A 144,179-nucleotide genomic window follows, 5' to 3' on the forward strand; every position below is an offset into this window, starting at 1 on the left:
TTGCATTTTTTTTTTTCCTTTTTGTCTGGTTAACTAGGACGTGGCACTAATGTATCATATTTGGGAGTGACCCGACACCTGAGTACACTCCAATCTCCCCCCTAAGTAATATAGGGTGGTATCACCCAGCCATTTAATCTACCATTTCAGGTGTATTTACATGTCATCAAAGATTATCATTCGTTTAATTTTTTGTGGAAATAGACTTTATAGGCACAGCATGGTCTGGGTTTATGAATGTGATACATACAGCATGTAATGGTACTAGCAGGGATGAGGACAGTTTGAATAGATACTTTATCAAACTTAAACGATTATTGAAGAATTCTAATTTACATTGGCATATTGAATTTTTCAATTTGTATATTAGTGAAAATATTAATCCTGTGGGTCATAGGGTGCATCTGTATCCAACGGTTAAGAATGTGTCCCAGGGATTCAAGTTCTCACTAAATGTAGCATTGAATTTATTACTTTACTGGTTTCATACTACAAAACTGAAATGACCACCGTAGATCAGGAACTTATGTCACTTCATTCACATGAAGCAATTAAAAATAATTCTCTCTATGATTCCAAATGGCAGGAACTTAAGGAGTACCTAGCTAAAATTAATAAGGATATCATTACCAAAAAAGACAATCTATAAAGACCAAGCAGCTTTTGGGGAGGGCTTTGCCTATAGAGGTACCCCTAGGAATAAGACTGACTGGGTGATCCTCAGAATGATGAGACGGAATCAGACTCTTTCATTTCAGTTACAATCACTTAGATCATCTGCTTCGGTACTATTATCTAACCCTTATAGCGGACCGCGTAAATGTCACCATATGGGGGGAAATCTCACTCACCAATCTAATTCTATTAAATGCCCCAACCTATTCCCAAACTGTCTGAGATGGGCACTTTCCCTTCCTATGCACTCACTGGAATCTGGGACCACGCTTTCCAATGTATCAACTTATATACTTGTATGGGCCACACAGGCCCTCAACATTATGACGGCACCCACTTCTGTTTCACAAGCTACATCAGCTTTATCCAACAAAAACACTAACACTAAACAATCTATTCATAGAATACACTAGGGCATGGCGCTAATGATTTTTATTACCAAATCCACACAATCAAGGGGACAAGCAAAGTACTCTCGATACTTGCATGATACGTATGACCCCCCCCCTGGAAGATCAATCATAGTTTTGCACCAATGACAACAAACTGAATGTAATTAACTTTACCACGGAATATCTTTCTAAACACTAATTAGCTGTCCTAAGTATGGGGTTAAGTTTTTGTCCCACTGCTAGATTTGATAAGTATGAAACTATAACGGATTTATGTCTGCTTGCGAGGAAGCTCACTTAACAGATTTCTTTGATATGGCTCGTATTAGGAATAAACAGGAAAAGGATCTTGTGGTACGTATAAAAAATTTCACGCAGGATTTTAGAATCCTTCAAGGCTTTATGTTGTTGCTAGATGAAAGTGAACCAGATAATCCAACGATTAGTACTACCTGTCCTGATTATGTCCCCCCTTCTAAACAATTTAAACTGAAGCCTACTAAGTTCCATGAACTTACAACTAATCCACGTATTTGGACATTTTTGATGGCTACTATTAATGATGTTAAACGTTTAATCTCTACAACTTTAGATACCAATATTACTCCTACGCAGAGGAAAGCTTTGAATCATCTTAAAAATTGAACCAGTCTGGTCATTAAACCATCTGACAAAGGAGGGAATATTGTTATGTCTACAGATCAATATGAGCATATGTTCCTTGCCATCTTAAATAATTCTCAATGGTATAAACTTATCCCAGCGTGGATGATACAACAGTTGTCTGTTGAATTTAAGGATCTTATCAATGGGGTCTTCCTTGAGGGCATCATTGATAAGGATATCTACAATTTTTTTTTTTTTTAATATCTCACACCCCAGAGAAGCTATTTTCTACTCTTTACCAAAAATCCATAAAAATTTGTCTGCTCCACCAGGGAGACCCATTGGGGTTTACTAAAGCTGGAGAGTCCAAAATCAGACTCCCTTCTGCATAGAAACCAATCAGCTTCCAGGTTTCATTGCCAAAGCTTCATTGAACAAGCTGAGGTTAGAAGCTGATTGGTTTCTATGCAGAAGGAAGTCTGATTTTGGACTCTCCAGCTTTAGTAAATAAACCCCATTGTCTCTGGAATAGGTTCCCTAGCTGAGAATGCTAGCAAGTTTGTGGACTTTTTTTTCTTGATACTCCATTTTAGAAGTCTTCCTTCCTATGTTAAGGATACTCTTGACTGACTTAAACTTGTGGATGGTCTTTCTATTCCTTCGGATGCCATATTGGTTACCATAGATGTTGAAGCTTTGTAATCAAGCAACAACTTGATCTCTAAGAAAGGAGATGTGAAATGTGGATGTAAGCCAGGATGATATAAATGCTGTAAGACCCCTTTCACACAGGTGGTCCAATCACTGTCTGTCCAGCAGATCTGAACGGAAGCTCCATGCTACTCTATGGGCAAGCAGATGTAAAGGAATGTGCATCTATTTACATCCAATTACCTCCAAGTCTGTCTAGAGCCCACAAGTTTTTTTTTTTTTATTCCAACATTAACATGATGGATCTGAGGTAGTAGGATGTAAATGGACATATGTTTGTTTATATTCTCCTACCCACAAACCTAATGTGGATTGTTAAATTGACACTAAACTGTCTTAAAAAAAAAATTCAAGTATGTATTTAAGTGCTTGTAAACCCTTACATATACCCAGTGAAGTGACTGGTTTTAGGTGATTCAGAGAGATGAAACGAATCCTTCTACAGAGGTTGTGACTGTTTATCTGTAGTTTTCTCTTCATCCAAAGTGCTGAATTTATACAACTTGTCTGAGCTCTCAGAAAGCAGGGGGTGGAGAGCTGAAATTACACTCTGCAGAGGTCAGTAAGGAGAGCTGATTGGAGGGAAGAGACACCCCCTTCACACAGCTCACGGAAACAGAGCCGAGGCTGTCAATCTGCTGGAGGTCCCTCCCATCACCATTTTTCCCTTGGTGTCAGGAAAACTTGTCAGACTCATGCATATAGCAGAGGAATGAAGGATCAGACCAATGACACAGTGCTCTTTACTGAGACAAGTACACTATAGGGGGATATGCTTTTTTTCATGTTTGAGGTTTACAACCATGCATGTAGTTGTTCTATAGCAGGGGTCTCACAACTTTTCAAATGTCCTGGTCCCAGCATTGGTGACAAACATCGCCTCAGGGTTAGTGGTCAGTAGGAAAAGGAGTAGTGCCCCATAGTTGGTATTAGTGGGAGTAATAGTGCATCATTGTTGGTGTCAGTGGGAGAAATAGTTCCCCTATAGTTGGTTTTAGTGCGTGGTTTAGCACCCCACCATTAGCGTCAGCGGGAGGAATAGTACCTCGTCATTGGTGTCAGCGGGAGGAATAGTTCCCCATCATTGGTGACAGTCAAAGAAATAGTGCCCCATTGTGTTTTTTTTTTTAATAATCACATATTTACTGAAGTATTACAGTAAATAAATACTATATAGAATCAAATATATCACAAAAAGAAATATTGAAAACGCAATCAAGTTCTGACACACAGGTCATAAGTATGTCGTCCCATATGATGTAGCGTACAGTATCTTATACAGCTCAGAATACAAAAAGTGAATAGAAAAAGAAACAATACTCTCATTAACCTGAGAAACATTCCCTGGGAAATATGTCCACAGCAAATATAGGGGGTCGCATCTAGGTGTGTGGGATGAATTGGGCTGCATGATAGGGAACCCTCTAGCTCTATATGGGACAAAACAAAGAGAGAACCACATAGTGCTCCATTGTGTCAGTGGGAGGAATACTGCCCCAAGGGCTGGATAAAGGCTAGCAAAAGAGCCGCATCTGTCCCTTGGGCCCCAGTTTGGGGAGAGACCCCTGTTCTATAGTGAGTAATGTAACTAGTACACAGAGTACATATTGCCAAATGTATTGGGACATCCCTCCAAAATCATTGGATTTAGGTGTTCCAATCAGCTCCATGGCCACATGTGTATAAAAATCAAGCACCTAGGCATGCAGAATGCTTCTACAAACATTTGTGAAAGAATGGGTCGCTCTCAGGAGCTCAGTGAATTCAAGCGTGGTACTGTGATAGGTTGCTACCTGTGCAATAAGTCCATCTGTGAAATTTCCTTGCTACTAAATATTCCACGGTCAACTGTTAGTGGCATTAAAACAAAGTAGAAGCAACTGGGATCAACAGCAACGTAAAATGACAGAACGGGGTGAAGCGCAGAGCACAGAAGTCACCAACTGTCTGCAGAGTCAATAGCTAAAGACCTCCAAACCTTGTGTGGCCTTCAGATTAGCACAACAGTGCATAGAGAGCTTCATAGAATGGGTTTCCATGACTCAGCAGCTGCATCCAAGCCTTACATCACCAAGTGCAATGCAAAGCATTGGATTCAGTAGTGTAAAGCACGCTGCCACTGGACGCTAGAGCAGTGGAGATGTGTTCTCTGGAGTGACCAATCACGCTTCTCTGTATAGCAATCCAATCGATGTGTCTGGGTTTGGAGGTTGCCAGGAGAATGGTACTTGCCTGACTGCACTGTGCCAAGTGTAAAGTTTGGTGGAGGAGAGGTTATGGTGTGGGGTTGGCCCCTTAGTTCCAGTGAAGGGAACTCTTAAGGCATCAGCATACCAAGACTTTTTGGACAATTTCATGCTCCCAACTTTGTGGGAACAGTTTGGGGATGGCCCCTTCCTGTTCCAACATGACTGGGCACCAGTGCACAAAGCAAGGTCCGTAAAGACATGGATGAGCGAGTTTGGGGTGGAGGAACTTGACTGGCCTACACAGAGTCCTGACCTCAACCTGATAGAACACCTTTGGGATGAATTAGAGCAGAGACTGTGAGCCAGGCCTTCTCGTCTGACATCAGTGCCTGACATCACAAATGCACTTCTGGAAGAATGGTCAAACATTCCCATAGACACTCCTAAACCTTGTGGACGGCCTTCCCAGAAGAGTTGAAGCTGTTATAGCTGCAAAGGGTGGGGCAACTCAATATTGAACCCTACGGACTAAGACTGGGATGCCATTAAAGTTCCTGTGTGTGTAAAGGCAGGCGTCCCAATACTTTTGGCTGTATGGTGTATAAGACACAGGACACCTCAATGTAAACAAGGAGCAGGTATGTATAACTTAAGCACTGTCCCTAACGCAGAAATGCTGAAACGGTATCAATCACGTTGTCTGCACTTGTTTTATCTCTCCCAGCCATAACCACAATCACTCCAGAGCTCCATTGTGGATAGACTACAAAACAAAGACCGCACACTTCCGCCATCACATTACAGCGCAGCTCCCTGGCATCATCAGAGTGCGCATGCCTCTTGGCGCGCTGCCGTTACGGCACTTCCGGTGCGCGGTTCCCGCACAGGGGATAACCATGGCTACGACCGGGTTCTCGTTCGGGGGCTCTTCTACCACCACCCTCAACCCGGCCACTGGGACAGCCACACCATTTTCCTTTGGAACAAATCCTGCTGCGAGGTGAGGAGGGGAGGTTGTGAAGAGAACCTGTCACCGGAGAAGTCAGCTGACAGGAGGACAGTGAATGACCGTTGTGCCCATGGTGCTGTGTGTGGAGTTGTGTCCCTGCCTCCTCCTATTGGGTGCAGTGTGTCTCCCATGGGGTCACGTGCTCACCTGTCATCCTCTGCTCCCTGTGGCGGTGATGCTGCAGAGGGGACAGCATGGCTCACCATGAGGCGCAGGCAGTGTTTATGTGGTCCATCTGCCCCTCTATTCTACAATGTATGTGAGGGTAGAGCCGTGTCTCTCAGGAATGGCTGAAGCCCAACTCCAGGATAGTCTTCTGTCTTGCAGGTTGAAGTGTATCTAAAGCAGTATCAAAGGCAAAGTCACAAATGTCATATATTGCAGCTTTCCAATCATTAGATGTGGCTGCATTAGTTTTCTGATTCACACATGTGCGGTGCAGATTGAAGTTCAGGTTTCCCAGCTAATTGATACAGTTGATCGGTTTAGGTCAGCATTTTATCCTGTTCTGATGATGTGCCGTTTAGAAACGTTTCCCATAAAAGTCAGTAGCTCGTAATCCCCACCTGAACCGGACCACACTGCTCAGAAATCAGACCGGACTCTTTTTCAGTCTGCACTGCCAGTGCACTGGACGCATGTGACCTGGTACCATAGGAAGCAGTGTTATTTCACATGTCATGCAGATTGGATGCGGTTCAAACCACATCCAAATCGCATATATGTGAACTGGCGCTTAGGCTTTTTCCCCTCTGTTTTCACCTGGTGATCTGGCCAATAACACGCTTATTCTGTCCTGTAGACCTGAAGAGGAACTTTAGCTCCTAATTCATGCCACCATCTTTGGATATCCCCTCTGTGTGCAGATGTCTTCAAGAAGAGCTATAAGCAAAACCTTTTCCTCCCTTTTTTTTTTTTTTTTAATTTGGGATAGAGTAAGGGAGGGTATAACCCCTGTCAGATTTATTTTCACCATCTCTGTCCCATTCTGGAGATTTCCCTTAATTTTCTGTCCCATAGCCAATCAAGAAGTGAGAGGACATCCCTGCAAATTAGGGGCGTCCCTAGGGGACCTGCAGGTCACCAGAAATACTGTCCCCAGTGGATTTACTTTTTTGGGGACAACCCAAAATGTGGGATTTGCTTTTACTTTCAATAATAATGGTAAACAGGACAAATAGAGAATCTCCTTAACGGGGGCACACACAGTAGTAAAAACCGACGGGTTGTAATCCATCTCCACTCTATCCAAAACTGTCTTTAGTTGTATTTTCTGGTGCAGCGCAAAAATGGTAATGAACATTTCTAATAATGAGAGGAAGATTTCCTATTTGTGTAAAAGGAGGAGGTAGAAACGAGGAAAGGAAAAATATGTTTGTGTGTGTGAGCCAGTGGACTCCTGTTGCTGTCTCAGCCAACGAGGAGGAAGAATCCCCAGTCAGCAGAGGCCGTTGACAACATTGCTGGATTGGAGGGGCCTCTGCACACAGGTTTTTTTTTTACCTTCAAGCATAGAATGCATGAAGCTAAAAAAGCTTGAGCCTTTAGAACCACTAACAATCGGGACCCAGAACTCCCTATTCCGTGTCACCTGATCGCTGTAATAGCCTATGATTGGTTACCACAGTGATCAGTCACTGTGAAGCCCTCCCCTGTGTTTTCTTTCCCTCTGAATAGAGGAGAGAGATATAAAATAAATACCTAGATTAAGGTTTGATCTAGGTCAGGGCTAAAGGTCAGGATTTTTTTTTTTTACATTTTTTAAAATTAGTATCTGTGTCAGACAGTGTTTTAGGTAGGAAAGAAAAGAAAAGCTATATGTGCACTATTGTTTCTGGGCTGTACTATGGGTACAAATAACATACACATATGTGGTATCGCTGCGATCATCAGGAGATGGAGAATTATTTTGGGTTGTTCTTTGGTGGTAGGTTATGGTAGTAACAAGAAACACACAACTAAATAAAAAAAATATATTTTTTTTGTTTTACTATTTTAGGTCAGTTTTCCTTTGAAAAGCCGAAAAAAAAATAAATCAGGAGCTATCCTTTACAATTTACCACCGAATGGAAGCCCAGTTGGTCCTGAAAAAAAAAAAGAACGTATAATCCACCTGGATACGCAAAGTAGTTGTGATGATATGTACAGTTTTACTAACACATCAAACGTGCAAAATTTTACTTTGGCGTTAAGATTTGGTTTACCCTTAGGTGTAAAGGAGCTAAAAAAAAGTGGAGCATGCTGTATTCTGCAGAATGGTGCAATGGTCACCATGCTGCAGCCAATAGAACTTCATAAAATGTTACTTAGTGATATTTTAACCACTTGGCCTCTGGAAGGTTTTACCCCCTTCATGATCAGGGCATTTTTTTTTCGCTATTTAGCACTGCGTTATTTTACTGAGCAATTGCTTGGTCAGGCAACACTGTACACAAATGAAATCTATATCATTTGTTTCACACAAATAGAGCTTTCCTATGGTGGTATTTATTCACCACTGGGTTTTTTGTTTATTATAAAAATGAAAAGTTTAAAATATATATTTTCTACTGTTTGTTATAAAACATTAAAATCAAATTTCTACATACATTTAGGCCAAAATGTATTCTGCTACACATTATTGGTAAGAAAAATTCCAATAAGTATATATTGAAGTGGTAGTAAACCGCAGGTAATAAAAATAAAAAAAATCCCTGCAAGGTAATGTCATATTGTTCTAGTATGCATTGATTACTATTACACATTATGAAGGACTTACCTTAAAACGAAGCCCTCCAGTAGCACGCTTTCACCATTGCAGAGGCTTCCATCTTCACCTGGTCTTCCTTCCGGGTTTGTGAACCCCGGCTATCTGACTGGCCGAGCCCGATGACGTGGCGTGGGAGTCCCGGGCCACAGCACAGTACTCCGAAGGAGCAGCACGAGTATGCCGTTCCTTCAGAGCACATGCGCCGGCTTTAAAAAAGAGCAAATATCTCCTAAATGGTGCAGGTTTAGGAGATATTCATTTTATCTACAGGTAAGCGTATAACAAAGTAAAAGTTGAAAATAAAAAGTTTACTACCACTTTGATTGTGTGTGAAAGTTACAGCATCTACAAACTATGGTATACAGTGCTCAGCATAAATGGGTACACCCCTTTTGAAAAATAAGATCGTAATCAATATCTCAATGAACACAAGAACAATGTCCAAAATATTGACAAAACTGAGTTTTACAGAACATTTGTTTAGCTCATTACATGAAAGTAAGGTTAATAATATAAATTGGATTACAAAATCTTCAGTTTTACTCAAAGTAGTTGATGCAAAAATGAATACACCCCACAACAAAAACTACTAAATCCTAGTATTTTGTATGACCTCCATGATTTGTAAGGACAGCACCAAGTCTTCAAGGCATGGAATGAACAAGTTGGCGACATATTACAACAGCTATAATTTTTTCATTCTTTAACAACGACCTCTTCTAGAGCCTGGATGCTGGATGGAGAGTGATGCTCAACTTGTATCTTCAGAATTCCCCATAGGTGTTCGATTGGGTTCAGATCAGGAGACATACTTGGCCACTGAATCACTTTCACCCTGTTCTTCTTCAGAAATGCAACAGTGGCCTTAGATGTGTGTTTTGGATCATTGTCATGTTGGAAAAGTGCAAGACGACCAAGGGCACAGAGTGATGGTAGCGTCTTCTCTTTCAATATAGAGCAGTACATCTGTGAATTCATGATACCAACAATGAAATGCAGCTCCCTGACACCAGCAGCACTCATGCAACCCCTCGGAAGGACACTGCCACCACCATGTTTAACTGTAGGCACCATGCATTTTTCTTTACTCCTCACCTTTGCAACGCCATACAGATTGGAAGCTATCAATTCTAAAAATATTTATCTTGGTCTTACCACTCCAGAGTACAGAATCCCAGTAGTCTTCTTTTTCAGCATGGACCCTGGCAAATTCTAGCTGGGCTTTTTTGTGCATGGGCTTTAGGAGAGGCTTCTTTGGTGGATGACACCCATGCATGCCATTCCTCTACAGTGTACTCCGTATTGTGTCACGGGAAACAATCACCCCAGTTTGGCTTTCTACTTCTTTAGCTAACTGCAGTGAACTTGCATGGTGATTTTCTTCAACCCTTCTCATCAGAAGACGCTCCTGTTGAGGTGTTGACTTCCGTGGATGGACTGGACGTCTCTGTGAGATGGTTGCTATTCCATCTTTTGTTAAATTTTAGTATCACTTTTGCTACAGTATTATGACTGACAAGTAAAGCTTTGCTGATCTTCTTGTAGTCTTCACCTTTCTTGTAAAAATAAATTATTTTCTTTCTCAGGCCTTGTGGCATTTCTCTTCCATGTGGTGCCATTGCTGACAGCATGAAATGTGAAGGGGTTTTCTTTAAGTAACGCCCTTTTATAATTGACTGTCTGCTGGACACCTGTGTAATGAATAATTAGACTCCCCTGTAGTTGAATTCTTGTTAATTAGACTTTTGTTGTCATAAATTTAGCTTTGTTCCTAAGACTTTCAATGGGGTGTATTCATTTTTGCAACATAGTCATGAATGAATTTGTTAGGAAAAATACTTTTTTGTTGGTGCAAATTAACAAATCTTGTTTGCAATCAATGGCCCGCATTTGTGGGAGTATTTGGTAGTATAGTGCCCCATAGAAAATGTTGATTCTGAAAGGAAAGGTTTTCTGATAAATCTGTAGGGATGTACTCATCTATGGTAATATCCATAGATGAAATGTGGTAGCCAAAAGACAGTAGGCCAGTGTCCCAACAACTAATCAAACTACTAGAAGCAGTGAGTAAACAAATGTATCAAAATAAGGCAGAACGCTATTGGCAAATGGCTACAAGATGGTGCTAGACCAAAGTCCCATAATGAACTTTGACAAAGCACTATATGTGCGAAACACATCATCATGACAACCAGTACTTGCCCTGGATGTGTCTGAACCAAACCTTGCTCCCTGGTCTGGCTGTGGCTCCTGTTCTGTTTCTCTTGCGGTCCCTCTGAGGTTACTTCTGGTGCGCATGGGCGTCACTTGTGGTACAAACCGCTGGCAGTTCTCACACTGGAGGACACTGCAGTCTTTTCTAGGTGTCTCCCCAGCATCACCACTTCTGGATAATTCTTTTTGCCTTTCCAGTGAATACATCCATACTGATGGATGCCAGTATGCAACACCTTTCTTATCCTTGCCATTAGCGAAGTTGAGGATATATTTGGCAATATCCTTTTGTCTCACTTATGCAGGCCATAGAAGGGTCAAAAACGGTCCATTTTTTAAAAAACAAAAAGAAAAATCGGTCGTTCAATAGGCTGAAATTACCACCAATGGTAAAAAAAATTGGCCGATTTTTGTCTCGTCTATGGCTGGCATTTAATTACTTCTGTCCCTGCAGAGAGCTCCGCTATTATATTTGACATGAAAAAGTATTGCGGTTGCAACAATCTATCTATTTGTATCCATTTCAGATACAGATGTTTTTATTCGGATACAAATAGATACATTGTTGCAACTGCAATACTTTTTCATGTCAAATATAATAGCGGACTGGAATTCTTCTTTTTCTTCTTGTTTTTTCTTCTTCTTGTTTTTCCTCTTCTTGTTTTTTCTTCTTTTCCTCTTGCAGGTCACAGCTCATGCGCAGATTTTTTATCGGTAAAAAGATCGGCTGATTTGCCCATCATTGCTGACAAAGCGTGTTTTGACTTCTCAGAGCATTGAGAGTCACATACATCTTGGTAAGCACATATATGTGCTTTGGTGGAAGGAGCACTGGGTGTTTCACATGTTAGATTTGAAGAGCACTATCCTTTAAAGAGGACCACACACTGGTGGATATGGATCTTTTATATGGACATTTGTTTAATGTTGGAATGTATATAGCACTTTCTGATTATCTTGCACTTGTTTATATTATGTTTTTTAGTTATATGGTATGCCCTGTACCTCTTTATGTACTACTGCTTTTCTTTTCACACTATTTTGTTTGTACCTTTTTTGTGCTATAATTCTTATTTGTATTTTAATTTGATATATCAGTTTTTCCTTTTTGCAAACATTTCTAAAATTCTGTTTTCACTTTTTCATTATGGGGTACTAAGTATAGATTAATGAGAAAAAAAGAAAAATAAGCAACTATAGTATCAGGCTGCAAGATAACAACATTGAAAAAGGTGAAAGGGGGTTTGGAAACATTACAAATGCACTGTATTACAGCAGCAAATAATGATTATATTTAGTGGGGCACCAAAATGAAAATTCAGAATATACTTGGCCAAAAACCGAAATATATTTACAGTGGGGAAAATAATTATTTGATCCCCTGCAGATTTTATAGGTTTGCCCACTTACAAAGAAATGAAGGGTGTATAATGTTTATCATAGGTGTATATTCAATGATAGAGACAGAATATAAATCAAAAATCCAGAAAAAAACCCATACAAATGTTTTCCATTGTAGTCCAATAAGGGGCAGTTTTTTTCCATTGGAATCTGTTGGGGGGCTTCTTTTCTTTGGAGTCGGTGGGATGTGATTTTTGCATTGAAGCCAATGACTTGTCGGCACCCCTTTTTTTTTTTTTTTTTTTCTTTCTATCGACAAAACGCAGATAACCCTATTTTTGGCCGATTTATATCAGTACTTTTCATAAGTTTGTTGCCCAATTGTTGTTTGGATTAGTCAATTTAATCAGAAACGTCAAAAAAAGTTTGGTGCATAATTTAGTTAATATGCCAAGTTTAACTGCAGTATATGCAGTGGTGAATATAAATAACCAGCTATATGGTTAGGGAACAAAATAATCCATTCTCAGAATAACCTAGAGATACAATATATATACTATTAGAGGGTGAATCTGGTACATATCATCAGACTCAGAGATCAAAATTTTATTTAACCACTTGCCTTCCTGATGATTTACCCCCCTTCCTGACCAGGTCATTTTTTTTGCATTATTTTAGCTGACAATTGTGCGGTCATGCAATGCTGCACCCAAATTAAATTTACATCCTTTTTTCCCCCATGAATTGAGCTTTCTTTTCATGGTATTTGATCGCCTGTGTGTTTTTATTTATAAAAAAAAATCAACAATTTTGAGAAATTTACTTTTTGCTATAAAACATTTAAACGTCCAGTAAAAATATAAAAAAAATCAAATTTTGTCAAATTTACACCAAAATGTATTCTGCTACATGTCTTTGCTATAAAAAAAAAATCCCAATACATGTAAATTAATTGGTTTACGTGAAAGTTATAGCGTTTACTAGTAATGTCGGCGATCAGAGACTTATAGTGGGACTGCAGCGGGCATTCTGACACTGGGGGGAACTGACTTGGTGTCACTGACATCCCCAGTGACACCAATACAGTGATTAGTGCTGGAAAAAAAACACTGACACTGTACTAATGACACTGGGCAGGAAGGGGTTAACATGAGGAGTGATCAAAAGGTTAACTGTGCTGGGAGTGTTTTACTGAGGGGCGGTGTATTGGTGCTTCAGCCATGCAGAGCAGTGTGCCCGAGCCAACAAGGAGGGGGACTGTTAGTAAACAAAGCAGCCCTCCTCCCCGTCCAAGATCCTCGGTAATCACAGGGCACCGGCGGGTAATCACTGGCCAGGACCCAGTGATTGACAGCCACGGCCGCGGGTAGGGCTTGCATGTGCCCCCTACCCGGAAATACAAAATCACGTATATGTATGTATGTGTGTGTGTGTGTGTATATGCCCTGTAGCAGTATTTTTGCTATAGGGTGGCGGGGATGTGGTTAAAGAAAATTTAAAAAGACCTAAACGCTTTTTTTTCTTCAGATTTTCATATGTATGACAGTCTCCCTTGTCATAGGAAGGCAGCTTGATGCCTGCTCTGACTTATGCTGGCCATACACAAACAAATATTCCTTCAAAAATTTTCATTTTAAGAAGGTTTGATTTTCAAATTGTTAGTGGGGTCAAATTGTCATTCGTTTTTGACCAGTGATGGCAAAATTCAAAGGTGTAGAATCGAAAACGTTCTTGATCAAACACATTTTTGTTTTTTGTTTTTGTTTAGAAATTACATGCGTTTTAAAATTGAATGTTAAAAGCAAGTGCAATTTTTGAACTTCATCGAAAGTACAAAGACTTTTTGTACAAATATTATCTGAAAATCAATACGTGTATGGCCAGCATAAGACAGTCAGCAGCAGCAGCATGCTTTTTAAATCGCCTGTCAAAACAATTAGCCCTTTATATTACAAAAACAGCAGATAATCACTCCTCTAAGGGGTTAATTTATACTGTGAAACAATGAAAGTAATAAAATACATCTCTTAATAAATATACCCTCGGGTAGGATGTACAGGGTATTTTTAAGTGGGAGTCGGACATGAAGCTACAGTGGATATAAAAAGTTTACACACCCATGTTAAAATGTCAGGTTTCTGTGATGTAAAAAAATGATGCAAAGATAAATAATTTCAGAACTTTCTACACCTTTGTAATGTGACCTACAAACTGTACAACTCATTTGAAAAACAAACTGAAATCTTTTAGTGGGGGAAGTAAACCTAAAAACTAAAATGTGGTTGCAGAAGTGTGCACACCCTCTTATACCTGGGGATGTAGCTGTGTTCAGAATTAAGCAATCACATTCACAATCATGTTAAATAGGAGTCAGTACACACCTGCCATCATTTAAAGTGCCTCTGCTTAACCCCAAATAAAGTTCAGTGTTCTAGTAAGCCTTTACTGACATTTTCTTAGTCACAACCTACAGCAAAACCCATGGTCCGCAGAGAGCTTCCAAAGCATCAGAGGGATCTCATTGTTAATAGGTATCTGTCAGGAGAAGGGTACAAAAGAATTTCTAAGGCATTAGATATACCATGGAACACAGTGAAGACAGTCATCATCAAGTGGAGAAAATATGGCGCAACAGTGACATTACCAAGAACTAGACGTCCCTCCAAAATTGATGAAAAGACGAGAAGAAAACTGGTCTGGGAGGCTGCCAAGAGGCCTACAGGAACATTTAAAGGAGCTGCAGGAATATCTGGCAAGTACTGGCTGTGTGGTACATGTGACAACAATCTCCCATATTCTTCATATATCTGGGCTATGGGGTAGAGTGGTAAGATGGAAGCCTTTTCTTACGAAGAAAAACATCCAAGCCTGGCTAAATTTTGCATAAACTCATCTGAAGTCTCCCAAAAGCATGTGAGAAAATGTGTTATGGTCTGATGAAACCAAGGTTGTACTTTTTGACCATAATTCCAAAAGATATGTTTGGCACAAAAACAACACTGCACATCACCAAAAGAACACCAAACCCACAGTGAAGCATGGTGGAGACAGCATCATGCTTTGGGGCTGTTTTTCCTCAGCTGGAACTTGGGCCTTAGTCAAGGTAGAGGGAATTATGAACAGTTCCAAATACCAGTCAATATTGGCACAAAATCTTCAGGCTTCTGCTAGAAAGCTGAACATGAAGAGGAACTTCATCTTTCAGCATGACAACGACCCAAAGCATACATCCAAATCAACAAAGGAATGGCTTCACCAGAAGAAGATGAAAGTTTTGGAATGGCCCAGCCAGAGCCCAGACCTGAATCCAATCAAAAATCTGTGGGGTGATCTGAAGAGGGCTGTGCACAGGAGATGCCCTCACAATCTGAAAGATTTGGAATGTTTTTGCAAGGAAGAGTGGCCAAATATTGCCAAGTCAAGTTGTGCCATGCTGATAGACTCATACCAAAAAAGACTGAGTGCTGGAATCAAATCAAAAGGTGCTTCAACAAAGTATTAGTTTAAGGGTGTGAACACTTATGCTACCATATTATTCTTGTTTTATTTTTCTTCCCTCCACCTAAAAGATTTCAGTTTGTTGTTCAACTCAGTTGTACAGTTTTATAGGTCACATTAAAGGTGGAAAAAGTTCTGAAATTATTTATCTTTGTCTAATTTTTTACGTCACAGAAACTGACTGGTTTAACAGGGGTGTGTAGACTTTTTATATCCACTGTATATGAAGGGTGGAGGGGGGATATAAATCTTTTGTATTCAAGTAGTAGTAAAGGTGGATGGATGCATGGATATAATAATTTTAAAAATAATGCACAATACTGGTAAATGTTTACTTTATATGTAATTGTAATGCCTTATATTACCGCCAGTCTATGAGCCGCCAGCCACTGAGTTTACTTGCTGATCTTCCCTGCACAGAGCCCTTAAAGCACTTGTAAACCTTGGTTTTCTTTTTTTAGCTAAAAATATATAATAATTTCCTCCGTGCAATGGTTTTGCACAGAGCAGCCCCGATTCTCATTTTCTGGGGTCCCCCACTGGTTTCTGGCTCCTCCTGCTTTCAGATTGCCCCTATAGCAAGATAAAAAAAACTTCTGCTTTTAGAATCACTTCCTTCTCCTGCCCAGAACTATATGCTCCTCACACATTCCAAGTTCTCAGGCATTTATTAATATGTATGGACAGTGTACTGAGCTGTATGTGTGCTGCACTGTGTATACTGACATGTATGATTGGTGTACTGAGCTGTTTATGTGCTGCACTGTATTTTTGACATGTAAATAAATCATGCATTCTGTATGCAGGCCAACTAAATCAGCTGACCACCTAATTTAATATGACAATAGATAACTATTTGCATAATCGATAAGTTGTTTCAGCCCTACACTGTATATACTTTATATGTAGTTGCAGTAACTTTCCCACAAACCAATTAATGTACAATTATTGGGATTTTTTTTTTACCAAAGACCTGTAGCTGAATACATTTTGGCCTACATTTATGAAGACATTTGATTTTATTGAATATGTTTTATAACAGTAGAAATATTGTTTTCTCTTGCATTCATTGACGGACACAGCTCTTCTCAACCATAGGGTTATAGCGCCACCTACAGGAGTAGGACACTAGGCTGAAAAAGAACTCCGCACCGCCTCTGCTATAGGCAATCCAGTATTTTCTGCCTAGTGTTTTCAGGAGTAAGGAACTGGCTCCCTGCTGGGACCTGTGGTTCCATAGTTTTTTTTTTCTCTTTTTCCTTGGGAATCTTTTTTTTTTGCCCTGCGGATGTCTTTCAATCAACAGCCAGGCTGGGGAATGGCTGGGTAATCTAGATCCAGTGGTCACCTCAGTCTGCCCATTGAGTGCACACAGACCTTTAGCTCAGCGATGGGTCAGCCACGATTAAGTCCCATCCTGGACCGGGGCAGCCAGCGAGTTAAACGTCTTGCGGGGACACATATGACAGGGTGCCTACGTCCGTGTTACGCTACCCTGGCCGACAGCCTCCCACTGCGGTGGAGAGGAGGCTCTGTGTGGGAGCGACACCCACAAGCTACTTTTGGTTGGCAAGTAGCTACCCCCTTCCTTCCCTCTCTGGACATACTGGGGCGCAGGTGCTCCCTGGGGTGGTCAGCCATACAGGGTTCCCCTTCTTCCCTACAAGCCTGGGCTCCTATTCCTGAACCCCCCCCCCCCCCCCCACCACCACCACCTTCCCCTTCACTATTTCTGGGGGCACTGGGCGTCGGATGCACTTAATGGGGCGCTTCTCTGGGGCAGGAAGCTGTCGGGTTTGGTGTTCCACACAAGTTTGTAGGCTAGCACGTTTGCCCCTTGGAGGATATATTTTGCAACTGGTAAGCTTATGTTGTGTGGTGCATGGTTTTGGGTTTCCCTCTGAACCCCCTCTCGGTGAATTTAGTGTTGGCCTGTGTTTTATGAGGCGTTGCACAACGTTTTGCCTTGAGTGCCCTTACGGGTCCAGTTTCTGCCTCGCTGTGTTTTTTTTCGTTTTTTTGTTTTTTTTTTTAACGTTACTTGGCCACGCACATCCTGCTTGCACCTTTTTGGTTGAGGGTTTTGTCTTCTGGTGCCTCACGAGCACTCCCTGTTAATGCAATGGGACTTGCATTGGTTCTTTTGGTTCTCTAGAAGCCTGTCTTTGGAGAGTATTCGGGACATTCCCCTGCTTACTCTTTTTCATTGTATTTTCTTCTTGGTCACCGTAGCTTCTGAGCAGCTGCCTGAGCTGGCAGCCATATTTTTAAGGGTTTTTTTTAATTTTTTTTATTGGTTCTAGACATGACTTAGGTGATTCTTTGTCTGTGCTCCTCATTTCTACCAGTGGTGTCGGATTTTCACCTAATTGTGGCCATTATCCTGCACTTCTTGTTTCAACGGCCACCTCATTTTAGGAGGTTGCGTTACACTTCTTGGTTTTGGACTAGGTGGTTCGTGGTGCCTGTTCACTGCAGCTTTCTGCCGATGTTGCCTTCTATACTACAATTTCCTGCTGGCTCCGGCTGATGCTTGTCAGGTGTACACTGTATGGGGCGGGCTCCTTCCTTCTTCATTACGGCACGTTCCACTGGGGTGTTTAGTGTCTTCTGTGCCTTCTGGCATCTGCTATTTGTGTTTTTGGTTGCGAAGCAGCTGTCTGGTTGTCTGTGCACACTCACATAATTTTCCAAGTTAATTTGTGTGCATCTTCAATGCTTGTTGGCCAGAAGGTTGCAGGCTGCTGTTTTTCCTTGTTTACCCCTTTAAGTGGTTGTTTGGGTATTTGGCTTGCTGCCTGGTTTCTCCAGTTTATTTCTGGTTTGCCCACCCCACATTTAGGCACTGCTTTGGGACTTCCCTATGGTCAAGAATAGGAAGAGCTGTGTCTGTCAGTGAACATAAGAGAAAACAGGATTTTTTGGTTACTCACTGTAAAATCCCTTTCTCTGAGTTCATTGATGGACACAGAACCCACTTCTCTATTGGAGATTTGCTTCTATCTCTAACTAGATTGCCTTTAGCAGAGAGGGACCTTATACCAGCTAGGACTACCCATAGGCAGTGCGGAGTTCTTTTTCTGCCTAGTGTTCTACTCCTGCAGGTGGCACTTTATCCCTTTGGTCATGATTAAGAGGAGCTGTGTCCATCAATGAACTTTGAAGAAAGGGATTTTATGGTAACAAAAAATTTTTTTTTATATAAACAAAATTATATTGTTTATATAATTTTACAAAAACCCAGTGATGATCAAATACTACCAAAAGAAAGCTCTTTGTGTGAAAAAATTATATAAATTTCATTTGGGTTCCGTGTTGCATGATCGAGCAGTTGCCAGTTAATTGCACAGTGCCGAATAGCCAAAAATGTCTCGGTCCTGAAGGGTGTAAAACCTTCCAGAGGTCAAATGGTTAAGGGATAGTTCACACCACATACGTTCTGGTGCTTTTTTTTTTTTTTTTTTTTTCTGCATCCAAAACACATAGAAAGTAGCTTACATGGTTTTCAATGGCATAGTTTACACCAGTGCTTACAGCTCCAGTGCGTTCCAATTCTAGGAAAAGAGTAGAACATGCTGTATCTTTCCTGCACACAACTGTACTGGAACGTGGTAAGATGCACCAAAAATTACAGAAAGCTGGAGTTTGGCTTTAGAGGTTAACTCCACCTTTTGGGCCATGTTATATATTACACCCATCTTTAGTGCAAATGGGAATGACATGGAACTAGGGGGGAGTCTGTAAGAGTCAGACATTACACCTGTTATCCGATGATTGCGTTTGCAATACTTTTCAGGCTTCTTTTCAGAAGGTTAGGAATGACAGTCTAAATTATTTCATGACAGGTTTGTTGTAATTTTGACTTTGTAGAAGGCCAGGACTTTGGCTGAAATTGGGTCTTTGCAGCTTTAACAGTCTGCTAGAGGTCAAACCCTTCCCGTGTGCATCCAAATGGAGTAATCTGATGTGTGCTGTGCCTTTTGACCCCTATTGGTTGCATATTTTATTGCTGAATTTTTATTTTTATTTTTTTTAAATATAATTTTGTTTTCTTCAGTAATACTGGTACAACACCTTTTGGAGGTTTTGGGACCCCTGCAACAACGACATCTACATCAGGAACCGGAGTCATGTTTGGAGCCAAACCAACCACAGGATTCACTTTAGGATTACAGAACCAGAACCCAGGTTTGATGTCCTGTCTGCTTTTTGAACTTTCATTTAAAATATAACTAAAGGCAAAACATTTTGTTTCTTGTTTTGTTTTTGTTTTGTTTTTTTGGAGTGTAGTTGGATTAGAACACTTTTCAGTTTTTATTGCTGTCTGTGTCCCCATTAAGATTCAATTTCTCACCCTCCCTATTTGTCCTGTTTAGCAATATTATTGAAAGTAAAAGAAAATCCCAAATGTTGGTTGTCCCCAGAAATGTAATAGAGAGGAAATCTTCCAGTGGGGACACTAGTTCTGCTGATCTTGGGGTCCCCAAGGAATTCCCTGAATTTGAAGGTATTTCTTCTCACTTCCTGTTTGACTATGAGACAGGAAGTAAAGGGAAATGTCCTCAATGGGACAGGGATGGCGGAACAAAATCTGATAACCCTCCCTTGCACTATCCAGAATGGGGAAAAATAAAGTTTTGTCTGTAGTTCTACTTTAATTTACATGAGAATTTAACCAAAAGAACAAATGTAAGCGATATGTTGCAAAAGGAAATAGTGTGTGGAAGCTGCATTGGGTAGGTCCAGGATCATCAAATTCATTACAACAAAGAGCCCATTTTACAGGAAAAGTCCATTGTATTAAACATTTGTCATATACCAAGTCACAATTAGAGAAATGCAATAATGCAATTGGCCATTAACCACTTCACATCCAGACACTTTTACCCCCTTTGACAATTGCGCGGTCATGCAATACTGTACCCATATGAATTTTTTAGCATTTCTTTGAAACAGATAAAACTTTATTTTGGTGGTATTTATTCACCACTGGGATTTTTTTTTTTTTTTTTGCTATATAAATGAAGTTAAAAAATTTTGAAAAAAGTGTTTTTCTAATAAAATTTTGAAAATAAATAATCTTTCTTCACAAATCTTGGCCAAAATTTATTCAGTTATCTTTTAGTAAAAAAAAAACCCAAATTAGTTTAACCAAAAATTATAATTTTTCTAAATTTTGTTTTACATTTTTATTTTATTTTTTTTATATTATTTGTGGGTTTTTTGGGGTTGTTTTTTTTTTTTTTTTTTTACATACTGTCACCCTAGCAGTACAGTGTCACCATAGTGACACTGTACTACCTGTGGGGGGTGATGAAGAGTTTTTTTTTTTTTTTTTTACACTGACTGCTTTTACACCCATAAAGGCTGTAAAAGCAATAATTTTCTTCTTCTCTCTGGCTGCATTTTTGTAGCCATTGAGAAATACTGTGTGAGCTGTGATTGGTCACAGCTTGTCACATGGTACCAGGCTGTTGTGAATAGCCTTGTACCATGTGAACATTCACAGATTTCACACGTAGTAGGCAATGATGTCAGAAGTGACATCTTGCTTACCACTCTTCATGTGATCACTGATTGGCCAGTCAGTGATCACATGATTGGGGTCCTCACACAGATGTCCCACACAACAATCCGGAGGACACAGCGCGCACCAGATTGCGGTGCTGCGCACTCCCAGGGATTGCGCAGGGAACGGGGAGGCAGTTTATAAACGGCCACCCGCCCCTGCACTGCTCCCGTCTGGCCGTTTATATACATGGGCCGGACGGAAAATGGTTAATATTATAAATGCTCAGGCTTGCACATGCAAGATTTAGGTTTGCCCAATAGCTAATTGCATAATATACAGTGCCTTGAAAAATTATTCATACCATTTGAAATTTTGCACATTTTGTCATGTTACAACCAAAAACGTAAATGTATTTTATTGGGATTTTATGTGATAGACCAACACAAAGTGGCACATAATTGGGAAGTGGAAGGAGAATGATAAATGGTTTTCAAATCTGAAAAGTGTGATGTGCATTTGTATTCAGCCCCCCCTGAGTCAATACTTTGTAGAACCACCTTTCGCTGCAATTACAGCTGCAAATCCCATTTGGGGATGTCTCTACCAGCTTTGCCCATCTAGAGAGTTACATTTTTGCCCATTCTTCTTTGTAAAATAGCTCAAGCTCTGTAAGATTGGATAGAGAGCGTCTGTGAAAAGCAGTTTTAAAGTCTTCCCACAGATTCTCAATTGGATTTAGGTCTGGCCTTTGACTGGGCCATTCTAACACATGAATATGCTTTGATCTAAACCATTTAATTGCAGATCTGGCTGTATGCTTAGGTTCGTTGTCCTGCTGGAAGGTGAACTTCCAGCCCCAGTCTCAAGTCTTTTGCAGATTCTAACAGGTTTTCTTCTAAGATTGCCCTGTATTTGGATCCATCCATCTTCCCAATAACTGTGATCAGTTTCCCTGTCCCTGCTGAAGAATAGCATCCCCACAACATGATGCTCCCACCACCATGTTTCCCTGTGGGGATGGTGTGTTCAGGGTGATGTGCAGTGTTAGTTTTCCACCACACATAGCGTTTTCCATTTAGGCTAAACAGTTCAAATTTGGTCCCACCTGACCAGAGCACCTTCTTCCGCATGTTTGTGTCCTCCACATGGATTCTCGCAAACTGCAAATGGTACTTCTTATGGCTTTCTTTCAACAATGGCTTTCTTCTTGCCACTCTTCCATAAAGGTCAGATTTGTGGAGTGCACGACTAATAGTTGTACTGTGAACAGATTCTCCTACCTGAGCTGTGGATCTCTGCAGCTCCTCCAGAGTTACCATGAGCCTCTTGGCTGCTTCTCTGATTTAATGCTGTCCTTGGCCGGCCTGTCAGTTTAGTTGGACGGCTATGTCTTGGTAGGTTTGCAGTTGTGCCATACTCTTTTTCTATTTTCAGATGATGGATTGAACAGTGCTCCATGAGATGTTCAAAGCTTGGGATATTTTTTTATATCCTAACCCTACTTTAAACTTCTCCACATCGTTATCCCTGACCAGTCTTGTATGTTCCTTGACCTTCATGATGCTGTTTGTTCACTAATGTTCTCTAACCAACCTCTGAGGGCTTCACAGAACAGATGGATTTATACTGAGATTAAATTACACACAGGTGGACTTTATTTACTAATTAGGTGACTTCTGAAGACAATTGGTTCCAGTAGATTTTAGTTAGGGGTATCAGAGCAAAGGGGGCTGCATACAAATGCACACCACACTTTTCAGATATTTATTTGTAAACCATTTTGAAAACCATTTTATCATTTTCCTTCTACTTCACAATTATGTGCAACTTAGTTTTGGTCTATCACATAAATTCCCAATAAAATACATTTGTTTTTCATTGTAACATAAAATGGATATGAATACTTTTTCAAGGCACTGTAATTCTAATTACTAAAATGTTATATAAATGTTAACATGTTAATGTAATTTCAAAAGTCATATTCAGTATTAAATCTGCAGCTTTTATTAAAATACTTGATCTTGCCATGAACGTCTTTGTTCAGGCATTTCCTGTTATAGGGTGACAGCGCTCTTATTTTTTGTCTCACAGTTGTTCTCGTACTTTGTCTTCCTGTCACACACACTTCCAATGGAGATTACAAGTAGCTGTTTCAGCACACGTTACACAGACATGAGCCACTGTCGTCAACTTCAGAAAACCCACCCTGAGACTTCCATGCAGCCATTTCTGAAGTGCATGTAGATGGCAAGTAGCTCCAAAGAGGTTGCAGGAGACCAGCAGTAGGGCGTACATCTATTCCTGTCACTATACAGGGCAGAGGAATACTTACTGGTGTTCTTTGCTGGCAAAGGAGAGGCACAATGAACCATATGGTCTTTTTTTTTTGATGTCAGTCCTAGCCTGTTTATATGCCTGCAGCTAGAGAGCCTTGATATAAGACTGGTCAGTAGAAAAAACTGAGTGGGAAGAGGACTTCACAAGCCCTGGTATTACTTTCTAAGATCACAGTAGGCCATTCAGCTAGATGACTGAAGGAGGTGGCTTTTTAATCTGACCCAAATATCCGAGTACTATAGACAACAGAGCAGTTTTGACCCATTTTGTAAAGCTATTTATTTTTGTGCTAATAGAAATTTTTTTTTCTTTCTAATAAGAATAATATATGTATACCACTTTTTGGAATGTAAAATGTAAAAATTGTCAAATTTTTGTTTTATATTTGAAGAAAAGGGAAGAATTAAAGGGTTCTCAGCTGAAGAAGTCAGAGCTGGTAGGGGCAAAGCAAATGCGAATTGCCTGGTAACGCTGAGCCCTCTGGCTTTAACCACTTGCCCTCCAGAGGATTTAACCCCCTTCCTGACCAGACCATTTTTTGCAATGCGGCACTGCGTTACTGTAACTGACAATTGCGCGGTCATGCAACGCTGTACATAAATAAAATGTTATGTCCTTTTTCCCCTCAAATAGAGCTTTTTTTTCTGTGGTATTTGATTACTGGTGTGTTTTTTTTTTATTTTTTGCGCTATAAACAAAAAAAAAAAAGACTGACAATTTTGAAGAAAAAAAAATACAATATTTTTGACTTTGATATAAACCATATCGGGTAAAAAAATTAAAAACAATCTAATTTCATCTTAAATTTCAGCCAAAATGTATTCTGCTACATCTTTGCTAAAAAAAAAAAAAAAAATCCCAATACGTGTAAATTAATTGGTTTACGTGAAAGTTATACCGTCTACAAATGGCGGTATATATACTGGATTTTTTTTTGTTTTATTTATACTAGTGGCCGAGATCAGCGACTTATATGGGACTGCTGAACTGTGGCGGGCATTCTGACACACGGGGGGAACTGACTAACTGGCACTGACATCCCAATGACACTAATTCAGTGCTAATAAAAAGCATTGACACTGTACGAATGACACTGGGCAGGAAAGAATTGACATCTGGGGCGATGAAAGGGTTAACTGTGTGCTTGTGTACTGTGTGCTCTGTGTGTTTTACTAGGGAAGCATACTGCTGTGCATTTCTCTGCTGTGCAGAGAAATACACAGCAGCATGTTTCTGCTGGCAGGAGAGAGACCTTTATTATTTTACACACAGGTCTCTCCCCTGTTAGTGATACTCGGCAGGGTGCCAGTGGGGAATCTCCGGCCGGGACCCAGTGATCGACATCTGTAGCCACCAGTGGCGGTGCGTGTAGCCCCCTACCCGGAAATGAAAAATCACGTAAACGTGATATTGCGCAGCCCTGCTGCCCTGTAGCAGTAGTTCTGCTATAGAGCGAGAGGAAAGCTGTTAATGCTTTCGGTGTCATTGATGCAGAACAAGTATGCAGGTGAGGAATTTGGATGCTTATTACATTTTTGCTTTCTACCAAAATGCTTTTCTTTTGTGGTCGATGCTAAATCGATTTTTTGTTTTTATATTCCAGCTCCTACAACATCATCTGGCTTCACTTTAAATTTTGGTAAGCCTGCTGGATCTGCTACACCTTTTTCTCTGACTACGACTACTACCTCATCCACAGGCCTTTCTTTGCCCTCTTCTTTGACATCTACCCCAGCAACAGGTAAGTAACATTTTTATTTCATTTTATAGCTTCATGGCAATCTAACAGCTTCATACTTTTGAATGTCCTTTTGGTACATCTGATACTGCCTGATCAGCACTAATCAGCACACTGGGAAGAATTTACAAAGCTACCTGCACTTTTTAATGACACAGTAAACTGGGGCAACTGGCATGCACCACTTTAACAAAGCAGCTAGACCTGTTTCATTCAATGACAAGTCGCAGACACATTCAGCTGTCACAGGTTTAGTGGAATGTAGTGCAACTCATAGTAGGTGTACTTCATGTTGTATTGAAATCTAGTGGAGAGACACAAACAGCCGTCACTCCTCTTGAGAAAATTTTCCACAGGATTGTAGAGTGTGTCTGTGGGAACTTTTTTTTCTTTCCATTCAGCCAAAAGGGCATTTGTGAGATCAAGTACTGATGTTGGACAAAAAGACCTGGCCCACAATCAACATTTCAGTCTATTCAAATGTTTTTCAGGAAGGTTGAGGTCAGGGCACAAGTGTCTCCTATACCTACAAGTGTCTCCTGTACCTATTATTGCATAGTGTGTAACTGCTATATATTGTCATCCTTTTCTCCACCATCATTGTTCCTTATAGAGGAGCGAGAGGCACGTGATTGTGTTGTATTTTCTTTTATATGTTGTCACCTTTTATAACAGCTGAAAACCTTTCAATAAAAATATCTTTAAAAAAAGGTTGATGTCAGGGCTCTATGCTAGTTAAGATCCTCTAAACTCTAAGGCCTCCGTTTTTGCAGCCACTTTTAGGAGCGTCGGGTGCTTTTTTTTTTTTTTTTCCCTTTTTCACTGCTTCCAAACGGCCCTGCATACTATCCTATGCATCCATGCACACACAGACTTTTAGAAGCTTTTAGTAGCAGTAGAGTTTACCAGCAGGAAAAAAAAAACGCCAGGGCCAGTGCGTCCAGGAGCAGCAGCGTTTATGCAGAAAACCCGCCTGACATGCATAAACATGTCTAAACGCACCAAAAAAAGTGTGCTTAATACTAGATGTGTTTAGCTCTTAAGTGGTAATTAATTTCAATGGCCCAAATAAGGGAATTCACGCCCAAGTGCTTGATGCTTGTATACACTCCTAAAAGCTCAAGACGTTTTTTTTTCCTGCCAAAACGCTGCTGCCAAGAGGAGCGTTTTTTTTTTTTTTTTAATGTCCTGTGTGCATGAGGCCTCAACTTCTCAAACCTTGTCTCTCTGAAGCTGGCTATGTGCACATGTCACAGTCATGCTGGAAGAGTAAAGAGATTCCCCAAACAGTTGCCACAAGGTTGTGCACAATTGTCAAAACTCCATATAGAGTTTGACATTTTACTTTATACATCAAAATGCGACAGCGACAAATGAAAGATATTGCAGATCATTGTTAAATAATGATCTCGACAGTGTGTGCGTATATTATTGGACATATGTGAATACACAATACTGACAGTTATTTGTAGCCAGGAAACTTAGAGATTTTTTTTTTTTTTTTTGCATATAGTTCCATCATTCTGTCACTGTTATATATGTATTATTAGTGAAAGGTGTTTGCTTTCCGTAAAATTTGGGCTTTTAAAGCCTAGACTAGATACATTATTATGTGTAGCAAGTTACAGTCTTGTGAGATTTTTGTAATAATGGTGATCTTTTTTCCTAGGCACTGGGTTTTCATTGAATTTGAACAGTGGTACAGCAGCTACAACTACAGCATCCACTGGCTTGACACTCGGTCTTACTGGGTCACTTTTTCAAAACACCAATCCAGCCACATCAGGTAGTTGATACACTTCACTTTTTACCTGTCATTCTGTTAGTGATTTCTATACACCAGTTGTTAATTGAATCTGTCAGGTAACGGCTTACTATGACACGCTAATGTGCATTACTTTTGTAGTTATCAAGGTAGTCTAGGATTGGAGGAATTCTAGTCAACTCTCTGAAGTTAAGTCTGTGTTAATATAGAACGCAGATTGTGTCCTGCAAATTTGTGGCTGGGTCCTCTAAGGCCTGGTTCACACTGATGCAATTTCAGATGTGGCTTGGGTTATTATTATTATACAGGATTTATATAGCGCCAACAGTTTGAGCAGCACTTTACAATATAAGGGAGACAGTACAATTACAATACATTTCAGTACAAGGAATAGGAGGGCCCTGGTCGTGGAGCTTACAATCTAAAGGAAGGGGGAGGTGATATCTGCGGGGGATGATCTGGCGGAGGTGATTCATGCACAGTTCTTAGGTAGAGGTGGGGTAGGCTTCCTTGAAGTGAGTTTTCAAAGATTGCCTAAAGGCAGACAGGGTGGGGGCTGACCGAACATGCTGTGGTAGGGAGTTCCAGAGAATGGGAGAGGCTCTGGAGAAGTCCTGGAGGCGAGCGTGGGAGGAGATGATGAGGGAGCTAGAGAGGAGAGGATATCATGGGAGGAGCGGAGTGGGCGATTTGGGCGGTATCTGTGGATGAGGTTGGTGATGTAGCTAGGGGCAGTGTTGTGGATGGCTTTGTAAGCTGTGGTTAGTATTTTGAATTTTATACATTGGGTTAGTGGAAGCCAGTGGAGGATTGGCAGAGAGGGGCAGCAGTCGTTGATCGGTTGGTAAGGTGTATGAGTCTAGCAGCAGCATTCATAATAGACTGAAGGGGGGATAGTCTGTGTAACGGTAGACCAGTGAGGAGGGAGTTGCAGTAATCCAGGCGGGATATAGCCAAGGCGTGGATAAGTTGTTTTGTGGTGTCATTGGTCAGGAAGGGGCGGATTTTGGAAATGTTCCGGAGGTTGAGGTGGCAGCGGGGCCCAAAGGAGAGGTCAGAGTCTAGGATTACGCCTAGCACCCTGGCATGAGGGGAAGGACCAATGGTTGTGATGTTGATCTTAATGGTAAAGTCGTGAGTGAGGGATCAGGGAGGAGGAAATATTACAAGCTCAGTTTTTGAAAGATTGAGTTTAAGGTAGTGATGTGACATCCATGCTGATATGTCGCTTAGTAGATTTGTGATACGTGAGGAGATTGAGAGGGTGAGCTGAGGAGTGGAGAGATAGATCTGGGTGTCATCAGCATAGAGGTGGTATTGGAAGCCATGAGAGGTTATCAGTTGGCCCACGGAGGAGGTATACAGAGAGAAAAGGAGGGCCCCAAGAACAGAACCTTGGGGTACCCCAACAGAAAGAGGAAGCGGAGGAGGAGGAGTTATGTGACACTGAAAGTGCACTGAGAAAGGTAAGAGGAGAACCAGGAAAGAGCAGAGTCACGGGGTCAATGGAGTGGAGTTTACTGAGGAGGAGCGGGTGGTCGACTGTGTCAAAGGCAGCGGAAAGGTCAAGGAGTACGAGTATGGAGTAATGGCCATTGGTTTTAGCCGTTAGTAGGTCATTAGTGAGTTTTAGTAGGGCAGTTTCTGTGGAATGTTGTGGGCGGAAGCCAGACTGTTGGGGATCAAGAAGGTTGTCGGTGAGGTAGCAGTTCATACGGTTGTGAACAAGGAGCTCGAGAAGCTTGGAGGCAAACGGGAGCAGGGAGATGGGTCTTAAGTTATTCAAACAGGTGGGGTCCAGCAAGGGTTTTTTGAGGATGGGGGTAACCAGTGCATGTTTGAGTGGGGAGGGAAAGGTGCCCATGGAGAGTGAGAGGTTGAAGATGTGGGTTAGAGAGTTTAGGATAGAGCAGGAAGGAGACTGCACTGAATTGCATGACAATGGAAATCACATTGCTTCCAGTGGTACCCGTGTACATGGAGGCATCTACATCTATACTGCTGTGATGCAACTTTAGGAAAAGGTCATTTACTACTTTGTTGTGATTTACAGTGTGGTTTGGCCTCATAGAATATACAAACCACATCCAAAACATAACCACATTTGCATTAAGTCGTACGAGCTGTGTGTTTTGTTTAGAAAAAGACATGCTGCTACCGGATGTATAATCTGCAATATGTACAAAAATAGGAAATGGTAATTTAGTACTGAAGGTCTCCTCTTAACTGACACTGCAATAGATGGCTAAACTTACCTGAAAGTTCATAGCATCAGCATTGGTTGCATACATATTTCATATCATAGAAGGTATTGTACAGACTGTAGGTGGCAAAAATCTGGATTTACAGTATCTCACAGTAGTGAGTACACCCCTCACATTTTTTAAAATATTTTATTATATCTTTTCATGTGACAACACCGAAGAAATGACACTTTGCTACAATGTGACTTAGTGAGTGTACAGCTTGTATAACTCAACATTCAGCCATTAATGTCTAAACTGCTGGCAACAAAAGTGAGTACACCCTTAAGTGAAAATGTCCAAATTGGGCCCAATTAGCCATTTTCCCTCCCCGCTGTCATGTGACTAGTTAGTTTTACAAGGTCTCAGGTGTGAATGGGAAGCAGGTGTGTTAAATTTGGTGTTACCACTCTCAAAAAGAATTGTTCCTCTACATAAAGCTGACCTAGGCTATAAGAAGATTGCCAAGACCCTGAAACTGAGCTGCAGCACGGTGAAGAAGACCATACAGCGGTTTAACAGGACAGGTTCCACTCAGAACAGGCCTCACCATGGTCGACCAAAGAAGTTGAGTTCACATGCTCAGCATCATATCCAGAGGTTGTCTTTGGCAAATAGACATATGAGTGCTGGCAGCATTGCTGCAGCGGTTGAAGGAGAGGGGGTCAGCCTGTCAGTGCTCGGACCATACGCCGCACAGTGCATCAAATTGGTCTGCATGGCTGTCGTCCCAGAAGGAAGCCTCTTCTAAAGATGATGCACAAGAATGTTCACAAACAGTTTGCTGAAGACAATCAGACTAAGGACATGGATTACTGGAACCATGTCCTGTGGTCTGATGAGACCAAGATAAACTGATTTGGTTCAGATGGTGTCAAGCGTGTGTGGTGGCAACCAGGTGAGGCGTACAAAGACAAGTGTGTCTTGCCTACAGTCAAGCATGGTGGTGCTGCCAGCACTGGGGAGCTACAGTTCATTGAGGAAACCATGAATGCCAACATGTACTGTGACATACTGAAGCAGAGCATGATCCCCTCCCTTCGGAGACTGGGCCGCAGGGCAGTATTCCAACATAACGACCCCAAACACACCTCCAAGATGACCACTGTATTGCTAAAGAAGCTGAGGGTAAAGGTGATGGACTGGCCAATCATGTCTCCAGACCTAAACCCTATTGAGCATCTGTGGGGCATCCTCAAATGGAAGGTGGAGGAGCGCAAGGTCTCTAACATCCACCAGCTACGTGATGTCGTCATGGAGGAATGGAAGAGGACTCCAGTGGCAACCTGTGAAGCTCTGGTGAACTCCATGCCCAAGAGGGTTAAGGCAGTGCTGCAAAATAATGGTGGCCACACAAAATATTGACACTTTGGGCCCAATTTGGACATTTTCACTTAGGGGTGTACTCACTTTTGTTGCCAGTGGTTTAGACATTAATGGCTGTGTGTTGAGTTATTTTGAGGGGACAGCAAATTTACACTGTTATACAAGCTGTACACTCACTACTTTACATTATCGCAAAGTGTAATTTCTTCAGTTTTGTCACATGAAAAGATATAAAATATTTAAAAAAATGTGAGGGGTGTACTCACTTCTGTGAGGTCTGTAAGTAGCTCTCCCATGGAGCCATGTTAACTGTTTGTTAATATGGAGGGCATCACTTCAGCTATATTCAGAGTTCATTATCAACTTCACAGCTATTTTTACGTTCAGCAGTCCAAAGTTCTCTAGTTCATTTTAGGTCTGCAAGTCATCTCACGCTTGTAACCTCTTTTATCTCAGGTCTTGGACAGAACCCATTGGGTCTAACAGCACCAGCAACACAGACTACTTCAAATGATGGTCTTGGTGGCATAGATTTCAGCAGTTCGTCAGACAAAAAAAGTATGTGTTCTTTTTACCTTTTAACTAGAGTCCTTTTTTTAATTCCAGAAGGTAATCTTATTTTCACCAAATATGCAACTGTTGGGTTTTATTGTAAGCATGCTAAAAGTTTAAACTGGTTCTAAAGTCAAAAGGTTTTTTACCCCAATGCTCTCTGCATTAATGTAAAAACCCTTTCAATAGCAGCTCCCCTCCTCCTCCTTAAACACTTTCCTAAATCCATTCTCAATCCAGCGATGTGGCCATCTGCTGCAGCTCCTTTCTCCTCTTGTATTCACTAAACGCTCTGACGGCATTGGAAGCCATTGGCTCCTGCTGCTGTTAGTCAATATTGTATTCAATATGTGCAAAGAGAGATAACAGAAATATCATATAACATATATTACTAGTCATGACAGATAAAGAAAATATAACAGTAATACTTAACTAAAGATGCTGTTTTACCACAAGGTCCCCCCCCCATGATGGTGTGGCATAGGTGACCACATACGCATGCATGTTTGCAAGCTCTGAAGACGAGACTGAATGTTTCAAGTGACAACCATAGTATATAGGCAACCTGCAGGCCTCTAAAGAAAATGGCACATTCCTGAAAGGCGTTTAGTGAGCTGGCTTGGCTATATAGTTAGTTTTACAATCTCATTCCTTTGGTATAAGATCATGTAAAGTAACTAGACTGTCCTGTATGGACCCTTAGTCAAGGCTTGGAGGCATTCCTAAATATTGTGGGACAATTAGACAACTTTAAATTGGGAAATATGTAATCTGCAATCCCCATCACAGCACCGCTTGGGAGCATTCATGCACGTGTTCCCCCATAGAACACAGCTTGCTATGGGGGTACACAAAGAAAAGAATTGGAGAGCACAGGCAGGGGACCCCAGAAGAAGAGGCAAGTGGCCACTTTGTGCAGTATCCTTGCACAGAAAAGGTAATTATAACATCTTATTTTATGACAAAAAAACAGCTTTTAGTATCACTTTAAAGTAAAGTGAGTATATCTTACCCATGGACATCAAACTGCCCTAATGCACATACAGCCCAGATCCCCATAAAGGGTCTACACAGCTGCTGAAAGTTAGTATTGTCCTATAGGTGTCTGCTGCCTCTCATTTGTTAGTGCTTGTTCCAGAAGGTGTTGAGCCTAATATATAAGCAACTGAAGTTTTTGGAATAGGTGAAAAATTCCTTATGGCAGGAATATGCGGTAAAAAAATCGACCGATTGGGCATCCGACGACTGATTGGCGTTCATTCATTGGTCGAAATTGTGGCCCACATTAACCAATCAAAAAAAAAATAGTTGAGCAATACGTAGTGTTGACGTCTTCCATACAAGTGAAAGTGATGCAGTGTGCTTGTGACCTTGTAGCCACGCCTTTCTGGCCAGAACAAGCGATTGGACATAAATCCATGGAGTTAATTGGATTAAATTGGATTTATGGATCCTTGGACATTTGGACATAATTGGAATTAATTGGATTTATGGATCCTTGGACATAAACATCCGGGTCATCTTCTGTTTCCACTCATGTGTGATAGCGTTTGATAGATTTTTTTGCGGATGACCGGCATACCACCGCATAGAAAATTGGTAGTTCGCATGTGAAACGACAACATTTTTCGCTGCTCAACCAGATTTTTTTCGTTCACAATACCATTATCGTTTATTACATCCTGCTCATCAACAAAGAGAAAATCTGTCGATCATTTGATCAACAAAATTTTTCGTATGATTTTCTTACCATGTATTCCTAGCTTAAGTCACAAGCCCTAGTACTGTAATTTAGGCTGGCCACACACTGGAATATTTTCGAACAAACTTTCTACAAACATTTTGTATGAAAATTCTCAGAACATTCGATAATTGGTGAATGTTTGAAAATACTTCAAAATATTGTTTACTTTTTACATTCGATATTGGAATGAAGGTACTTTACTGAACACTATTAGAATTTCATCTGAGTGAAAATATGCTTCCTGCTCCTTTGAATTTTTTCATTGATTGAAGTTAAAATCAAATGTTGATTCAACATCACAAATGATCAGAAAATCAATTGAGCAAACATTTTTAAACTTTTAAAGTAAATGCTAATGTATAGCCAGCTTTAACATGTGGGTAGCACAAGCTGTGATCTAGACTTGGGTAGACATCAAAGCCTCATGTGCAGGCTCAGTCTAGGATCCCTGGGGCTTCTCAAGGATAGAGGGAACAGTGCAGTACTAGACATAAATATCTTGCACTATAATGTATTTATCTTTCTTTTAGTATAGGTAGAGGTATACAGTTAATTTCAGATATAGACTTCAACAGTTTATGCAGTGCTTTACATACTCTATATTTACATCAGTACCTGCCCTCAAGGAGTTTACAATCTAAGGTCCCTCACACGCATAGAGCTAATTTAGTCAGCAGCCAATTAACCTTCCAACATGTCTTTTTGTTTGAGAGAAGAAAACTGAATACCCAGAGGAAACCCACACAAGCACAGGGAGAACATGCAAACTCCATGCTGGTAGTTTCCTGGTTAGGATCAGAACCAAGGACCCTAGAGCCATTGATCAAACTTGATAATAAAGTTTATGCTAGAGGCAGCCAATAGCAATGTACACTTTTTGAAATAACATATCAAGATTAGATCAGCAAATCATATCTTCAGGGTGATAAAACAAAAAAATACAGCTTCTGTTTCAGTCACACGGTCACATAGACCCATACATCCAGGCGGAGAGTTGTTTTTATGTGCCCAGGAAATGACTGGTGTTCCTTGCAGCCAGTGTGGTAATTTCAATGAAAGGCTGAGAGGTTTTACAGATTTCTCACACATGCCGATGTCAACATCCGTACAGGGGTGGATTCACAGCACTGGATGCAGATAATCTACTGTAACCACTGATATATGCAGGAAGACTACAGACGCTCCAACTCTGACTGACAGGTAGCTGCATGAAACACCTGTTATTTTCCGGGCATGCAAATATATGAGTTCAAGATATGGCATATGTTACATTCCAGCTTGGACCAATGTAACTATACACATACCATACCCTTTGAATGCCTCAAGAAGCTCGAAATCACTGTAGTAGGCACTGCTACTCCAGTGATCTCCACCAGTTTCCAGGTCGCATGCCAAGTTGCTCCTCTGTTGCTTAGTGAATACAGGAGATCAGTTGCTCAGTATGAGCACCATTCAGAGAATGGTTTGTATTTTAATGAATGCAAAACATACTGTGATTGGATGAGGCAGAGAGCGTGATCTGAATCTCTCCACCTAGTCCAATCTTCATTTGAGTGCATTGTGCTGTAATCTACATCTGTGCACTGTATAGTAATACTACTTTATCTATGTTCTGTGCTATCATACATCTCTGTGCACCGTCCAGTAATATAGGGATATGCATTGTTTGCTGCACCTGTAATCACTCCTTGGTGTGCTGCTCTGAAATTGCCAAAGGTTTAAAGGGTGCACTTAGTACCCATATGCATGAAAGCTTAGAATATTATCCATGATAGTTTTCTTTGTAATCATAAAGCAAACCTTTCTTGAGGGACACATGATGGCTGTCACTGCCATTTCTCTTCTGAAGATGCTAGTTGCCTAGCTATTGGGTTCAGTAAGGTTTGAGCTAGGGGCCTGGAACAAGCATACTTATCTGAAAAGTAGGAGTAGAGTCAAACATCTTCTTTTGGTTGCATGCTCCTGGTAAGGGACATAAAGTACTGAAGTAAGAGGGTAAATTTCAAGGGACAGAAACTGGCATTTGCACAACAAAAAGTAACAATGATGACCCCATGCCTCTCTCGGGAAAGACATTTTTGTTTTTTTCAGCTCGTTTTAAATATTCAAAAATGAATGTCGTGAAGGGAAACTAGTAATAATAAACAGTTATAGGTAGAAATAATGTATTTTTTATGGGTACAGATTTTGAATTATTTTTGCATTGTATACTTTAGAATTTGGCGTATTAGCTTAAAGGGTAACTCCACTTTCATGGAAATAAATTAAAGCAAATAAAAAAATGTATATAACGTATACAATAGCTACACAAGCCCTACTGTAATTCAATTTTCTTAAACATTACCTCTCCATTTCAATCTGCATCATTGTAATTTTTCTGTAAAATTCAATGCAACGTGGCAACCTGGAGGCGGTAAGCCTCCAAAAATGTAATTCCCAATTGGTGTGATTGGCTCACTGATTTTCTCAGAAGTCTAAACAAAGTTAAAAGGTTTTTAGACCTCATCTGCAACAAAAAAAATCATTTTTGGTGAGATGCTCCCCAAGGGTTAATTGCTTTTAAAGGGATGCAGACCTTGAAACTTTTCTCATCAGAACACTGAAATTTCATCAGCGGATTATAATGAACACTGACTCTCCCATTTAGAATCTGTATGCAAAACACATGGCCAAACAAACCGCTATTCCTTCAGAGTAGAAATGGGTGAGAATCTGCAACAAAGTTTGCTAAAATCCTTGTACCTGCAACCTCACGCACAATGCAGAATGCGCTCTAAAAGCTGCCATGCTGACCTTGTTTTAATTATTTAATTCATAAATTTGCCATTTGTGTTTTCCATTCAGGTGATAAAACTGGAACCCGACCTGAGTAAGTGGGTTTTTTTTTTTTGTTTGTTTTTTTTAGGTTTCCTTGTATAGCTCATGTTTGTTCCTGACAGTGAATCTGCCCCTAATGTTCTTTTAAATGCATATGCTATTTTATCTTGTGTATAGTTCTTGGGTGAAATGTCACATTGAAAGCCTCTCCCAAACAGTATTTTATCACCATTGCAAACCACTCCTTTCCCTGCTTTCCTCAGTAGGCATCTCTTTGAGAATCACAATGATAACCAGGCATGCTAGCCATATTAACCACTTCCCGACCGGCCGTTGTATATAAACGGCCGGACGGTGGCACTGCAGGGTCGGGTGGCCGTTTTCTAAACTGCCTCCCCGCACCCTGCTTGTGCGCGCTCCCCGGGTGCGTGCAGCACCGCGATCCGGTGCCCGCTGTGTCCTCCGAAACACAGTGAAACACCGATCGTCGGACGGGACCTCTGTACGAGGTCACGATCATGTGATCACTGATTGGCCAATCAGTGATCACATGCAAAGTAGTAAGCAAGATGTCACTTCTGACATTGCTTACTACGTGTGAAATCTATGAGAGATCACAGAGGTCACATGGTACAAGGCTATTCACAACAGCCTTGTACCATGTGACAAGCTGTGACCAATCACAGCTCACTCAGTAGTTCTCAGGAATGCAGACAGAGAGAAAGAGAAATGATTGCTTTTACATCCTATATGGGTGTAAAAGCAATCAGTGTAAAAAAAAAAAAAAAAAAAATCTTTATCACCCACCAAAAGTAGTACAGTGTCACCACGTACTGCTAGGGTGACAGCATGTAAAAAAAAAAAAAAAAAAAATGTTTAAAAATTATAATTTTTGGTTATATACTAATTTGGCTTATTTTTTTTTTTTTTACTAAAAAGATAATGGAATACGTTTTGGCCAAGAGTTATGATGAAATATTATTTATTTGCAAAATTTTATAGGAAAAACACTTTTTTTCAAAATTTTTGGACATTTTCATTTACATAGCAAAAAAAATAAAAAAATCCCAGCGGTGAATAAATACCACCAAAATAAAGTTTTATCTGTCTCAAAAAAATGGTAAAAAATTCATATGGGTACAGTGTTGCATGACCGTGCAATTGTCAGTCAAAGTGTGATAGCGCTGAAAGCTGAAAATTGCCCTGGAGAGGAAGGGGGTAAAAGTGTCCGGACTGGAAGTGGTTAAGAGAAAACATTTGTAACGAATGCTCTATAATCTTTACAGGCATTTTTTCAGTCATTGCAACAATCCGATAAATACATTTAACTAATAGAAAAAATATTGTCAATTGAAAGAGCAACATGAGTTATTTTACACACCCCTTTTTATTGAGAGTAAGTATGTTACCTTTGAATGTGTAGAATACATTTCACCTGCCTCCTTTAAAGACTGACTGTGGGTTATTCACTTCAAACGGGGTTTGCATTCTCTCAAGGCTATGGAAATGCAAAACCAACTTGAGGCAGGTGTACCTGTAAATTAAAGTGGAACTACACTGCATCTGAGCACCACAAACCAAAAATGCTATTTACTTTTTCCTTCATTTTTTTCTTTTTTTTTTTAACAACTTCAAGTCTGGACACTTTTACCTCCTTCCAGTCTAGGCCAATTTTCAGCTTTCAGCGCTATCACACTGTAAGTGACAATTACTCAGTCGTACAACACTGTACCCATATAAAATTATCCTTTTTTTTTTTTTTTTTTTAAGACAGACCTTTCTTTTGTTGGTATTTGAGCACCACTGGGTTTTCTGTTTTTTGCTATATACATGAAAAACCAAAAATAAAAAAAGTCATTTTTTGCTTAGTTTTTGCAAATTAATGTTTCTTCATAAATTTAGGCCATAATGTATTCTACATTTTTGGGGTAAAAATAACCCAAAACAGTGTATATTATGTAGTCTGTATGAAAACTACAGTTTACAAACTACGGTATGTGTCTGCAGTGTACTTCAGCGCAATTAATCACAACCTTTTATCTCACACCATATGTTATATTGCTGTTGACACCATATGTGTTCCCACATATACTGCAGTTGAATCAAAATAAAGTGCTACACAATGTGATGCTCCTGCAATGCAAATAAAAGTAGTACCATAAACCATATATATTACATAACATTATATAGCCAATATGTGAAGTCCCAACACCAAAACAAAAAAATTGCCCTTGGAAATAATATATAAAAATCCTTCTCATTATATGTGGTGATCCTCCACTCCACTACTGTGTGCTCAAGCACATCCTCATTTGTGCGTTCCTTCACCAACATACATATATACTCTCATGTCCTGTATATGACCTCTTACTTCAGGTCAAATAGCGCTTTTTCCCTTTAACCTGGGTAAGTATAGCCTCCCGCACTCTCCAGTGTCCAGATCCATCCTCTTGAATCACATATGATGTATCCATTAAGAAGAACTTTAAAAAATTAAAAACCACTTCGCAACTAGCACTTCCTGGCTTATTTTGAGGACCCAGAAATCTTGGGCATCAACATCCATTCAGAAGAGAAACTTCCTGTTTTGAAAATCTGCACATGCATCTCAGTCATCTCAACTTGTTGACATTGGAACAGGCCCTTAGAGTGACTTAAAACAACAGAGCAGTCTTGTTGCATTGGCCAAATTCGAGGTGAGGGGTAGCCCTGCAAGCACCACCCAGCTTGACAAAGTGGATTTAAAATTCATCTGAGCCAAGTGAAAAATTATCAACCAAACATTGACTGCATCCTATCAGATGTATTCCATTTTTTGGCAGTGCCACTGTATATAGACTGCCTTGTGTGCCATGGCTGTTGTATTCAACAGCCAGCAGGTAAGATTCCTCTATCCGTGCTATTTAGCATGGATGAGAGTTGTTTAATTTCTCTAGCCGTGTATATCCGTGTACACTTGGTTCTCTATGACAAACCTATCATACCAGTAGTGCACCGTATCTCAGACAGAAAATACCTTTTGAGCAATGTATGGTTGCTTGTCTGCTGGTTTACACCCCTTGCATCCAGTCATGTCAGTGAGTTGAAACTGAGAAGCACAAAATCAAATTCAAGATTGTCAGTTTGAATTTTTAGTGCTGGAAAGAGCAGACATAGCAGGAGTAGCATGTTTATAACAATCCCTGTTCATACACTTTTTTTTTTTTTTTTTTTTTTTTTTAATTTGGCTTTTGTTTTCTGCAGAGACAGCAAAGCACTTAAGGATGAAAATCTACCTCAAGTAATCTGCCAAGATGTAGAAAATTTTCAGTAAGTATAACTAAACTTTGTGTGTTTATAGTAAGTTTCACTCCTTTTTTTTAATGTGCTTTCTTTTAATGCCACATTTTTGTGCTTGCGTAGATGAAAAGTTTATTTTTCTTATGTCATTGACAAGTATTGATTATGTTTATTGTATGTATGTTACAAAAAAAAGAAAAAACTTGAACCTGAGTTATCCTGCAGAATATCAAGGTGCTAAAGAGGAGCCATATTGTGGTTCCTGCAAGGTATTTGCCTTTTAAAGAAAATCTTCAGCAAGTTTTGAAAAAAATGAAGTGGGCAGCTACAAATACTGTAGCTACTGACTTTTAAAAATGTAAGTGCTTACCATTGGGGTCCTGCACTGTCTTGCTGCAGCTATTTATTCTCGTTACTATGGGTCCCCAGTGATTTTGGGAGCCATCTGTGGCTTTCTGATTAATCACAGCTGTCTCCTCACTGGCATGCGCAAGAACACGTGGCACTGGGACATCCTGTGTGATGTGTCCCAGGTACCTGCGGCCAGATAGAGAAGGAGGGATGAGTAACATCATCTTCCTAGGTGAGGATCGAGACGTAGGAGCATGGTACTTGCCCCCAGCCCCCCCCCCCCCCCCGCCCCCCAAAAACAAAAACTCTGTTACAGGCTGGGGTTAGGAAGAAAATGAGTGTCCTTCCGCTTCAAATTGATTCCTTAAGCTTCCTGAAGCTTTATACAGGGCTTCAACTTGAACAAAACTCCACACTTTTGGCTCTAAGACCTGCCTCTTTCTGACAAGAGGTTGGTGCCAAGTGGAGAGACTTAATCTAGATTTAGAAAGCAGTTGACAGGGATCAGGTTAAATCCTAACACAGGTACCTACACTGCTGTACTGTTCTCATTATGCACTTGTTAGGCCAGGTCAGGTTCATCTAAAGAGTGAGCATTTGCTTTAACAGGTTTTTAACATTTACAAATGTAGCTATTAAACCTGTATCCACAATAACTGGTATTTACCACAATTAATAAGATTAACATTGAAGAAGTATGGTCAAAGCTTTTTTGGCTGTACTTCTCTTGTGGATCACAGGAGTGTCACACTAACTGCACTCCTGTTTTCAGCCGACAGCGGGCTTTAGCGTGACTCGGCCAGTCCAAGATTCTGACATTACAGTCGGCATCCACTCAGATGCCTGGCTCAGCAGCTGGCCCAACCTCTCAGCGAGCCACTCTCACCCCCATCCCAGCGAGAGCTGGAGGGACATTATACTGACAGTCACTGGCTCTCTGCTCACCAAAGACTGAGAACTGAGCAGTCATCAGTCTTTGATCATACAGTTCTCAGGCTTAGAAGCAGCAGGGCACAGATACAGCTGGGATCGATGCTGCATCCACCTAGGTGAATATAATTTTTTTTTTTTTCGTTCATCCCAAAGCGCTCTTCAAATGCTACGATTCTCTGTCTTCCTTGGATTATTGCTAAATATAACTTCTTGAAGAGTTTTTGCTGGTCTGATCCAGCGCATCCTTTCTTTCCATCTGTCTCTACCTGAAATTGGTGGGTTACATTACCGCATAATTCACCTCTTTTGCAGAAGTTTACAGTTCCATACAAAGAAAATGACACATTTGATTCTTTTTCCTTGATCATCATACATTGATATTTTCTCTTTCCAGTTCTGTGTGAGTAATGGGGTGTTGCTATTGTAATGAGCACTTTGTTAAGTTTACGATTTGTCTTCCTATGCAGAAAGTTTGTGAAGGAACAGAAACAGGTGCAAGAAGAGATCAGCAGAATGTCTTCTAAAGCTATGATGAAAGTTGAGGAAGATATCAAAGCCTTGAAGCAACTTTTATCAGTTGCCTCCAGTGGCCTTCAGAGAAACACTCTGGCTATTGACAAACTGAAAATTGAAACTGCTCAGGTATGTTGTACTATATCATTGCAGGGTGTTTCCCAAGAGTTTAGCCAGTTTCAAGCTCTTCTTCTAACTACCTGCCGACCGCAGATAGCCGAATGACGGCTTCACTGCGGCCGGCCAGTTCTGAGTGGACGTCATATGACGTCCTCCCAGAACGCGCTCTCCTGCGCGCCCCAGGGGGCGCGCACCGGGCGATCTCTGTGATCGATGTGTCCTACGGACACAGCTGATCACGTGATGTGGTAAAAGGCCAATCACAGCGGCCTTTTACCACGTGATCAGCGGTGTCCAATGACACGCTGATCAGAGGGAAATGCAAGTGCCGGTTCTCGGCTGCACTTTCCTCACGCTGTCAGATCGTGTGGGGATCGGCACCGATCATCAGGGCACTGATGATCAGTGCCCTGATGATCGGTGCCCAGCAGTGCGCCCACTAGCTCCGCCCACCTGTGCCAGCAGATCACCCACCTGTGCCCAGAAGTGCCGCCCACCTGTGCCCACCCACCAGTGCCACCCACCAGTGCCACCCACCAGTGCAGCCCAGCAGTGCTGCCAGTCAGTGCCACCAGTCAGTGCCCAGGGGTTGTGCCAGTCAGTGCCGCCAGTCAGTGCCCAGCAGTGATGCCAGTCAGTGCCGTCTATCAGTACCCATCATCAGTGTCACCTATCAGTGCCGCCTATCAGTGCTGCATATTAGTGCCGCCTATCCGTGCCACCTCATTAGTACTGCCTATCAGTGCCCTTTAGTGCTGCCTATCAGTGCCGCCTATCAGTGCTGCCTCATCAACGCACATCAGTGAAGGAGAAAAAATACCTGTTTGAAAAATTTTATAATAGAAACAAAGAAACTTTTTTTTTTTTTTCAAATTTTTTGGACTTTTTTTTATTTATAGCGCAAAAAGTAAAGCGCCCAGTGGCGATTAAATACCACCAAAAAAAAGCTCTATTTGTGAGAAAAAAAATGATCAAAATTTCATATGGGTACAATGTTGCATGACTGCGCAATTGTCAATCAAAGTGCGGCAGCGCTGAAAGCTGAAAATTGGCCTGGTAAATAAGGGGGTATAAGTGCCTGGTAGGCAAGTGGTTAAGCTACAGTCTGGGAGTTTTAGCAATGGTCTTACAATGAACTGTACTGAATTATATATCTAGATTTTTGCTGCTGACCACTCCCGCCTTATGTTGATTCAGAGGCTTCAGTACTTTTTTTATACGCTGACATTGAACAAATATTATTAAAACAAATTTCTTATCCTATAACATATAAATATCTTATCTTTTCATCTCTTGTGTTTCCAGGTTCTTCATACCCTGTCTTACTATCCTTTCACACATGCATACTGATTTCACATGAGGTCTTGTACACTATCATTATAATGACAGGTTAGACTGCATACACACAGTTGACTTCTTGATTGATTTTCTAAACTGGAAACCGTATAAGTTAATTCCCTCTTCCTCGAATGGTAATGTGAATCAAGATGCCGTTCCTCAGAAAGAGGAAATTCCTTGGGTGCAGACTTAGAAAATTATCTACAGTTATGCAGCTTGCTTCTGCTTGGTATACTGTGTGTGTGTGTGTGTGTGTGTGTGTGTGTGTGTATATGTACAGTATGTGTGTTTTTTGTTTTATTTTTTATTTTATATTCTGGACGAGTACCTACCGGTATGTTCCTTCCTTAGCTGATCCACCAAGGTAGTCTTACTTGTATGGTAGTATGAAATGTTCTGAAGCTATAAATATTTCTGCAATTAATTGAATGCTAGATTGAGAAATCTCAGACAAGTTAGAGTGTCTGCACTCCACCAGTAAAAAAAAAAAAAAAAGCACTAGTAAAAGTTTGGGGCTTAGAATGAATTGCACCTTGGAAACCTGAATGTGATAGAAAGTGTGATGTTTACTTTATCTATTTGAATAGATAAAGCCAAATGTACTTTTGTAAGAAAAATATTTTGTCTAATCTTGTTATGCATTAAATTCTTGCGCTCTGTTAATCTTTCAGGAACTTAAAAATGCTGAAATAGCTTTAAGAACACAGAAGACACCGCCAGGTCTGCAGCATGAAAATACAGCACCATTAGAGTAAGTTTTAGTAAGCAGAAGAAAATCAGAAATTTCTGAGCCCCTGTCCCTTTCCAACCTCTGCTGGACTTTCTGGCTATTTAGCTGTCATGTGGGGAGGAATCATTCTGTTCTAGTGGACTACTGCTGGTTGTGCCAGGTGGTGTTATCTAATGAAACAAGTCAGTAAAAGGAAGAATTTGTTGGCTGTTAGGGCAACCCTAAAGATCCATACAGAAAGGTGGGAGACACAGGACACCTCACCACAGGGCAGAATTAAAAAAAATATTAGGATCAGAAGATAGAGACATTAAATAGTTATATCTGCTTCATGGAGAAATTAAGATTACTGCTGGATTTTGCTGAAGAGTATTTCTAAGCATGAGTTGCCTATAAATTGACATCATAAATTAATTATAAAATATGTGTGACTAAATACACATTTTATGCTGACCTCTTTACTCTAAAGTCAGGCATATGTAGGCAGATTAGGGCTGGTGTGTAGCCATTTCTCATCCTGCGATGTCTATACTAACCTTTGGTGCTCTTTAAGCAACCCTGTAATATTTGGAGTCTGAAAAAGTAAAAGGTTAACTTGAACCATAAAAATTCAATTCTTTACTTTCTCTTTGCTCCCCAAAACAAAAATTGAAAATGCGGGGTAAGGGTAAATGCATGATGCATGTCGCTCTGAACAAGGGTTAACTTTGGGATAAACCAAGATTTTCACAGGAATTTTTGTTGCAATATTAGTGGTTTGGGGAAAGTGAAAAAGGCAAGAATAAAATACTAGTGGGGCCTGCTATCAGGTGAATCTGTTGCTCATCCCTCTTTCTACCACTGATGTATGTCATATGTCGGGAGCCTCAGGGGGTTAATTTTCAGATGCAAGTGATCTCAAGGCTGTATAGGTAAAGGTGCATCCAAGTTCTCACAAACACACACACCTCTGCCCCATCAGGAACACTGACATACAAAGATGTCACGCGTGCTACACTTTTTACATTTTGCTGCGCATGCTGGCAGGAGACCGTTGTTCATGGTTAACAATAAACTGATGACCTGTGAAAGCTTATAACGTCTTGCCTAAAGAAAAGTTTAGGTACTAAAGTTTATCATCTCACTGGCGCATGCTATTTTAAGGATGAATAAAGAAAATTCCTGTGCAGTGAATGGTGTATGTGGATATATAGGCTGCTGCTATCACCTAACACAAATTAGTGTGATATAGGAAAATAGTACAATGTTGCGCTGCCAATCCTGCTCTTATTTGTGATGTGGAAACCAGCTGAGCTTTCTGTGGTGGTGTGCCACAATACGCCTCCCACCTACTCAATGTGATACAAGAAAAGTGCTGCATGGACAATCCTGCCTCCAACTGAGATCAACTGAAGTAAGCAATACTGTGCATCAGTGATTGATGTGCTATGGTGCATTCCCCCCACTTCAAAATTTAAATACTCTATATAACCAACTTGAAAAATTAAAACAACACATCAAAGTAAAAATAAAATCAAAAGTAGAGAAAAATTATTAAAATGTGTAATTGATTGATGTGCTACAATACACTTCCCCCTAACATGAGCCCATCAGCGGGGCCTGATCACGTCACTTCCGGTTTGTCTCAGTTAAGCTGTGGAGCGCAGTGGCTTTCTGGAACACATTGTTTTTAAAGCGCCTACGCATGTTTTATCCTAAGTGCAACTAAATGGCTTGATAAACCATTGCGCTCATAATTGTGTGATATAAAATATGGAACTACCAGTATTTTGTTCTCCAGGGTCTGCTTTCAGAAAATATATACGGTTTGGTGGTTTTAACTAATCTACAAGCCTAAAATTATTAAATGTGTGCACAAAACACATAGACGGCAGGGAAAGGGTTTTAGCAGAATATTTAGAGATAAATTATGCTAACATACCAGCACATTTCAGCAGCCCTTCCTTTATCCGAAACTTGGACAAAATTAATAGCTTATTTTTAAGAAAATAATTAGGTCTACTGTAAAAACATGTAATGTGTTTTTGAATGGAGATTTTCTTCTGGAATATGACAGATTATTTTTAAAGGCGTGTTAATCCCAAAAACACCATTTTATTATACTGCAGTTTACCAATTCTTAGATATGGCGGCAGCATTAGTTGTTTTTTTTTTTCCCTTTGTTTGCACCTGATGATCCAACTAAGTAAGTCTGTTATTTTTCAATTTTTAACCGGTCAAGCAAGTGTTGATCAAAAGGATATTTCACATCAAGAACACACATAAGAAGCTGATTTAGATCACCTTCTCGTGAACAGGAATGGCCGTAGATGGGTCACAATCTAAGGCTTTTGTTCTCATGGACCACTTTACTATCCTACTTCAATCGCTGCTGAATTTGTAGACCGTAGACTGTACACAGTTTGCAGTTTTTTGTTACCATTTCTTGAGCCTGTTGGCCTTTATTACTATGTTGCTCACTCCTCAGTGTGCTTTTGGACATCCCTACAGTCTTAAGAATTCTCGTGTCCCTCAATGGACGTGAAAGAAAATAGGATTTTTTACTTGCTTTAGAATTCTTTCTTGGAGTTTGAGGGACACAAACTTTTTTTTTTTTTTTTTTCATGCTCTTCGTACTACTTTGCTTCAAAACTGAGGTGTATGGTTGTGGGTGGGGCTATCCTGTGCTGGCCAATGACTTTATTGGTGTCAGTGTAAATTTCCTATGTAGGTGGCAGTATAACCCAAGTCTAAGATTTCCTGTGTCTCTCACTAGACTCCCAGAAAAGATGTTTACAATGAATTTTACTGTGAGAATTTTCACAAAAGCACAAAACTGAATAGTGTTTTTGTGTGTCTGTGGAATTGCAAACTCCTTCTCCTCTTCCTCTTCTTCCTCTTCCTCCTCTTCTTCCTCCTCCTCCTTTTCTCTTTCATTGTGTCAGGGATTTGTTTAGCACACACCTTTACCTTGTAATATAATGTGTGTTTTTTTTTTGTTTTTTTTGTTTTTTTTTTTTAAAGCTACTTCCGGGTTTTAGTGGAGCAGTTTGAAGTCCAGTTACAGCAATACAGGCAGCAGATTGAGGAGCTGGAAAACCACCTGGCAACACAAGCAAACAGCTCACACTTAACGCCACAAGGTATGAGGTGGGAAGCTGGAGGGGTCTTTCTTACTGGTTGTAACTTGTGCTTATTTGACACAAGTCATGGCTTTTCTATTTTCAATGTGGCATGACATATCTCCTGTCTCTTTGCCTCTATACCTCTATACTTTCTTATGCATGACTGTAAGATAAAAAGTAGTGCAACAGCTTGTCTAAATGTTTTGCAGCAAACTTTGAACAAGCTTCAACATGCTTTTTCTTCAGTAATGGAGTCTTGTGTGGTGCACGTGCATACTTGCCACGGCGGTTTAGTGCATTACTTATTGTTTTCTTAGAAACAATTGTACTTGCTAATTTCTTAATGCTTTCTGAAGCTCTCCACAAGTGGTCATTGGTTTTTGGACTACTCTTCTTCTGATAATTCTTTTCACTCTGTCAGAAATCTTGCGAGGAGCACCTGGTCGTGGCTTGTTTATGGTGAAATTATGTTCTTTCCACTTTTGGTCCCAACAGTTCTCATTGGAAAATTCAGAAGTTTAGAAATCATTCTGTAACAAATGCCATCAGTTTGTTTTGCAACAATAAGGTTTTTGCTTTTACCCATCATGAGATGTTTCTTGTGTGATACCTTGCTATTGAGACTCCTTTTTTATAGGCCATCAGTTGAGACTGAAACAGCTGCTAATAATTTGCACTGACAAGGGGCAGAATTGATTTCTAATTACTGATAATTTCAGCTAGTATCCTGGCTTTCCATGCCTTTTTGCTCCTCCCTTTCTTTGTGTTCGATACTTTTTCCCTGTGTCATTCCATTTTATTACACATAACTTAAAGCGGAGTTCCAGTTGCACTGTGAAAAAATAAGTCAGCAGCTACAAAACTGTAGCTGCTGACTTTTAAAAAAACTGCTATTTAATTGTCCCACTATCCGCGGTGTCCTCCCCGCAGCCTGTTTCACCAGCCGTCTGGTGTTCCAGGCACTGGCATATTCAGTGTGGGCACCCGGCTGTGACAGCCTGCAGCTTCACAGCCGGGTGCCCACTTCGCATGCACGAATAGCGATGCACTTTCTGAATGGTCCTGTAGTCTTGTGGGACTTTACACGTGTCCTAGAAGACTACGGGGAGGGAGGATAGGAGGACAGCTTCCGCTCCGAGTGCCTAAGCAATTGCAGCGTAAGTGGGAGTGGATACCTGTCAATTTTGGGTACCCACTCCCCAAAGGTGTCAATCCTTAATGGGTCTTTAAAGCAAAACTTCCCCTTTTGGGTGGAGCTCCGCTTTATTTTTTGAACTTATTTGTTTTGCTTTCTTTGTATGGATTGCATGGGTTGTTACCGACATGTGGTGAAAACATCATGTCAATAGCACCTTTAGAAAAATATTTACTGAGAAATGGTGACGTGTTCAATACTTATTTTACCAACTGGTTACCCTTAGACAAGATAACCGTTTTCATTTTGTGTTCTTTAATGGCTTCGTTCTCCTTTACAAAAAAAAAAAGAAAAAAAACACTATGCTGACCCATATGGGTATAGCAGCATAGTGTGCTAAACGTAACTCTCAGCAATGGCTCCTTTTTCTTTTAAGTTCAAAGAATGGATGCCAAAACCATATTAGAAGTGTTCTTAAAATCTATACTCTGTGATTACTCGGTGTTTATTCTTTCCTGTCACATATGATGAGCTCAGCATCTGCAACAGCAGAAAGTACACAATGCGCATGTGCGGCTTGAAAGAACAGGACTGTGTTCACTCCTGTGGCACTAGGGGATGCTGGTCCCAATGGTTGCGTCATCCTTACAATAAGGCTAGGTTCACACTTGAGCAGGTTTGCATGGTCATAGCAGCCCATTCATGTCAATGGGCTGCTGTGCCTGTGTTTCCTGCAAAAAAAAAAGATGCCCGCACCATTTTCAAACAGCAGCTGCAGGGAAATCACATTATGTTTTTGTACCATACGTGCACCCGCAAATGCACTATAAGTTGAGATGCGTGGGGGTGCCATTAAGAATTAATGGCACCCCCACGTGTTTGTATAGAGCTGTGCATTTTTGTTGTGGATACAGGAACAGATGCGATTCCCACTACCAACCGCTACAGTGTGAACTTACGCTAACTCAGGATGGAGCCATCACGGGCTGTAGAAGACCTTTTAAGAAGTTTTAAAATATGGTTTTGGCTTATATACTTTGGAAGGTAGGTTTAACATACTATGCTGCTGTACCCATATGGGACAGCAATAGTGTGCCTTAGGGTAAAGGCGATATAGTCGTTTATGTGCATTGGGTTAGTTCTTTTTTTCAGCCTGTTTTTGCTTGTGTAGGTTATTTTAAACAACTTTTTTTTATTATTATATTACACAAAAAAAAATAAAGGAACACTTTGAAAATACATCAGATCTCAATGGGCAAAAATATCATGCTGGATATCTATACTGATATGGACTGGGTAATGTATTAGGAATGTAAGGATGCCCCATTGTTTGATATAAATAAAAATGATCAACCTACAGAGGACTGAATTCAAAGACATCCTGAAAATCAAAGTGAAAAAATGATGCAGCAGGCTAGCCCATGTTGCTGAAATTTCATTGCAGCAACTCACAATGGTACTCAGTAGTTTGTATGGCCCCCACATGCTTGTATACATGCCTGACAACTAGTGGTGCACCGAAATGAAAATTCTGGTGCCAAAACCGAAAATTCAAGTTGCACTTGGTCGAAAACCAAAATGGACAGTTTTTAAATATTAATATAATTTTCAAACACAATTTTTTTGGAAACAAATACACTTGATTAAAAAAAAAACAATATATACCCCAATTTTTTAGTAAAATATGAAAGTTGATGTTACACTGAGTAAATGGATACCCAACATGTCATGCTTTTAAATTGTGCATGCTCGTAGAATGGCATCAAACTACAGTGCTTAAAAAAAAATCTCCAAGGGTGACACTTTTTAACTACACTGGGTAACCTGTAGAAATTTTTAGAGGTCTAGTGCTGGAATTATTGCTCTTGCTCTGACATTCATGGCAATACCTCACATGTGTCCTTTGAACACAGTTTACATATGCGAGAGCGTATGTGTTCACCACTACACTGAGCTCGGGGGGACGGGGGAACTTTAAAGTTTTTTTTTTTAATTTATTTTTTTTACACTGTCCCTTTAATTTTTTTTCTTTTTTTTTTTTAAATCACTTTTATTCCTATCACAAGGAATGCATGCATCCCTTTTGATAGAAGTAAGTAGTGACAGGTCCTCTTTATGGAGAGATATGGGGTCAATAAGACCCCACATCTCTCCTTTACAATGCAAAGCATTAGATGAAAAAAAGCATTGATCTAGTGCTTTAAAAAAAAAAATAAATTTTTTTTTAAATGGCCTTGTTTACAGGGTGCTGGAACTGGAATTGATGTTGTTCCGGTCCTCCCAGGGCATACAGATAAGTGGAGGCCATCTTTCCTTCACTTATCTCTATGCCTGAGAACCACCGAGCGGCGTAGGGTCTGACAATGGGTCTCAGGATTTCATCCCGATACCTAATGGCAGTCAGGGTGCGATTGTCTAGCCTGTAGAGGTCTGTGCGTCCCTCCCAGACCATCACTGACCCACCACCAAACCGGTCATGCTGAATGATGTTATAGGCAGCATAACGTTCTTCACGGCTTCTCCAGACCTATGCACGTCTGTCACGTGGTCAGGGTGAACCTGTAAAGCACAGGGTGTCAGTTGAGCTCTATGCTGCCGGGCTCTGAGCACAGAGCCCACTAGAGGACGTTGGGCCCTCAGGCCACCCTCACAAAATCTTTCTGATTGTTTGGTACGAGACATTCACACCAGTGGCCTGGTAGAAGTCATTTTGTAGGGCTCTGACCGTGCTCATCCTGTTCCTCCTTGCACAAAGGAGCAGGTACCGGTCCTGCTGATGGGTTAAGGACCTTCTATGGCCCTGTCCAGCTCTCCTAGAGTGACTGCCTGTCTCCTGGAATCTCCTCCATGCTCTTGATACTGTGCTGGGAGACATGGCAAACCTTCTGGCAATGGCATGTATTGCTGTGCCATCCTAGAGCAGTTGGACTGCCTGTGCAACATCTGTAGGGTCCAGGTATCGCCTCATGCTACCAGTCGTGACAATGATTTTAGCCAAATGCAAAACTAGTAAAAAACAGCCAGAAAAGATGAGTAGGGAAAAAATGTCAATGGTCTCCACCTGTAAAACCATTCCTGTTTCGTTTCATTGTTGCCCATTTAGTGCACCTGAAAAACACTCAGAAAAGATGAGTAGGAAAACAAAAATGTCAGTGGCCTCCACCTGTAAAACCGTTCCTGTTTTGGGGGTCGCCTCATTGTTGCCCATCTAGTGCACCTGTTGTTAATTTCATTAACACCAAAGCAGCTGAAACTGATTAACAACTCCCTCTGCTACTTAACTGACCAGATCAATATCCCAGGAGTTTAATTGACTTGATGCTAAACTCTGATTAAAAAGTGTTCCTTTAATTTTTTTGAGCCGTGTATATCACATAGAAGTTGAAATACAGTGATAGATTCCCAGGCCAACCCTGTGGGGAAAAACTATTTTATTAATATTTTCTTCAATTCTTAATTCCATTACAACCAGAATTGGCTATTGTTTTGGGGTCGTGTGGCCAATATGCCTTAAAATAATTCTAAACTAATTTTAAAAAATAATTCAATTTGACCCAAAGCCATTGCTTGCCTTGTAAGTCAACTACAACATATTTGTAAGCTTTTTCACGCTGTTGCAGATGGGTAGCTACTAGACTGAGCTGACTGCTGCAGAATTTTACTTGCTTTGTTTACTTCTTTCCTACCAAATATATATGTTTTTTTCTACTTCTGGTGATACCAAATATACTGTGTTTTGCAGACCTATCCATGGCAATGCAGAAGCTCTACCAGACATTTGTGGCCTTAGCAGCCCAGCTGCAGTCCATACATGAAAGTGTTAAGGTAAGTTGTTTGGAATCGGCTATTTTTTTTCAAATCTTTTTTGTTGAAATTAACAAAGTATATAACAATAGAAAAAAGGTACAGAATCAAAACCAAGTGTAACAATGATAGTACGCTCGTAACACTGATAGAACACGCGCATATTTGTCCTAATCCGCCAACTTTGATGAGCCATAACATATCAAACCATGTAACAAGTCTGAAAATGCATATATATCATCAAACAGTAAGAATAATGCTTTGATCATATAGTACCAACATAGTATACACAGTGCCATCACAGATGTCCTGTAAGCATAGACCCAAAATATAGTATCGCTCACAGGTAATACAGAAAAAGGAACAATAGAAAAAGAATAAAGTTAAGAGTTCAAATTCCAAAATATATTCGTTCTAATCAATGCACCATCACTCGTGATTATGTGCATATTGTACTCCAATCCTATAGATTCACATTATGTAACATAAACATATCTTTCCAACAAGACCACCTAGAATCAAATAGCCCAGTGTCCTGGGAAGAAACGGCAACAGCCCGCTCATAAATATAGTGGTAGTGTACTCTATGAATAACGTCCAATATAGTGAAGGTTTTGGATGATTTCCAAGCATTAGCAATTATAAGTCTGGCTGCAATTAGAATGTGGCCAATTATCGTTCTGTATTGCACAGGGAAAAGGTTTAAAGAGAGATTTAATAGTGCTAAATGAGGGGCTGGACTTGTAGTCATTCCAGACACTCGAGAAATTAGTGCGACAACATTTTGCAAAAATTTTTGTAGATGGGTACACTCCCACATAATTTGTATTTGCCCACACTGCCACAATTCCTCCAACATGAGGGTGATGCGTCAGAGTGCATCTTAGATAATTTATATGGGATAATGTAGCTACGGTACAAGGTTTTTAAAGAACTGTCCCAATGATTAGTACATTTGGTGATACCCAAATGCAGGATACCATTCATCTCGGGTAAACGATCTTTGCAGATCCCTTTCCCACCTACCTATACAGGTCAGGGTAGAATGATCATTTTCGTATTGTAGATACTTATAGAACCATGATATACTTTTAATCTAATGGGATTAGATAAAGTATGCCAAATTTTCGAATCCACTTCTACCCACTTCCTCGGGTTCGATATATGATAGTCGCTAATTTGTTTAAAGGGGTACATACAACTTCCCAACTTTGTACAGCTGATCTCAGTGAATGTACGATATCTCAGTTCTCTCAGAGGTCTTGTATTAAGAGTGTGGATAAAGTGTTCATGCGCTATTAAAGATATATCCATTCTAAGCTTCAGAGAGGAGTGGCATGTTTTTTTTTTAGGCCTACTGTCCATGCTTCAAGCGTTTATTAAGAGTATTTAAGAGTTTAGGTGTAATGGTTCTAGCCGTCAATAAAGCTTGAAGTTTTTTATTGGGGACTACATTCTGTTCTATTTGTACCCATAATTTATCTGAAGGGGTTAACCACGCTTGAAGTTGATCTAAAAGTGCCGCATAGTAATAAGTGGAAATAACTGGTAGCCCCAGACCTCCCTTAGATTTATGCTTAGTGAGAGACAGGAATGGGATCCGCAATTTTTTTCCCTCTCCATATATATCTTTTCAATGGCGCTTCCATCTTCCGGAAGTAGGTATGGGGTATAACAAGCGGAATCATTCTAAAATAATATAGTATGTTGGGAAATATCAACATTTTAAAAGCCGCTATTCTACCTCTCCAGCAAAGTTCAAACTTTTCAAGTCGTGTCAATTCCACTAGATTTGACTGGTATAATTTTTCATAGTTCTCTTTAAATGTATTAGAGGAAGGGGCAGATATACATATACCCAAGTAATCTAATTTCTTATGAGTCCAGCTATAATGGAATGTGTCTTTGAGACATTTCAATGGGCCCTTCGCCAAAGCCACTGGTAGGGCGCAGGAGTTTGTTGAGTTTATAATAGGAAACTGCACTAATCACCTGCAATTTCCATTAATGAATTAAGGGGATCTATTACAGTGAGTATGACGTCATCTGCAAATAACCCTATTTTATGAGATTTATGGGCCATTTGGATTCCGGAGATTAGTGGGTTAATTCTAATTACAGTCACCAAAGGTTCCATCACCAACGAAAAAATAATAGGAGACAAGGGGCAACCCTGTCTTGTTCCATTGGTGATATTAAAAGAGACCGATAAAGCGTTAGATGTAAACACTTGTGCAGTGGGAACTGTATATAAGGCCGTAATAGCAACTTACAGTAATATACCCACAGATACCAAAATTATTTAGAGTAGCATCTAGATAATTCCAGTGGACTCTATCGAAAGCTTATTCAGTGTCTAATGCTACGAAAACAGCCCGCGACCTACGAATTTCAGTAAGCCTCATCAAATTGAGCTCTCTATGAATGCCATCTGCTGCTTGTCTACCCTTTAACAAAGCCTACTTGGTCAGCTTGAATGAGGAAAGGGGTTATTTTTAATAAGAGAAATGTAATGATTTTAGCGTATATTTTAAGGTCCCTGTTTAATAGAGATATTGGCCTGAAGTTTTGAGGGCGGTCCGGATTCTTACTGGGCTTAGGTAAAGTGACGATGATTGCCTTCAACATCTCAGAAGGAAATGATGCTGTGGTCACAGCTTCATCATATGTCCTTTTAAGATGAGGCAGTAACGTATCTTGAAATTCCTTATAATAATCTGTGGAGAAACCGTCCACACCCGGCGATTTTCCCTTTCAGTAACGCTTTGACAGGTGCTATTATCTCACTCTCCGAGATATGTTGATTTAGCTCCTCCAACTTTTGGTGGTCGAGTTCAGGCAATTGAAAATTATCAAAAAGGCTTTTAATCAGGTCAGGGGTAGGCTGGGGGGTATTTGGGTCATCTTTAAGATTTGTATAGTTGGGAATAGTAGGAGCGAAAAGCTTCCGCTATTTTATTAGGGTGAAAACTTACTTTATTTGATATAGGATCCAGCATGGAAGATAATTTAGATTGTCTAGCATTAAGGTAATTCGCAAGCAATTTACCTGCCTTGTTTCCTTGAGTATAATAGGTAGCTTTAGCCCGTTTAAGATTTTTCCCATGTTGTAGTCTATTAGTTTGTTATTCTTGTAAGGTACTAGGTGATAGGGATTGTTTGTGCTGAGATTCCAACCTAGCAATTTTATCTACAATTTCAGAAAAAACCCAGTTCCTGTGCCTTTTTTCCTGTGAGGCCAATTTTTAGCAGTAGTCCCCTGCAATAGGCTTTATGAGCACACCAAATGCTAAATACATTGGTATCGGGAGAGGCATTAATGTCAAAGAATTCCTGTAAGGATTTAGAAAGGGTAGAGTGAAAGGCAGGATTAAAAAACATAGAGGTATCATTGCGCCATAAAAACACCAGAGAAAATTTTAAAGTCTCTTCTATAGTTAAGGATATAGGCGCGTGGTTTGACCATGTGATTGGGTGTATTTCTCCTTTAGAGACATTCTGTAATAATTGAATATCCATTAAAAAAAAGTCAACCCTTGAATAGGACTTGAGGAGCTGAGTAATATGTAAAGTCTTTTTCAGGCGCGTGGAGACATCTCTAAGGACCGTATAAATTGGCTTCTTTTAAGACATGAGCTAAAGAATGTCTCAGGCTTCAGGAAGAATTGGAGTTATCCAAAGATTTGTTAATAATGGCATTAAAGTCACCACACAATTGCAAAAAACCCCTCTGGACCTTTGCAAATTTTTTCCTTAGCGAGTTCAAAAAAGGAGATTTGGTTGATATTAGGAGCATATAAGTTCACAGTGGTATAGGGAATATTGTTTAGTTCACAAACCATAATTAGGAATCTGCCCTTACAATCCACCACCTGTGAATGCAATGAAAATGCAACGGAATGTCTGATTGCAATAAGAACTCCGCATTTCTTTTCAGGGCCATTAGCTGTAAAAATATGCGGAAACAATCTATGCGAGCAACATGGTGCTTTGAGATTGGAAAAATGTACACAAATCACATCCCCATGAAGCCGTTGTGCTTCTTTCCACAACCTCTAGTGTTTAAAAGGGCTATGGAGACCATGGGCATTCATAAACAATCTTCAAGACCATATTGGAGTTAACAACATATATGATGGTTTGTCGCCCTCAATTGACTTAACAGGAATTGCTTATTAGTGTTCACAAACAATATAGATTCATTACAGCATCCAGATATACCTGTTGGAAATAGATGAGCCTCCATTAACCTGAAAGAACGGGAAACATCGTAACAAGTTCCGGAGATGAGGCAAGTATTGATGCTCTGTTAAAAAAAAAAAAAAAACTAGAAAAAAAAAACTATAGAAAGAATAGAACTGGGAAAAAAACAAATTGAACAGTTAACAAACAAGCTTATGTGAACCAAATCACTTCAACTGGTTGGGGGGTATATACCGAGAGTCACTGATAATAGAATGTACAATCCAATTGGATTGCAAGATACTACAGTGAAGGAAATAAGTATTTGATCCCCTGCTGATTTTGAATGTTTGCCCACTCACAAAGAAATGATCAGTCCAAAAATCAAATGGTAGGTGTATTGTAACACTGAGAGACAGAATAGCAACAAAAAATTCAAAAGAAAATGCATGTCTAGCAAATTATGCACTGATTTGCATGTTCATGAGGGAAATAAGTATTTGATCCCCTATCATTCAGCAGGATTTCTGGCTACCAGGTGTCTTTCATACAGGTAACAAGCTGACAAGCAGTCTCTTAAAGGGAGTGCTGCTAATCTAATTTTGTTACCTTTATAAAAGACACCCGTCCATAGGAGCAATCAAACAATCAGATTCCAAACTCTCCACCATGGCAAAGACCAAAGAGCAGTCCAAGGATGTCAGGGACAAGATTGTAGACCTACACAAGGGTGGACTGGGCTACCAAACTACTGCCAAGCAGTTTGGTGAGAAGGTGACAACAGTTGGTGCAATCATTCGCAAATGGAAGAAACCCAAAACAACTGTCAAGTCTCCCTAGGTCTGGTGCACCATGCAAGATCTCACCTCGTGGAGCGTCAATGATCATGAGAACAGTGAGGAATCATCCCAGAACTACACATGAGGATCTTGTCAATGATGTCCATACAGCTGGGACCACAGTCACCAAGAAAACAATTGGTAACACACTACGCCGACAAGGATTGAAATCCTGCAGTGCCCTCAAGGTCTCTCTGCTCTAGAAAACACATGTCTAGGCCCGTCTGAAGTTTGTCGCTGAATATCTGAATGATGCAAAGGAGGACTGCTGACCAAAATCGAGCTCTTTGGCATCAACTCAACTCGCCGTGTTTGGAGGAGGAGGAATGCTGCCTATGACCCCAAGAACACCATCCCAACTGTCAAACATGGTGGTAGAAACATGCTGCTTTGGGGGTGTTTTTCTGCTAAGGGGACGGGACAACTGCACCGCATCAAAGGGATGATGGACAGGGCAATGTTCCGTCAAATCTTGGGTGAGAACCTTCTTCCCTCAGCCAGGGCATTGAAAATGGGTCATGGATGGGTGTACCAGCATGACAATGACCCAAAACACACGGCTAAGGCAACAAAGGAGCACATTAAGGTCCCGGAGTGGCCTAGCCAGTCTCCAGACCTTAATCCGATTTGAAAATCTGTGGAGGGAGCTGAAAGTTCGAGGTGCCAAATGTCAGCCTCCAAACCTTGACTTGGAGAGGATCTGCCAAGAGGAGTGGGCCAAAATCCCTCCTGAGATGTGTGAAAACCTGGTGGCCAACTACAGGAAACGTCTGACTTCTGTGATTGCCAAGGGATTTGCCACCAAGTACTAAGTCATGTTTTGTGAAGGGGATCAAATACTTATTTCCCTCATAAACATGCAAATCAATGCATAACTTGTTAGACATGCATTTCTTTTTAATTGTTTTTTGCTATTCTGTCTCTCAGTGTTACAATACACCTACCATTCGATTTTTAGACTGATCATTTCTTTGTGAGTGGGCAAACATTCAAAATCAGCAGGGGATCAAATACTTATGTACTTCACTTTAAGTAAACCAAAATAATGTGTAAACACAGAATTATGTCACATCATCCTGCTACTTGCTCCCATTCAGATGTAACTTTCCTACGGGAAGCCTTATTAGATGAAAGCTCCTCCTCCGCAGGTAGAATTCTCCATTTCTTGGCTAATTGGAAACCCCCCTCTTCAGAGCTAAGTTATTACACGATTATCTTTCATAATCAGCAATTTAGTGGGAAATCCCCATTGATATTTCACGTTGTTATTCCGCAGTAATTGCGTAAATGAGATAAATTTTTTTGTGAGCACGAATGGTGTATTGGGAAAGATCAGTGAAGAGGGAGATTCTGTTGTAAGGAGCTGGGAGAGGGTTATTCTTCCGTGCAAAGATCATTAATTCTTCCATTACATGGTAGAAATGGATTTTTGCAATTATATCCCGAGGGACATGACCATGAAGGAAGGTTTCGGCAGTCTATGTGTGTGCGGTTGCAGAGTGGAGATAATTTGTTGTACGTATCTTCTGTTGTCTGCGACCGGGACAGTTTCGCTCACCCCCCCCTAAACTTGATATTGTTTCTACGTGAACGGTCCTCCAAATCCACCAGTTTCAATTTTAAAGCTTTTAACTCTTCTTCTGTGTCATTATAGGCATCAACTAATTTGTTATGAGCTGTAGCGAATTCACCCATTTTAGATTCCACATGGGTCGCCCACTCCCTCAAATTTTCTACCTCTGTATTCATTTGCATCACAAAACTCATATATTTATGCAGCGAGCCTTTAAGAGTAACTAACCTTTCATTAAGGATGTAGTAAGTGGTAAAGACTCAGCAGGATAGTCCTCTAGATGTTCTATGAATTCTCTAGTGGTGTTAGTTGATGAATAGTTGTGAATATTACAACGAACAACAGTGTTGTGTGAAAATAAATTGTTAGAATGCTCACCCATATTCTGTATATCTGGAGAGCAGCGTTGTTTTGTCTTCTGAGGACTGCTGGTAGGAGTAGCGGTAAGGGGATCTGCAGGGCTGGATGTTTGCAGAGGAGAGCTTTGTCTGTCCCCAGCCACATGTTGCTGCAGGTCTGAAGAGGAGCAGGGACTGGCGCCATTTTGAGAGGAGGGGATACCCTCCAGAGTGAAGAACTCTGTTTGTGGGGTCCCTCCTTGATCTGTTTCCCCATACCTCCGGTGATGTGCCCCACACTATCAGGGTGCAGGCTGCTAATAGGGCCATTAACCCCCCCCCCCATCACTATGATCCGCTGTAGAAGTTGGCGGCTCCTGGAGCTCCTCCTCTAAGTGGCCATCATGGTCCACGGCCGGCCACGCCGGAATTGGTTATTTCAAGTCTTCAAGTTGTAATGTCTAATATGTAGCCTGTTCCAAGAAAAAGTTAGAGATCTAGCAGATTCTCCTGATTTAGGTGACATTTCATTTTGCTTTCATATAAAATAAAATTTGCTTCAGTTGAGCTTTCAAAAAGAAGCAGCAATAATATGTGGCTGAAATGTAGAATACAATTCTGAGTGTTTTTGGGATGGGGAAAGTGATGCTTTTGTAAGCAGGGTCAGAGCAGCCTCCCATTGTTCTTCATCTAATTTATCTATATCCCTTTCCCATCCAGTTATACATAGTTGGGTAAATGATACAATTTGCCTAGACATTATGGAGGTGTGTGTGTATATATATGGGATTTTAAGCCTCTCTTCTATTTGACTTGAACTACCTTGTTTATAAGAGCAGAAGAGCCCAGAGTGCGTTTGGAGAGCTGGACCAGCACCTCCAACATGTCTTGGTTTTAAATATTGTGGTAGGTATATTTGAAGCTAAGAAGGCTAATAAGCTGTGGATAGGGTCAGTGGTGCTCTCATTCCCCCACTGACAGATGCTGAAGCTGGACTCCCAGAAAATAAAGTATCTTAATCGTACAGTACAGGACATTAGCAAAATATTCAAACACCATGGGTTACAAATATGTACCTTCAGGTGATTATACACTGGCAATTCTTAGAGAACATGCCCCCTGGATGCTATCCTATAACCATACTCCACTCCATGAATCCTCAGTTTTGTGGTAGTGTCAGAATATAATAAGCTTTTTCTCCTTCATGTAGAAAATCACACCTGGCTTAATTAGTTTATTATATTTTTTTATTTTATCTTCTGATTTAACCAAACACTCATTGTTATTTAATGGCTGCATTGAAGTAGTGTATTTGGATCAGCGCAACCCCTGTAAAACCTTGGGAGCTGTACCTGAACCCCACGCTGTTTGGACGGCCTGTAATGCTGCTTCAGGCACTTTATCCTTCGTGGGCACTCGCCTTGGTGCTTAGTGCAACACGTTGAGATAGCCACAGGGTGCTGTACAGGTCCAAAACAGTGTTCCATTGCTATGAACCCTAATCCCTTAAGACTCCTTTGTGGGCTATGCTCACCGTGACAGGTGAAGTCTGGACTTTATATACAGTCCAGTCTTGTGTGCAATTAGGATAGGGTCACCCTGTATCTCTGACCATTACTGTAAAAATGGGGCTATGCTTGGAATGTATTCACTTCACAATGCAGACTGGGTGGTAAAATTCAACCACTCAGAACTCGGTCTCGGGTGGATGACCAGATGTTACAGCACAACACTGGTCACACACTTCCAACATCCCTTCTGTATAGAACACTGGCTAAAGCAAGATTCTCTGCATCTTTGTCACAAATTCCTTGGACAGATTATGGCCCTTATACAGCAAGCTTCATCCAGGCCCCAAACATGCCACACTTCTTATCCTACTCCTTTTTCTCTGGAACTGGAGTTGGATCCTGGTATACCAGTCTTTTGAGGTTGCAGACACAGAAGGAAATGAGAATACTGAGGCAGTATTGGAGGAATCACTATATTGAAGAGGGAGCTTCATGCATACAAAACCCTGAAAAGCATTCCCTGTTCACAAATAGAATGTGAAGTCTGTGACGCCTGGACTCTCTCAAAATGTTTACTAAAGTCTATCAAGTGGGAAAAAAAGATTTCACAAAGTAGTGGCTATTTCTGTACTTGAAACTGCCATCTTTGTCGTAAAAAAAAAAAACAAAAAAAAACAATTTCACTGTTCCTACTGAAGATGTGCCTTCCGTCAGATTTTGTAGATCGAAAATGTGAGATGCTACTAAAAGCTCTCTTTAAAGCACCACAAACCAAAAACTCTATTAAATTCATTGAATACAAATGCATGCCACGCTTTTCAGATATTTGTCAAAAATGTTAAACTATCATTTTCCTTCTACTTTACAATTATGTGCCACTTTGTGTTGGTCTATCACATAAAATCCCAATGAAACACATTTACGTTTTTGGTTAAAACATGACAAAATGTGGAAAATTTCAAGGTGTGTGAATACTTTTTCAAGGCACTGTAAGATCAGCCTTTTCTTTACACACAAGGCTTGGTTCATGAAGTCCTTCAAGCTATTCCCAAATTCCTCTTTCCAATGATGCCCTCGCTCTTAAGTGTGTGTGGGGGGGGGGGGGGGGGGAGGGGTGCTGTCTGTTACAGCTTGCCTTTTTCTGGGTCACAGACATCCCAGACTTGTGGGTCCAGTCAGTGGTTTCAAAACCCTACCACCTCACAGCTTTCTTCTTTCAAGTTAACCAAAAACCGTCCAAGGACAGTTAGGTTGAACTACCATTTGTCCCTGGGAGTCATTGTGCCAGTACCACCACAAGACAGGTTCAAAAGATTTTACTCAAACTGGTTCACGGTACCAAAGCCCAAAGGGGGTATTCGTTCTGTTCTGGATCTAAAATCAAAATTTCTTCAAAATCCAAAATTTTGCATGGAATCTGCAGTATCAGTGATTACTTCTCTGAGACAAAGGGAATACATGGCATCTGCAGATTTCAAAGATGCCTATACACATGTTCCCATTTACCCATCTCATCAGCACTCTCTGCACCACTTCCAGTTTGTTGCACTGCCCTATGGCCTAGCCTCTGCTCCCTGAGTGATCACAAAGGCCTTAGCCCCTCTGCTTGCCATGCTCCGAACTAAGCCTCCAAGTCACAAGCTGTTTAGAAGACCTTCTTTCGGAGGACACATCCTACTTACAGAAAATATCCACAAGATAATTTAGATGCTCTAGGCCTTTGGTTGTGTGATCAATTTGAACAAATCTGTTCTCCAGCTTTCTCATTGCTTGGATTACTGGGTCTGTCAGTCAGCGGTTCTCTGATTTGCCCCTTCAGTACTTACTGGAGTGCCAGGCTGTGGAGGGGGCAGGAGCGGCTGTTTCAGGATCACAGCGGCAAACTGAGATGCTCAGCCAGCTGCCAGTTAGCTACCTGGATGGATTCCAACATTATTATCCTTGCAGAGCCTGCTTCAGCTCTGTGAAATCAGCCGGCAGCAGGGTTTAGCCTGCTGTTGGCTGAATCTGGGTCACAGGTGTGCATAAATAAGTGCACTCCTGTGATCCACATGAGAAGTATGGCCAAAAAAGCTTTGACCATGCTTCCCATTTAGGCGATTCCTGTGGTTACATTCTAGGAATGGTCAACTGGAAAGTGTATTATCTCAGCCACCATTGCCTGGATCATGGGGAATGGGCCCATAATTCCAGATATTTTCAACCTGATATGCCAAAAATGGGATAGTCCGGATGTAAAAATTCTGGCCTCCCAGATTCAACAACAAATTACCTCTGTCTGTTGCTAGAAGCAGGGATCCTCTAGCCTCCGATGTCTTGATAATCCCCTGCTCTCAGTTCAGGCTAATTTACTCCTTTCCTCCAGTGCTAATCCTACCTCGCCTGCTCAATAAAGTAGAGCAAGAAAGGAAAACTGTAATTGATTGCATCAGACTGGCCCAGAAGAAGCTGGTACACAGATATACTCGGGCTTCTAGCAGATGACCACTTCCCAACTGACAAAAACTGCTTCCTACCTTGCTAAAACCAGGAAAAGATTCTCTCAGAAAGATATATTATCACATCTGTAAATCTTTTTTTTGCCTGGTGTGAACACATGCACTTCAATCCTAGAGATTACTCTGTAACTCTCATTCTGGCCTTCCTACAATTAAGTATTCACCAGAAACTGGCTTTAACCACTTCCTGTCCGGACACTTTTACCCCCTTCCTGTCCAGGGCAATTTTCAGCTTTCAGCGCTATCACACTTTGAATGACAATTGCGCGGTCATGCAATACTGTACCCATATGAATTTTTTACCATTTTTTTGAGACAGATAAAGCTTTATTTTGGTGGTATTTATTCACCGCTGGGATTTTTATTTTTTTTACTATGTAAATGAAAAAGTCCAAAAATTTTGAAAAAAAGTTTTTTTAAATAAAATTTTGCAAATAAATAATATTTCATCCTAAATCTTGGCCAAAATTTATTCCGTTATTTTTTTAGTAAAAAAAAAAAATCCAAATTAGTTTATAACCAAACATTATAATTTTTAAACATTTTTTTTTACATTTTTATTTTATTTTTTTATATTATTTTTTATTTTTATTTTTTATTTTTACATACTGTCACCCTAGCAGTACAGTGTCACCATGGTGACACTGTACTGCTTGTGGGGGGTGATGAAGATTTTTTTTTTTTTTTTTACACTGATTGCTTTTACACCCATATAGGATGTAAAAGCAATCATTTCTCTTTCTCTCTGTCTGCATTCTTGCAGTCATTGAGAAATACTGAGTGAGCTGTGATTGGTCACAGCTTGTCACATGGTACAAGGCTGTTGTGAATAGCCTTGTACCATGTGACCTCTGTGATCATTCACAGATTTCACACGTAGTAAGCAATGATGTCACAAGTGACATCTTGCTTACTACTTTGCATGTGATCATTGATTCGCCAATCAGTGATCACATGACCGGGACCTCGTACAGAGGTCCCGTCCGACGATCTGTGTTTCACTGTGTCCGGAGGACACAGCGGACACCGGATCGCAGTGGTGCGCGCTCCTAGGGAGCGCGCACAGCTAGAAAAGGCGGGTGCCGTTTAGGAACGGCAACCTGACCTTGGACTGCCACCGCCCTGCCGTTTATAAACAGCAGGCGGACGGCAAGAGGTTAAGTACTCTTAAAGGCCAAGCCTCTGCCTTATCAATTCTTTTTCAAAGACTTTTGACATCATTCTCCCTTGTAAAAAAAACCTTTCTTCAAGCTATATCTTGTATTATGCCCCCCTTGCAGCACCATGTTCTTCCTTGGGATCTCCAATTATCTCTGCCCTGCAGAAACCACACTTTGAAACCTATCAATCGTATCCGCATAGAGGATCTGTCATGCAAAACAGCCTTTTTGGTCACTATAATGTCTTCCAAAAATATTTCTGAACTTGTGGCAGTTTTCTTATACTTGACAATTACAAGGTTGTTTTGTGCCTAAGGCCATCCTTTCTACCGAAGCTGGTATCAAGATTGCACTTTAGTGATGACATAGCCCTCCTATCCTTATGCCGTACTTTTAAACATCCAGAGGACATGTCTGTACATTGCCTAGATGTGGGCAGAACTATCAGAGTATACCTCAAGACTACTGCTCCAATCAAATGAGCAGATTCCCTCTTTGTCCCATCTCTGGACCTCGCAAGGGCCACCCTGCTTTAAATCTACCATTGCACGATGGACACAAACTCTGAATGCAATAGCTTACATTCTCAAAAAGACATCTCTTTTGCTTTCATGTGCTTATTCTACCAAATCGGTGGGGGTTTCCTGAGTATTTCAGCACAAAGCCTCTGTACCCCAGTTGTGTAAGGGCTCTACCTGATCTTCCATTCGTACTTTTTTAAATTGTAATTAGTTGCAAGTACAATCTTCTGCTGATGCAGCTTTTGGCCACAAGGTTTTTGCAGAGAGTCTCTGAGTTTGGGTCTTCTGACTCGTTGTTGGACCCCTTGGCATAGTTCTGTTTTCCTCATTGTTACTTACCCTTCCTATTCATTGCTTGGGGATGTCTCAAAGTGTATGAGTAATCTGCCTGTGTCCTGTATTGTACGATTAAGATGAGAGGAATTTTGACTTGCCTATTTCCATATCTTTTGTTCAGGATACAGGCTATTCTCCCTTGCATTCCTTGGTTTACTCTCCATTGCTTGTTAAAATCAGATGACTTGCAAAGTGGGGTTGGGTAGGGTTATAGGGGAGATGCCCAAGGGGACATGTCCTCTAAAGCTTTGTAAGTGTCCAGTCACCTCAGTCCGGATTCACACCAATGCAGTGCAGGTAATGCTGCTAATCATGTGCTTTTCTCACTCCGCATCACATTAATGCAATCTGGTACGGGTGTTGATGTTAAATTAATGACACCCAAATACAATGTATCCATGCAATGCGATTCAAGTGTGGATTTAAAAAGGGTCCTGCACTTTTTTGGTGTGGATGTGATGCAATTTGAGCCATACAAAATGTATGACTCAAATCGCACTGCACAGACATTTGCATGTAATTCACACACAAATGCGGTGTGATTCCTGTGCGAATTACATGCGGTGTCCCGCACTACATAGTGTGAACCCGGGCTAAAGGTGCACGTCTATAACCTGTGGTGTGTGAATATTTTACCTGTGTCCTGTACTATATTCCAAGACATGGAATTTAAAGGTCTACCACCAGGTCCCCTGCATCCTTCAGTAAATGAAGCATAAATAATTTAATCCTGGTCTGCTTTTCGCATATTAAATCCCTAAACTGGGGCTTAATAGGTTTGTTCCATTTCTGCAGAAGCCATACTTAGGAATGGTGTAGGATATACAACAGTTGAGGGTCTCAAACCGTTATGGGTTTTACCTTATCAATTACTGTTAAGTGTAGTCACTTTAAGTATGTATTTGCCACAAACCTGGGCTTCAAGCTGATCGTATAAAAAAAAAAAAAAAAAGAAATGTTAATACAGAGAGGGCTCCCTTAATGGAAACATCATAGCAAACTATTCATTGTGTGCTCAGTCTGAAAGGTTTGGGTTATAACTGTTTTGGTCTGTAAGTTGGATTGGTAGTCACCTTGTACACCTGGCTGCCAAGCCAATTAAATACCTCACAACTGCATGCACCGGAATCCAAACACAGAATGAGGTGTTCCATGGTCCAAGAAACTAACCTGTCTGAGTCAATGTGAAAAGGATGTTGCAGAACTGGAATTCTGTATTAAGAAACTGCAGTTCTGCTTGAAAGCATTGTGAAAAACCTACTGAATCTCACTGTTAAGATTATATTCAACTGGAGTGGATATACTGATTCAAATGCAGATCCATTGTTTCCTGAATTTGCATTAGCAGTTCTTTGACTTTGTGTTTTTCCGAAGTTTTTTAACAAGCATATATTGTTTGCTTACAGATGCTCAAAGAAAAGTACCTTAGCTACCGGAAGACATTCTTGGGTGATTCCACTGATGTATTTGAGGCACGGAGAGCTGAAGCCAAGAAGTGGCAAAGTGCCCCTCGCATAACCACCGGGCCCACACCCTTTGGCAGTGTACCAAACGCAGCAGCTGTGGCGATGGCTGCAACCCTGACCCAGCAGCAGCAGCCTGCTACAGGTCTGAATGCATTCAAGTTCTAGATAACTTAAACCAATTCTATGATCCTTAAATTTATTTCAGCTCTCAAACTGGGTCTTCCTAATTTGTACTAAATACAGCTTTTAGAACAGACAGGGTTTAGTCTTTGCAATAATTATACCTTTTAAAGGAAATATTTTGCTGTCATTGGAACCTTATTTTAAAGTGGCACTATACTCAAATGTTACCTAAAAGTAGAGTAGCACCCAGTACACAACCCTGGTCTGTTTTCATCTCTCTCTTATCTCTAAATTAAAATGCCTAAATCAGTTCAGTAATACGTACTGGTCAGCATATCTGGACATGTTCTATCCTGATATTCTTTCATTCACTGCAAAACAGGTCAGGGTCTGTGTCAAGGCAATGCTACCGATTGGCTGCAATGGCTTTCCTGGAGAAATGCTGCTTTAGAACTACTTCTATAACCAAAATGCTTTTTTTGTGATAGTGTGATCTCTGCTAGAGCGGAGAATCATTCAATCTGAGTTCTGATCTTTCTGTTCAATACTGATCACATAACCATTGTGTATGTGATTTCTATTTGAGTGAGCCTGCAGCAGACTTTTCTCCAGAAAAGTACGGTTTTAGCTCTTGTGTATTTTCTTTATGTATACATCCTAACAGAAACACTGAAATAGCATTATGTTTACATTTGAGTATAAGTCCATATGAAAACAGATTTCCAGAAAACCTGAAAATCTCAGTCTTGTGAGATATAATGGACATTGGTCCCCTGCTGCTCTTGAGCTTTCCTGTGCTACAATTAACATCTTTCATTATCTGCCTGATGGTGACATTCAGAATTCCACTGCAATCATAAGCTATAATCGTGTCAGTGGGAACCACTGTTTTACCTGGTTTGATTCCTGTATGATACATGATGTAATTTAATTTTTCACAATAGAGTTGTGTGAAATGGGGACTGTTCAATTATATTATATGGAGCGGCCAAGAGAATTTTCTGGAAATTCCTATACTTTGTAATAATGCCTGTTTTCTAATGTCTTTAGTTTCTTTGCTGGAGCTACTAAAACGTGGATGGTACACTGACATGAAACTAACATCCTCCATCCTTTAGATTTTCTTCGATCACAAACTCTTTTCCAGCTCCAGATGCTTGTCACCGTGACTTATTTAAAGGGCTAAAATCCCAAATGATAAGCCATAAATTAGTTTGTCAGATCCGGTCTTTCATTTTCCTATACTACAAAGAAAGGACTTTGTTGCTGTGCAGAATGTTGGAGACAAATCTTCATTCACGTAAATGAGGCTTATTGTGCCAATTTTTGACTGTTACTCTGTCTCTTGTGAGGATGATACATTGCTGTAACCTGTCTCTCAAGAGAGATAAGGTACTTTAGAATATGAGCGACCTTGTGGTGTCATCTAACTGCATGCACAAAGGGCAATTTTTTCCTTTTATTTTATTGGAGGATCTCTCAGGAAACTAGACTGTGTCTTGAAAATCTGGAAATGACGGCTTCATTCAGAGATCTCCGAGACTGTATTTAATCCCCTCTGAATGCAGAGAAATGTTTAAAGGAAACCTGTACTCTAGGAAATATGTACCCTGCCATTGCTGTACTTTTCTTCTGAAAATGCTAGCTTGCCCAGCTGTGACACTAATTTGGTGGCTTTTTGCTTTGAATCGTGGACCTGGAACAGTGTGCTAACTTTTACTTGCTGCATTCTTGTCTGTGTTGAAGGCAGAAATTAAAGGAAAACCACCGATGATTAAACCCAGTGACATGTTTCATGTTTTAATGAGACATGATGAATGCTGGGGTTGATTTACAAACAACTGAATAGTGCAAAATTTGGGGCAGCTCTGCACAGAAACCGACCGGCTTTCATTTATGTTTTGTTTTTTTCTTTTCTTTTTCAAAGCTTAATTGAACAAGCTGAAGTTAGAAGCTGATTGGCTACCATGCACAGCTGCACCAGATTTTGCTCTCTTAAGCTTTAGTAAATCGGCCCCAATGTGTTGAAGACAGACTGAGAGACAACTAGCATTTTCATTACATCATCTGCAGTGGCAGTCTTTATATTTCTCCAACACGTTGTCTTTACCAGACCAGAAACAAGTTAGCCTTCCTGAATGGCCCTTAAAGACTTTATCCACCCAAAAGTGAGATTTATATATTCGTAGAGAGATTAGTGGGCTAAGTCAACCCGTAATTTCTTATGGCTTGGCCTCTGCAATAGTGGGATCTCTCCTATTGTGGCGTTTTTCTGTTGTATAATATTAATGTTGTATAATATTAATGTAAAAATCTTAACGGAGAGTATGGCTATTGTTGCTGTGACAGCAGTTCAGACCCAGGAAGTCAAGCGCAAGAATTTCACCAAGAGATTCCTTTGAGAGATTTTATGAACTGTCAGGGATTTTACTCTCAAACATATGCTACAAAATGGAAATATCAATTTTGGGTGGGCTAACATTATAAGTCATTCATTGAAATGTCTGTGGCCTTCCTATGCCTTAATAGGAGCTGTGAGGACAGATGTTACCAGTCACAGCCAAGGCTCCAGTTGGGGCTGAGGGCTTCTACAGCTTCACTCCTGAAAGTGACACTGGTTCCAAACTGCTTAACTCTGCAATGTAACACAATGCCAGTATGATCACTGCCTTGGTTGTGCTAGGTAAAAGCTGTCCTGAAAGGTTCTGTATAATGCCTTTTTGAGTAAATGACCATAGATTATCTTTTCTCTAGCACAGTTTTTTGCAAATAAACTGAAGTAAAGCAGAAGGTTAAGATGCTTCAGCTTCTAAGACTACAGATATCTGTTTGCTGTGTTTGCTGTTCATGGACCTGCTGTTTGCACAGTAATAAAAAAAAGTAATAAAATAATGACACTAATCAGGCAGGATTGTTATGTTAAAATGTGATCCATTTTGATGGCAGCCAATTTTGAAATGTAGCAGAAGAGTGTGCCTTGTGTCTCTAGCCAACAAAATGGTTGCTTTCATTTGTGGACAAATTAATATAGAACTGAGAAGCAAACTGTTTTTAGGAACCTATAGACAAGAATATAGAAAACATAGCTACACTGTTTTCTTGGTGGCTCTGCTATCTTATATCTTTTACAAACAGGTACACTTTATACTAGGGTGCAATAGCATCTAGGTTGTTAATGCACTGATAACATTAGAAATGGTGCCTTATTTGGGGTATTTGGAAGCTATCTTATACAAATACATGGAGGACATGCAAACTCCATGCAGATACAGTCATTTGAAAAAGAAAGTACATCCCATGGAAATTGTTGACTTTTTCAACATGTTTGACAGGCAGACATTAATTAGATCTCGATTTGAAAAGGTGTCTACAGATAAGTGGTCTACTTGAATAAATGACACATAACAATAACATGCTGTATTAATTATCATTGTCTAAATGAATAAAAACACAGATTTGTCATATGAAAAAGTAAGTTCAGCCCTACATTTACCACCATTTCAAATGAAAGCAAAACTTTACCCATAACAAGTGTTGTTTAGCAAGGAACATACATTCCACATGAATAATTATGTTACCAAAATTAGTTTGTGCTGTAAACTGCCTCCAGCATTGTTCCTGTGTCTGCTTGCAGGAGGCTGCCATTTTGCTGACACCCAGAGCCCTTGAGCAGCAGTAAATAGGCTGTCAATAGATTGGCCTCTGTTGGCTTTGTTTTCAGTACAGTGCCAAAAAAATAGAGCGAAACTGAGCATGTGCAGAGCAGGGTTAGACAGTGCATTAATGGATTTTAAACAGTATAGGCACTTATTTTTAATGTTTTACATAGCTATACCTGCAAAAGGGGTGTAATGCAAACAAGTCACACACAATACACAGGTACATTTAGCCAGCACTTGCACCATAAATTATTCTAAGCATGTGAGAGACTCACTGCCAAATGAACACCTGCCCTGGCATGTAATAGCATTCACTTCACACCCCAATAAATAACAGAATCCAACTGCAGTACTCTTGCACTGTCAAATCTCTACTTTTATTATCGCACAACACACAGGAGGATATATCTTATAGTCCTCACAATCTGCATAAAAAACACACACCAATAATAATGTGAGCATTACAGCATGAAATAGACACATCTTTTGACAGTGTCACAGCATAGAATTAATACATTGCCAAAGCTATGGGAAGGAACAGACCCCATCGGAACCATAATGCACAGGGGGTCACGGAGAAGCCTTAAACACGACCAGTTCGATGAGCCCATATAGCCCTGGCAAAAATCCCAGCGTCAAAGTGTGCCTTTTCGTAAAGGAAGGCCCCCAATTTGACCGCGTTCAGGCCCCTCATTATTTACCATGTTTCTGGCAACTTTTCCGAAATGGGTGGGCGCCACGCTCACTCCAGGAGGAGTTAGCAGAAAGGTTCCGTTAGTCACACCCAGCCACTTTACTGGCAAACAATGTCTTATCTCGTAATATCACACTTTTGCCACAAATCAGCTTCTTATCTACCCTTAACTTAAAGATTTCTAACTTCTTAAACAAGTAAACATTTTTAAATTCACAAACAAGTTCTTATCTAATTTAAGCAGTCTAATGTAACATTTTTAGATGTCACAAACACGTTCAATCTCACAAACACTTCTTATCTGCTTTAAGTAGTCTAATGTCTTGTGACTCTGTTCCTTTAGCCTAGAGAAATGACATTGATGTCCTTTTCTCGTGCTTCTGGCATATGGGCAAGGATATTTTATTGTAAAAATTCCCCAAGAAACAAAGGGCCCAAGGCCAAAACATTTCATGGGCATTACAAGGGGGCAGCCTGAAGTGATCTACAGGATCACTAAAGGCTGAAGGTTTTTTTTTTTTTTTGCCTTTTATGCATGAAGGTAAAAAACCCTTCAGTGTGAAACTCCCCCCACAGCCCCCCTAATACTTACACCCGATTGCAATCCAGTGCTGTTCATGAGAGCAGCTGCTGTCCAAGGTCTCTCCCTCCTCATTGGCTCAGACACAGCAGTGGGAGACATTGGCTTCCACTTCTGTCAGTCTTAGCCAGTTAGTGGGGGTGGGGTTGAGCCCTGCTGTGTGTGTCTTATGGACACACAGAGCTTGGCAAAGAGGTGAGAACACATTAGTGCCCCCAGAGCAAGTGGCTTAGCATTAGGGAGGAGCCAGGAGTGCCAGCGAGGGACCTAAGAAGAGGAGCAACGGGGCTGCTCTGTGCAAAACCATTGCACAGAGCAGGTAAGTATGACATGTATGTTTTTTGTTTTTTTTGTTTTTTTTTTTTGTTTTTTTAATCAATTTAATTGTCTGACTTCAGTTCCATTTTAAATTAGAATGCAGTGTTCCAGATTAGGTGCCACTGATTAAAGGGGAGTATGCAGATGACACCGGTTTTATTTAAACCTCAGACATCTAGGGTATGGTGATTCCTTTGCTGTTGATGTGTAGCGTCGTCATGTCAAGGTCAGTAGAGCTCTATTTAAGGTCCTCAGAAAAAAGGTTGTGTATGCCTTAGAGTCTGGCAGGGGATTTAAAAATATTCATGAATGATTTGAAATCAATCATTTGACAATTTCAAACAACTGCTAATTTGGCCAAGACTGGCCGGTCCAGCACATTCAACTCGAGCTGTTCACTGATGCTAAAGGAAGTCTCCAAGGGCTATTGTGGGTTGTTGACACAACTCTTGCAACAGTCAAAGTGCATCCATGTACAGTTAGAGATTGCTTCAATCCAGCCTGTATGAGAAGTGTAATGGAAGAAAACCTTTGCTGTCCAAAAAGAGCAAGATTACAGGTTGCCTTTAAACACATAGGCAAAGACCAGGTCTTCTGGAAGAATGTGCTGAAGGCTGATCGAAGATTGAGTTGTTTGGATACAGTAATAATATATGTTTGCTACAAACCTAAGACAGCATTTCAGGGCAAATAAATACCAACTATGAAGTGTGGTGGTGGAAATGTTATGGTTTGAGGTTGCTGTGCAGACTCGGTAGCTAGCTCGCAGTCATCGAGTCAACTATACATTCTGCATCATATGCTTGATGACCATGTGATGCCATCTATCCAAAAGCTGAAGCTGAACCTCAAAAGTGATCCTTAGCACACTAGCAAACCCACAAGGAAGTGGCTCATGAAAAAGAAATAGAATTTCATGCACTACTCTAGTCAAAACCCTCATTTGATTCCCATAAAAATGTTTGTAGGGGAAATTTCAAACTGGCAGTTTGTGCAGGGAAACACATGAATATCTTGCAACTGAAAGAATTTTGCATGGAGAAGTGGTCAAAAATTTCACTCTATGTCAGACTGGTGGGCAACTATACCATATGCCTTTTCTTCCACAGGGGCCATTAGATTTTGTTTGTTTTTCTATTCACATTAATTACCTTTTATCTATCGGCACTGTTTAAATAAAGATCTAATGTTTGCATATTCAAATACAGTATGTTCAAAACGTCAACAATTTCAATGGGGTCATACTTAATTTTTCACATAACTGTAATGCTACTTGAACCCAGGTCCTTGGTACGAGTCTGACATGCTAAGCATTGCTGCCAACTTCAAGGTACCTATTGGCTACTAGAATAGAAATAGGGGCTTCAGATTTCTACATTGATTTGTCCATGCCAGTTATAAACTAAGCCAATCTGTTTAAATTGCATGCAGTGGCTCTAATTTGCATAATTTTAGTGAATGTGAATTTTTTTTATTGATGCTGCATACCTATTTACGTACTGCCAATGAATGTGTGTTTCCAAATGTTTACATATTTTTAATTTTTATTGCTGACAGACCAGTATTTAATTTTTTTTTTTTTTTTTTTAAATTATGGCTGCTTCTTGTTAATTGCTTTGCTGACCGGCAGCAATGTTCATGTTTAATGACAACATTTTAAGCTGTACTTGTACTTGAGACACTACAAAAAAAAAAAAAAAAAGCTAAAGCTCCTCATTTTACATAAGGTTTTTAATTTATTTTTTTTGTTAACCCATGTTAATATCTGGAGTTTTTATATTTTTTGACACTTACTAAAGTTGTGCCGTGTAAAAGCAATAAATCGTTTTTAAGTGCACTGAGAATGCAAATAACTTCTTGTACCGTGTGATGTTAAGGTGCTCCTGAACCGAACTGGTGTAGGCATGGATTTACCTTACTAGTAAATCAGAAGCTGCTATTTTGACTGTTTGTTTTCCAGTGTTGTGTGAGTGACACTGTATAGAAAGTGTGTGGTGGTTTAATTTAGTCTACCTTTAAGGGAATGTCTACCCAAAACTGTTATTCAGTGATGGGTTGAATAACCCAGTAGAATATTTCCCATTGACTTTGGAAGTCCTAAAAGTAGTGGATTGGTCCACTTTCCCTTCTACTAGGCCTGCCTTCCTCAACCAGGGTTCACCCAGAGGTTGTTAGGTGTTCCTTGGGCAATGAGCAATTTCTGCTTATCAGACAAGTAGCCACAGAAACCACTAATCTTTTTAGTTGTCTGTGGGTGGGTGAGTTCTTCTCACTGACCGTCATACTAATGTACCTTGAACTATGGATATAGTAAATATGATTGGGGGTTCCCGGAAAACAGAAACCTGTTTCAAGGTTTTCTCTGTGTTAAAAAGATTAAAGTTGTAACAAGATTGCTGCCACTAAGATCCCCAATTTATTTTGAAGCAGCAATGTTTCTTGACAGTTCTCCAGCCTATAGAACTAAAGCGGCTAGAGCTAAAGCTCCCCATGCACTTGTACTGCACTAAACTAAAATGTACGAATATGAATTCTAAAGCCGGCAGAAATAGAATTTAATATTATTGCCTGTATTGGCTGCATTTTTGGCTTACCTTTTAAAGTATGTCTTAAGGCAAACCCTTTTTTCCCTGTTTTGGATAGAATTCTAAATAATCCCTTGCAGCGACACTTTCCACTCCTCTGAAAAATGATTTGAAGAGTTTTTCAGAGGGTGGCTGACAGAGGGGTAGGAGGTAGTAGGTTACCTCACCATTGCATGTTTTAACACGAAAATACTTTGCCGCAAAAGCATGCGTTTTACTGGGCAGTTGCGAGAGTGAAAGCATGTCACTAGCACACCACAGATCTCCAGAACAGGTCCAAAGATTTGGTGATCACATCATTTCTGATCCACGCATCACATGCCTGATGAGGGAGTCCTGTATGGCTCTAAAACATTGCTTCTCTTATGATGTTTTTGCTGAATAAAGCTGCGGACTCTTTCTGGATTTTCTGTGGTGTGCTGGTGACATTCTTTTGCTCTGATTACCTTCAGTTCCAGCCAGCAGTTGCTGCAGTACCCATCTACACTCACAACCACTTTTCAGGAACATGTGCATTGGGAATAGAATGTTGGACTTTCACTGGGCAGCCCCATTCACACAAAATGATAACCAGCTGACATGTTTGGCGGACAGTACCAGTGCAAAAATGATTGATGCTGTGAGCACACAGAGGTGCCGGATATTGCAATTCAATTGGGGATTAACACAAAGACCACTTTAGATTTAGTTTAAAGTGGTAGCCTAGTCACATGCAAAATCTCTTCCTGGCAGCTGTGTAGCTGTTCACATTCTGTAGCCAATATGAAGACAGACAGGAGAATGCACTACACAGCAACCAGAAGAGAGCTTGTGGTTTATTCCTATAAACCAGTAGGACAGGTGATGTGAACTAGAAGTACACTATATTGCCAGAAGTATTGGGACACCCCTCCAAATCATTGGATTTCGGTGTTCCAATCACCTCCATGGCCACAGGTGTATAAAATCAAGCACCTAGGCACGCTGATTGCTTCTACAAACATTTGTGAAAGAATGGGTCACTCTCAGAAGCTCAGTGAATTCAAGCGTGGTACCATGATAGGTTGCCACCTGTGCAAGTCCATCCGTGAAATTTCCTTGATACTAAATATTCCACAGTCAGCTGCTAGTGGTATTATAGCAAAGTGGAAGCAACTGGCAACAACAGCGACTCAGCCACGAAGTCGTAGACCACGTAAAATGACAGCGGAGCCAGTGCATGTTGAAGCACACAGTGCGCAGAAGTCTCCAACTGTCTGCAGAGTCAATAGCTAAAGATCTATTGTGTGGCCTTCAAATTGGCACAAGAACAGTGCGTAGAGAGCGTTATGAAATGGGTTTCTATAGCCAAGCAGGTACATCCAAGCCTTATATCACCAAGTGCAATGCAAAGCATCGGATGCATGGATGTAAAGCACACCATCACTGGTCTCAAGAGCCTTGGAGATGTGTTCTCTGGAGTGATGAATCATACTTCTCTGTCTGGCAAATCCAATAGACTTGTGTTGGTTTGGTGGTTGTCAGGAGAACGGTACGTGCCTGATTGCCTTGTGCCAAGTGTAAAGTTTGGTGGAGGGTTTTTTTTTTAGGGGTTGGGCTTGGCCCCTTAGTTCCAGTGAAGGGAACTCTTAAGGCGTCCGCATACCAAGACATTTTTGGACAATTTCATGCTCCCAACTTTGTGGGAACAGTTTGAGGATGTCCCCTTCCTGTTCCCACATGACTGAGCACCAGTGAACAAAGCAAGGTCCATAAAGACATGGATGAGTGAGTTTGGGGTGGAGGAACGTGACTGGCCTGCACAGAGTCCTGACCTCAACCCAATAGAACAACTTTGGGATGAATTCGAGCGGAGACTGCAAGCTGAGCCTTCTCGTCTGACATCAATGCCTGACCTCACAAATGCGCCTCTGGAAGAATGTTGAAACCTTCCCATAGACACACTCCTAAACCTTGTGGACAGCCTTCCCAGAAGAGTGGAAGCTGTTATAGTTGCAAAGGGTGGGCCAACTCAATATTGAACCCTACGGACTTTCATGGGATGCCATGAAAGTTCATGTGCATGTAAGGGCAGGCATCCCAATACTTTTGGCAATATAGTGTATCTATGCGTGGGCACTGGGAGGTGTTTGCACTCTGGACAGCTACAGGTGCAATTTAGGTTACCTAATATAACATTTGCCAATTTGGTATACCTTGGCAGCTGTGAGAAGAATATCTTACCCCACATTTTCCACTCTCTCTAAATTGCACAATAGTGCAGAAAAAAAATCTTTAGTGCATCACAACACACAATTGTGAATGTTCTGTGCATTGCATTGCCAAAAGTATTGGAAGAGAAATTCTCAGGGCTCATTAACTTAACACACTATGTGTATGTGTTCAAGTGAACTGGAGGTGTGAAATTCAGTGCATGGCTACCTGTGGTGAGTGCAGCATTATAGCACACTGTTTCATAACTTGTCCCAAAATCAGCACCAGTGTATCACTTTTTTACTTTTTTTTCTGGCCTGCATATGTTCAAATTTTTTTGGCATGCAGGTTCCACTGTGGTAACATATGGTTTTTATATATCTTTTTTGTAATGAAAAAAAAATATGAACAATTTATGGCCAGCTTAGGTTCCTAGTAATCAGACTATGCAGTATTATCAAGGTTATTCTATTCTCATGCATTTAGTTTAGATAATGAAGTTGGTATTACAGGAATTAGGACAGTGTTATACTTTACTGCTGTTAACAAACACTGATGTTTCTTTGTAATAAAAGCAATAGTAGATCTTGTGGGGTTGATTTGCTAAAACTGCTTCACTCAGAATCTGGGGCACTTGTGCATGGTAGCCATCAGCATCTAGCCTCAGCTTGTTCAACTAAGCTTTGGCAACAAAATCTGGAAGCCAATTGGTTTCTATGCAGAACTGCACCTGATTTTGCACACTCCAGCTTTAGTAAATAAACGTGTGTGTGTGTGTGTGTGTGTGTGTGTGTTTGTGTGTGTTGCTCTGGAGGAAATATGTTTGTTTTGGGTTTTTTTTAGAAATCTGTAACAAAAGTGGCAGTTTGAATCAGGTTATTCTGTGAGCGAGGTTTCCTTTCTTATACAGTTAGGTCCATATATATTTGGACACAGGCACAATGTTAATTTTTTCAGATATTTACCAAAAACATATTCCAGCTATAGTTATATAATGGACATGGGCTGAAAGTGCGCACACTCAGTTTTAGTTTGAGGGTATGTATATCCAAATTGGACAAAGGGTTTAGGAATTACAGCTCTTAAGAGTAGCCCCCCCTTTTTGTTTTTAAATGGACAAAAAGTAATTGGATAAATTAACATAATCAAATAAAATGTTCATTTTTAATATTTTGTTGAGAATCCTTTACTGGCAATGACTGCCTGAAGTCTGGAACACATGGACATTACCAAAGACTGGGTTTCTTCCTTTCTGATGCTTTGCCAGGCTCTAACTGCAGCTGTCTTCAGTTGTTCTTTGTTTGTGGGTCTTTCTGCCTTTAGTTTTGCTTTCAGCAAGTGAAATGCATGCCCAATTGGGTTGAGATCAGGTGATTGAATATTCCACTTATTTTCCTTCAAAGCTTCTGGGTTGCTTTTGCATTGTGTTTTGGATCATTGTCCATCTGTACTGTGAAGAACCATCCAATCAACTTTGCTGCATTTGGCTGAATCTGGGCTGACCGTATATCTCTCTGAACACTGCAGAATTCATCCGGCTGCTTCTGTCTCCTGTCACATCATCAATAAACACCAATGACCCAGTGCCACTGGAAGTCATGCATGCCTATGCCATCACAGTGCCTCCACCATGTTTTACAAATGACGTTGTGTGCTTTGCATCATGAACTGTTCCAAACCTTCTCCACGCTTCTGTCTTCCCATCATTCTGGTACAGATTAATCTTCGTTTCATCTGTTCAAAGAATGCTTTTCCAGAACTGGTCTGGCTTTTTTAGATATTTCTTTTGGCAAAATCTAATCTGGCTTATCTATTCTTCAGGCTTATAAATGGTTTGCACCTTGTGGTGAACCCTCTGTATTTGCTCTTGTGAAGTCTTCTCTTGATTGTAGACTTTGACAATGATATTCCCACCTGGAGAGTGTCCTTCACTTGTTTGGATGTTGTTAATCAGTTTTTCTTTACCATAGAGAGGATCCTGCGATCAGCCACCACTATTGTTTTCCGTGGACAACCATGCTTCTGTTATGTTACTCACCAGTGCGTTCTTCTTTCCTCAAAATGTACCAAACTGTTGATTTGGCCACTCCTAATGTTGCTGCTATCTTTTACCTGCTTCATTGATGAAGAAATAACGAAGGAGTAGCCCACACCTGGCCATGAAACAGCTTTTGATTCAATTGTCCATTTACTTTTGGACCTTTCCTCCAATTTGGATGTACATACCCTCAAATTAAACCAGAGAGTGTGCACTTTCAGCCCATATCCATTATATAACTATAGCTTGAATATTGATACATACCTGAAAAAACTAACATTGTGCCTGTGTCCAAATATATATGGACCTGACTGTAGATGTTATAGATGAGGTTCAGTGGGCTTTATTGAAACTTTTTTTTTTAAACAACCCCAATGTTATATTTACAAAATAAACAGAAAGCTCTTCTGTATTGAGAGCTTTAAGTTTTCAGCCTTTAAAAAAATATGGAAGACGTCTTGGCGGAGCAGATTGCATCCAAAATAAAAAGGTATGCTTAAAAAAAAAAATAGGAGCCTATCTTCCTATCCATCATGGTAATGATGATGCAGTGCTGGGGATGATAAAAGTAGGATGAGCACCAATAGCAAACTGCCCCAGATATCTACATAAAAGCAGCCCTCTCACTTCAAAAAACTGAAAATGATTAATTTAGAAAAAGGCTTTGCCATTTTTAACATTAAAACATCTGTTTGGTACAAAAATTTTGTAGGAAACGCAAAGCTGGGGTTGGTGCTTTTTAGCTGATGTGTGCTTAAGGAAATATAAATGTGCAGTGACACCAGAGACCCAAACCTGCCCAGGGAATCTTAAGGCCTTTCTTGTTTACCTTACCATAAACAATAGTTAATCAGATGAGAGAGAACCCAGTCTGTAACCCTGTCTTCCTAGTGAGTGGTCTGTGGTAGCCCATGGACAATGTGTTCATCACCCAGGTCTCCTAAATTCAGCAGGTTCAGAAGATCATTATATAATGACAATTTAATATTTGACAATGGTGGACAAATTCATATTGAATTCAATTTGGTCTATCTGTAATTCTAATGTTTAGTAGATATATTACTCAAAATAGTTTTTTGTTTTTTTTTTTTAATGAATGTGCTGGATATCCAAAACGTTTCAGGTAGTAAGTTTGCCTATTTTTTGAATCTTGTTGTGACACTTGGTGTTTCCAGCTTTTAACATACAAGAAACATCTGCATTGTCTTGTTAATCAATCGATGACTTGCTACAACTGACCAATAAATTGAATAAACACTTTTTTTGTTTTGTCGTGTTCTTTCTGCAAGTGTAACATTTAGTTAGGATCAATCATTTGTATATTAGAATTCGCTTCGCTGTTACATGGTGGAAATAGTGCAGGAATTTGATCTGTGAAGGTCCACATTTATCCAGGTCATGCTACAGCTAGCTAGTTGTAGATAATCACATTCAGCTGGACTTGTTTTGTAATATTGAAGATGTTTCACCACTCGTCCAAGCGGCTTCCCTAGTTAAAATAAACTGAGCTGAAGAAGCCATTGGTCAAACATCTTCAACATTACACACCAAGACCTGCGGAATTTAACTACCACTGGCAAATGCAGGAACTAGGTGTGTAACGTTTTCCTAGTGGTATCACATCTCTGCTTAAGTTTTCTTTACTTTTGCAAATAAGAAAAGCTTTTTTCCGTTGCCTTTTTTGTTTTGTTTTATTTCTACTCTTCACATTAGGGCCTCGGCCTTCACTAGGAGTTGGGTTTGGAGCACCATTCGGCTCAGCTATGAGTTCTGGTCTACAACCAGCTGGCTTGGGCTCTTCAAGTATTGGAGGTACCTTTTTCCATTCTCTTAATTCAACATCTTACTAGCAGATGCTTGTGTGAAAAACGTTACTTGCAAATCAGAATTTCACCTACTGGTTTTAGTTGAAAAGGTAAAGCTGAGTCAGGTGTTGAACTTTTATATTTGAAATACAGTTTGCTAATCAGCAGGCCCAAACGTAATGCAGTCGGGCTGCACTCTTGTGTTGGCCTGTCATAGATATTTCCTTTAGGTTTCTGTGGTTCTGATGCTTCTGAGGAAGTTGTGAACCACACCATTAAGCAACAACACTAAGTGGTTGTTCAAAAAAAAAAAAAAAAATGCCAGTTTTGTTGCCGTTTTGAATGTTGCAGTCAATTCAAACCACCTTTAGCTTATATCTATGCAGGTCCTCGTTTATCCAGGCCATAGTATATCTAATAGTCATTAGTTACATTTGACTGGATTTCTTCTGTAATGTTGAAGACATTTTGCAACTTATCCAAGTCACATCTTCAGTTTGAATTGAAGAATTGGGTTCTATAAGTTACAAAATGTCTCTATTTTTCACATAAGTTAAAAACTACTAATAGACATACCGGTAGCTTACCTGCCACATACCTATGTTCAGTTCAAACCTCAAAGAAGTATTACCAGAAGTTGAAAATCACTGAATCCCCCAGAGAACCCAGTGCACAAAGCATTTGGTCCTTCTTTTGATCCATACAGTGGTTTTGAAACAAAACTAAATTTCTGTCTGTTTTGGCTGTAGGTCCACCCCAGACTGAAGTTTAATCTCTAGCCAGTACTGACACTACCAATTTATCTTCATTCTGCTGTCCTCCATCTAATCTGGCAGTCAAGTGCCTCCTCTCCCACCTCCTTTGTGCTTAAAATATTGAATTGTACTAAAAGGAAAGACAGGCCAGCCATTCAAGTGAGAGTAGTAGCTGGAATATGTGGTGAGTTTATGGTTTTATAAATGAAGGCTGTCCTCTCCAGCTCGCTGTCATTCATAACTACACAAGCTGAAAGCTACTACTGAGGTCTCTCTACTGAATAGCTGATGGCTGTGATTGCAGTAAAACACAGATAATCTGGTGGCCATGGTAAACATTGTTAAAGCAATACCCAGAATATAGAAGAACAGAATGCACTTTCTAAAAGTACCATCCTTTCCCTTAACACAGTAGTAAACACTAAAAAAAAAAAAACACAGCTACATCCCCAGTTATAGTAGGGGTGTGTAGACTTTTTTTTTTTATATCCACTATACGCACAGGAGTCTTGGCTGTGGCACACAGCTGCTGCTTGCGAGAATATCTCCTTTAAACTGTGCACATTTACGAGATATTCATTTTACCTACCGGTAAGGTTACCTGTAAGTAAATATAAAATGAGAGTTTACTACCATTATAAAAGCCCAAGTCTACTAGTCCTGCCTGTAACATCTGTAGTGTATCCTTCATTTTTCTCAGTTGTGTTTTTTCTTTTTCTGCTTTCATGGTTCTTCGCTCTTCTGTGTCTTACTATCCTTGTCCACTCTTTGAAATTTGCTTGCATTAATTGACCTGCTAGAAATATTGGCTGCTGTAATTGCCCTTACCTGATTTTATCTACTCATCATGATTTTTAGTTAATATAAGGCCCCATCCCCAAACCTAAAAATTGGCAAAAGGTATTTTTTCATCAGCAGAGTATGTCCACCCTCTATTAGACTCCCTAGATACTTATCAAAGTAAGCACCTTAGAACAGCTTTGTATTTCAGCACCTCACAGTGGTTAACAACACTTTGGTGCTCCGTACTCATAGCTTTTTACTTTCCAGATGGTGGATCAGCTAAGAAGCTCTGTGACTGGTTGGAATACAAGCTATTGTAAGCTAAGTACATGAATAAGTATCCATATAATACCTGTGGTACTTTATTCATATAAACTATTCCTAAGCTCTGAACTGTGATTTTCTGAAACACAAAGCTGTGCTGAGATAAATACCTTACAGAATTACTAGAGACGATCCAATGGAGGATGGACATTTTACACTTCATTGCAAATTTGTTTTGAAAGTGTTGCCCTTCCCTTACTTTAAATGTTTTATACAAGCATTTTTGTAAATTTAATTCTGTAAAACTTTGCAGTTTTAGGATTTATTGTGCATCCCACCCCATATATAAATGTGCTTTGAAGTTAGGGTCTCTCCTAAGGCTATATAATAAATAAAAAAGCAAAAAGAAAATATATATATAAGATTTTTGGAGACGTTTTATGTAAATTATTAGTGTTAGTGTCTGTTAATAATTTATCAGTTATTAAACTAAGTCAGGTTTGCATAAGCATGAATTTAGCACTGTATTTTGCAGGTTTACATTTGCATGCTGAATGGTACTGTTCATGAGGACTCCCCCCCCCCCCCCCCCCCCCGTTCTCCTTACACTTACCTGTGTCAGATCTCGATCCAAGGATGTGCACAAGAACTCTTTCCCTCCTCACAGGGCAGATTGATAGCAGCAGAAGCCATTGGCTTCCTCTGCTGTCAATCAAATGCTGTGATTGGAGCGGGGCAAAGCTCTGCTGTCTGCATCAATGGCTGTATGGGGCAGGGCTCGGGAGGGAGCCTGTGCAAGTACCGACCTAAGCAAGTGGCATGCTGGGGGATGTTCATCTAAAGGGGAGAGGAGCCAGGAGTACCGGTGGTGGACACCAGAAGACGAGGATCAGGGCTGCTCTGTACAAAACCATTGCACCGAGCAGGTAAGTATAACGTATTTGTTATTTAAAAAAAAAAAAGAAATCAAGGTTTAATATAACTTTAAGGTCTCCAAATCCTGATGATTTCATAGATTGTATCCTGGGACAACCTGTGGAAACTCTTGATGTAGGATATTCAAATTGCCATCGTGCATCTCATCTCCCTGCAAATTTTTGATAATTGTTATGATATTGAACAGGCCTGAAACTGCCGCTGGGCACCACTGTCTTTGAAGGGACATTCAGCCCCAGGCAGAATCAGAACTGTCACTCAAATGATGCTCTGTAGTATTCCAATACTGTCATTTTATTTACATTTTGAGGCTCTCGTTTATCTGAGGTCAGGGCCAAGAGGCTGATAGTTGGAGCTCTCTCACAGCAGATTACTAAATAATTTTACATCTGGCTTCTACTTCTCCACATTTTTTGTGCACTAACAACTCTGCTGCAACTGGCACTTAAATTACCCTGTGGGTGCACAGACAATTAATTGCTGATCTTGCCTGAAATTATAATTTTTACTCCTGCTGTCTATTGTAGCAGCAGTACCAAAAAAAAAAAACTGGTAGGAGTTCAGGCATTGTCATAATCTGCAGATCTAATGCCTCTGAAGGGCTTTTTCACACTCCATATGCTATGTAATCTGATAGTATAGAATGGGAATGTGGATTACAAATACACTTTCAATAGATATTCTATGTTTTAGCTGTTTGAAGTTTTTTTTTGTTTTTTTTTTTGATGCTCAATATTGTAAGTCACTTTACTGATAAAGGCATTGGGCTACAACATTTTTCCATGTGAACTGTAGCCAATGCTAGAAAGCAGTTACCCAAACTTAAAATCGATAAGGACTGACACATTTTCATGTATTCCATTTGTTTATTTTTTCTTAACCATGTAAAAATTGCTATTTACAGATGGCTTGCTAGTCTTACTCTTTCTGAAGCCTTACTCGTTGCTGTTTGCATGCTGTATTTATCTTCAACTAAGTGAGCTCCTTTGCATTAAACTAATATATCTGTCCAGCTAATTCAAGTCCTTCACAATGCTGACTTTATCTAGCTACGAATTTCAAAGATCTATTTAATGGTGTTTTTTTTTTTTCTTCCTCTTATATGTTGATTATTTTCTTTGTCACTATTAGAGAAGGAAAGTTACTTGAGCAGGCAAAAATTTCTATCTTTCATCAAAATAGATCTTTTCAACCATGTCTAGCTAACTTGGATAAACACATATGGTGACATTTATGCACAGTGTTTAGGTGGCATTCACCTTCTTACGCCATTTTGGAAGTGTCTCTTTAAGCCTTAAAGTGTAATAAACCCAGGACCCTGGATTCACTATATCTGGTCTGCCACAGTATACAGAACATGGAAGTGCAATTATTTTAGTAACTATAAACTGCTAAATACCTTTTCTCATCCGCATTATATAGCAGTCTTGTGACTTCTATCAGTGTCCAGCTGAGAACTGGTTAAAGTTTGTAGGAGGAATTTTCATTCTGCTTTTGACTGTCCCATGAGGCTGCATGACTCCTGACACTTCTGTCTGGATAGTGCTGATTGGCCCTGTGTTGATCACATTAAAAAAAAAAAAGCTCTAGGAGATATGCATCAAACTGAGCATGTGCAGAGTGCCTCCTACAGTTCTGTACTCTCAGCAGATGGATTGGGGACAGTGAAAGAAGGGGAGGATCAGAGAAGACAGGATCAAACAGCCTTTTTACACATTCGATTGGGTTAACCCCTTAGGTTCCACAGTGAGAATAAAAAGCATGCTTTACTGCCTATACAGACTGATTTTACTGTTGTGGGTTAAGTAACCCCTTAAGGATTATTCTGTACATTGTAGCAAGCAGATTTTGCTTAGGTGCTCCTAAGAGAGGCCAGATTTCCTTTAGGCATACTTGTATTTAGATGTTGTAAAGGTGAGGCATTTTATATTTTTAAGGACGAGTTCACCTTTTACACGTCACTCTGCACTCACCAACTGAGTGCAGGGTGTTGTGTAAAATTCTTTCCTTCCTTCCTACCTAACAAAAAGTTCCCACCAGCTCCTGTTAGTTTGCATCACTACAGCCCCACTCCTTCCTGTGGGTGGAACATTCCTTATTGTAGCCATCCTATGAAATGAGGCTCATCAATAAGGATGAATAGGGCTGAGGCATGAGTGAGCATTAAGAGGAGGACCTGTCAGTGATGTTTTCAGGAGAAAGACTGTGTGATGCCAGACAATGCCATACAGTGAACATCCCTGAACGTTTACTAAACGTTTTCTCTACGGTTGCCTTTAGGTATGTACCACGCTGTTTTGTACATCAGAACCTGTCCTGGGGAAAATGTATAGTATACAGTTCATTCGTAATGTTTCATTTTGGCATTTGTATATTTCGCATGTAGTTTGATATTTAGCATATAGTATCATCTAATTAGTATATACTGCTGCGTACAAGATATCTATTTTTTAACATCAGCGAAAGTATTTTGTCCTCTCCTACAGCCTTGCTACAGCATGGCATCTAACCAACTTGACTGCTAATCTGCTCAACATTAAAAACACGGTTTCCTACTAGGAGGGCATATTCCCCAAATTGGGGCTTACCTCTAAGTGACCTTTGACTGTATGACTGTTTTCTTAAAGTTGATGTTTAACTTGCTTACCTTTTAGCTTCCCTGGTCTACTCTCTTCGTGCTAATGATTTTTTAAATCTAACCTTTTACGTTTTCATTACATACCCTATTTTACACCCAGTGACGTCACCACTGGGTCTCTGTGCTTCTCTATGCAATGCAGGCAGATTAGGTGGAATGGACCATAATGGTGCTGTACATAGCTTCCTTAAAACATCACAGCATTCAACTTAAGTACTCCTCTCAAGAAACCTCAGAGCTGGCTCTTGTAATGAGTTATGCAAATATCAAAATGTCTTGATAGGTGGATGTGATTCTGGAGCATTGGACATAATTAGGCAGGGTGTATTTGTATGCATGCTGCTGTAGGTAATGCTCACATGTGATGATGGCAGGATGCTGAGACTCCATGGCTGAAGTAATTAAATTACAGTGAATGAAAAAGGTATGCCAGGGAAAGTAAGAATGGAGAAGTCTAGATCAGTGTTTCTCAACCTTTTTTCAGTCAAGGCACCCTTTAAAATTATGCACAGTTTTGAAGCACCCCATTCTAAAATGTAAAAACCGAATAGTTTTATATAATGCAGCAACATCCACACATGTAGGACACCCAACATAAGAGGTGATTAATTCTTCCAGATCAAATACACGTTTGCACACTGGATCTGACTAGTATTTCAATGTTTCTCTCAGAGGGGCAAGGAAGAGACAAACTAGGATGCTGTGCAGGCACCTGACATCCTCATCAACTGATGAAATTATTGGTTGTCAGGACACCTGTGGCTAGAAGGTCGTGATGGTGCACAATGAAAACCTTTGGCTTCGTGTAACTAAAATGCAGGCTTTTTCCACCTGCTGGCTTGCATACAAGTTTTAGGCAACTTTTAGACATTTTGGAAAGGCACCCCTAAAGAAACATCAAGGCACCCCAGGGTGCCTGGACACCCTGGTTGAGAGAGGCTGGTCTAGATAATACTAAACATCCTCCACTCAGGTAATGAGGTGGGCTCTAGCTGACTTGCTGCAGTGTCTAATGCACACTGTGAGAAGCTCACAGTGTGCAGTGGAAGAATTTTTAGTGCAGGATAACAGCCCTTGTATAACTGTCCAAGACTGAAGGTCAGCTTTAATTGTGCTCAACATTTTCCCTACTGTGGCCCAAATGCTGTGATAGGTTATTGAGAAAGTGGTGCAGCTTCTAAAAGATCTTCCACAGTCTACTAAATTGTCATATTGACTATCTCATGTATCAGATCTAGACATGTTAATTGAGACCTTTTTAAAACCGGTTTCTAAATGAAAAGTAAAATGCTGGCACGTTATGAATCTTAAATTTGCCTTTAGACATTTTCATAAGCACATTGGGACAATGGAAGCAGAAGGCACTCTGTTCTGCAAATTTCCTCTATTGTAGAGCTGGTCTGCCCTCTCCCACCCCTTGCACCATCTGGTTGACCAGTCAGGGTGGGCATCACAGTGATGGTCCAGCTTAGGTGGGGCAGGATAGCTGAGCAGCACAACTTCATCTGGAAGCACAGGGATTTGCATTAGGATGCCACAGGTGAACCTAAGATTCTCATGTTTGAAGGTAAGCCCGGGCACTTCCAGGTACCAAATTATAATTATTGACCGCTAGCCAAACATTGGCAGGCACACTTTTGTGTGCTTATATGTACATAAAGATATTGTTAATTTCCATAATCATCACTTTAAAACTAGGCCTAGAACTAGATTACCAGTATAGACAAGTTGCGCTCTGTTCCATTTCACATTATCATGTTCATCATATAAACATGATTCAGGCCTTGGAGGGGAGTTGTTTTCACAGCTCTCAGGAGGAACAAGCACTGTGGTAACCTTGCCAGGGTGATGATACTTATTCAGAGTTTCTGAACAGAGTACGATCTAGGATACACAGGCCATTTTTATTTTTTGCTGTTGAGTGATTTTACCATTTCATTGACTATTTCACTCCCCAGATTGCTGACATATTCTGCAACGTGTAGCAAGAGAGTAAGACAGTCAGCTTTATAATCGTATTTAACGTATGCCTGTACAACCTAATGAGATATAATTGGTCCATCAGCAAATGTTCTCATTTATGTTTTGAGCTTTTTGTACTTTAAAGGGGTTTAAAGAAAAACCCAAATCTTAGAAGGCTTACCCCTCCCATGGCTGACAAATTTTTTTGGATGACAGTTACAACTACAGGGTTCACTTTCAATGCCATTGTTGATGAAATCTAGTCAGTTAAAGCAATATTAAGTCAATCAAAGGTAAGTCAATATTCTGCAATTCCAATCTGTCAAGTCATGTCAGTAACCATGGGATTTGGGTAACTGCTGTTAGATAGAATTCTCCCATATTATTCCAAGATATTCAAGTATCATAAATGATTTCTGCTTTGCTTTGAAATCTAATTTAAGGTAGCATTAGACATAGTGGGCTTTCAGGCAGTGAGAGTAAAGCTTATTGTTGTGGAATATTTTGCTTTTATTAGTTTCTGTAAACTGCTCATATGTATTCTGAGTTTTTTTGTTTTTTTTTTTCCTTTTTGCTATAAGCGTTGTTACATGTGTTCAATCTAATGTTGTCCCACTAGGATTTGGAAGTAGCTCGGCTTTCGGAAGCAGCTCATCTGGTACCAACTCTTTTGGCTTTGGAACTGCAAATAAACCATCAGGAAGCCTCAGTGCAGGTTTGTATTTCCTTTAAAACAGCTTGTATGTGTAAAAATAAGCATGATGGACCTTCTTTCTCCATCGTCCACAGGAATTCTGGAACTTTTGGGTAAACTGAACCTATCGTACAGTTTTTAAGTGAAAGAAGGTTATACTGACAGGAGGCTAGGACACAGCACATTAAAAAATTGGAAGCCAGCCTCTGTATAACCCCTTCTAACCCTTCTCTACCCAGCATGCCTCATGGTTTTTTGTACTGTCTTTGGAGGTTGTTTTTTTTTTTTTTTTTGTTCTTATAACACTGCTGGTAGTTTTTTCCTTGATGACTTCCATCAAGAAATCTACTTGAGCTGGTCATTACGTAACAGTTATTTGGATTAGCAGCCTCCTCAGCAATAGATTTAGAGGCTGCTTTCAGTTGCCTATTCCACCTCTTTTGGTGGTGTTTTAGTTCACAGCACGTTGCTGGTGCATGTTATTTTTTTTTGGGTTGAGTCTTTCCTCTTGGTGGTGATCTCTTCTGCCCTGGTCTGAGGATCAGGTTAATCCCCCAGTGATCTCCCATAGTTGTTGGCAGATTCCCTTGTCTTTAAGGGGATTTCACCTCATCTGGTTCCTTCCTGGGTGTGTCAGCCCGCCCCCCCTTCCTTCCCCAGTTGAACTGCTTTGGGACATTCTGAATTCTTGTATCCTTCAATGGCTGGTGGCAAAATAAGAATTTTGTACTTGCCATAAAATCTTTCTCTTTTTTTCTTTGAAGGACACCGTCTGTTTTCTTTTTGCTGGCCCTGTGTATGCTTTTTCACAGCATTGAGATATGCTAGATAAGAGGGGGTTTTCAGGGGCTGGCTTATGGTTTTCCTATATGCCAGTGTTTCAAACTCCTATAGGCATCAATATTATTCTACTGCTTCTGAATTCCTATTTCCCTGGACTCAAAGAAAAAATTTTTATGGTAAATACAAGAAAGAATACTGGTGGCTCTGGATTAACTTAAAGAGAAACTAGTTAATCAATTTTCTTGTGTAATATTGTAAATCTCCACTTTAAAATTGTTGTAGTAGAGCAGTCTTAACGTTCACTTTCAAGGACTTCTTTATATTTTTTTCATTATTATTGTATTCTCTCCCAGTCAGTGCAGAAGTGCCAGGCTATAAAATCAACCATTTTTTCAGCTTGAGCTCAGTTGTTGAGCACTAAGAAAAGAACATTAAACATTGAAGGTAAAGCGAAAAGGTGCAAGAGAACGTAAGAAAAGCTTTCACAATTTTCTCACCTCCCACAGCATGGACATTATGTCAGTTGTCAGCCCTGAGTTCAAGCACAAGGCAGGCCATCTTTTACATTCTGACATTACACTGACAACTTTGCTCTGAAAGGACGAGATTATAAGCACAAAACACACACAAACACACCCCTGATAGGCAATACTATTATAATTAAGAGTGTATATTCAGTTTTTTAAAAATGGCCAGTCTAGTGAAAAAACACAAATGAGCCCTTTATGCCAACAGTTGACTTTTCACATTGCCATAGTGCAAAGCAGTTTGAAACATGTAAAGATTGTTAAAAAAAGACTCCCTTCCAAAAATATGTATATTCCAATATACAGAGCATCCCTAGAAAGTATATACAAATGTCTGTATAAAATACAACCAATCATAACATGAAGTCAAATCTGTAAGTAGCAAAATGAGGAAAAAAATTAATTACAAAAAAAGACCATCAGAACTGGTTCATGTGGCTGGAGAAAAAAAACCCTAATGTCTTTTTTTGTTCTTTTTTTGTTTTTTTGAGACAGAGAAAGGGACTGAAGACAGTCCCTTTTTCTGTAACCTGGGCTGCACTGTAATGAATGGGATAGGAATCTGTGAATGAATAGGATGGAGGCTCTATACAAGCTACTGATCACTTTGTTCATTCAGAAAAGAAAAGGGGCCGCTAAACACATGTTTACCGCCCCCCTCCTCCCTTGCTCTCCATCCTGATCAGGATCTGTCACTGACAGATCTCCAGTGTCCTGGGCAGCTGCAGCTGGTGAGAGAGGAGGAGGGAAAGCCAGCTAGAAGAGCTGCCTAGGGGGGGATGGGCACCAGAGATCGATGAGTTAGGGGGGTGCTGAATGGGGGGTCCCAGCGGGGGAGACACATACACACAAAAAAAATGTATGTGCCGGCGAGAGTGGCAGTGGAGGGATGCTTGTAATCGCGTCGGATCCACAGAGATCCATGCTGGCGGGGTGTTGCTGATGCTGGGAGTAAGAATCTGTGCTGGGGGGCAGCTGTGAGGGCAGGAGACTGGTGGTGGTGGGGGGAAGTGTGCATTTCAGGGGCTGCAGGAGGGGAGGAAGCAGCAGTGAAGGTGGGGGGAGGAGGGGGTTTGGAGGACATTTTTATATAGTTAGTCTGGCTGAAAAAAGACAAAAGTCCTACCAGTTCAACCATTAAAAAAAAAAAAAAAAAGTTATCCTACACCTACAGTTGATCCAGAGGAAGACAAAAAAACCCAAAACATGATCCAAATTGCTCCAGCAGGGGAAAAAATTCCTTCCTGATCCCCCGAGAGGCAATCGGATATTCCCTGGTTCAACCTTACCTATAAATGTTAGTATCCAGTTATATTCTGTGTATCTAAGAAAGAATCCAGGCCTTTTTTTAAAGCATTTCAAGGAGCTGGCCAGAACCGACTCTTGAGGGAGTCTATTCCACATTTCACAGCTCTCACTGTGAAGAAACCTTTCCATGTTTGAAAATTAAATTTCCTTTCCTCTAGACGTAAAGCGTGCCCCCTTGTCCTCTGTGATGACCTCAGGGGGAATAACTCTACACTGAGTTCACTGATGTATTTATACATGTAGATCATATTCCCCCTTAATCTCCTCTTCTCCAGAGAATAAATTCAGTTCCTCTAATCTTTCCTCATAGCTGATCTCCTCCATGCCTCTTATCAGTTTGGTTGCCCTTCTGCCCAAAACTGAACTGCAGATGAGGTCTTACTAATGATTTGTACAGGGGTAAAATTATATCTCTCTGGAGTCTTTACCTCTTTTAATACAAGAGGGGATTTTGCTCTCTTTAGAAACCGCAGAACCCCCAGATCCTTCTCCACCATTGATTCCCCCAGTTGTACCCCCCTAGTATGTATGATACATGCATATTCTTAGTCCCCAAGTGCATAACCTTACATTTATCAACATTAAACCTCATTTGTCACATAGTTGCCCAATTAAACAGTGCATTGAGGTCGGCTTGTAAATTGTAGACATCCTGTAAGGACGTTATTCCACTGCACAGCTTGGTGTCATCTGCACAGACTGAAATGGGATTTTTAATCCCAGACCCTATATAGTTTATAAATATATTAAAACGTAAGGGTCCCAACACTGAACCTTGGGGTACACCACTGACAACCCTAGACCATTCAGAGTATGAATCATTAACCACTACTCTCTGAATACGATCTTTTAGCCAGTTTTCTATCCATTTACATACAGATTTTTCCAAGCCTGTAGACTTTACCTTACATATTAGCCATGTGTGGGGAACTGTGTCAAACGCTTTTGCAAAATCCAAGTATACCACGTCCACCTCCACCCCACTGTCCAAGGTTTTGCTCACCACCTCATAAAAAAAGATCAGATTTGTTTGACAACTTCTGTCTTTCATGAATCCATGCTGTCTGTTGCTTAAAATATTTTTTTACAGCAAGAACTCATCTGTGTGGTCTTTTATTAAACTCTCCAGTATCTTCCCAATATATTCCCAGTATATTTTAGGTGAATAGCTCTGATCAAATGCTTCTTAGCCGCTAATCAGGGCTATTGTTTTGTTCAGCAGAGTCTGCTGAACATTTTTGCTATAAGTTCACCATAAGCTTATAGCAGAGGAGGAATGTAGGTCCATACGGTGTACAGGCCTGACCTGCTGGAAGCAGTGCTGTAGGTCCATACGCTGTACGGACCTGGCAGTGAATGGGGATAAAGGTGCAAATCGAATTTACTTGAGCGGAAACATGCAGGACAAACTGCAACATGCAGGATATTGTCAGAATACTTCCATGAGAACCGGCTCTATTGATTTTTAGATGGATTTTGAAAGCATAATGCAATTAACCTTCATTTCTTCATCCTTAAGTAAATGAGCCCACAGGTAAATGTTACAATAACTGTTCTAAGGGGGCACCCACTGAATACGCAATGGTTCACCTATCTGGGACATTCTAAATCAAGGATGCACAACTAGACTTCTCATGCTCTGTGGTGGCAACAAATTTTGTAAAGAGGAAATCATTTTGATTAGTGAAATGCATCTTGCTGAAGGCTATGTTTCTGTAAAGATGGTTAACTGTCCCTTGGTACAGGGTCCAGCACTTTTAGGTACCAGCAGAATGTGATTGGTAATGAATTGTGATGGAAGTTCTCAATGGCCCATTGGGAAAGGGTGGACTGGAGGTCAGATGGTGTGGGGTTTTAGGTTTTCCTTTGCATGATTGTGAGTGGAATGCTGAATCTTTTCGGGTACAATAGTAGGTAGGCACCTGGAAATACAATGCTATACAGTGCGGGAGGCAGTTAATAACTCATCTCATTAATTGCTATCAACAAATGAGATAAAGACTTGCCATAGACAAGCAGGTGTCATCAAGAGCTGATGTTGAAGAGATGTCTCCTGCCTGCTGGCATCTCTGAAGCACTAGGTACCACAATGACTTTCATATTCGTGCGGCCAAAGGTTTGTTTCCTTTTTCCCACCATGAAGGAAACCATATCCAGATACATAAGATAAAGTCTTAATACAGGCACCTCAGTTTACAAATTTAATGAGTTCTGCGGGACTTTTCATATTGTGAAAGATTCGTAAACCAAAAAGCGGTTTCCCATAAGAATGCATTGACAACCAATTAATCCATTCCGGAGGTCAGAAAAAAAAAAAAAAAGTATTTTATCTGTTCAAAACTCTTTATAAAGTGCACTTTAAAGGCATAAATACTGTACAGGGACATGATTAAAAATTAATTCGTAAATACATTGAAAACCAATTAATCCGTTCCGGAGGTCAGAAAAAAGTAAAAAAAAAAAAGTATTATCTGTTCAAAACTCTTTATAAAGTGCAGTTTAAGGGCATAGTACTGTACAGGAACATGATTAAAAAAAAATTTGTAAATGTATTGAAAACCAATTAATCCGTTCGTATTGTGAAAATTTCGTAAACCGATGCATTATTCTCAATGGATTTTCATTCGTAAACCAAAAATTATGTTAACCAAGGTGTTCGTAAACTGAGGTACGCCTGTATCTCTGAATTTCTGCATATGATAGTGAGTGCTCATTTCAGAAAAGTTTCATTACCACCAATCTCACCCCCACATAGCTCAATACTTTCCCATTGTGCACACCCTGATGTATAACTGCAGATATATAATTTGAAAATATGTGCGTGTCTGCTGTGTGGGAAAATCTGGGGCTTTTTTATTTTTTTTTCTGTTTTGATTCTATTTTATATATCTAGGCTAAAACAACGTTTCAAGATCATCTTTCGAGAGAGATGGGATTCTTTGGCCTAAAGATCCATGTTACTACTTAGCACGCTACTGAATGTTACAATACTATTTACAATACAATATTAAAACAGTTTTCTCAGTCCAACTTTGCCTCTGCCTCTTATCTATTTTTTAACAAAGCTTAAAGATCACCTGCTTTTGCCTTTTTGTTATGGTCAGTTTTGTACTTTTTTAAAATGAATGCAGCTTTAAAACTGAACTCCAGACAAGGAGCTGGATCCACATATGAAATACATAAATGATAGCCATTTACTTGCCAAAGGATTTGTAATTTTATCCAGCCACTCTTGAGATTTACAGTCTTGAGATGCTGCACAATCAGTTTGGTGATCTTCCATTTCTCCACTTCAGTAGGTGATACAACATGGTCACCTCCCTGACCCCCAGGGTTATGATTGGCACCCTCCCTATCTTCATAAGTGCATACAGCTGTGCCAAAGTGTCTCAGGGTACTAACCATACCTATGCTAGTCTTAGTGCTGATCTACAGGATTTTTCAGCATGTTAATATAAACACTGATTCTGGTACATATACTACATTGATTATTTCATAAACTGGTATTTAATATTCACCAGGAGTTCAGCCTTAAAGCTATTTCAATATATTCTATATCAAACTGTCTTCAAGATAATGGAAATTGTATATTAATTAATTTTGCCCTCAAAACGCTTTCCAGAATTATTTGTTTCTTTTATGCTCACAAACATTATTTGAGAGTATGTTACAGCAACAGCCAAAATTGAGCAATGTATTTCAAGAATTAAGTCTAAATAACTGATGTGAAAAACGTTTCTAAAGGGTTTGATGTTTGTGCCATGTATTCCATTTACAACAGTGATCACTGATCTGTAATGAACTAAAGCTTAAGCCAGTTTAATTTCTTTTAATACCATGTGTGTACTCAGCTTGCCTCCTTAACATTACCATTTAGGATTTAAAGTGAACCTGCCACTTAAATATGTGTAACTGGAAATCTGTCATGCTAATCCTATTTTCCCACAATGTTGTCAGGTACTTGGCAGGGCCACACAGAGCCTCATGTGCATTTGTACTGGGCACAAAAGATTTTGTAAGGACAAGACGGATCAGTAGACTTAAGACCAGCTGTTTCCCAGGTCTGTCAGCCTAGGGTGAAACTATATTTAAGTGAGGGGTTCACTTTAAATAACTTTTTGCTGTACTGTGATGTTTTGTCACTTGTGCGACTCACACCAGTTAATGTAGCCATTCCACAATCCAGATATGTGGAGGTGAATGTATAATGTCTTGGCTAGGATAGAGTTATTTAAATGGAAACCCTTTCTCACTTAAATTAATGGTTTCAAATTTATTTTATCCCCTTAAGGATTTGGCACTTCATCTACATCTGGATTTAACTTCAGCAGTCCCGGCATCACTGCATCAGCTGGCTTAACCTTCGGAGTATCTAACCCCTCATCTACCAATTTTGGGACCGGATCACAGCTGCTACAGCTTAAGAAGCCCCCAGTTGGAAACAAGCGAGGGAAAAGATAGACATTTTAGAGAGAGAGATGTTAGCTAGTACATTTGAAGATCTATTTTTCTAAACATGTGCTCTAATTGTTCCCTAAGAGATTTATAAAGTTTTTGATATTTTTTTTTCCTCCAATGTTTTCATGTCTGAAAGCCACTGATGTGTTTGTACCAATGTCGTACTCTATAATATCTTCTCTTGGAGGCTGTGATGACAACAGCGCACTGAACTGCACATCAACATTTCACAACTATCTTTTTAGTAGCTTGTCAGCTGCTATTGCACATATTGTATGAGTTATAAGTGGTTTCATCAATGAGTGTTACCAGTGAAGTTTTGCATAGTTTTATTTTTTTTTCTGCAGGTATTTTTATTATGTGGATTTGTACAGATGGTTAGCTGACATTGTGGCTGTTAACTGTGGTTTAGTGACTGCTGCAGTGGATGTGGTTGTGTACAGTGTACCTGGTTTTAGAGAGACCACACTAAGTCTCTGTAGGGGACACTGACCTCTGTGACAACTGCAAGAATTGGAGAACCAGATCCTCAAAGGTTTACTTTTTAATATTTTGTGGTGGCATGTGCTATTTTCCTTGGCCTTGAAAGTTGTTTGGTAACCCAACAATGTGATTATGCTTCAGTCGCAGAGCAACAGTGGCAAATTTAAGTTGCTTTTTCAGCTGAGCTGCCATTGTCAAATGCCTAAATCAAGTGCTTTCTCCGTAGTAACACTAGGGAAACTCTCAACGACTGGTATCTCTGGTGCAGTTTGCCTGCCATAGCCATTATGGGAATGAATATACTTTTGTTGCGGGTCCTGGCAGAATAGAGGAAGGTTGTTCCGCTGTTTAAAATACAGATGTTGGCTATACCCAAACCCATACAACTTCAACTGCACTCTGCTTTCAGAGTGTACTGAACAAAGCCCCAATTGCAAACTCAATCCTTTTTTTTTCACCAGTTAACTAGCTATGAACCCTGCCATGTATAGGTTATCTGATCTGTAGCACTTAATTGTAAAATAGCACACGGTACAGGAGGTTAAATCATGATTTCAACTGTATAAATAGTTCAAACCAATCACTTCTGGTATATTATGCTTTGTGTAGGCTTTAAAGTGACCCTTTCCTTTACCCAGGTAAGGCAAATTATAAAGGCTTAACAGGTATATTTTTATATGGTCAATATAAGATCAAGATTTATTTAAGCTCTCTTACATAAAATGTGGCAAAGACGTGCTCAGTAAATTCAAAATATAAGTCTACAAGACTGCTTAGCCCTGGAAGAAAATGTAGTTTTATATATAGTTTCTGTCCTTTGAACGTGATATTTTCCAATAGAAGAGTGGAGTGCATTATAATTGTGTGCGATGCCGTCCTGACAACACCGAGCCATTCTTTTTATTTGAAATAACATCACTCCATCTTCAACCTCCCGAGAGATATTGGATGTATTTTAAAGAGTGTAAATAACATTCATAGGTCTTGGTTATCTTTTAATTATGGAGGTTAATAAAGTGTCCCATATAAATCCTTTTGGAGGTGTATATATGCAGTATGCTCAGACCAAACCACCATTTCCACATACAGCGACATGTTTTCTTATTTTGTTTTTTCCATTGTGGCCACAGATAGTCAAGCAGCTATCTTCCTGTGTTGACCCAATAAGCCTGATAATATGGTCTATCAGTTCATCAAGTGCATAGGTGTCCCTGAGTACTGGAACTTTGGCTTCTAGTGAACAGACTTCTTATAAATTTCCTGCCTCAGCTTTGTGCAGTTGATGGCCTATGTGTATTTTTTGTTTTTGTTCCCCAATGATTGCTTTGGATTTACTTTTAATTGCTTTTTTGTTTCACAGTTATAATTGTGTGTATTTTTTTTTGTATTAAACTGGTAGGCATACCTTTTTTTGACTTGCATGTTTTTTCACTTTAGTATATGTATATATGCCTGTATATGTCCTTCATTCTGAATATGTATATAAACTGGAGTCATAAACTATCATTTCTGTAGCATGTCTGCTTTTCTCACAATTGCTTTTACTAGATGATCAGTTTTCTGTTATAGTAAATTTTTATTGTATTCATAGAAATTGAGCAAGGCACTTCATCACACAGGGTATGTTTCCTTCAGTGATAAACTTAATAGGCTATGGGACAGATAATGCATAAACAAAGAAGAATTGTAGGAGCCTGCTAGTGTGGATTCACACAAGAAGCTCTGTTTTCACAGCAAATTGACAAAGTAGTTCAGAGGTTCAGGACCAGTTTAGATGCGTATCAGGATAGGATTTTTGATACAGCTGCAAATTCTGTACAAAGTGGTTGTTGAGCGATTTAGGACAGGTTTAGATGCGGTTCAGAAGAATTCCCATAGAAGTCATTGAGACTGTAATTCGCTTCTGAACTGGACCGCACAACTCAGAAATCAGACAGGACTCTTTGAATTCGCACTGCGGGTGCATCGCATGTATAAGAACAGGCACAATAGAAAGCCATGTAATTTCACATCATGTAAATTGGATGCAATTCAAAAGGCATACAATTCACATATATGTGAACCAGCCCTGAATTCGCACTGCTGGTGCACCATATACAGTGCTCAGCATAAATGAGTAAGTACACCTCTTTTTGAAATGTAAGATTTTAATTAATATCTAAATGAACACAAGAACAATTTCCAAAATTTTGACAAAACTGAATTTTATAGAATATTTGTTTTACTCCTATGAAAGGTTAATATTATTATACAGGATTTATATAGCGCCAACAGTTTGCTCAGCGCTTTACAATATAATGGGAGACAATACAGCAACAATACAGTTCAATACAAGAGGGATACGAGGACCTGCTATCCCTATAACTTAATTACAAAATGTTCAGTTTTACGCCAGTTAGTTGATGCAAAAATGAATACACCCCACAACAAAAACTACTAGATCTAGTATTTTGTATGACCTCCAGGATTTGTAAGGACAGCACCAAGTCTTCTAGCCAAGCAATGAATAAGTTGGCGACACATCTATCTTTTTCCACTCTTCAAGAACGACTTCTCTTAGAGCCTGGATGCTGGATGGAGAGTGATGCTCAAATTGTCTCTTCAGAATTCCCCATAGGTTTTCGATTGATTTAGTGACCAAGTATGTCTCTTGATCTGAACCCACTTTCACCCTGTTCTTCAGAAGTGCAACAAAGGCCTTAGATGTGTGTTTTGGATCATTGTCATGTTGGAAAAGTGCATGACGACCAAGGGCACGGAGTGATGGTAGCTTCTTCTTTCTATATATAGAGCAGTACATCTGTGAATTCATGATACCATCAGTGAAATGCAGCTCCCCAACACTAGCAGCACTTATGCAGCCCCACAGAAAGACACTTCCACCATCATGTTTCAGTATAGACACCATGCATTTTCCTTTGTACTCCTCACCTTTGCGATGCCATACAGTTTTGAAGCCATTAGTTCCAAGAACATTTATCTTGGTCTCATCACTCCAGAATGCAGTCCCAGAAGTCTTCTTTTTCAGCTTGGGCCCTGGCAAATTCTAGGTGGGCTTTTTTGTGAATGGGCTTTAGGAGAGGCTTCCTTTGTGGACGACACCCATGCATGCCATTCCTCTGCAGTGTATGCTGGGAAACAATCGCCCTATTTTGGCTTTCTTCTTTAGCGAACTGCAGTGAACTTGCATGGTGATTTTCTTCAACCCTTCTCATCAGAAGATGCTTCTGTCGAGGTTTTAACTTCAGTGGATGTCTCTGAGATGGTCGCAGTTCCATCTTTGTTACATTTTTGTATCACTTTTATTACAGTATTCTGACTGATAAATAAAGCTTTGCTGATCTTGTAGCCTTCACCTTTCTTCTGTATTTTCTTTCTCAGGCTATGTGATATTTCTCTTCCATGTCGTACCATTGGTGACAGCATGAAATAGGAAGGGGTTTTCTTTAAGTAGCACCCTTTATAATCAACTGTCTGCTGGACACCTGTTAATGAATAATTAGACTCACCTGTAGTTGAATTCTTGTTAATTAGGATTTTGTTTTCTAAAATTTAGCTTTGCTCCTAAGACTTTATTTGGGGTGTATTCATTTTTGCAACATGGTCTTGAATTAATTTGTTAGGAAAAATACTTTTTTGTGTGTCCAAATTAACAAATCTTGTTTACAATCAATGGTTTGCATTTGTAGGAGTATTTTGTAGTATAGTGCCCCATACAAAATGTTGATTCTGAAAGGAAAGTAAAGGTTTTTTGACAAATCTGTTACGGTGTACTGTGTTGAGCATTGTATATGTGAACAGGCACAATAGAAAGCAATGTTATTTCACATGGCATGTGAATTGGATGCGATTCAAAACACATACAATCTGCATATATGTGAACCGGCCCTGAGTTCGCACTGGGTGCACCACATATATGTGAACAGGCACAACAGAAAGCAATGTTATTTCCCATGTCATGCAAATTTAATGCGGTTCAAAACTCCTCCAGTCTGCATATATGTGAACCTGTCCTTAACATGAGGTTAATACCCTGCGGGTGATGGTTTACGTTAGCTCAGTAGAAAGGTTCATTGGTGCTACATAGTCAAATAGAGACAGATGATCAAAAAAAAAAAAGAACATACAAGAAAGGTGAAGGTACACACGTGCGGAAAATGGAAGGGGGGTGTAGAGGGGGGGAGGGGAGAAAAGAGTAGGGAGTTGGTAGCCCAGCTGGTATAGTTGCAAGCTATAAAAATCCTGAAATAGTGAACAATGTTTGGATAATATGTGGAGGCATGTAATGTGCATACTGTAGTCATGCTTAAAACGGAGATCCACCCAAAAGGGGAAGTTCCACTTTAGGCCTTTGTCCCCCGCTCCCCATTAAGGATTGGCACCTTTGAGAAGCAAGTTGTCCTCCCAACACCCCCCCCCCCCCCCCGTAGTCTTCTGGGACCTTTCACAAAGCGCAGCGCTTCTTGTGCATGCGCAGTGGGCACCCATCTGTGAAGCCACAAGCTGTCACAGCCGGGTGCACACACTGGATATGCCGGTGCCAGGGAGAGAAGATGGCTGGTGAAACCAGACGTGGTGAGGACACTGCTGGACTGAGGGACAGGTAAGTGTCTGTGTTTTAAAAGTCAACAGCTACAGTTTTTGTAACTGACTTTTTTTTTTTTTTATAAATTGCTCGAACATTCACATCTCAAGACAAGCTTTCAAAGTACTCCCCTTTTCTAAGGTCCAAGCAGTAATTCTGGACCTTAGGAAAAGGGATATACTCTGAAAGCTGAAAATTTGAATGTTAGTGCTAATAAAGTATCAGGTACACATGGTTTTATTGCATAGTCATGTAATATTGCTGAAATGTTTTCATTTAATAAGTACCAAGACATCTTCCACTTAACCTATTCTACTGTTGATATAGCCCATTTCCTTTTCATATTCTAAGTTTGCTTAAAAGTCATAAAGACAAAAGATACAGGTTTAAATTGAGAGCTAGCACACCTCAGGTTTTAGGTTTAATAGGGCCTCCCGTGGATTCTTCTGAATACTTTTCCCCAAAATCATATCAGTTGGTAAACATCAATCCAGTAGTGTCTGATTTTAGGGGAGTCAAAAACATGACCCAGCGTAGCTTTTTATTTGCAAAAGCTGAACAATCTGGAAAGAAGGTGGTTTATGGTTCTTTTTTTTTGTAAAGGGTAGTCCTATTTACATTGTAGGCCACATATTATCCAAAGTTGTATGAAATGTGGTTTAAGTCCTGGGAAAACGTCAGGATTGTGTACAATGTTTGCTAGAGGAAGGTGTGGGGAGAATAGTCTACCTTGTTATTTGACTGTATCCCAAATTTTTAAAGAATACTTAAAAATGTGATAGTTTATATATTTGTTGAGAGGGCAGAATCCATAACAAGGTGTCAGTAGCAATAGGGCAGATTCTGCTGCTTCCAAGCTTACCCAAAGAGGAGCCCCTGGTGTTGCGGGAAAGCAGATGTCCATCATATCTCTATCATTATGTGGCCCGGAGATACAGTATGAGAGTCCACTGTGCCATCTGTTGAAGGCGGTTTAGAAATGTTGTGTTGGAAACCCCTGAAAGTGAATTAAGGCACAATGAAGTATGCACAATATGTAGGTCAGAATGCCAATTAGTAAGACAACTGTGAATATAAAATATATGGGAACAGGGACATTTTGAGTACAGTAGTGGTGTCAAACAGCAAAATATGGTAGTGTTTCCAGGATTCAAGGAGTTGCTTAGTTTGTTTTATGAGGGCCAAGATATTTGTTGGGTATGGTGTATCTTGACTGGACATAATGTGAACCCCGAGATATTGCATGCTTGTTTTCCACTGAAAGACTAGTTGGAGGCCCAAATGTTTTGTAAGTTTAATGTTCAGTGCTTTGGATTTGCTTTGGCTTGGAGACTTGAAATTGATTGGACATTAGAAGTGTTAAATTAAAAGTGAGATTGAGGGGGGTTAGTCAGAAAGAGATTGGTATAATTCGGGAACGTAAAAACTTTGGTTACATCCTGCTACCTCTAAGCCTCTTATGTCTGAGTTGCAACAGATAGCTGGTGCTAAGGGCTCAAGTGCCAGGGCAAACAGAACAGGGGAGATGGAGCACCTTAGGTGTATGACACTAGAGATTATGAATCGTGGGAAGCAGAAGCCTGTATATTGATTTAAGTGGATAGATGATTAATTTGAAATAGACAGGCTTATTTAATATGGCAAAAAACAATGTTATATATGCCATAAACCATTGGCATTAGACTTTCCAGCTTCTCCATAAGCTGAAATCTGAAGCTTTCATTTACAACCCTTTGTATATAATATTACACAGAAATCTGCTTAGAGATGTCTTTCTTCACATAAGTGAACTTTTCGAACTGGGTCTGTTCAAGCACATATGGGATGGGGATAGGGGGGATGACATTTTGGAGATGCTGCAGTTTGAACCTGACAGAGTGATAATTTTTTTTTTTTTTGTTACTGTGCAACTTGCTAATTCTGAGCCAAAAGTGAGACAGAAGCTTCAATGTGAGCTCCAACTTAGGAGCTATGTCTCAACCACTCCCTTTTGCTGGCACACAGCCTAGTGGAGTACATCATTGCCCACTAATAGCGTTTGGATTTTGATATTTGCAATTTGGGTTGAGGCACAGAATCAAGTCCAAAGATTGATCAGTGCCTTGCATTCTTTTTTTTTTTTTTTTTTTTTTTAATCGTGCAGCCTTTCCTGACCAAGATTCCTCCAGAGCAGTGCTTTTCAAAATTTTTTTAATCAAGGCACTCTTTAAAATTCTGCACAAACTCGAGGCATCCATTACAAAATGTAAAAAACTAAACTAATAGTTCTACAGACCTCAGCAACATCTACATCTAATGTTAGAGGCAATTGATTCTTCCAAAGCAAATACACTTTTGCACACTATTACTGACTAGTATTCCATTGTTTCTCTTCTCCTTCAGTTTCTCTCTCAGCTAATGTGACATCAGTACTGATGGAGAGGGGCAATCAGGAATGCTGTGTAGGAGTCAGATGTCTTCCTAATCAACTGATTAGATCATTGGTTATGTCACTGGCTGCTAGAAAATTGTATTGGTGCACACTGAATAACTGTGCCTTTATGTAACTAAAAGGCAGGCTTGATCCACCTGCTGGCGTGTATACAATTTATGGAACAATTTTTAGGCATTTTGCCATGGCACCCCTAAAGACTAGGCACCCTGGTTGAAAAAGGCTGCTCCAGAGGTTGTTAGGGGTTTCTTGACCAATGATCCTTTGGCTTTCTGTAAGGTGGTAGTCTTCTGAGCACTAGTGTAATGGAGCCCTTCTCCCCTAACTCCCAATGATCACTAGTGTAATAAAATATACACAACATTTCTTACACTTATTTTTTTGATCTTTGTTTTGATCTTTTGAGGTCTTTTTTTTGCATAAATGTACCATAAGATATAGATTTAACAGGGCTTCCCTACATTTGCTGGAAACTTTTTTTCAAAAGTGTCTCCACGTTATGAAGGTTGAGAGAGGCTGAACTAGAGATTAAGTCCATCAGCATGATTTAATGCCTACTGCATGCATAGTAAACCGAATAGGTCATCTTTGTAGACACTTTAATGAACAGATCCTCAAACCACATGGCTTGGGTATGACTGTGTGTACAGATGCAGCTTGGGTACTGCATAAATAAAGGTTGCTGTACACATACTCAAGACTAGTAAAGTAAACTTGTACTAGCAAAACTAGGCAAAGTAACAGATTTATTTACAAGAGACCGGGTAAGCAGCCAGTACTTCCATTCACCACACTTACCTGCCACCAGCCTTGCCTGAGAATTTCCCCCATTTCCAGCTATAGAGGACAAGTTGGATTTGATTTAAATCACTAGTGAAAAGGCTCGATTTAAATCATAATTTTTAAAGAGCAACTGTCATCTCTGTCCTGTAGTGGCTCCTCTTCTGACCCGCTGTTGACTCACCGACAGTCCCTTTCACTTTAATGGGACGGCTGGTGATGCGGCAGTGACACAACAAGGTGAGGGACGTGGCAGCAGTAGGTGAGTGGATGCCTGCTAACAGGCGCTGCCATGATGGATCTAAGATGACAGGTGCTCTTTAAATGTAAGGAATCCGACTCATTCTTGCTGTTAGAATCTTTAATATTTTTAAACCAAATGAAGGTTTCTATTGTAGAATAATAAGCTATCAGGTTAGTAAAACCGTGATATCAGAACCGATTTTAGGTTAATGGGTTAATCACACATAGCTGGAGAACTACTCAAATTCTTTTATTTCATGTTTTATCTCATGGTTACTGTGAAATTGGGTGAATACATCAATGCAGTGCATGTTATCTCAGCTTGCAGAACTTGGTTTCATTGAATGAGTTTACCAAAAATGTAAATATTGCAAAATCTACAGCCTCATGCTACATAACTAAGCTCCATTTCATGCTGAATAAACTAAATTATTAATGTATCTTAAATGTGAAACTATCTTTAGATAGATTTTTACTCCAAAAGCATTTTATTAAAATAAATTTTATAAAAATAAAAAAATCCAATTTAAATAAAAAAAATAATTTAAGTTTAAAAAATACAATTTTTATTTTTTTTAAATCATCGATGTTTATCCACCCTGCTAGAGGAACACATGCTCATCTCTGCCTCTGCACAGTACTCTATGCCTGAGCGGGCCAGTCACCAAGCTGAGCACTGTCTTGTGGAGGGAGTTTACATGGTCCTCTGTATGTTATGCAATGGTGAAAATAATTATTTGATCCTCTGCAGATTTTGTAAGGTTGCCCACTTACAAGGAAATGAAGGGTCTATCATTTTTTATTATAAGTGTATTTTAAATTATACTGACAGAATATCAACCAAAAATCCAGAAAAAAACACGATACAAATGTTATAAATTGAGTTGCAGGTCAGTGCAGTGAGTAAAATAAGTATTTAATCCTCTACCAACCAACAATAATTCTGGCTCCCACAGAGTGGCTATGTGCTCATGTGGTACACAGATTAGTACTGTCAATTTAAGAAGGTGCTCCTAATGAAAACTTGTGTATAAAAGACACCTGTCCAGAGAATCTTTTTTTCCATTCAAACTTCACCACCATGGGCAGGACCAAAGAGCTGTCAAAGGATGTCAGGAACAGGATTGTAGAACTGCACAAGTCTGGAATTGGCTACAAGACCATCAGCAAGAACTTTGGTGAGAAGGAGACTATTGTTGGACTGATTATTTGCAAATGGAAGAAATACAAAATAACCATCAATTGCCTTCGGTCTGGAGCCCCATGCAAGATTTTGCCTCATGGGATAAAGATGATCATGAGAAAAGTGAGGGAGGATGGGTGAAGCATATGAATGATCTCAAGGCAGTTGGGACCACAGTCACCAAAGCAACCATTGGTAACACAATAGGCCGCCATGGATTGAAATCCTACAGTGTCTGCAAGGGTCCTCTCCTCAAGGAGGTACATGTACAGGCCCGTCTGAAGTTTGCCAATGAACATCTAAATGTTTCAGAGGATTGGGAGAAAGTGCTGTGGTCAGACGCGACCAAAATTGAACTCGGCATTAACTCAACTCGCTGTGTTTGGAGGAAGAAAAATGCTGACTATGACCCTAAGAACACCATCTCTACAGTCTAGCACAGAGATAGAAACATTATGCTTTGGGGCTGTTTCTCTGCCAAAGGTACAGGCCGACTTTGCCACATTGAGGGGTCAATGTGCGGGGGTCGTGTATTATACAATATTGGATGAGAACCTTCTTCCCTCAGCCAGAACACTGAAGATGGGTCTTGTATGGGTCTTCCAGCATGACAATGACCCAAAACTTACCACCAAGGCAACAGAGTGGCTCAAGAAGAAGCACATGAAGGTAATGGAGTGGCCTAGCCAGTTTTCAGACCTTAATCTTATAGAAAATTTTTGGAGGGAGCTGATACTTCGAGTTGCCAAGTGAGAGCCAAGAAACCTTAAGGATTTAGAGAAGATCTGTAAAGAAGAGTGGACAAAACTCCCTCCTGAGATGTGTGCAAACCTGGTAACCAACTACAAGAAAGTATTACCTCTGTGCTCGCCCTCTAGAGTTTTTCCACCTAGTACTAAGTCATGTTTTGCTTGTGGATCAAATACTTATTTTACTCACTGAACTACAACTAAAACGTTTTGTATCGTGTTTTTTTTCTGGATTTCTGGCTGATATTCTGTCTGTCATTTAAAATACACCTATAAAAATTGTAGATCAGATCTGCAGGGGATCAAATAATTATTTTCCCCACTGTAACTTTAAAGTTACAAATTGCTGTGCTGATCAATTAAAATTTTACACAAGAATCTCAGATAGTCTTGCAGGGGGAAATGTGCTTATGTTCCATCTTGTACTAGAAAAGACACTGCAGTTTGCTTTTAGCTGTAGGTCTTTGACATGTTAAACAAGCCACACAATGTCAAATCCCTAGTTAAAACTGATGTTGACATGCCTCTGTATTATTACATGGCACATTGCCCAGATCCCTGAGTGTTGCCATGTCCTTGGATATGGAAAATGCAAACCACCATGACATGCATCGGACTCGGTTTGTTTATACAAATTTGCTATAACAAAGGAACCAAACCTGGCCCCCAGTTCCTGTCATTGTTCTTCTCTTTTGGATGCTGAACGTTACTCTGAATTTGGTGTATGCATAGCCTGAACTTCCTTCCCTGCAGCCATAACAAGAAATATGGCTATGAAAGGGTAACTTTCTGAAAGTTACCCTTTCAGAAAGTAGTCACTGGGATAAGTGACCCTATAGAACATGAGAGGCTATTAAAAGGGAAATGCATGCTGATTAAGATATACAAAGATTAACCATAACATTATGACCATCCCTCACAACCCATTGAGGCATGGACTCCACTAGATCTCTGAAGATATGCAGTGGTGTCTAACACCAATCTGGCAGTAGCACATCCTTTAAGTTGTGAGGTAGGGCCTCCATGAATCGGACTTGTTTTTCCAGTACACCCCACAGATGCTCAATTTAAATTGAGATCTAGAACATTTGGAGGCCAAGTCAACAGTTCAAACTCATTGTGTTCTTCAAACCATTCTTGAATTTATCCAACCACGCCACCTTCTTCCATTGCTCCTTGGTCCAGTTCTGATGATCACATGCCCATTGTAGGTGCATTTGGCTGTGGATACATGTCAGCATGGGAACCCTGTCTTGTCTGCAGCTATGCAACCGCTTACGCAACAATGCCCTGTGTATTGTGACATCTTTGTGTCAGAACCAGCATAAATTCTTGAGCTACAGTAGCTTTTCTATTGGATCGGACTACATGGGCCAACCTTTACTCCCCACTAGAGCGCCTAGTCTATAATCGCCTGAGTTCCCACCTCACCGACAAAAACCTCCTTGATCCCCTACAGTCTGGCTTCCGCCCCCTACACTCCACCGAAACTGCCCTACTCAAACTCGCCAACGACCTGCTTACCGCCAAAGCTAATGGCCACTACTCAGTGCTCCTACTCCTTGACCTCTCTGCGGCTTTCGACCCGGTTGACCACCCCCTCCTCCTCAAAAGACTACACTCTCTTGGCCTCCAAGACTCCGCTCTCTCCCTATCTATCACAGTGCTCCTTCAGTGTTACCTATAACGCTGCCACCTCCTCTTCACTCCCCCTCTCTGTTGGGGTCCCTCAAGGTTCTGTCCTCGGGCCCCTTCTCTTCTGTATCTACACCTCCTCCCTTGGTCAACTAATACACTCTCACGGCTTCAACTACCATCTCTATGCCGACGACACGCAAATCTTTCTCTCTACCCCTCACCCCTTCAGTCTCCACCCGTATCACAAGCCTACTGAGCGACATATCGGATTGGATGTCACTCCACTTCCTCAAACTAAATCTCTCCAAAACTGAGCTCCTAGTTTTCCCCCGCGCCCCCCCCCCCCCCCCGACTTCTCCCATGCTCTTCTCCAGGGCTTCCCCCATCCTCTGGAACTCCCTACCCGAATCCATCAGACTATCACCTACTCTACTTGCCTTTAGGCGCACTCTGAAAACCTATCTCTTCAGGGAAGCCTACCCACCCTCAGCTAATTACTGAACTCCTCCACTCTCCCTACCACTCCATCCCCCACAGCTATTTCCTCCTGTACCACTATCCTTCCTCCTAGATTGTAAGCTCCAAGGAGCAGGGCCCTCGAACCCCTCGTGTATTGAATTGTATTGTTACTGTACTGTCTCGTGTACTGTCTCCCATTATAATGTACAGCGCGGAGCAAACTGTTGGCGCTATATAAATCCTGTATAATAATAATATACATCAATGAGCCTTGACCGCCATGAACCTGTCATCAGTGTTCTCGATCACTTCTGGTAGGTTCAGACCACTGCAGACAGGGAATATCCCACAAGAGCTGCAATTCTGGAGATGTGCTGATCAAGTCGTCTAGCCTTTACAAATTGACCGTTTTGAAAAAAAACCTAAAAAACAATATTTTTTACTTTTTGCTATAAAACACATCCAATAAAAAAAATTTAAAAAATAACATTTCTTCATAAATGTATTCTGCTATGTCTTTGCCACAAAAAAAAAAAAAAAAAAATCCCAATAATTGTTTATTAATTTGGTTTACGTGAAAGTTATACCATCTACAAGTGGCAATATTTATACTGGAATTTTTTTTTTATACTAGTCATGGCGGTGATCAGTGACTTATAGCGGGACTGCGATACTGCAGCGGGCATTCTGACACTGGGTGGGAACTAACTGCCACTTACATCCTAAGTGACACTTAATACAGTGATCAGTGCTAATAAAAAGCACTGACACTGTACTAATGACACTGAGCAGGAAGGGGTTAACATCTTGGGCGATCAAAGAATCAACTGTGTGCTGTTTTACTCTGCTGTGCAGAGAGATACAAAGCAGCATGTCCATGTTGACAGGAGAGAGACCGATGTTGTTTACGCACAGGTCTCTCCCCTGTCAGCTTTGCCGATGATCACTGAGTGCCAGCTGGGAATCACTGGCCGGGACCCGATTGACATCCCCGGCTGCCAATAGCGGCACGGGTAGGGCATGTGAATTGTAAATCATATATATACATACGTGATTTTGCGCAGCCGTGCCACCCTGTAGCAGTACTTATGCTATAGGGCGGATGACATGGCAAGTGGTTAACCTTACTTTCATGTAATGAGCTAAACAAATGTTCTAGAAAACTCAGTTTTATCACAATTTTGTAAATTGTTCTTGTGTTCATTGAGATATTGATTAAATTCTTACTTTTCAAAAGGGGTGTACTCATTTATGCTGAGCATTGTGTGTATTTATGTATGTATATAATCCCAACCACGGCACCACCTGCCTTGAGTTTGCAGGTTCTCCCTTTGTCTGCGTGGGTTTCCCCCAGGTGCTCCGGTTTCCTCCCACACTCCAAAAGACATGCTGGTAGGTGAATTGGCTCCTGTCTAAATTGGCCCTAGTATGTGTATATATGAATGTAGGTTAGGGACCTTAGATTGTACGCCCCTTGAGGGTTAGGGACTGATGTGAATGTACAATATATATATAAAGTGCTGCGTAAATTGACGGCGCTATACAAGTACCTGAAATAAATAAATAAAATATACACTGCTCAAAAATTAAAGAAACACTTAGAAAACACATCAGATCTCAACAGGGAAAAATCTCATGCTGGATATCTATACTGATATGAACTGGGTAATGTGTTAGGAACGTAAGGATGTCCCATCATTTGATGGGACTGAAAATTGTCAACCTACAGAGGACTGAATTCACCCCGAAAATCAAAGTGAAAAAATGATGCAGCAGGCTAGTCCATTTTGCTGAAATTTCATTGCAGCAACTAAAAATGGTACTCAGTAGTGTGTATGGCCCCCAGACGCTTGTATGCATGCCTGGCAATGTCGGAGCATGCTCCTAATGAGACGACGAATAGTGTCCTGGGGTATTTTCTCCCAGATCTGGACCAGGGCATTACTGAGCTCCTGGACAGTCTGATGTGCAGCCTGGCAGCGTCAGATGGACCAAAACATGATATCCCGGTGTTCTATTGAATTTAGGTCAGGTGAGCATGGGGGCCATTCAATGGTATCAATTCCTTCATCCTCCAGGAACTGCCTGCACACTCTCGACACATGAGGCCAGGCATTGTCGTGCACCAGGAGGAACCCAGGACCCACTGCACCAGTGTAGGGTCTGACAATGGGTCCAAGGATTTCATTCCCATACCTAATGGCAATCAGGGTGCCATTGTCTAGCCTTTAGAGGTCTGTGCATCCCTCCAATGATATGCCTCCCCAGACCATCACTGACCCACCACCAAAACAGTCATGCTGTACAATGTTAAAGGTAGCATAACATTCTCCAGACCGTTTCATGTCTGTCACATGTGTTCAGGGTGAACCTGCTCATCTGAGAAACGCTCAGGGCACTCGTGGCGGACCTGCCAATTCTGGTGTTCAATACCAAATCCCAATGAAGCTCTATGGTGTCGGGCAGTGAGCACGGCCCATTAGAGGAAGTCAGGCCCTCAGGCCTCCCTCTGTTTCTGATTGGTCAGAGAGATTCACACCTGTGGCCTGCTGGAGGTCACGTATTGATGTGGCATCCTGGAGGAGTTGGACTGCCTGTGCAAACTCTGTAGGGTCCAGGTATCGCCTCATGCTGGCAGTAGTGACACTGACCCTAGCCAAATGCAAAACTAGTGAAAAACAGTCAGAAAAGATGAGTTGGGAACAAAATATCAGTGGCTTCCACCTGTAAAACCATTCCTGTTTTGGACGTCGTCTCATTGTTTGCCATCTAGTGCACCTATTGTTAATTTCATTAACACCAACGCAGCTGAAACTGATTAACAACCTCCTGTGCTACTTAACTGGTTGCCAACCAGGCACAGTGTTTTTACTGAGGCAGGGCGGCACTGCTGCGCAGAGCGCCGTTTTTAAACGTCATTCTACAAAACAGGTAGGGGGCGTGCGACCGCCATACCTGTGCCACTGATCGCGGCCGCGGGTGTCAATCACTGGGTCCCGACGATTACCGGCAATCACTGACAGGGAGCACGGCTGCAGTGTTTACACTGCAGCTCTGCTCTCTGTCAGTTTCGAGCATGCTGATCCTGAGAGAAGAGTTTATCTCTTGGGATCAGCCTGTTCCTGTGAAGTACACACCCCCAACCCCTAGTAAAACACTCCCCTCACACAGTTAACCCTTTCATTACCTAAAAAATGTTAACCCCTTCCTCCCCAGTGCCATTAGTACAGTGTCAGTGTTTTTTGTTTTGCACTGATCACTGTATTGGTGTCACTGGGGATGTCAGTGACCACAAGTCAGTTCCCCCCCTAGTGTCAGAATGTCTGCCTCAGTCTCGCCATAAGTCGCTGATCGCTGCCATTATTATTATACACGTATTGGGATTTTTTTAGCAAAGACATGTCACAGAATACATTTTGGCTGAAATTTATGACGAAATTTGATTTTTACATTTTTTTTATTGGACATGTTTTATAGCAAAAAGTCCAAAATATAGTTTTTTTCTCAAAATTGTCAGCCTTTTTTTTATAGCGCAAAAAATAAAAAACGCACAGGCAATCAAATACCTCCGAAAGAAAGCTCAATTTGTGGGAAAAAAAGGACGTAAATTTAATTTGGGTGCAGTGTTGCATGACCGCAGAATTGGCTGAGCAAATTGTTGGCGCCATAAATCCTGTATAATAATAATAATAATAATAATACCAGCACTGCAGTATGACTTGTTGACGTGGCGAGTCCCATAAGTGCAGTACAAGCTGGTGCAGTGGCGAGCACAAGTATTGTCCCACAACCACCAAGAATTCGCACACAGGCCCGTAGAGCTCCTAGTATCCTTCCGGATGCGCTTGAAAATCCCGACTGACAGCCCACAAATTCTGCAGCACCCGTACTTCCCCCATTCACTGCCCAACCCGGAATTCAGGTGGAAATAGCAAATTTAACTACTCCCCTTGATTTGTGGAGCTGTATGCTGTATATCTGTATGCGTTGATTGTGGATCAAATCAATTTATATGCACAACAATTTATCGCCGCCAACCCAAATTCAAACCTAGCCAGACCATTCTCATGGAAACTCATTGCGGTTTCCGAATTTACATTTTTTTGGGGCCTGACCCTCAACATGGGCATTACTAAAAAAATTAATTGCGGTTGTATTGGTCCGCAGACCCGATTCATCATATGCCGTGTTCTCTGCTGCCATGGCCAGGCATAGATATGAGAGTATAATGTGTTTTATGCATTTCAACGACAATACACTCTGTCATCCTTGGGTTGACCCTGAATTTGACCGGCTCCACAAAATTCAGCCCCTCGCAAATCACCTTAACCAAAAATTTGCAGATGTCTATACTCCCCAGCAAAACATCTGTGTTGAGGAGTCCCTCATTCATTTTTCTGGTCGCCTTGCATTCAAACAATTTCTCCCCAGAAAGCGTGCCAGATATGGGGTCAAGATGTAGAAGACCTGTGAGAGGACAACAGGCTATACTTATAAGTTTCAGATTTACAAGGGAAAAGATAGTCACGAGGAGCCCCCAGGATGCCCAGACTACATGGGGAGCAGTGGCAAGACAGTTTGGGACTTGGTGTCATCCTTTTTCCATATGGGGTACCACTTATACGTGGACAATTTTTATTCAAGCGTGCCACTATTTAGACATTTGTTCAATCTTGGAACTGGCACAGGTGGCAAAGTGTGACCTAATTTGAATGGTTATACCAGGATGATGCCTATAGCTGCAGGCATCATCCTGGTATCATTTTTTTCAGCCGGCGATTGGCTTTCATGTAAAAGCAATCCTAGTGGCTAATTAGCTGCAGGATTGCTTTTACAAGCAGCAGGAGATGAAGCCCCCCCTCCCCCGCTGCCTTCCACGGCCTTCTCGGGCAGTCCCGCGCCATCGGGGGAACCTGAGAATGCAGCCAGTGTTTCTGCCAGCTGACCATAGAGCTGATTGGAGACCAGAGTGGTGCCAATCATCTCTATAGTCTAAGAATTCGGAAGCTACAAGCATTTCATCACTTCAGTTTTGCAGGATATAAACAGCGCCATTTGTAAATTGGGAAAGCATCTGATCACACCGATTTTGGTTTGATTAGATAATGTAAGGGCAGAGGAGAGATCTAGAGCCTGATAGACCCCAGATTTCTCAAAAAAGAATATATGACAATGCTCATTGAAGTTATAGGGGATATTTGCATTCCCTGTGATAGCATTAAAAGTGATAAAAAAAAAAAAAAATGAAAAAGGTACAGTGTAAAAATACAAAAAAATCAAAATAACTATTAAAAAAAAAAAAAAAATCGCCCCTCCCATGCGCGCACACCTGTGTGCACAAGCCTTGACCCTGTGCCGGTATGTACACAGCGGTTGCACCATGCATGTGAGGTATTGCCGTGAACGTCAGATCAAGGGCAGTAATTCTAACACTAGACCTCCTCTGTAAATCTAATATGGTAGCTTTTAAAGCGTTGCCTATGGATATTATAAATGCATGTAGTTTGTTGCCATTGAACGGACATGCGCAGTTTTAAAGCATGTCATGTCCTAGATTGTAAGCTCGAAAGAGCAGGGCCCTCGAACCCCTCATGTATCGCATTGTATTGTTACTGTACTGTTGCATGTTCTGTCCCCCTTTGTAATGTACAGTGCTGAGTGAACTGTTGGCGCTTTATAAATACTGTATAATAATAATGTTTGGTATATATTTACTCGGCATACCATTATATTTTACCAAATAATTGGCCAATATATTGTGTTTTTGTGCATTAAAAGTAAAAAAAGTGTATTTGTTTTTTAAAAATTAGCTTTTGAAAAATCACTGCTCGAGTACCATGTGCCATAAAAAATTGTAGTACCCACCATTTTATTCACTAGGGTGTCTGCTTTAAAAAATATATAATGTTTGGGGGTTTAAATTAATTTCCTAGCAAATAATACTGATTTTTTTCATGTGAACAAAAAGTGTCAGAAAAGGCTTGATCTTCAAGTGGTTAGAAAAGTGAATGATGTTTGGCATAAACTTCTAATGCTGGGCATAGAATGCCCCCACCCCCCAAAACGACCCCTTTTTGGAAAGTAGACACCCCAAACTATTTGCTGAGAGGCATGTTGAATCAACAGAAGAATTTATTTTTTTACCACAAGTTTTTGGAAAATGACAAAAAAAATTTTTTTTTATTTATTTATTTATTTTTACACAAAATTGTCACTTAAATGATTTATTGCTCACACAAGCCATATGTATATGTGGAATTACTCCCCAAATACATTCTGCTACTTCTCCTGAGTATGGGGGTACCACATGTGAGAGACTTTTTGGCAGTCTAGCCAAGTACAGGACCCCAAAATCCAATAAGCACCTTCAGGCTTTTAAAGGGCTTTATTTCCTCATTACACTTCCAGACTACTTATCACAGTTTCGGAGGCCCTGAAATGCCAGGATAGCACCTAACCCCCCCAAATGACCCCTTTTTGGAAAGTAGAAACCCCAAGGAATTTGATAAGAAGCATGGTAAGTATTTTGCAGATCTCATTTGTTGCCACAAGTTTTTGGAAAATGAAGAAAAAAAACAAAAACTTATTTTTTCTATTCTTTTTTTATATATCAAAACTTTGTGAGAAAAATTAGATCTGCAAAATACTCCCCATACCTCTTTTTAAATTCCTTGGGGTGTCTGCTTTCCAGAAAGGGGTAATTTGGGGGGGTTTGGGGCTATCCTGGCATGTCAGGGCCTTCGAAACTGTGATAGGTAGTGAGGAAGTGTAATGAGGAAGTTACGCACCTTCAGGCTTCAAAGTGGTCATTGGATTTCAGGCTCCTGTATGTGGCTAGGCTCCCAAAAAGTCTCACACATGTGGTATTCCCATACTCAGTAGAAGTAGCAGAATGTATTTTGGGGTGTAATTCCACATATACCCATGGCTTGTGGGAGAAATAAATCATTTAAATGACAACTTAAGACAACAATCTTCCATGGACTCAATATGCCTCTCAGCAGATAGCTTAGGGTGTCTACTTTCCGAAAAGGGGTCATTTGATGGTGTTTGTACTGTCCTGGTATTTTTGCACCTCAAGAAATGTGATGAGCAGTCAGAAAGTAAAAGCTTTGTAAATTCCATTATCTATACCATAGTGTGTAGACGCTATAACTTTCACACAAAGCAATCAATATACACTTATTGGGATTTTTTTAACCAAAAAGATGTAGCAGAACACATTTTGGCCTAAATTTGACAAAATTTTAGTTTTTTTGGATATTTTTTATGACCAAAAGGAGAAAATATAGTTTTTTTTTTAAATATTTTTTTTCTTCAAAAGTTTTTCTGGTTATAGCGCCAAAAATAAAAAGCACACAGGTGATCAAATACCACCAAAAGAAAGCTCTATTTGTGTGAAAAAAAATTTCATTTATGTACCATATTGCATGACCACGCAATTGTCCGTTAAACTAGCGCACCGCTGTATAGCAAAACAAATGGTGTAAATTGCAGTATCTATACCATAGTTTGTAGACGCTATAACTTTCGCACAAAGCAATCAATATACACTTATTGGGATTTGTTTTACCAAAAACATGTAGCAGAATATATTTTGGCCTAAATTTATAACTAACTTTGAGTTTACTATATATTTTTTATAGCTGAAAGTAAAAAATAATTTTTCTTCAAAATTTTTGGTCTTTTTTTATTTATAGCGTGAAAAATAAAAAGTGCACAGGTGATCAAATACCACCGAAAGAAAGCTCTATTTGTGTGAAAAAAGGACGTAAATTTAGTTTGGGTGCAGCATTGCATGACCACGCAATTATCAATTGAATTAGTGCAGCACCGAGTAGCAAAAGGAGGCCTGGTCATTAAGGGGGGTAAATTATCAGGAGGGCAAGTAGTTTAATTGACTTGATGCTATATTCTGATTAAAAAGTGTTCCTTTATTTTTTTTGAGCAGTGTGTGTGTGTATGTGTGTGTGTATATATATATATATATATAGCCAAAAGTATTAGGACGCCTGCCTTTTCACGCACATGAACTTTAATGGCATCCCAGTCTTAGTCCGTAGGGTTCAATATTGAGTTGGTCCACCCTTTGCAGCTATAACAGCTTCAACTCTTCTGGGAAAGCTGTCCACAAGGTTTAGTGTGTCTATGGGAATGTTGGACCATTCTTCCAGAAGTTCATTTGTGAGGTCAGGCTCTGATGTTGGACGAGAAGGCCTGGCTTGCAGTCTCTGCTCTAATTCATCCTAAAGGTGTTCTATCGGATTGAGGTCAGGACTCTGTGCAGGCCAGTCAAGTTCCTCCACCCCAAACTCGCTCATCCATGTCTTTATTGACCGTGCTTTGTGCACTGGTGCGCAGTCATGTTGGAACAGGAAGGGGCCATCCCCAAACTGTTCTCATAAAATTAAGAGTATGAAATTGTCCAACATGTCTTGATATGCTGACACCTTAATAGTTCCCTTCACTGGTACTAAGGGGCCAAGCCCAACCCCTGAAAAACAACCCCACAGCCTAATCCCCCCCCCACCAAACTTTACACTTGGCTCAGTGCAGTCAGGTAAGTATCGTTCTCCTGGCAACCGCCCACCCAGACATGTCCATCGGATTGTCAGACAGAGAAGTGTAATTTGTTACTCCAGAGAACACGTCTCCTTTGCTCTAGAGTCCAGTGGCGGCGTTATTTACACCACTGCATCTGACGCTTTGCATTGCACTTGGTGATGTAAGGCTTGGATGCATCTGCTCGGTAATGGAAACCCATTCCATGAAGCTCTCTACACACTGTTGTACTAATCTGAAGGCCACACGAAGTTTAGAGGTCTTTAGCTATTGACTGTGCAGACAGTTGGCGACTTCTGCGCACTGTGTGCTTCAGCATAGACTGACCCCGCTCTGTTATTTTAAGTGGCCTACCACGTCATGGCTGAGTTGCTGTTTTTCCCAGTTGCTTCCACTTTGTTATAATACCACTAACAGTTGACTGTGGAATATTTAGTAGCAAGGAAATTTCACGGATGGACTTATTGCACAGGTGGCAACCTATCACGGTACCAAACTAGAATTCAATTAGCTCCTGAGAGCGACCCATTCTTTCACAAATGTTTGTAGAAGCAGTCTGCATGCCTAGGTGCTTGATGTTATACACCTGTGACCATGGAGGTGATTGGAACACCTGAATCCAATGATTTGGAGGGGTGGCCCCATTTGGCAAAGTATATTTTACACACACACACCCTCTGAGGAAAGTTTGACTACTATTGCCTGACTTTTATGTCACCAGATATTCAGTCAGTCATTCTGCAATGACATAAGTGCAATGTTGCCTCGCCTGATGTTTATAATGTTACTGGATACTCAGCGAGTTAATGTTTAGTGCAGATGAAACACATAATTCATTTTGATTATATAAAGCTATTCATATCTTCCATAATACTTCAATGTATTTTTCTGTTTTTTTCTTGATATACTTCTCATAATGTTTCTGTCTGACATTGCAGAGTATAAAATACATTTACATATTGACACCTTTATATTATTATCTTAGTTCTTGTAGGTACACATACCCCCATACAGTGTTTTTTACATCAATATTTTTATTATGTCAGCTCAGTGGGACGTTTGGGGTCTGACATGTTGCAGTTGTGGGCTGAATATTGCCCCTGATTACTGATCAGCATTTCCCCTACACTAGGCCTGGAGTGCATCTGCACCATGTTACCTTAGAGTTTATTCTTTTGGAGCAATTTGGCAGCCATTTATCACAATCAAAAATGTATCAGTGACATACTCCAGTGACGAGAAGAAGGCAGCCAAGTATTCTGAAGAAGTAAGTGGCAATATAGAGCTGACTACAATGCATATGTCATACTCTGTATTACCAGAACTCAATGCTTTTGTCATCTGCCAAGTCCATCAGTTTACTGCAAGAGCACAATAAACCTATTTTATGAGGTGGTTGCAATGAAAAATCTGACGCAACAATTACCTGTACACTTAAGAAGGCCAAGATTGATTTTTTTTTAACATGCCAGTAGAAGAAATGGGAATAAATCATTATTTAGCAAAGTATAGCATTATAAATATTTTACTTCTGTACATTTGAGAGCTTGGTTCTAAAAGTAAACTACACTGCTCAAAAAAATTAAAGGAACACTTTTTAATCAGAATATAGCATCAAGTCAATTAAACTCCTGGGATATTGATCTGGTCAGTTAAGTAGCAGAGGAGGTTTGTTAATCAGTTTCAGCTGCTTTGGTGTTAATGAAATTAACAACAGGTGCACTAGATGGGCAACAATGAGGCGACCCCCAAAACAGGAACGGTTTTACAGGTGGAGGCCACTGACATTTTTGTTTTCCTACTCATCTTTTCTGAGTGTTTTTCACTAGTTTTGCATTTGGCTAGGGTCAGTGTCACTACTGCCAGCATGAGGCGATACCTGCACCCTACAGAGTTTACACAGGCAGTCCAACTCCTCCAGGATGGCATATCAATATGTGCCATTGCCAGAAGGTTTGCTGTGTATCCCAGTACAGTCTCAAGAGCATGGAGGATATTCCAGGAGACAGGCAGTTACTCTAGGAGAGCTGGACAGGGCCGTAGAAGGTCCTTAACCCATCAGCAGGACCGGTATCTGCTCCTTTGTGCAAGAAGGAACAGGATGAGCACTGCCAGAGCCCTACAAAATCACCTCCAGCAGGCCACAGGTGTGAATGTCTCTGACCAAACAATTAGAAACAAACTTCATAAGGGTGGCCTGAGGGCCCGACGTCCTCTAGTGGGTCCTGTGCCCACTGCCTGGCACCATAGAGCTCGATTGGCATTTGCCATTGAACACTAGAATTGGCAGGTCACTGACGCCCTGTGCTTGTCACAGATGAGTGCAGGTTCACCCTGAGCACATGTGACAGACGTGAAAAGGTCTGGAGAAGCCGTGGAGAACATTATGCTGCCTGTAACATCGTCCAGCATGACTGTTTTGGTGGTGGGTCAGTGATGGTTTGTGGAGGCATATCCATGGAGGGATGCACAGACCTCTACAGTCTAGACAATGGCACCATGCCTGCCATTAGGTATCGGAATGAAATCCTTGAACCCATTGTCAGACTTTATGCTGGTGTAGTTGGTCCTGGGTTACTCATGGTGCACGACAGTGCTCGGCCTAATGTGGCGAGAGTATGCAGGCAGTTCCTGAAAGATGAATGAATTGATACCATTGAATGGCCCCCACGCTCGCCTGACCTAAATCCAATAGAACACCTCTGGGATATCATGTTTCAGGCCATGCGACACCACCAGGTTGACCTCAGACTGTTCAGGAGCTCAGTGATGCCCTGGTCCAGATCTGGGAGGAAATACCCCAGGACACCATCGTCTCATTAGGAGCATGCCCCGACATTGTCAGTCATGCATACAAGCACATGGGGGCTATACACACTACTGAGTACCATTTTGAGTTGCTGCAATGACATTTCAGCAAAATGGACTAGCCTGCTGCATCATTTTTTCACTTTGATTTTTGGGGAGTCTTTGAAGGTCTTCTGTAGGTTGATAATTTTCATTTCCATCAAACCATGGGGCATCCTTACGTTCCTAACACATTACCCAGTCCATACCAGTATAGATATCCAGCATGATATTTTTCCCCATTGAGATCTGATGTGTTTTCAAAGTGTTCCTTTATATAAATTTTATAAAAACCCATTATACACTGCTCAAAACAAATGATACCTACACATACATATATATAGAAAATTTCTTTTATTAGTAGTTTTCAAATTTACAAACATGACAATGCAGTACACAACTAACAAAAAGAGTAATGCAACAGCACAGTTGTTTGGCACTGTCCCGATTCAAGTCGAAGAACAATATCAGGACAAGAAGAGTCAGTGTATACACATTGAGATAAGTTACCTATAACAGTCATCACATACCTTGCTATGGTACCAAGAAAAGACACTACACAAATAGATCTTGTACACAGTACAATCAATTACCCATCCCTACCAAACTGTGATTGCAGCCACTACATAAGAGGCACTGTGGCATTAACAGTTTAATGACTTATTTAAAGTGAATCAACTCTCAATCAGATACAGTAGACACATCATTCACCGTCCCCATACTTTATCAAAATTTGCTAGCACCCCTCTACTGGCATAAGTGGCCCTATAAAGAGGTAAGGCTTTACTTTTCAGTGCCTTCCAGGCTGCTATGGTTGAGGCAATAGATTTTATCCATGAAAGAATAATGATTTTTGTAGCATAATAAAATAGTTTAGGAGAGCTCGGATCACCTTAGTGGGGACTAAAGGGTCCATCAATCCCACCAAACAAATCTCTGCAGTAGGGTGTACGTTTATCATGATGACTGACTACACATTGCACTATAGTCAGCTAAAGTTGTTGATTGGCCATGCAATTCCAAAATACATGAATAAAATCAGCATGAGAGGAGGTACATCACCAACAACCAGATGACTTGGAAGGTGAAGACTTTAGCCAACCTAGCTGGTGTTATATAAATTCTATGCAAGAATTTCTATTAGATAAGGTGATCTCTCCTGGAAACAAGTCTGGTAGAGGACATGTCCCAAATGTCATCTCAGTCATCCCCATCTATGCGAGGGAATTTGGCCAACCAAGCATTACGGCAGGCAAGAGGATAAATATCGATAAACATAAATGAAAAAATCAATAAACAGTTGTTTATATATGGAGGAGAGTGCCTTTTTCAAAGTGTCATCCAAATCTCCCATCTGAGGAGCCAAACTGAGCGTCTAAACTGCATCAACAAAGGTAAAAGCATCGAAAAAGGTGTGAATTAGGCAGCCCAAATTGAATTTTCAGAGCAGCAAAAAGGGAAGCAGGGTTTCATTTCGTACCGCATTGTCAACCGTCTTGACCCCAAATTTAGTCCAGATCAGGGGCGGACTGACCATTTGAAAACTTGGGCACTGCCCGATGGCCCGGGGTTAGTAGGGGGCCCCATGAGATGCCCCTGGTACCTTTTTCATAGGCTTTTTTGAGTTTGGGCAAGGACACAGGGGCCCCATGATCCCCTATTGCCCGGGGGCCCCATGAGTTGTCAGTCCGCCCCTGGTCCAGATAATGGGTTCTGAAAAAGTATAAAAGTGAAGCAACTGAAGATTTTTCCATAATGGCCTGTAGAGTGAAACTATACTATCACTATACAAGCTCTGTCCACCTAGTCACCACCCAAGCCCTAATTGGGGCTCACAGATACTGTGAGATGGTATGGGGCCCTGCTTCCCCAGAGTACCAAATGGGATAATGCTTCATAGATGCCAACTACAGCCGCCTCCAAAGACACCACCGCATCATCATCATCCGGAAGAGTCAGCCACCTATGTGCATAGACCAATTGACCTGCAAGAGAGTAACGGAAAAAATTGGGAACCGTAAACCCCCTTCCTTCCATGGTTGTTGAAGTTTCTGTAACTTAATACGAGGGGCACCCCCCCCGCCACAGAAAAGTAGAGATGAGGCGGTCAATAGTCTTAAAAGTTGTTTTGGGGATCCAGACCGGTGAGTGTCTAAAAATATATAAAAAGGTGAAGGAATTTCATTTTTATTAAATTGACCTTTCCAATCAAGGAAAGTGAAAGATTCCACCAGACCCGAAGTCTATGTTTAAGGGTTTTGATACATTTATAGTATTTTTTATGCTTAAAATCCATTACTGATCATTATGCGTTAGCTCATTTTAAAAACTGGCAAATAAGAGAGGAGACAATTTTCTAATCATCTTATGAATGTAAATTTCATAACGAGAAAGAGGAAATAAATATATAAAATACACACACCTTTTTTTAGTCTGCTAACCAAATGAGGCTTCTTTTCTGTTTAAAATATGCAGCATGTTCTGCAAGATTTCCTATGGCTGTAGAATCCTTATTGTGTACATTGTGTTTAATTCTCTCAGTACTGAATTAGGCTAATACACAGTACCATAGTCTATCACTCCACCAGCATACGGGGATAGATACATGGGAGCCAATCAGAGAGTAGGAAGAATCTTCATGCAGGCTCAGATTCCTGAAAGTGAACAGTAACATGCAAGCAACATGGGGCTGTTCTTTCATAGTTGGGCCAGTGCATACTGCTGTGTACATAAATAAATTGCCACACTAAAATATCACTAAATACAAACGTGCACATATAAACAAAAGTTAAAACAATAAATGTGTAGAATCCACTATCGAAGCCGAATCCCAAATGAAAAAGAATAGATAAATACAGTCCCAAAGTCCATGTGTGTGAAATTGTAGACACCATGTATTTATTTATTACAGGTACTTATATAGCGCCATCAATTTACATACATATATTGTACATACACATCGGTCCTTAACCCTCAAGGGGTGTACAATCTAAGGTCCCTAACTCACATTCATTAATTGGCCAATATAGACAGGATCCAATTAATCTACCAGCATGTCTTTGGAGTGTGGGAGGAAACTGGAGTACCCGGAGGAAACCCACGCAGGCACAGGAAGAACATGCAAACTCCAAGCAGGTGGTGCCATGGTTGGGATTCAAACCAACAACTCTAGTACTGCCAGGCAGAAGTGCTAACCATTTAACCGCTGTGCTGCCACAGTGTATCCAATAAAGCAGGTGTGCCACCACCATATATTATTAGGACTCCATTGCTCTTAAGCATGGAAAAGTGCTGGACAACCAGTATTTTCAGGAAGGCTATTTCAGACTTCCACCCTCCTATGTGTCTCTCTGGTATGTATAAATATTTGGTCCGTAAAAAAAGAGATAAGAAAGCAGACATCGCATAAAACCCTATGGGCAATTTTATTAAAATCAAAGAATATCACTCACATTTTGAAAGATGGAAAGTGCTTTGTAACAAATAGAAACTCTGGTCTCAGAAACTGATCCAACTTCCTGGTATTCGGAAACAGCGTGATAACAACAGGAACGCAGGCTCTGACTGACGTGTTTTGTCATAAATTACATCTTATGGGCATGGAAGCTGCGCTCAATCATCTCCGCTGTTTTATAGAGTCATCCAAAGAGGGGAGCACCTCGATCAATTACCAATCTCAATATGAAATAAAATATGGCCGCCACAATAACCAGACCTCAATCTGGATTTATAGATGGCCGCCGCATGGATTAACCAAGCCTCGGTTTTGAATCAAAGATGGCCACTGTAATAACTCACCAAACCATACTGCTGTGTGACTTATGGGGAGCAGGGTGAACAAGGAAAAGTTTAAAGTGTATTTCCACTTTTGCAACCAAATTTGGACATCTCGTACTTTATATTTGTCACACGTTATCACTAATGTAGCAGAGCTTTAAAACAATTAATATTCTGCTTACCTGGTTACTTGCTGAAAAATACTACTTGGCTTTCCTTTTCTGTGGAGGGGTAAGAGAGTGGGCTGGGGGAGTTATGTTAAAGTGCTTGTAAAGGATCTTTTTTGTTTTTTTAAATAACAAACATGTTATACTTACCTGTTGTGTGGAATGGTTTTGCACAGAGCAGCCCTGATCCTTCTCGTCTAGGGTGCACCGCCGACACTTCTGGCTCCTTCTGCCTGCTGAGTACCCTGTTAGCAAGCCACCTGCTGGGAGTGGCGGGGCACTCATGTTGGCTTTCAATCCCAGGCCTCACTGTGTGTGTGTCTATTGACACAATTTGGCTTGGCCCCGCTTCTTCATCACTGGATTTGATTGATTGGGGGAGAAAGAGAGCAGCGCTATAATCAGCCTCAGGTCAGTAATAGGGAGGGGGGGGGGGGATGCTGCACATAAAAGGTTTTCTACCTTAATGTAGAGGATGCAATGTGAAAAAATCTTTAGCCTTTTCAACCATTTTAAATAACCTTGTCTGTACTGTGTCGGCAGACAATCCTTATCAGCTGTAAACTAGATGTGCACACCATCTGTTAGGGACCTGCCGGCGGTAGCCTCTAGCGTTCCACAGACCGGGATTCCCCAAGGCGCGGAGTCTAAGCCCCGACCTGCTTGTTCACCAGGGCCCTTGATGGTGGGGATGGACTTGGAGCAGGCCAGAACCAGGTCGCAGCCCCTGGGTGCACCCAGCTGTAGTAGAAGCGCTTGCCGGAGGTGTATAGCAGGTGGGAGCCTGATGTGAGGAGATAGAAAGAGCAGAGTCGGGCAGGCCGGGTCGGTAGTGGTGGAGGCAGCACGGTACAAAACAGTAGACAGAAGGATAAATGGGTCACAAGCCGGGTTCGGTAACAGAAGATCAAAACGTGTGGGATAAGACAGGAGAATGGTCAGGCAAGCCAAGGTTCAGAGCAGCAGACAATCAGCACATCAAAGGTCAGGCAGGGTCAGCAACAAAGCAATCTAATCTTCAGGAATACAGGTAAGACCATACAACAATTAGAGCCAGACCTGAGCTGTTTTGGTGCTAGGCGAGCGTCTGCGATCGCGAGTGAGCATGCGCCGCCGTGGGTGCCCAGGTCCCAATGCTCGCACACTAGTGTGGCTGGGCACACCGCGCATGCGCAAACCCGCGCGCGATCGCGGCCAGATCTGGGGTCCCATCAAAGGCCTAAGTGGTACATTGTAGGTATAATGTATTTACAAAAACTGTTTCTGTGCATCAAATGTATTTTGTCCTTTTCTCACATGGGCCAGGAATTGTTAGTCCTCTTCAAATAGGTTATCTGGGTCAGGTGCTGCTTATAAAATGGCAGGCACAGCTCTCCCATCAGTCCCTCTTCATTTGGTGTTGCCGGGAGGGCTGTTGCCGGGAGGGCTGCAAGCCACCATGTGGTTGTATTAGCAAGCTGCTATGGCCATTTTGCCATAGTCCATCCACCCTGTAAAAACTATGTATATGTAAATACAGACCCCTTGTGCCTGCAGGCCTTGACAAAATGGCAGTAACTCTTTAAGTACATTCAACACCTGATTCACTTGACCCATGTGAATAGGACAAGCGTAACAGATGTCAGAAAGACACCTGAAGATGGTAAGTAACAGCTTACCCACTTGACCCATGTGAAAAAAGAAAAAGCAACACCTAACCCATCTGATCTAAATGACGAAGTACAAGAGACACCTAATGCACATAGCCCAGGAACACCTGACCCGTCTGAGAAGGACAGGCAAAGCTTGTCCCACTAGTGATGCCTAATCCATGTAAGGACAGGGACAAGCAACTGTCTTTTTCAAACTTTACCCAGACTTACTTAGACTTCAAGGCTATACAAGGCACACTGGTCCTAACTTCAGACAGAATTTTCAGTACCAGGCAGAAACTTTTGCATTCTAAAGGAAAAAGGGCAATATCTAGAAAAGCCAATGAATGAACATACAGATGCTTTTGCCCAATGAAATCTGGAGGTTTATGTCTATTGAAATCTCAGTAGTTTTACTGTCTGACATTTTGTAGTTACAGTATCTTCTATCAGATAATGAAACAGAATGAAACAGAAGCCAGCTTGAAAAATAGAATTGATAAAATCAAATACAATGCAATCATGATCGTATAAGAAATTGGTAAATCCATGAGTCCATAGCTGTTGTACTGCAGTCTTCTGGACATAAACAAGCTTGGGAAAGCTTCAGTGCGCCATGTGCTATATAAAAGGAAAGCCAGAGCACAAATACATATTTGATTTATCTAAATAAATAAGGGCATGTTTAGTTGAGCAAATGCAACATGCTGTAAGGTGTATTCAGCTTTCACCAGAAATCAGTTTGAAATACTTCTGAGGTTACTCTGACCTCCTAACTGTATCATGCTGCTTTGCAATCCCATTGACTTGTATGGGAAGTAAATTGATCTGACCAAAACAAAATTACAAAATGGTAAGCCTGTAAACTGTTTGAACAGGGACATCTGTAGATGGATGCAACTACACATGGCCAGGGGTGGAACTGGAAGTCAGTAAATGAGGAAAAGCAATACTGGTGACTAGTCCTTTATCTAACAGGTTTTTTATGATCATGTCTTCCAGCTTTCAGGTCCTGCAAAACTCAAGCTTTAGTTCCAGATATATATATATTTTTATAATCCTTGCTCAGCAGGTTGGGGTAGGGTTGGTCAGCGAAACTGGAGATGAACTTTTAGATTGATCTGGAAGCAGTTTGATAATGTTACTTTTTAACTGCAATAGGCTTCATACGTGTTAATTGTCTCAATGAAAGCTGTGGAATAAAATTTTAATTCACAAGCGAAACCCAGCATTTAAGGTACTGTAAGTGCTTTCTGATCTTAAAGCAGGGGAACCATTTCTGAACTTTGTTACTTTAGCGACTGCCTAAATAATGTCTATGGGTAAAGGCTGCTGGTTCTGTCTTTTGTGGGGGGGGGTTTAAACCCCTGGAGTGCTTTGGGATATCCTATACCTCACTAGCTACCTAGAGATTGCCACCTATGATGTATGAGGACAACCAGATCACTAGTAGTCATAGTGTTAAGGACTTATGGAACATTTACTCATGATCAATTGAAATATTGTAGAAGTGTGACAGTAGGTTTTACAGCTATCACAAAAGGATTAGTCCCCAAGAGAAAAGAAATACTGTACTGTCATTACTTACCTTCTTATGGTCAACAGTGCCGTTACGCCTTTGTGACTTCAAACATCACTGTATACTTCCCTGTGCCATAGCTGCTTCTCCTCTCTCCAAAGATTTCCACATATTATTGTGATACCCCTGTAGGAGCCACTTGGTAATTTGGATTTTCTGTTCTGCACCTTGACTCCAAGAACAGCCTCAGCCCCTCTGACACACTTGGCTGAATTAAAGTAATTGCAAGCGTGGCTATATTTAACTAAGCTGTGATTAGCACCAGGAAATAAGCACAAGACCGTTAAGTGGTAAATGAACTGAATGTATTGGTACGGGTAAGAATAAATGGTAGTTTGAGCATAAATGAACACACAGAAAGTAGGTTCCGACACAGTCCGCTAGACAGTATAACCACACTGCCAAAGTAACCTAGATTCGAATTCTGTACCACTAGACTGTGATTAATTCATGAATCAGTATGTCAGTAATAAACAGTGCATATAAGCATTAACTGCAATGTGACTGGTAATACTATAACTAGTCTAAAGTGCACTCTAAGAGAATAGCTAGGATATGGTACAATGTCCCCTGAAAGATACCTCTTAGCATAAGCAATAGGTGAACGTCTCTGTGCAGCAGCTGTAAAGGGACAGTCTTTAGTTCAATCTCTTCAGCCGGCTAGTGTTGGGGCCCAGGTGTACCATTAGTGCATGTGAGACTATTTCCAGTCAAGCCTGCAGGCAGCAGTAATGCTACCAGATGGCTGTATAATCAGTTCTTAAAGGGCTGAGTCTATCTAGCATTCGATAGTAAATCCCTACAACAGCAGCTCACCAATCCCATCAATATTGCAGCTCACCATCTGGTCACACACAAAGATTAGTCCACTCTCTCTGTTCTGCACTCAGGTGACTCTGGCTGTCGGCACACCTGGACTCAGCACTCCAGATCCTACTCAGGCTGCTGTTATGCAGCAGTGATGGTACACACTGGACAACAATGTGTACTCTCTGGTCTCCTTCATGGACAAAAAAATAAACCAAAACTCTCCCATCCCTGCATCCACTCAAGTGATATGAATGCAGGGTACTCCGCTGCTATTGTATTCTCAGTGGGGGCTCCTCGCTTGTCAGAATACACTGATCAGCACTGCAGCCATTGGCTGCATCCTCTAATAGACTGCTAGTGTTCCAGCAGGAATATTCAATAGAAGCTGGTCATTAGAACAGCTTCTGTTGAAGAGACAGGGGTACACACAGAGCCAAATTGAGTCAGTTCCTGCTGAACCGTCCAATTTTCAGTTATACCCAGCTTTAGTAATAACATGCCAAGCTGCAGTTTCTAAAGTTAGTAAAATACTTTCCTATATTAAAAGAGGTATAGATTCCAGTAATATAAGCATCATTTTGCCCCTGTCCAAAACATTAGTAAGATCTCATCTGGAATATTCACTCCAGTTTTGGGCACCAGTTCACAAAAAAGATATCAAAGAACTGGAAAAAGAGCAGAGAAGGGCAATCAAACTGATAAGAACCATGGAAGAGCTCAGCTATGAGGCCTCATTCACAGCTGTGCGGTTTTTGTGCATTAGTTGTGTGACAGCATAGGGCAGCCTATTCACTTGTACAGTATTTTTTAAAACCCACTTACCTTTAAAATAGCCTTTATCAGCCTTGTTACCTCACACAAGCCTTATTTTCTATTTTTTCAGGTTTCTTCTAAAAAAATTATACCTATAGTCTAGAGTACATTAGTGTGATCATTAATTTGGAGAACGTTTATATATAATAATAAATTATATGGCATATCATATTTCACACTCTAGGCAGATACTTTATTACACCCTCCTGCTCCATGCAACAATTTTAGTAATAATCTTGAAATTAAATGAACAGCAATAATAAAAAAGAAACACAGGCAGTTAAAATTGTGGTGTCCCTTAACATTAGTTGTCCAAGTAGAAGTGCTCTCTTACATTTGTGGTCAGTGTAGGTAAGAGATCTAAGAGAATCTTCGACATTGCTCACTACACAAGGATCCCCCAACAACCTCAGGTGGAACTCTAGGGTTCCATGGACCCCTGTTGGAGAAAGGCTGTTGAAAAGCTTTAGTGATTGTATGTTTTGAAGTCCTTACAGTTCTTTTAAGACTTATATGTTTATAACTGGTATTATACAATGATAAATTATGACATAATGCAAATATAAATAACAACTTCAAAGTCAATAAAAAAAACCCATATTGTTTCCACTGATAATTTCCTTACTACCATCCCACAGATTAACACCGGCTGTACACCAGTTTGGTTTGCATTAGAGGAGACAAGTTTATTATGGTTTGGCTGCTGATCGCAGCGCATTAGGAAAACTCGCTGTTCTGCATTATCGCTCTCTTGACAGAACAGCTAAAGGAGACATTGCTGAGGTTTGGACAGAGTGCCGACATTTTATGTGAAAATGACTCAGTGCTGATTCCTTAAGACAACCACCATGTAAAGCATTACCCCACGTGATGGTCTATTCCAAGGCATGGAGCATGACTACTTATTGCCTACTGAAAGCAGGGTGGAGAGGCATGAAATCATTGTCAGACATTATAAGCTGTTTAGATATAGGAAATATTAAACAGAGCCACAAAACATGGGAGATTTTAGAGGTGATTTTTAGGTACCCAAGCTGCATTACTAAAGATCTAATCATTGATCTTACAGCTCACCCTTTCCAGAAAACAGCCTGTGCACTTAAAGGGCCCCAGTAGATATTATTAAAAATCTGTGCAGCTTTATAAAATAATCATGAATTGTATTGTTTTATCTGTAAGCCATTTGCATCCCCTCAGAAGCCTGGCTAATAAACTCCAAGCTAGCCACTCCCATGTTCTGTCTTGTTGCTGGGAGTTATTCATTTAAAGTAAACCTATTAACAAACCTGAGCAATTTAAAAGTATATAGTATCTAAACCCAAGAACATCCTTCATTAGATGTGGTGGCTCCACTGGTTTTCTTTTTCAAGATTGCAAAAACAGAAAATACATAGTTACATAAGCTGGTCATACATGGATCGAAATTCAGTAGAAACCGGATGAATTTTGATCCATGTATGTCCCTTCCTGTTAATTTGAAGTTGAACTATCGATCAACTTTTCATGAACTGGATTGTTGGAAAATCAGTGCATACACTCAATTGGCTACAACGCTGATCAGTGTATTCTGATGGAAGGAGAATCCCACTGTCAGTATACAACACAGCGGGAAGGATTCCTGCATCCACCTCAAATGTGTGGAAGGGGAATTGGTTCATTTTATTTCATTCAGTTGGCCAGCTGAACGAATAAACCTAAATTATGTATGCCCAGCTATAGTTACATAGTTGGTAAGGTTAAATAAAGACACCAGTCCATCCTGTTCAACCTGAGTGTGTGTATGTTTATGTCACTACCTTCAGTTACAGACCTTAGACGCATTTTTTAAGGCCATGTCAGTTCTGTACGATGACCCCCAGCGGGCGGTTTCGACTGAAACCACCCTTTATGCCCTACGACAGGGTCATCGAGCTGCGGAGGAATACGCCTCCGAGTTCAGGCGATGGATGGGGGACACACACTGGAATGACGCCGCCCTACGTCACCAATTTAGGGTCGGACTCTCGGAGGGCCTAAAAGATGAGTTAGCTCGGGTTGGCCTCCCCGGGTCTCTAAAGGAGTTGATCGACCTGGCGATTCAGATTGATCACAGGTTAAGGGAACGCCGGTCTGAGAGGACAGGTCAAGGCCAGGGTCAAGGAGCTACCTGGATACCCCCCAAAGGCACAGGTCATTCCGTCCCTGCTACTGTTCCACCAGTTGTCTCCACTGATGTGCCAGAACCGATGCAGCTGGGTTTGGCGTGGCAGACCCTTACTCCAGAAGAACACCAGAGACGGCGGGCCAAGAACCTGTGTTTCTATTGCGGGGGAGCTGGACATGCAGTGCGAAACTGTCCAGTGAAGACATGTAAGTCTCGATCTTCGGTTCCTGTTTCCTTGAGTAATATAAGTCAGTCCAATTACTTAGCGGTACCCCTTTTGTTTCAGCTGCCAGAGAAAACCATGGTAACCACTGCAATCATTGATTCGGGGGCCTGCAGTTGCTTCCTGGACCTTGACTTTGCCCGCCAGCAGGAGATACCATTACAGGCCAGGAAATGGGGGCTCAATTTGTTCTTGGCTGATGGTTCCCAAATAAAATCAGGTTTAGTGGACCAAGAGACCCCTCCCATACTCACCACCATAATGGGCTCCCATCGGGAATTACTACACTTTGACGCCATTGCGTCACCCCTTTTTCCAGTGATCCTGGGGCTTCCGTGGCTGCAGGCCCACAACCCCCAGATCGACTGGAAAACCGGGTCCCTTAGTTTTTCTTCAGACTATTGTCAGAAAAACTGCCAGGCCTCTGGGCCCCGGGCCCCCCAGATCCTCTTATGTGCAGAAGAGGACGCTAACCTAAGACAGATTGTACCAACCGTATATCATGAATATTTAGCTGTGTTCAGTAGACGAGGGGCTGATACACTACCACCACATCGACCATATGATTGTCTCATTGACTTATTGCCAGGTTCTGAGATTCCTTTTGGCCGTATCTTCCTGCTATCGGAAAAGGAATTAGGGGTACTGAAGGACTATATTGAGAAGAACCTCCAGAAAAGTTTATTCGCCCTTCCACATCTCTGGCAGGGGTGGGTATCTTCTTTGTGGAGAAGAAAGATAAAACCTTGAGACCCTGTATTGACTATAGGGAATTAAATCGGGTGACCATCAAGAACCGCTACCCTCTACCTTTGGTCCCAGAGTTATTCCAGAGTCTGGGGACAGCGGTCTGCTTTACGAAGCGTGGGGCATACAATCTGGTCCGCATCCGGGAGGGGGATGAGTGGAAAACAGCTTTCGATTTGGGCACTTCGAGTAACTGGTCATGCCGTTTGGACTTTGCAATGCCCCAGCCACGTTCCAACACTTCATAAATGACGTGTTGCGTGATTTCTTGGACATTTTCGTTATCGTCTACCTAGACGATATTCTGATCTTTTCTCCATCTCTAGATGTCCACAGAAACCATGTAATCAAGGTTCTGGAACGGCTGCGCCTGCACGGCCTATATGCCAAGGCAGAAAAATGCAGCTTTGAGCAGCAAAGCATTGCGTTTTTAGGAATGATTATCTCCACTGCGGGGATCGCAATGGATCCCCAAAAGATCTTGGCAATTCTTGATTGGCCAATTCCAGCCGATAAGAAAGGCATCCAAAGGTTCATTGGATTTGCCAATTTTTACCGTAAATTCATCAGGAATTTTTCAGGTCTGGTTTCCCCCATAACGCAGTTAACCAAGTCAGGAAATCGCTTCAAGTGGACATCAGGAGCTCAAGAAGCATTTGAGACTCTGAAGCGACTGTTCACCACCGCTCCCATTTTGGGGCACCCGGATACGGCTCTGCCTTTTGTGCTAGAGGTAGACGCATCCGAAAACGCGGTTGGATCCATCCTCTCCCAAAGAAAGGGTCCCAAGGAACTTCTACACCCAGTGGCGTTCTTTTCCAGAAAACTAACCCCAGCAGAACGCAATTATGACATCGGGGACTGGGAACTATTGGCCATCAAGGCGGCATTGGCAGAATGGAGATATTTACTGGAAGGAGCTGCTCACCCAATCCTGATCTTCACAGACCACAAGAACCTTGAGTACTTGAAAACAGCTAAACGCCTAAGACCACGCCAAGCCAGGTGGGCCCTGTTTTTCTCGCGGTTCACCTTTCACATTACATATAGGCCCGGTTCAAAGAACACAAAGCCTGACACCCTGTCTCGCATGTTAGAGGACCCTGAGGAGGAACTCAAACCGGATACCATCCTGTCTGCTGGTAATTTTTTGGCTCTGCAAACGGAACTAAGGGCTAGGTTGCAGGACGCATCTGAAACTTGTTCCACAATGCCAGACATGCCACTCTCCCGCCAGGAAGGGTTAATATGGAAAGAAGGACTGATTGTGGTTCCAAAGGAGGTGCAGACACAGGTGTTAGGGCACTGCCATGATCACCCCATGGCAGGGCACTTCGGAACGGCAAAGACTCTGGAGTTACTCAAACGCACCTTTTGGTGGCCTAAGATGAACCAGGATTGCAAAAGATACGTGGAATCTTGCGAGATCTGCCAGAGGAATAAACCGACCAGAAACAAGGCCTGGGGGCTGCTATGCCCACTACCCATTCCTACACGATGCTGGCAAAAAATTGCCATGGATTTTATAGTGGAGCTACCCCCATCCCAGGGTCATACGGCAATTTTTGTTATCGTGGACAGATTGTCAAAAATGGCCCACTTCATACCGCTAAGGGGGACCCCTTCAGCAGAAGAAACGGCCAGGATCTTCATCAAAGAAGTAGTTAGACTACATGGGGTTCCTGAAGATGTGGTATCCGACCGTGGGGTGCAATTCACCTCAAGATTCTGGAGAGCCCTGTGCAAAGCTCTGGACAGTAAGCTTTCGCTTTCCTCCGCCTTCCATCCTCAGATGAACGGGCAGACAGAGAGAACCAATCAGACGCTGGAACAATACCTGAGGTGTTATACATCTTTTGTACAGGACGACTGGCTGACACTCTTACCCATGGCGGAATTCGCATTCAATAACGCGAATCACTTGGCTACAGGGCAGTCTCCATTTTTTTCAAATTACGGGTTCCATCCCACGTTCATGCCTGACCTGTTGGCAGAAAGTACGGTGCCAGCCACTCAAAGCATGTTGGAGTTCTTCTCGGACAACAACAAACGGCTACAAGAAGCTATGACTAAAGCCCAGGAGGACAACAAGGAAGCATTCGATAAGAAACGAAGGGGAGACTTAATTTTGCAACCCGGAGACAAGGTCTGGTTGGCAACAACTAACCTGAAACTACAGTGTCCATCCAAGAAATTAGGACCAAAATTCTTAGGTCCCTTCCCGGTGAAACGCATGATTAATGAGGTTGCTTATGAGCTGATCCTTCCTGAAACCTTTAAGATCCATCCTGTGTTTCACGTTTCCTTGTTGAAAACAGTAGCCACAGACCCATTTCCAGATCGAGAAGCCAGACCCCCAGAGGCTATTACAGTAGGGGATCAGGAAGAGTTTGAGGTGGAAGCAATCCTGAACTGTCGTAGAAGGGGGGGCCAGACCCAAGTCCTGATTAAGTGGAAAGGTTATGGTCCTGAGGAAAATTCTTGGGAACCTGTTCAAAATGTTCATGCTCCTAGACTTATGCGGGAATTCGTGCGTGGTCACCCGCAGTGGAGAGATCAATTGGGCACCCGGAGGGTACCCATGGGGGGGGGGGGGCAATGTCAGGAACCATCGCGACGCATGGGTCTACACATGCGTAGGTGTCTGCCGAGACGTATAGGTGGCAGGGCACTAGGACCCAGGCGTACCCGTCGTCTGGACAGTACTAGGCAGGCACTAGGACCCAGGCTACGCCTGTCAGGTGCAGGACGGCCTATTTAAGCTAGCCCTGCACAGACACTTGTTGCCGAATGGTCTTTGTATCCTGTTACCTGTGTGTGTGAGTACTTCTGATCTGGATTGTTTTGACCTTGTTGCCTTCTCCCGTCCTGACCCCTTGGCTTGCCTGACTCTGCTCCCGGATGTTCCCGTTTAGATCTGACCTCCTGGTATTGACCTTGCGTGTGACCCGACTATCCTTTGCCTACCGTTTTGTACCTTACCGATCCTCTAGTTACCGTCCCGGCCTGCATGACTCTGATTTAGCTCATCCATCCACCCCGCAGGGATCACTAGGCTCCCTTACATCAGACTCCTAGCTCTCTGGAGCCCCTGTCAGACTCCTCTACCCCTGTTGGAGATACCTGGTAGTTGCGACCTGGTACCGGAGCGCTCCAAGTCCATCCCCACCATCAGGGGCCCTGGTGAACAAGTGCTCCGATGCTTAGACTCTGGGAAGGCTCTATCGGGGGACTGATAGAGGTGCTGTCAGGCGGTCCCTTACACTACCACTTTCTATATCCCTGTACATTGTGCTCACTAAGAAACACATTTAAAAGCTTTTTTTCCCATTTATCTACACTCCTCACCAACACCACCAACTGTGGAAGGGAGCTCTATGTCCTTACTGCTCTAATAGTAAAGAACCCCTTACACAGTTAAAGATTGAACTGTTTCTCATCCAATTTCATTGTGTGGCAGCGTGTCTTCTTTAGAGACTTTAGATTAAATTGTTTTTTGACTGAAGTGACCAATGCTGGCCAATGCTGAAGTCACCCTTCAAAGATTTGTATATTGCGGTCATATCCCCTTTTAAGCGTCTTTTCTCCAGGGAGAATAAGTTTAATGTTTGTAGTTGTTCCTCAAAACGGAGGTCCTCCAGCCCCCCTATTAGCTTTGTTGTCCTTTTCTGGACTCTCTCCAACTGAAGCACATCCTTCCTAGTAACCAGAACTGGTCGGCATACTCATGATGTAGCCAAATCACGGTTTTGTAAAGTGGTAGAATTATAGTTTTATCTCTTGAGTTAAGACCCTTTTTAATGCATGCTAATATTCTGCTGGCCTTGCTTGCTGAAGCTTGGCATTGCATGCTATTGCTGAATCTGTCATCTACCAGGTCCTTTTCCATCCTGGATTCCCCCAGTGGTTCTCCCCTAGGGAGTACCTTTCAGTCATATTTTTAGCTCCCAAGTGCAGTGCTTTTCATGCCTCAATATTAAACCACATCTGCCATATAGCTTCCCACCCCTCAAATTTTATTGAGGTCAAAGTTGCTATATCCTTTTGTGAATATATTGCCCTGATTGGTTTTGTATTGTCAGCAAACATTGATCTTGAACGATTTATTCCAATCTCTATATAATTTATGAACAGAATTGGTCTCAGGACAGAACCCTGGGGTACCCCACTTATAACTCCAGACAATTCAGAAAATATGCCATTAATAACCATCTTCTGGACGCACTCCTGCAACAAGTTTTCTATCCAACTACATACATTCTCTTCAATTCCTAAAGACCCTAAATTGCAAATGAAGAGTTTATGGGGTACTGTATCAAATGCCTTACTGAAACCCAGATACACCACATCCAGAGGTCTTCCTCTATCTAATCTACAGCTCACTTCGTCATAGAATGTTTACAGGTTGGTCTGGCAGAACGATCAAACGATCTTTCATAAATCAGTGTTGGTTGCTACTAATGATACTATTCTCACCAACAAATTCTTGGATATGGTCCCTTATGATACCTTCCAATAGTTTACATACTGTTGATGTTAGGCTGACTTGTCTGTAGTTTCCAGGTATATATCTTGGCCCTTTCTTAAATATTGGTAGCATCATGTTTAAATTTTTTACCAATCTGCTGGTACCATTCCAGTCAGTAAGCTGTCCTTTGTAAACCAATTTAGGAAAGCAGACTAGGGAGAAAGCGCTGCTTAAATACAGTACAGAGAGTGGGAACTGTCACGTTTTGACAGGAAGCGTGTTACTGACAGTATCACCAGGTGAAAATAAGGGAAAGTTAAAAAAAAAAAAAAAAAAAGGAAAATACAGCCCCCCATCTAATGAATGGTAAGCTAAAATATATTAAGTCTGTAGTTTGTATTTTGATACACTTTAAGCTGAATATATGATGAAAAAAATTGTATAAGCAGAGGTTTGCTTTAGTGATAACTGCATGACACACTAATCTTTTCCTTTTGGTTTCCCTTTTGATGAGAGAGGTCAGAAATGGCAGTCAGACAAGTTTATAATAAAGCTTACCTGTAGGTACAAGGAATATCTCCTACAAATGCACTGTTTAGGAGATATTCAGTGTCCCTGCAGCCGAAAATGTCACTGGCGCATGCGCTGTGCAGGAACGGTATACCCGTGCCATTCCTTTAGAGCTCTTTGCCACTGCCAAGACTCATGCACGAGAGTGACATCATCTCAGCTCAGCCAATCAAGAGGCCAGAGTCTGCGAACCCAGAAGGAAAATCAGGAGAAGATGGAAGCCCTGTCAGCAGTAACAATGCACCACTGGAAGGATTCATTCTAAGGTAAGTCTTTCATAATGTCAGTTTTGTTTTGCTACTTGTGTCCCATTTCCCTTTACTTTCCGTCTTGTAAACACACTAATCTTCTCCTGTGCCAGCCATACATGAATGAAAATCTGGCCCATTCAGCAGGGACAGCTGGACCATTCCAGCTTTAGCAACAACACAACATTTTGGATCTTCCCTCACATTTAGCTCTGGTGACAATGGTTATTAGGGAAAATAGAGAGGATGATTCTCCTCAGGGGGTAGACTAATGTCCAATTCAAAACCTGATAAGAAACCCAAACTTTCCACATTCTATCCAAAACTAAAAAAAAGTTGGGGCTGTACAAACACTTTAAAACAGCATTGACCGACACCACCACTTTTTACACTTATGTGGGACTAAGAATGCCCATCTATGTCTAAATTCGGAATAATACATGCAAACACCTCTGTGGCATTGAGTCAAGGTCGGATTGAACTCCAGCCTTACCTTCAGTCTTGTACAGTTAGGCAGACTCCTCTGTTCTACTAAAATTCCTTACTCTGAAGTTACTGCACACTGTGAGCTTCTCGCAGTACATTAGAAGCTGCAGAAAGTCTACTAGAACGTGCCTCATTTCCTGGCTGGCCATTGGAAAGAATGCCCCCTTACAGATTTATTAAGATCATTGGTGTCAAGCCATTGACTTTGCCAAGTGGTATTGGCCCTGGAGCCTTTCAGGCACCATCAAATGGGAGGTAAATCAGCCACAGCTCAAGGAACCCTTAGCAACCCCTCAAAGAACCCTGGTTGAGAATGACTGATCTAGACCTTTATTTATTTATTTCAGGTACTTTTATAGTGCCATCAATTTATGCAGCACTTTACACACACACATACATATATATATATATATATATATATATATATTTTTTTTTTTTGTACATTCACATCAGTCCCTAACCCTCAAGGGGTGTACAATCTAAGGTCCCTAACTCACATTCATACATATACATACTAGGGCCAATTTGCCTACCAGCATGTCTTTGGAGTGTGGGAGGAAACCGGAGTACCCGGAGGAACCACACAGGCACAGGGAGAACGTGCAAACTCCAGGCAGGTGGTGCTGTGGTTGAGATTTGAACTGGCGACCCTAGTACTGCCAGGCAGAAGTGCTAACCATTTAGCCACTGTGCCACCCTTTCCCCCCCATAGCCTGAACTATCCTTGACTTTGAGCCCTTTTATTCATTGAATATGAGCCCTTTAAATCATGGAAGCTCAACATCACATGTGAGTGTTACCTGGTTTGCATGCAAATGCAGTCTGTTCAGGAACACCCACTCCTCCAGCATGATATCCCCAGCAAAGCATTTTGTATAACTCCTCCCAAAAACATACCACTGCTTGCATCAGGGCTGAGGGCTTTTGAGAGGAGTACTGAAACAGGAAGCTGTGTAAAACACCCTCCCGGACCCTGACACCACTCATGATCTGCCTGCATTGCATAGAGAAGCACAGAGACCACAGCACTGATGTCAATGGATCCAAAATAAGGTTTGTAATGAAAGCAGGAGGGTTTTATTTAAACATTTCATAATCATATGTGGAAAGAAGAAACCAGGGAAGGTCAAAATATAGGCAGATTCAACTTAAGCTTTAATTACTAAGCAATAACATATTACAAAGCTTTCACCTGTTTAAACACAGTCTATAGACATGCTATGATTAGGGGCAGTGTCTGCCTGAAACACATAAGCTCCTAAGGATGAACATGTAATGGATGTGAACGTCTGATGATAAAAACACATTTTCAAGGCTCTGATCTTTGCTAATTGAACAATCAGAGGCCATTACTGGTTATCTACCTTTGCCAGATACCACAGCCAGCTATCTCTTAGAGGGTCAGCAATTACACTTCTCTACAGCACAGATGGTCCATACATTAAAGGAGCCTAAACTTACTGGCAGAGGAAAGGAAATTGAGGATCATTTAAGGTCTTGAGGTTTGTTGCTGTTAGAAAGACATTGTTAGGCTTCTTTAAAGAGCCGTAATGTAGCGCTATGGCAAAGCTTCCATCACACCTCCACATACAATTCCATAGTACTGGTTTTCATTATATTACCACCAGCATGTATGGACCCAGTCCAACCTTCTAGAGTGTCTGTGAAGAGATTGGGATTGTTACCAAATCACGCTGAACCCAAAAAACTCTTAACTCCTTGGTGGTCGGGACGGAATTGGATTTTACCATCCACATGCATGCCTTTTTAACTCTTTCCAGAGACCAGAAGTTTTTGATGCATGCATGCCCAGACTAAACTCTCAAACTAACTTATTTACCTAAATCATTTTTGTATTTGCTATTGTTTTTATACAGCTGGAAAATGGCCACAATGTTTAACTTTTAATAAAATATTATTTGTCTAAAAGTATTATGCTGTATTCTGTAACAAATACTGGATATTTCTCTGCACAGTAAGGCTTGCGTCACACTACCGCGACTTGGGATCCAACTTGTCCCTCTCCCCAAGTCCCATGACGTGAAATCCCATGTTAGTCGCCTGGAAAAGACGCACCCATAAGTCGCGTGACTTTCAGTTCGCAGTAGTGTGCTACTTCAAGGCGACTTCTATCTGACTTGTGCCCATATACTTTAATGGAAGTCCCTTTCAAGTCAGATCCTCATCTATATTGATGTGATTTGGATCCGATATTACAGGAAGATTGCCCAGGCAGTCCCTGAATGTTGCTTCCAAGTCGCCTGGCAAAGTCTTGCAACTTTCAGGTCGCATTAGTGTGAACTGAGACTAATACATGGAGATTTTCTGTCTGTTGGGTTGGTCTACTAACAAATCTCATAGCTGACATGGTACTCACATGACGGGGAACTACACTGATTAGTTGAGTCTGGGAGCGGTTAGTGACAGCACAGTCTTGGAACTACCTGTAGTTTCCAAAATTGCAACACCCTGCTGATTCCACAATGGAGCATAGATTAAAAAGTTTGTGAACCCTCTCGCTCCCTGCTTCTACACCTCCAGAGGTGGCGATAGCAGTGAGAGAAGATAGCAAAGGCCGCAATGTGAGGAAGGATTATGTCCCCTGCTTCTTCTGTTACCATTCTGCAGCCTCTGAACGAGCCGGCTCACACCAGAACGCAGTGTGGGAAAAGCGCATTCTGTGTGTATTTCCTGCACTGCGGTCATACGCACGGCGATCGGCTGCTGACATGGGCTGAAATCTCACTTCTACAACACATCACAGCCATTCACCGCATAATTCATTCACTTCTTTTCCTCAGTCAGAGAATAGAGGTGTAAATGTTAATAAACCAACTCTCCTCTGAGAGCTTTATATGCCGGAAGGGCAGTGATGTGTAAAGACAGGAAACTTCACAGTTTAACTACTTCCCTACCAGGCCAATTCTGACACTTCATTACAATACAATAATTTTAATATTGTAACTAAATATTGTATTGTCATACAGTCATTTAAAATACATGTAAAAATCATCATTTTTTTTCTTTTTGCTAGAAAATTACCCCCAAACATTATATATTTTTAAGCAAAGGCCCTACAGAATAAAATGGTGGGTATTGCAATTTTTTAATGTCACCCGGTATTTATGCATCAGTTTTTCACATGGAAATTTCTTGGAATGAAAAACACTTTAATGAATTTTAGGGAACACAAACACAATATATTACCCATTTTTTAAATACAAAAGATTGTTATGCTGAGTAAATAGATACACTATATTGCCAGAAGTATTGGGAAACCCCTCCAATTCATTGGATTCAGGTGTTCCAATCACCTCCATGTCCACAGGTGTATAAAATCAAGCACCTAGGCATGCAGACTGCTTCTACAACTTGCTACTAAATATTCCACAGCCAACTGTTAGTGGTATTATAACAAAGTGGTAGACCATGTAAAATGACAGAGCGGGGTCAGCTAAAGACCTCCAAACTTTGTGTGGCCTTCAGATTAGCACAACAGTGTGTAGAGAGCTTCATGGAATGGGTTTCCATGGCTGAGCAGCTGCATCGAAGCCTTACATCACAAAGTGCAATGCAAAGTGTCGGATGCCGTGGTGTAAAGCACACCGCCACTGCACTCTAGAGTAGTGGAGATGTGTTCTCTGGAGTGACGAATCACACTTATTTGTCTGGCAATCCGATGGACATGTCTGGGTTTGGCAGTTGCCAGGAGAAAGGTACTTGCCTGACTGCATTGTGCCAAATGTAAAGTGTGGTGGAGGGAGAATTATGGTGTGGGGTTTTTTTTTCAGGGGTTGGGCTTGGCCCCTTAGTACCAGTGAAGGGAACTCTTAAGGCATTAGCATACCAAGACATTTTGGACAATTTCATGCTACCAGCTTTGTGGGAACAGTTTGGGGATAGCCCCTTCCTGTTCCAACATGACTGCGCACCAGTGCACAAAACAAGGTCTATAAATACATTGGTGAGCGAGTTTGGGGTGGAGGAACTTGACTGGCCTGCACAGAGTCCTGACCTCAACCTGATAGAACATCTTTAGGATGAATTAGAGCAGAGACTGTGAGCCAGGCCTTGTCAGTGCCTGACCTGACAAATGTACTTCTGGAAGAATGGTCAAACATTCCCATAGACACACTCCTAAACCTTGTGGACAGCCTTCCCAGAAGAGTTGAAGCTGTTATAGCTGCAAAGGGTGTGCCAACTCCATATTGAACCCTCCAGACTAAGACGCCATTAAAGTTCATGTGTGTGTAAAGCAGGCGTCCCAATATGTTTGGCAATATAGTGTACCTAACATGTCATGTATTAAATTTCACTATGCCCATGGAACAGTGCCAAACTATGGTACCTAAAAATCTCCATAGGTGGTGCTTTCAAAGCCTTTACAAGTTACCAGTTTAGAGTTACACAGGAGACCTGGTGCTAGAATTATTGCTCCCACTCTGACATAAGTGACAATACCTAACATGTGTGGTGCAATCACCGTTTACATATGTGTGCGGGACCTACGTATGTATTTGCATTTGTGCGTTAGCATGGGGGAACTTTACATTTTTTTGTTATTTATTGTATTTAAAACTTTTTTTACACTGTGCCTTTAATTTTTTTTCATCAACTTTATTGCTATCACAAGGGATAAACAACATCCCTTGTAAAAGCATGGGCTGTGACAACTCTTTTATATGGCGAGATCTGGGGTCTATTAGACCCCAAATCTCTCCTCTGGACTCCAGTGCAGCCAACCAGACACAGATCGGTCTGATCAGCTGCTTTACTGGCCAGTAACAGACCAGTAAACAAAGATCTGGATCTGAAAGTGCCAAAATTCTTGTTACTTCCAGTTTTTTATCTCACAGAGAGGGATGAGCAACATCAGTTCCTCTCTCTCTGTTCACTGCTGCAGATGCCACTGGTTGGAGCGGTCTGGGAAGCGGTGGCAGGAGAGGGAGGGGCACTCCCTTCCACTGCCTGTGGCTGTATAGCCACTCACATCACTTCTACCTGAAACTGCATCGCCACCTGAAAAGTTTGATACTGGAAGATGCTCCAGGAGGTTTTATGACAGCCACTGAGGGGGAAGTAGTTAATAACCCTACACCTAAATGTAAGTACTATCCCTTGTGTTGATTTCTTTTTTTAATTTCACTTAAAGCTGGCCATTCATTGGCAGATTTTTGAACAAATGTCCGTACTTTTGATTTTGAAGTGTATGGATGTTACCAAACAAAAACCATATTCACTGTTATAAATAATTTGTTCAAGAAAAACTGTCTCTTTTGTATTTTCTCACCATTGCAGTCAATAATGAAGTTGATTTGACTCCACTAATAATTAGACATCAACATTCGAAAAGTAAAAATTTTCAAACAAAAATGTTTCTATTGTATGCCCTGCATTAGGTTTTAAAATAGAAGTTAAGGCTAACTATAACTATTGTTAAAAATGTGATTTCAACTACCCCTTTATCTAAAAGCAATAAATGTTTGTAATTCAACTTATGTAAAGCTCATACATGAGTGTAAAAAGTCAATATAAGTCCTACAGCTAAATGCACAATAGAAATACATATATGGAAGATGTTTTATGTGCCAAAGAATTAAATTTTCAGTCCACATATCCCTGCCACCTTGCCAGATCTTACCTGCCGCAGCTTAGCAATACAATTCATTCACCTGCCTGTCCATATCCTATAAGGCTAGGTTTACATCAGTGTGGGCTGCGGGAAGGCATTTAATCATATGACTTCCTGAATTCACACTAAAAATTGTTTAGGAGATACATGGGGGAACCATTAATCCTTATGGCACCCCACGTACTGGAACCGCAGCACAGTTTCCTGCACTGGGAACTGTGCTGCACTATGCGGTTATTTGGCTACTGTGAAGAAGCAAACGTGACTGTGAGGAAACAGCATAGATTTGAACCAAGCCGAAAGGAACAGCAGCAAAATGATGAGGTCAAACCTCTTCTCTTTGCAGCTGTCATCATCTGATTTGTCAGAGACTGACACAGAATACTGACCCACCCTCTCCTAGTCTGTGTTCTACTGTGCAGGGGATTATATGAGGCTGATGCTGTTTCAAGACAGATATAGGTATACACACTAATTTCAATGAAAGATACAGTGGATATAAAAAGTCTACACACCCCTGTTAAAATGTCTGGTTTCTGTGATGTAAAAAAAAATTAGACAAAGCTGAAATGATTTATTATTATTATTATTATTATTATTATTATTATACAGTATTTATAAAGCGCCAATAGTTCGCTCAGCGCTGTACATTACAAACTTTTTCCACCTTTTAATGTGACCTACAAACTGTACAACTCGGCACCTTTTTGATGTGTTTCCAGCTCTCAGTCTTTTTGGGTATGAGTCTATCAGTATGGCACATCTTGACTTGGCAATATTTGTCCACTCTTCCTTGTAAAAACACTCCAAATCTGTCAGATTGCGAGGGCATCTCCCGTGCACAGCCCTATTCAGATCACCCCACAGATTTTCGATTGGATTCAGGTCTGGGCTCTGGCTGGGCCATTCCAAAACTTTCATCTTCTTCTGGTGAAGCCATTCCTTTGTTGATTTGGATGTATGCTTTGGGTCGTTGTCATGCTGAAAGATGAAGTTCCTCTTCATGTTGAGCTTTGTAGCAGAAACCTGAAGGTTTTGTGCCAATATTGACTGGTATTTGGAACTCTTCATAATTCCCTCTACCTTGACTAAGGCCCCAGTCCCAGCTGAAGAAAAACATCCCCAAAGCATGATACTGCCACCACCATGCTTCACTGTGGGTATGGTGTTCTTTTGGTGATGTGCAGTGTTGTTTTGTGCCAAATATATCTTTTGGAATTATGGCCAAAAAGTTCAACCTTGGTTTCATCAGACCATAACACCTTTTCCCACATGCTTTTGGGAGACTTCAGATATGTTTATGCAAAATTTATCCAGGCTTGGATGTTTATCTTTGTAAGAATAGGTTTCTGTCTTGCCACTCTACCCCATAGCCCAGATATATGAAGAATACGGGAGATTGTTGTCACATGTACCACACAGCCAGTACTTGCCAGATATTCCTGCAGCTCCTTTAATGTTGCTGTAGGCCTCTTGGCAGCCTCCCAGACCAGTCTTCTTCTCATCTTTTGATCAGTTTTGGAGGGACGCCCAGTTCTTGATAATGTCACTGTTGCGTCATATTTTCTCCACTTGATGATGACTGTCTTCACTGTGTTCCATGGTATATCTAATACCTTGAAAATTCTTTTGTACCCTTCTCCTGACTGATACCTTTTAACAACGAGATCCCTCTGATGCTTTGGAAGCTCTCTGCACACCATGGCTTTTGCTGTAGGATGCGACTAAGAAAATGTCCTATTAAACATGATTTTGAATGTAATTGCCTAATTCTGAACACAACTACATCCCCAGTTATAAGAGGGTGTGCACACTTATGCAACCACATTATTTTAGTTTATTATGTGTACTTCCCCCATAAAAGATTTCAGTTTGTTTTTCAATTGAGTTGTACAGTTTGTAGGTGACATTAAAGGTGGAAAGTTTTGAAATGATTTATCTTTTGTCTCATTTTTTTTACATCACAGAAATCTGACATTATAATAGGTGTGTAGACTTTTTATATCCACTGTACCTGAATATTTTGTAATGCATGCACTGGGCCTAGATTAGAGCACTTTAACCCATGTTTTGTTGTTCTGGGTTTAAGCTGGGACATGCTGAAGAGGAGCGATCTCACACAGGTTCTCTAGAGGCTTTTTGACAGATAAAGTGGGTGACAATCATCCATTTCGGCTGCGAACAAGATCTCTGATGCTCAGTGAACCTTTTCCTAAAGTCAGCTTTTATAAACCCAATTTCTCACCAATTGGTAGTGGAGGTATTACCATATCCATAGCCAGGCTTGTGGTTGGGTTATTAGTAATCAGCATTATGTGAAACAATTCAGCTAGATGGGGGTGACCGTTAGCAAGTGCTGCCACTAGAGGGTGCCACCTTCATATATATTCTATTTAAATGAAAATGCATTGGTTTTTGTTTTCTTATATAAACTGTTTGGGGATATGTTCTGATGTACACTTTAAAGGTTATGTTCTATAAATATACTCATTTTGTAATAAGCACATGTGGAACTTAGTTATTGAAAGAAAAAAATGATACCGGCTGTTACAACCTGACATGCTCATCTTTTCCAGAAGCTGTGCTAGAAAAATGGCGGGCAAAGTTTCCACATTACTATGGACAAAACAAATCTTCTTCCCACAGTTTAAGGGCCTTATGGTGTTTATTTGACTGAGAAAACCCCCGGATGCC

At 40.9% G+C, this 144,179-nt stretch overlaps 1 protein-coding gene across 4 annotated transcripts; it reads left to right on the forward strand.

The window, feature by feature from the left end:
• Nucleotides 1–5,413: 5,413 nt before the first annotated feature.
• Nucleotides 5,414–96,220, forward strand: NUP58 (nucleoporin 58). Of its 4 annotated transcripts, none has more exons than XM_089685815.1 (15): nt 5,414–5,573; nt 19,442–19,572; nt 24,837–24,974; nt 26,641–26,757; nt 30,762–30,863; nt 35,446–35,470; nt 38,662–38,727; nt 40,449–40,623; nt 42,624–42,703; nt 45,686–45,804; nt 50,664–50,746; nt 65,090–65,291; nt 79,032–79,130; nt 87,081–87,176; nt 94,065–96,220. In XM_089685815.1, the coding sequence occupies exons 1-15, from the start codon at nt 5,470–5,472 to the stop codon at nt 94,232–94,234; spliced, it is 1,707 nt and encodes a 568-aa protein (XP_089541941.1). In that variant the 5' UTR covers nt 5,414–5,469; the 3' UTR covers nt 94,235–96,220. The 4 variants fall into 4 exon arrangements, with proteins under 4 accessions (XP_089541941.1, XP_089541943.1, XP_089541942.1 ...); XM_089685817.1 differs by lacking the exon at nt 94,065–96,220 and adding an exon at nt 92,667–92,803; XM_089685816.1 differs by lacking the exon at nt 79,032–79,130.
• Nucleotides 96,221–144,179: the final 47,959 nt, after the last annotated feature.

Source organism: Staurois parvus, unplaced genomic scaffold, assembly GCF_062004578.1.
Source record: "Staurois parvus isolate SC_StPar_1 unplaced genomic scaffold, SC_StPar_1.0 ptg000387l, whole genome shotgun sequence".
In the NCBI taxonomy this organism is placed as follows: domain Eukaryota; kingdom Metazoa; phylum Chordata; class Amphibia; order Anura; family Ranidae; genus Staurois; species Staurois parvus.

Coding starts and splice junctions, on each gene's coding strand:
- NUP58 (XM_089685815.1), top strand. CDS start 5,470: ATGGCTACGACCGGGTTCTCGTTCGGGGGCTCTTCTACCACCACCCTC. Junction 19,573..24,836: donor ATTACAGAACCAGAACCCAG/GTTTGATGTCCT, acceptor TTTATATTCCAG/CTCCTACAACATCATCTGGC. Junction 40,624..42,623: donor TGAAAATTGAAACTGCTCAG/GTATGTTGTACT, acceptor TTAATCTTTCAG/GAACTTAAAAATGCTGAAAT.